Source organism: Rissa tridactyla, chromosome 20 (genome assembly GCF_028500815.1).
Source record: "Rissa tridactyla isolate bRisTri1 chromosome 20, bRisTri1.patW.cur.20221130, whole genome shotgun sequence".
NCBI classification, from domain to species: domain Eukaryota; kingdom Metazoa; phylum Chordata; class Aves; order Charadriiformes; family Laridae; genus Rissa; species Rissa tridactyla.
The window spans coordinates 4,106,907-4,239,154 of NC_071485.1; the positions used below are offsets into that span (position 1 = coordinate 4,106,907).

Here is a 132,248-nt window from a genome sequence, read left to right on the forward strand (position 1 = left end):
GTGACGGGCTTGGCCAGCTGTTAGGAGTGGAGGACATGTGTCTGTGTGCTGGTGATGCTTGGCGGGGGGTGTCCTGGTTTGAGGTAAAACAGAACCAATTTTCTGATTTGTAATTTTACTTTTTAGCCGGGCCCCTTCTAACTGACCAAAGCCTGAACTTAGCAGCATATTGTTCAGAAATGTTCGCTGTCAGAGTGATAAGACCTGATTGTACCAAGGAACGGTGCGCACAGAGGCTCTTGCTTATACTTATTGCTATAACAACCAAGGCCAGCTAACTGCGCTGCTTGCCCCGTTAGAGGGTCGGAAGCGAAGAAGCGTAGGGGGGCCCTACCTGCAGGGAGGAGCAGCCAGGACAGGTGACCCAAAACTGCCCAACAGGGTATTCCGTCCCATCTGCACCACGCTCAGTATAAAAGCTGAGGGATCAAAGGGGCAAGGCTGCTCTGGCTCGCTTTTTCTTATTATTCTATTACGAACAGGGACTCGCTTGGGGGATCTGGGGCAGGACATGGCTCCAGCTGCAGGAGCAGCGACCAGGTGGTGATGCCCACGTGTGTGCGGGAGCCTCGGGGATCCCCATGTCAACGTGCTGCCCTTGGGGGCCATGGGAGAGGCAGGATCTGGGGGAAGATCGGGTTGCAGGCAGTATGCCCCCCTGCCTGGCCTGCCTGCGTGGGGCCAGCGCGTCCGAGCGGGTTTGTGTTGCCTCTGACGGCTGGAGCGGGTCTGGACGCAAGGCCGGGGTCTGAGCTTTGAAGCTCAGCTGCTGCTGCAGGCGCGGAGAGAACGGGGACCTTTGAAGTCTGGTCGGTGCTGAAAACACTTCATTACGCTGCGCTAATGAATGGCGGATTCTGGGAATTTGAAATTCCTCAGCCGTGATGGGTGCCTGCAGACGGGCTCTGCGGAGAGGGCATTTCTGGGTAACGCTCCCTCCTGTGGCTCTTAATTGCCCCTGGAAATAAAAACAATTTTTCAACCCGACTTTGCCTTCCCTGACACAGACGTTGGCTTGTTGCTGTAGGGTTGCGTGCGAGGAGCAGGCTCTCCATGTGCTGCTCTGTTGTTACAGGGCTGCCGCCAGCTCTTTAAACGGAGAGGGGGCTCCCAACGCGCCTCGTACATGTGGCTTTTATGTGCTGCTGGGGGAGCTGGAGCTTGAACCCCGCAGGGCTGTTGGCTGGGGCTGAGCTGGGGCAGGGTACACGCACGGCTGTCCCGCTCCGAGCCGGATCGGGTGGCCCCAGGTACTGGGGGGCAGCGGGAACGGCAGGCGACATCCCAGTGCGGCCACCAGCGTGGCTGGTCTGAGTGACTTTAGTGCCGGGTGCTGGATGTCACCTGCAGCTGGAGGCAGGATCCTGGCCGAAACCCGAAGGGCTCCCAGCCCGCGCGCACCCGGGACGCGCAAGGGTTTCTGCCTGTTTTTAAAGGGTTTGTGTCCGTTTTTAAAGGGTTTTGCGGGTTTGTCCCACGCCGGCTGTGCCCGGCCCTGCCCGCTGGGAGCCGGGACGGACGGACGGACGGACGGACGCGGGATGGAGCCGGGCGCGCAGGGCGGGGGGTGCCGCTCCCGGCAGCCCATTTCGGGGCTTTTCGGCCCAAGAGCTGCCCGGTGCTGCTCTCTGCCGGTGGCAGCGGCAGCGCCCGCCCTGGCCGGGCGGGTTCAGGGCTGGCCCGCGGTGGCCGGGCCGGGGTGGCCCGCGGTGGCACTGGGGCTCCCGATGTGCTGCTGGCCCAGCCCGGCCTCTGCTGAGCCACCGGCCGCGGCCTCCAGCTCGGGGAAAGCACCGGGTGAGGTTTATTTGCGCGCGCACTAATTACGTTGTACCAGAAAAACATGTCCCTGGGTAACGGTAATGTAAACTATTGACTGCTGGCGAAGAGCGGGGCTTTGGGGAGAAACCGTTGATAGTAATGGAATTGTTGTGTGTACGTGCAGTGCGGGACAGGGATCAATTCCCGGAGATTGCATTAGTATCAGCTGAGCCATCCATCCCATATCCCCGTGGCTCTGGAGCTCCATTGTCCAGCACCATTTGCAAACAAATCGGGGGTCCCCAACCCTGGTGCTGTGGCAGGGACCCCTTGGTTGGCAGCTCCTGCCCTTCTGCTCCTCTTGAAGCTGCACGCGTAGCTCCACAAGAGCACACACAACTCGCTGCGGCTCCTGAACGGAGACGGCAGCTTCAGCAACGGGAAGATACCTTAGTCCTGAATGCACGGCTGGGCTGGGGTTGTCTCAGCCCCCACAGCCACAACTTATTCCAGCTTATTTCACTCCCACTTCTTTCTTCTGCACTTCAGGAAACCCCATCCTCGGTTACACTGAGCTCTACCTTATCACAGACTGACTTTCCTCCCGTCTGTGACGTTCCTGCCGTGATACGGTTTGAACAAGGCTGGCTCTGCAAGCCCGGCTTGTGTGCCTTAAAACAGGGAGACTCTTCCCTCGCACAGCTCTTTCCACTTACCTTCAGTTCAGGAATTCCATCTCACTGTTTACGTGCTTGAGCCACAACACAGAAATTACTTGCATTCTTTTACCTCTGCACACTCAGTGCTCAACGCCAGTCAGGTCTTGCACTGAACATTTATTACTCAGCTCTTTAGGCAGAGAAATGCTTTTCGAGACGAAAGCGGGTTCTGTAAATGTTCGGTCACGGTTCTGTTCAAATAACTGCAACTGTCGGCGCTATCAAGGAGCCAGGAAACAGACAAGTAGCCAAAGGCTACTCCCTCTCGGTCAGCAAAGTAACGGCTACCAGCCGCGTCTCATCCGTGCTACACAGAGGCAGGAACGACACTTGAGCAACGGGGTTATTTTATTGAAATACCATTTGTTCTCATTTACTAACCACCAATTAAATACAAATCCCCGGTGTTGCGCGCTGGCTGTACTCAGAAGGCAGGGTGCAGGGACAGGGGGAGGAACACCGTAGGGCAGTAGCTGGGTCTGCGCTGCCAGTAAGAGCCCGGAGTCACATGTTTAAAGTGCTGATAACGCCTGACCTTGAGATGACTGGCTTTTTTTGAGTCGGATTGTTCTAAAGGCTGTCTGACCTCTAGAAAAGACATTTCATTCTACTTAGCACCAAGTCTAACTTTAATTTTACAGTAAGTATAAATATATTTAAAATCCATTATGTGAGTAACTTCTGAATATTTACATAGGACAAAGTTTAAAAAAAAAAAAAAAAAACAAAAAACAAATGCTAAAAACAGCTTTTCAGTATCCCCCTGTAGAGTCTACCAAAAAACAGTCAACACTGGAGTGTGCGAAGAATCATTTTGTAAAGTACAGTACGTCTGAGAGCACTTGCTGATGCGCAGTTCTGAGCCTGATAAGGTTTAACCAAGTCTTACATCGGACTTGGGAAATGTGTGTGGGTCCCCAGGTTGGTACCTCACACGGCCCAGTGCGATCCTAAAAACACAAACCTCTGCCTTCTCTAACCATGCCTGGCACCCGCTGCAGCGCTCTGAATGCGGAAGCTCCCGCAGAGGAAGCTCTTCCCGGCTCTGTGGAAGCTGTCTTCACCGCGCTGAAGTTCTTAGGTCTTTCTGAGCCGTTAAGTTCAAGCCCACCACCGAGGAGAGCGCTGGTCCTCCTTGGCTGTGCTTGTTCTCCTTGGTGCAAATGCGACCGTGAGATACAACGGCTACACGGGTCATTCTGTGCACTAGTTACTGGTTAAACCACGCTAATTAGGACCAAGAGCCTGAGCTTGTAAAGCTGCGGCGGCAGCATCAGCAGGGCAAGCTGCAAGCCCTGGCCGTGAGGGTACGTCCCTGCAGAGGGTTTCAAACTGGGCTTTGCTGGATTTCTAGCCTACTCATTCTGTGCCCTGGCCTTTATGACAATGAAAAGCTGCCTTTCCTAAGGTTTAAAAGCACAAACACCCGCTCAGTAACAGCGCAGACAGTGTCATTATTAACATATTTACAACATAAGTTAAAATGGTGGGGGTAGGGGGCCAGTACAAATGAGAAGCTGGTACCATCCAGGTAGCCTGAGCACGGCCTAGTTGCTGATAAGCTTGGAATAGACGGAGAGGCCCCTGAGGGCTACTGACACCGTTTTGTGTAAAGCAGCCTCCTAGAAAGTTGCTCTTCCCTTTCCAGGGGACGCAGAGATGAAAGCTCTTCTCTCCCGGCGCTGGACACTCCTGGCTGGCTCAGGCTAGACCCCGTTGGCGCCCGCCTTGCTGCTTGGAGACGCTTCCATCTTCGTCTAGGGATAGAGAAAGTCGCAGATTTTAGGCAGTGCCAATACAAACGCGTCTTGAAATTCAAGACCTTTTTTTGAAGAAGATCTATTCCCATTTACTATGGGAAGCTGCTCTGGAGACTAACAGCTGACTTTAGGAACAAAGTTCTTCAGGGCAAAGGAGCATTCTCCCGTCGGTAAAAGTCAGTCTGGACTCCCAAACTTGCCTGAAGTGGGCATCCTGGATGTATACCTAAGCAGCTAAACTGAAAACAAATATTCACAGAAAGAAAATGAGCAAAAGGCAAGTCTCTATGGAAATACTTTTACAGATACAAAATGGCACTTAATACTATGGTGGTTCTGACGGAAGGCTGGTCGATCCTAGTGCTCCAAAGCAGATGATTAAGGAAGAGCAGAAGGAAAGGACATCCTGGTAATTCCCCACCATGTTCTGCCACCTTCCCCAGTGGGAATCCAGTCTGTCACAGGTGGTAGTTTTGTATTTAACAGCCCTCAATGCAGTTCTCTCCACAATTTCTCCTGTCGCTCCTTGAACTTAGCGTTCACAACATCTCGTAGCACACATTTCCACGGTTTGACTATAAATTGTGTGACGAACAATCTCCTTTGGAAAGTCTAAGAATTCTGAAAAGCTTACCTCTCGTGGGGGAGGCTTAACTGACACTTCTGAGACTGGCAATTTCTCTGTTGGTTGAGATACAAATTCTTCATTCTTTAAGGAAAAAGCAGCTGTAAGTCACAGACCCCTGTCAGAAGGCAAAGCTCCAGCTAAAGCCCGTGCAGCCCCTTTTCCTTTCTGAACGAGGCTGTTCCCTGCAATGCATGTTTGTGAAAGCTGTGTGTCGGCATTTCCAGCACTTTCCCTCTGCAACCTGACAGAGCTATTTGGAAATATTTCTAGCAGTTGACACAATATTCTCCTTTAATTTCTGTTGCTGGTTTTACCAGCTTGGACTAATCTAAGGAATTCACTTTAGCCTTATGCTGAGAACCATATACTCTGGCTTTCTTACTCAAGCTATTTTGGCTCTTTTTGTCCTGGACAACTCAGCCCAAGTTCACCAGGAGAGCTGAAAACAAGTGACCTTTAACTGGCTCCTCTGAGCTAAATGTACCCGGATTGAAGTCCCTGTATTTATGCGAATGCAGCAACTTAGAAGCTTGTGAGTGCTCCTCTGCTGGGAGCTGCTAACATGGGGTTGAACAACCAGCTGTTTCCAGGAACAAGGTGTGCCACAGCAGATCTCTGTACCCTTTCATTGTCTCTTAAGTCAGAGCACGCAACTGTGAGGCTCTCAGGCAAAAACATGTACACAATGCAAGAATATACATCGCTTCTGTGCAAGGGTGTCAAACATTGGGTTCGTCTAGCTTTGGAAAGGATTGCTCACACGCTCTTCCCAAAGATTACAGCACTATACACTCATTTTCCTACTTGTAGACTGCTTATTTTCTAACCTTCCTTCCTTGTGCGATGGGGGCAGGATCCACTAGGGTCTCTTGACCTTCAGGAACAGATGTCACCATTTGAGCAGTTTCACCTATCTATGGAAGAACATATAGTTCAGTACAGTTGTAACTTCAGTCCACTCGGAGGACCAAGGAACAAGATTCATGTCACAGTGCTTCATTTTTATAATGTGTAATGGTTAAACTATTAACCTGAAAGTTTTATTCAAACAACTCACCTTATTTTGTGGAACCGGAACAGGTTGTGGCTTTACATCTATTAAGTACAAGGCACGGGAAAGCAGGAGCAGAGAAGGTGGAACATTCTCTTTTAAATGCAGATCCAGCCACTGTACGAAGAAAACAGAAGGAAAAGTTGTTTCATATTGGCTCTATGTCTGCACGTATTTATACAGCACCCTTTGTCCTTAAAGATCTTAAAGCTATCTTGAGTTTGACTAATACAGTTTTAAGTTACCACAATGAGGAGAAATACTTTTGAGGACTAGTGTTGGCTCTACTACAAGTCTTCGCTATTTTATAAGTTTAAAACATATTCCACCTCCCTGCTTCATCTTGCTTGTTAGCTTGCCCTGCTGCTACTTGGTTTTCTCTTTAGTCTAAGACATAATCTGGATACTTCATGCCTTAAAGCTCAGCTATGCAGGTGAGGATCCATCTAGAAACGTACATAAATTCGTAGTGAAACTGTGCCTGCCGTAACTGAACGTGCCTCTGTCCTAGGAGAAACCCTGTTAAACAAGGCCAGAGCAGAGCGTACTTGCCTGTCTGAGCTGTTCCTTCAGCTGCTCCTCCGAGAGCCCCAGTGATCGCATTCCTCTGGCTCTGCAGGCGCTCTGCAGCTCAGACACACTTAGGCCATTGACTCCTTCCTTGGCAATCATCTGAAATGAGAAGGAATGTTCCTACCTAGGCACAGAGGAAGCCAAAACCCTGATGTACTTGATGAGCTGGAGCCCAAAGAAATGTCTGTTTAGGTAAATCTGCATAAAGTCAGATCAACACAGAGCTGAGACAGAACTGACTTTGTAGATAATTCATTCTGTCCTTGAAAGCTGACAGTCGTCCGCTACAGAGGGTGAAAAACTTTGATCCTGATTATTTTTCCCACCCCCGAGTATTGGCAATTTCACTTTTACATGTGATCCTACAGGTCTGAAGAGTTCACTCAAAGGCAGGTGACCCTGGGAACTGTCGAGGTTGCAGGCTTTAAAGCAGAACCTGTGGTTAGCTGCACGTGCCTTCCAGAACTGGTCACCTCTTAGTAGCAAGAAGTTTTCTGGTCAAAATAAGATTCTTAACACCATTTCAAATTATAGTTCCTACAAAATCGTAAAACATTGGCTGGGACTTCTGGAGGTCCCCAGTCCAACCTCCTGTTCAAAAGAGGGTTAACTTAAAAGTTTCTTTGCACTGCTCAGCCTTTTCCATTTACGCTTTGAGCCCCTCTAGGGATGGGGATTTCACAACCTCTGTGTACCAACTCACTGATTTTTACATTTTTTTTCTTATCAAGTTGGAATTTCCCTTGCTGCAACTTAACGACCATTACCTGTTGTCCTTTCACTATGCCCCTGTAAGTCTGGTTCCATTTTCTAAATAACCCCATTAGGCAGTGGAAAACAGCAAGCAGATTGTCCCTTGGCCTTCTCCAGGCTAAATAAATCCATCCACTTTATAAACTAATAGAAATTCATACTGAATTCAGTTGGTTAAAGTCTGCTGTTTCCATACACTATTTATTCCAGAATTGGAACCCCCCCTTTTTTAAAAGTTAGTACGACTCCAGAATAAAAATATAAGGGCGTTCCAAACAGTGACACTATCTGCAGTGCCACACTCGTTAGGGCTCACTGAAGGCAGCAAAGGTGCAGGAAGATGAATTCTCATTCCGTTTTTTCTGGAATCTCTCCTGGGGAGAACCTGACTGCCATCAGTATTAAACTTCAGGTCTGAAGATGGAGTGTGGGCAGCGACACATCAGAGGGCAGAACTTCAGATTGCGAAAGGCGTGCATTCCACCAAAGCAGCTACACCTGTGCGATTTTTAAACTTACTTCATCATCTGCCTTGATAGTTCTGAGTCTCAGCAGAAGTTGAAAGCGGAGCAGATTGTTGGTGCCAATGGGCTGCAGCTCAAGCAATTTGCAAAGAGCTACCAACTGCGGCCGTTCCAAGTGTTCCAGGGTCAGCTCGTCCTCAAAGAGCTTGGAGAAGCGTACAATCTCCTGGGTACTGGGCCGATGGCCGGTGTGACGAATCTAAACAAAGCAGAGGCATCAGGGCCAAACGCCAGACCTAAACAGAACCACAGTTTGTGAATCCTCTTCCTCCTCTAAGGAAGAAGCCCTTCCTGTCTCACACTGATATTCCTGCCTCTGGTGGGAAGAGAAAGATATAGTTAAAAGGCCAAATTGAAACAGTGTTTTTGAGTGGCCACTTCAAGGATTTCACAGAGTAAAACTTTCACTCTTGTTCCGGAATGGAAATGCTTGTCTGCAGAGAGAGCTCTGACAGATGGGGTCAAAAACTAGTGTCAGCAGAGCATTAGCTGCAGGAGGGCGTCCAGTTAACAATAACACCTGACGGGACAGCTCTGTGTTGTCAAAACTCTCTGCAATCTTCACAGAAATCCCATATTCTCTGCCCAAAACAACAGCACTAAAGCTGGTGTAAGCCTATTGCTGCCACCCCCAGCACAGCCCATTTTACCTGGTGCACGTAAGAAGAGAATTGTTTTCCTTGTCCTGTATCTGCTTTGTTCCTTTTGGCCATCTCTGCAATGGTCTCCTGCAGGAACTTCGCTAACTCCAGCTTTGCATTTAATTTCTTTTTCTGTTTTTCTTCCTTTATTTAGGAAAGAAAAAAAATTATTAGAAATTCCACTTGAAAATCAGAAGGGAGGGGATTCTGGAAAAGACATGAAATAAGATTTCAGTACTGAAAGCAAACAGGCTTTGGTTACAGTCGAAAATGAAATTGCTGTGTACTTTCCTACTGATTGCTGTACTATCTCCACATTCTGCTGTCCTGCCTAGGAATGAGCTAGGAATGTCTGACCTAGACATGTGTGTGAGGCCAATACTCATTTACAGCAGCTCTTTATGCAGTTGCCCAGATGTTCTAACGAGCGGGAGTACACAGTCTACGCCTTCAGAAAGCACACAAACCTTTTTTGACTCTGTCTCAAACGTCGAGGGCAGCATTTCAGGGAACAGTTTCAAGAAGACAGGTAACAGAAATTCCATGAAGGGGACAATGACAAACACCAGGAAGGGAACCAGCCGGAAGAGATCTGCGCAAGTTCTCAGCAGCTGTACAGAGAAGAGCACAGCAGAAATTATTATTCAACCAGACACAAAAACCAACGTGTTTCAAAGAAGTGTGGAAGCTGAGCAGTTAGACTTCTTTTGCTACAGCAAGCCTCGTAATGCATCATTTTAGCCAGGTGTTCGTATGTCTGGCACTTACCCTTCGTCTCTCCCTCCTAGTGAGGACCTGACCATGTAACAGCCTCCACACCATCCTGGCAGCCACCTTAGTGTCAATCCAAAGCAAGTGGAATCCATTGTAATAATGTTTCAGTTCATCCACAATTTTTTGGCGTAAAGACTTTTTTCCCACGGGCGTCTCTATGACTTGTTTTGCTGGAGTTTTGGCAGGTTTAGTGCCCTGGTTTACAGAACTTCGGTGGGGCGGAGGTTCATCTCGGAGCTCCTGACGCAAGCAGGCGGACGTGTGAAACGTTCGCACAACTTTAGGCGGTGAGTGAGGTAGGCCAGCGCCCAACCGTGCGCAGCGCAGCGATGGCTGGTTTTCAGAGTCTCTTACGCAAGTCCAGGTTAAATGAGAATTCACTAGTTGGACAAAAGCAACTGCTGGAGAGTATGGAGGACTGGAGTGCGCAAGAAGATGGGAGCCTCTGAAACTGGAGAGGTATTTAAGCAAGTAACAGTGCATTGTGGCTAACGTACCTAGGCATTACACACAAATTAATGTTCTTAGTGCCAAATTGTGAAACTGATCTTGTGGCTGTCTCAGTATCTGAGATTCTCATCCTTCAGCAACAGGTAAAATGTTGAGAATTTGTCCTATACTAACAACTTTTCCCTAGGGGGAGAATAACTCCTGACTCCAGACTGCCTCTAGGAAGTCCTTCTACCAATTGCATCGGCTAAAACTTACCAGTTGCAAACAAAGAAAAACCAAAGCCCCTTCTCACCAAGCCTTTAGAACAGAGTTCTCTATGTTTCCTGCCCCTTCCTCCCGCAGCAGTGTCAGCCATTAGAGACAGGCTGCACACTGAAGAGAGGCAAGTCGTTAGATAGCGCGATCTCTTTTCATAACAGAACTAAGAGCTTGCAGACTGCTATGCATTATCACAACTGCTAAAATCCCTTAGACAGATCAAACTTTGTACTTCTAAGGTTGCCCCGAGAAGCTGTGGCTGCCCCATCCCTGGAGGTGTTTAAGGCCAGGTTGGATGGGGCTTGGAGCAACCTGGGCTGGTGGGAGGCGTCCCTGCCCAGGGCAGGGGCATGGGACTGGATGGGCTTTAAGGTCCCTTCCCACCCAAACCATTCTGTGATTCTATGTTCAGCCAGGTAACCTTTTGTAGAAGTACTCTGCTTTAAAGCATTGGTATTATGCTGAACGTGCACACTACCAACATTGGAACAGCACCCGTTACAATAAATAAATGGCTAAAGAAAAGTGTCATCATGCCAGGGACCCTCCTTGCTCCCTTTGGTGCGATTACCCTCAGCCCCTTTCAATTCCAACCGAGCATAACGGGAAAACTGTGGCACAGAGCACCGATAAACATCATTCTGCATCTCACCTGGTCCTGGCTATGGCAAAGAGCACGTTACAGCTGGAGAGGGCCATGATGCCACGGAGTCATCGGCTCTGCCTGGACGCGGGCGGCAGCGGGACCCTCATCTCCGTCAACAGCGGCCGGGGAGCCTCGCGGTGCACTGGGGCCCTCCCTGCCGCGGGGCCGGGCCCTGCAGGACCCGCCGGGGCTCTGGCACATCACCGGCCCGCTGCCGGGGGTGCGAGGGGAGAGGTAAGCGGGGGCTGGCGGGGCGGCACCGGGGGATCCCCACAGCTCCCCGGGCCGGGCCCCGCCGCTCCCTCCCCGCCCGACGGCTGGGCCGCCCCGGCACCGCTGCCATCCCCCGGGCCGCTCCCGGTCCCCGCGCTCACCCCCGGCACCGCTGTCCCCCGCCCCGGCCCGATCCCGGGCCCGCTCACCCCCGGCACCGCTCCCCGCCGCGGCCCCAGTCCTCCCTCGCCGTCCCATCGCGCCCTGGCCCGCGGCGCTCTAGCCCGGCGAGCCGCGCTCTATGGTTCCCTCTTCATCACGCCATCGCGTTCCGTCACGGCCTTTTCGGCGGCAGCCAATCAGGAGGCACGACTGCGGCCCTGCCCGGAGGCCGCCCAATGGGAGCAGGGAGGGGCGGGGCCTGACCCGAGGTGCCCGCGGGGAGGGCCGCCAATGGGCTGCGAGAGCGCGGCGGCGGCGAGGGGGCGGGCCTTGAAGGGTGATGTCACGGGCCGGTGCGTGACGCCATCGTTACGCGGCGCGGCTGCGTGTGACGTCAGGGAGGGTGAGGAGGGGGCGCGCGCGGGCGCGCGGGCGGACGAGGCGGGAGCCCCGTGAGGAACCCTCGGGGCGGCCGCGGGGCCCGAGGCCTGTGGGGAGGCTGGAGGCCGGGTCTGTGCGGGGGCCCGTGGGAAGGCCCGAGGCCTGTGGGAAGGCCTGAGGCCGGGCCTCCTCACGGTGCCCGGGGCAGGCACAGGCCGCGGGGCCAGCGGGGGACAGGGGACCCCTCCTTTCTCCTACCCTTTATATTATTTGTCATTCGTTTTGCCGCAGGCTGCCCCGGCACACCCTCAGAGGAGCTCCGCTGGTGGCGGCTGTTCACCCATGCATTTCCACCGTTTGTGTAGCGCCTGGAGCACGGGGGAGAAGCTGGGAGCCATGCACGGGGACAGGCTGCCGGCTGGAGGGCGCTCGCTGGCTCTGCCCTGTGTGACTGCTGCGTCCCGTGAAGCCTTGGTCCTGGCGAAAGGTAGGAGAACTTGTGAGGCAGGCGACTCGCACAGTGATGTCGTTTCATCAGCGGCCACGTCTGTGTTTCCTGGTGCGTTTATACAGTTTTCAAAAGGGAAAAACACCATCACTATTTCAGGAGCCCACGCTATCCAGCAAAACATTGATAGTATCCCTTTATTTTGTTGTATGCAACAAAACTTTGCTTTTATGTGAAAGGTTCCCATTTAAGCGTTTGCAGTTTGTATCTATATATAGAACAGAACATATTCTGAGCAGCTGCGTGTACGGTGGGGTGTGTAAGTGTAGAGCCTCCTTTTGTGTGTTAGCGCCTGAGAACAGCTTTGCATAGTATTGGGTGTCAGCAGGAAGTTTCAAGCCCTGACGTGTTTGAGACAAATACTGTGGCTCTGCGGATCTGATGAAACACAGGCAGCTGGAGAAACGTTCTTGGTTCAGAGACTTGGTCTCTTGAATCATCTTCTATGTTTGAGGGACTCGGAGGGAAAAAACATTTTATTGCCCATGAAGAAAAGGGTTTGTAACCCTTTCGCAACTTCACTAATGGGTTCCTAAACAGATGAATGATATTTTAAAAAGTGGGAAATAAAATTGGTAAAGATGGGTAAGAAGCGGGACAGAAAGCTCCCGAGGTCTGCCACCAGAGTGGCAGTGCCTCAGTGCATTGCTGTGTTTTCCATTGGTTGGAAAGCACGTTTCCCATTAAGGGCTGGTCTCCAAGTCTTTTAAATTCTGAAAAAAAGCCACCCCACCCCACCATTAATCCAAATACTTTTTTACTGTAAAAAACATTTCTGCATCGTTAATTCAGACCATGTAATAGTACAATTTAGTTCCTGTGTGCTTTATTCTGCCAGAGTCAGTTCTGCTAAACCGCATCCCCCGGGATCGCAGAGGAGGGTTTGGTTTTGTTTTCCCTTGGGAGAGGCTCTTGCTTGAGGAAGCGACAGAATAGGAAATTAAAACTAGAGGAGTAGGCAAACACAAACTGCTGTCCTCTGAACACCGCTAAGGAGGTGTCCTTTGTTCATCACGCTGGAGTGGGAGAGCTGCGGTACTGTACTGGCACTCCAGCTTTCAGGAACTTGGAAATGCAGATTTTGTCACCTGAGAGATGCATTTCCACGTGAATTTGTGAGGTGGCTTCTAAGAGCCGAGTCTGTTGGATGTGATTGTTTACCTTCTTGTTTTCAAAGCTGTGATTTAAACATGCTTAGATTCTGCCTTCAAGAGTTTTTCCAGCATGAACGAGGGCTAGACGCTCCTGTTTCAAAGGAGACTGATACAGGGATGCTCCTGCGCTGTGTTAAGCGCTGGGCCTTTAGGAAAGTCACTGAAGTGGTGAGGGGTGAGAGCCCCTCCTCGGCACTGCCCTGATGTAGAGCTGCAGCTTCTGCGAGCCCTTAGCGATGCCACCCCAGCTTTTGGCAAACGGCATCGGGCACAGCCAGTTTGTCCGGGAACAGGCATCAGTTCTGAACTGTTCTGAGACACACAGGCAGCACGATTTGGGGCACAGCTTCTGGAATCGATTAGCATGCTGCATGTAATTCTTCAGGGAGAACACAGCACCTCTTTGATTGCCCAAGAATATTGTTTTCTCTTGCATATGTCTTGGAGGTTTATTGTAAAGCGTTCGAGCATGTGGCTTATAAGGAATGCTGGGCTCTGTTAGTGATGGAGCTGTGGTTGCTTGCTGGCTCGAACTGTGTGCGAGGATCTCCTGGAGCTGGAAATGTGGAGTCTGGTGGTGAGGTCCCGAGTGCCAGCAGAGCAACAGCCGTGCTCGTCCGAGGGCTGGGGTCCCACAGGTTCATCCGTGCAGGCTGAGTGGCAATCCTGGTGAGGATCGCTAATTACCACGATTGTGTGTTCTTCTGGTGGCTGAGTATATCTTGTAGTCCCTGCACAGGACAAGAAAAATGGTGGGTTATCTTTCCCTTACTCCATGTTCTGTGCTGGCCATGGCATGGATCATCCAGCCTTCCTCAGGGGCTGAGAAAGGTGAAGTTGCTGTCATGGCACTTCCCTCGGCTTTAGCTCTGCCTTTAGTTTCCCAACCAACAGACTTTTTTTTTCCAGTAAAAACCATCAGGAGTGGGGGGAAAAGTAACGCGACAGAAAACTAAGCAAGAGAAAAATGGAGGAAAACCAATAATTCCTGTCAGAACTTGTCAAAAAGGAACTGGAAATATAGTCTCATCCCTTGACTGCTGTAGGAGCATCAGGACCATATTAACCTTAATATTAAGCATTTAGAAATTGCGGGAGAGAGCGAGAAAGCCTTTTGCTAGGTCACCTCTATGTTTGGTGCCTTATTGTATCGAAGGCGGTGGAGAATCATCGCTTTTTAAATAAATTAGGGGGTTTGTCCCGCCCCCCCCAGGACCTCAGCCGGCGCCCGCCGCAAGGCATGACGGGAGACGTAGTCTCGTGGGGCCCGGGGGACTACATCTCCCGTCGTGCCTTGCGGCGGGCACCGCCCCCAGCGGCCAATCAGGCCCCGAGGTGGGCGGTTCCCGCGCCTGCGCATTGCGCGGCGGCGGCGGAGGCGGAGGGCGCGGGAGCGGGGCCGGCAACCGGGCAGAGCGGCACCGAGCGCCGCCTTCCCTCCGCCGCCGCCAGCGGTCGCCCGCGCCCGCCCGCACCGCCGCCGAACGCCCTCCCCACCTTAGCCGCACCGGCGGTGGGGTGGGCGGGCGGGCGGGCCTGCCGGGGCGCGGAAATCGAGGCCGGGGCTCCATCGCGGCCTAGCTGCTGTGGGAGAAGGCGGGGAGGCCTGCCGTTACCGCCGCCCCCGCCGCCGGCCTTTTGTCTCCGCTGGGCTGGGTGGACGCGGCGGGGGCTGTTAGAATGGAACAGACTGAAGGTGAGGACGGCGGGCGGCTGTGCTGGCGGGGGCGGCCCGCCTGAGCTTAAAGGGCCCGCGGACGCCATGTTTGCTACCGGCGCTGCGGCGGCGGCGCAGCCCCCGCGGAGCGAGGGAGGAATGGAAGGGAGGACGGGAGGTGGTGGGCCCTGGGCCGTCCCGAGCCGAGCCGACACCGCGGGCAGGGCGGCCCGCCGTCCCCGTGAGGCGCGGAGCCGGGCCGCAGAGGGCCGGGGCGGGCAGGGCTCCGGGACCCGTTTGCCCGTCTCCCCCCCGGCTGGGGCTTGGGCAAGTGGCGGCCCCCAACACCCCCTTATTCCTCGCTCCCGCAGGTAACTGGGGGCGAGCGGCCGGAGGTTCGGGGGGAGCGGGTCTCGGCGAGCCCCAAATCTGGTGGGGGGAACTTGGGGTCGGAGCCTGCAGAGCTCTTGGTGCAGAGCCGTGACCCAGCCACGCAGTTTTCAACTGCTTTTCGGGTGGAAAAGGTTTCAGTGCCTGCTTTTAAGAACTGCACATAAGTGAAGGATTTCTTGTTTCTTGGATTTTTGATTTTTTTTTTGCAGTACTGTTGTATTGTACTCTACTTTGTTCTGTGTCTTACTCTGCTTTCTTTTGACTGTCAATACACTCGGCAATTCTAATACAGGTTTAAGATTTTTAATTTGTCATTAAAAAAAATCTTAATGATAAAGTAGTTCTGTATATATATCAGCCAGCACAAAAGACAATGTAAAGTAGCCTGTAATCATAGTTGAAGAAAAAATTGTAGCCTGTTTTGATGACTGTTTATGTCTTCCAGTGGCTTGTTGTAGAGATGCATAGGGAATGTTTTGTCAGATTTTTTTTGAAAAGTTTTTTTTGTTGAACTGTTTGAAAAGATTTTGCTCGAAAAAGTGAGGATGTGCTTTATGAAGTTACAGAGTTAAGAGTAGAAGGTGATGATCAAAGACTGTATGTTTTGTTTTAGTACAACCGTGTTTTGCATTTTTCAGTTTGGTAAGTTTGCTTGAGTTTGAAGTGACTCACGTGAGATACGTTGCAGTTATTACACTGATTTTGGTATGTGAAAGCATGTCATGACTCTTCGGATATTTGCTATTGCCAAAGGTCTAACTTCTGGTTTTACGTGAATATCAATCCATGACTCTCCCTGAAGAACAAAAGTTTTTCTTCCATGTTTCCTATTTGAATCCTGAGGCTCTAAAACCAAATGAGTACTCTAAGCTCATTTTCAAGACAAACCCCTTTTCTCTTTTTTTTTTTTCCTTTTGAATGCATAGCATTTTCTTTGATTCTGCCTAAGTTGTTTCTTTCTGTATCACTATGGGAAACTTGTTAAAACTGGCCTTATCAAAACCATATTAGAGACATGACTATTTCTTCTGGCATTTAAAAAAACCCAAACCACCTTTAAAAAGGTGTACAGGGAAGTAGTCAGCCTTACCACATGCTTTAAAGTTTGTGAGGAGGCCTCTGATTCACCATCAGTGTCTGCCAGAAGAGACTGCTCAGTCCAGCTGAAGTCAGTAGAAATCCACAGGCTACAGTTTTTCTACTAATAAATCTACGTGCTGTTGAAAACCTTGGCATTGTCTTAACATATGTAAATAAAACTTTCTGTGCATGGTTTCTTAAGGACGTCCAGAACAAAATGGGACAAAGCAGACTGCAAATACTGAATGCACGGGAATCAATAAGAATAATTGTTTTATTTCTGTCTACAGTTCGTATAATTTGAACACCACGGGTTGCTGTTACTGTTGATAAAGGCAGCCCTCCAGGTGATTTTTGACCTGACTGTAGAAAAAGCATGGGTATGTTCAGTTCTAGTAAGGAGTTCGGTGGCAGGTGTGTATGCCGAACTTCAGCGAAAGCCAAGTTCTACGTTTCTTGTGGTTCCAGGTGGGCAGTCTTTAGGTCTTGAGAGGAGGAATGGAAACATGACAGAAGTTGATTGCATCGCTTAAAAGTCCCAACCAACCTAGCCTGTTCCAGCTGCTTGTAAAACACCTGTAGCAGTGAACATCTGTTGAGAATCGCTGCTGCTGGATTAGACCCTTGAGATGACCAGTACCAGCATAGGTTAGATACAGGCATACACTGGAATGAAAAAGCACAGGAAAGGGCAGTAAACGTATGTGTGGTGACTCAGGTAATGAAGGAGTGGTAGGATATGAACAGGTCTTTGAATCTCTCTGATTTAGGTCTATGTGGACAGGAGCTGGTTTGTCGTTCATGCGTAAAGATGGCCTAGAACTTCTGCTTTCAAGGCTGTTGATAGAAAGTCCAGCTCAGGGTGACGAGGCAGTGACACCGTTCACTGAACACGTAAGACTGACGGGAATTATTGCTTTTTCAACTCGGTCAGTGGGCTGGTAGGACAGCTTCAGTTCTCACAGCAGATACTTTCCATCTGTGTAAAATGCCTTCCCTCTACCAAGCGCTAACTCAAATGCCTTAGGCAGGGCCACCCACGTGGTGGTTGTAAACAGCAAAGGGTAAAATTAATTCAAAAAGGTTTTGTGGAAACTCGGTTTAAAATATGTGCATGCTACACTCTTTATCAGTAGACATTGTGTCAGCTCATCGCTGTGGTGGCCGCCAGCCTCAGATGAACAGGTGTCTGTGCTGGTCTGAGCAGGTTTGCCGGCTGGTAGCAGTGGGCAGAAGGTGCGCAGAACCCTGTGGGTTTCAGTAGTTCAGGGAAAGCGCTGTCGTTTTGCACTGGCTTCTGGCTGCCTCTGGGTAGGTACAGCCGCTTTCTCAGAGTTCTGCATCCAGCAGGCTTTGGAGAGAGCCCTCCCTCCTTGTGCTGGGGAGTTTTTACCTCGGGCTCCTGTTCGGTGATGAGCAGTGGTGGGTGCTTCTGACATTTAGGAAACTTCTCTTACACATTGCATAGTTACCATATCTGTTCTCACTTTTTTTGAGCTCTTCCTGATTGAGCAATAATACAGTGAATAGAAACCTGTTTGTGTATTTAATAGGTGAGTCCTACCCTGTTGCTCTATTTTATGCAAACCTACAAAACTCTCTCTTTGGGAGGAAAAAAGCTTTCATCAATAATAAATGGGATCAGCATTGTTTAGAATTGTTTGATAATCTGTGAGGTCAGTTATTATTTAGTCTGCTGCAGCATGAAAGCGGTATTTGATAACTTTGTAGGTATCTTGTTTTCGGAGAGTGAAGTTGCAAAATACTCATGCTAGAAATGGCTTTAGATAAATGCAGTTGTTGGTGAAAAACGTGAACCCAGAGGATTTCTCTTTGAAACTGTCCCATGACTGAGCATTCACTGTTGAAGGTGTAACTGATTTTCTTGAGTTGAGCTCAGTCAGGCTGAGAAGCTCAGGATGGGAAGTGAAACAAACTCGGTGTTAATGTAAGAAAGAGCAGTGTAAGAGCTCTACTAGGTTGGCCTAGCTTATCTTTGACTGCTTATATTTTTTATTTTATTTACTTCTGTCACTCTCCCATGAACAACACGAAAGTACTTGCTCAAACAGCGTCCATGTATAGAGTCTCAGTGTCTGTAAACAGTCGCGTGTTCCTGCTCGCTCGGGAGATCCCTCAGCCGTGGGAAAGGGTAGGTACAGAATGCTGGCTACCCAGTTCTAGAGATCAAATGCTTTTTCACTCATTAGGAAATTCAGTATCATTTTTAAAGGTATCGTTGATTGCAAGTTGTTTCCCAACTGCTATAAATTATCCATTTCCTATAAATCTTGAAATAATAAATTGTGTCTTTATCTGTTGGTTGAGTTCCAATGTCATATCAGTGCATTATCTGTTATGGGTCATACTTGGAAGCTAAATTCTACAGCTTGCAGGAGGCTGATACTGTAATTTAATAGAATAATCACTGTTGTAGTGAGAAGAATTTATTCTGAAATAGTTTTCTGCGTGTATCAGTGAAAATCACATTCACTTGTTTTAGGTAGTGTTCCTCTGCTGAGGAAGGATCGGTATGACTCCTGAGCCCGTTGGTATTTCAACGACAATGGGGTATTCTTTGCATTACAGCTTGGGAATGACTTTTATTAAGTAATTCTGCCTTAGGTTTGAACATTGAGATTCCTGTATGTTCAGGATTCATCGTTCTGTTTTACTATTTCAGTAGCTCCTGGGGCTGTCCTTTCACTGTAACGCAGCCCTGATGCCGCTTCACTGGCTGGCACCTGGGGAATGAACAAACTGATGCAGAGGTTTGGAAAGGAAGAAGGTTGGGAAAATCTGGGTGTATTAACCGCAGTGACAGCAAAAGACTCGGAAGGAAGAAGCTCTCGATGATGTCAGCTCTGTGGGAGGAGAACAACTTCTTGTGTTTTCAGCCTGTTGAGAGTAGCAATTCAGTGAAGCAATAATCCTTGCTTCTGCAGCCTGTATAGGAAAATAATGAGGCCGGTGTACAGATTGTCCCGACTCTGAAGCATAAGCTAGCATCGAGGTCTGTTTTGCACAGGTGAGCTTCAGAAAACAATTACTTAATAAATCAAAACTATTTTCTTTTACTGGTAACTCCTAAATCCAATGTAAGTAGAGTGCTTTGAAGTTCACTAATCCACAACTTCTGTCACGTAACAAAACGAAGTGCACTGATGACTCTTCAGTTAGTGCCTGTGGAAGCAAGTGCATCGACAGCTTTAGGAACTGTCACAGCTGGGGACTGTCTGCTGTGAAGAGTGACACAGCGAAGGCAGACTTTGACCTGGAGGGCTGTATGTGGAGGAGATAAGAGGGACCAGATACTGTTGTGCAGCTTTTGAATTCTGTTAATACCATGTCTGGATCTCATTAATACTACTTTGGTGGGACAGTTGTACCGGGGCATCAGCAGAGAACTTCTGCTTCTCAGCACTCGCAAAACTGCCTTTTGCTGCTATACCTTATTTCAGCCCTTCTGAGAAAAATAAGCTCTCCTAATAAGAGCATTCTTTGTGTGTGGGTAAGGACTTTTGCTGGGTGCGTCGATCGAGTATTGCGTCTCGCTGTAGACCCAGACAGACGTGACCATGACGAGAACCCTGTAGTGTTGTCATGGCTTAGTGCTCCAGCCTTGTGACAGGGAGTTGTTCCTATCAGGAACAGGGCTGAGGCTCATAAACAGCCTTTGCTAAATCACTCAGCAGCCTGTAGATCAACTTCTGAATGATGCTTACAGATGGAATTAGAATGAGTGAATATGAATAGCCTAATACAGTGCCTTGTAATCAGCCAGATACATGCATGTAACATCCCAGAGAATAAATAAACTTTGGTGTCCTAGTGAAACCCTGCACAAAATAGTTTGGTTTTTATCCCAACTTTAAGTGTGGAAGCTCTTTAAAGGAAAGACTGAAAGTTGCCAGTGTAATAGAAAAGGATCTGTTCTTATTTCAAAGAGATGGCATAGGGTTATGCTTTTTAGGGCAGAATCCTTTTGCTTAGGCTGTTGTACAATTTCAGTGCTTTTCAAACCAAAATGTTTGGCTGTGGGTTGTATGGACAGCTTTCTAGTGTCCTGTATGCAGCCTCACCTGATGATGTGGCTCAATTTTAGAGAAGTCTTTAAGGAAGATTTAAGTGAATTCAACAGCAGCCTGGCAGCAGATCAGAATTTCTGTAGCGTTGTCCACAGTGACATGCCATTAAAGTGCTGCCAGAGGAATGAACTGGGTGACCGAATCATGTAACCCACAGGTCACAGTAGTAGGAGAGAAGGGTTCATGTTTTGTTTTTTTTCCTCCCTGATGCAACAGTTGAGGAACAAGTTCTCAGTCTGTACTTGGTGAGTTGTATGACCAGAGGGTGGTTATGCAGATGCACAGTTTCAAGGCAGTCTTGTGAATGTGAATATCTGTTGCTGATTTGAAAATGGGCGTTGATGGAGGCCCTAAATGTGGTGGTGTTGGCTGGATGAGGATTAGCTGTTCTGGTAGTGGCAGTGAGGTTTTTTCCTCTTAGACCATGAGATACTTGCTCGTTAGAGGAGCTGTACTGACTAGTGAAATGAGAAGTCTGCCTAGATACTTGATGTTGTAAGTAAGGTCATGGAACCCGCACCTGTGTCTTTTAAACAAATTGTTATCTTTTCCCTCTCAAGAAAGAAATTAAAAGCATTAAAATTATTTTATCACATCAGATTAGCATCTTCCAGCAGGACCCAAAACTTACAAAGTTTCCACTTTTAGACTTATAAGCAGTAAAACTTAAGGTATAACTATTCAAATGACGTGTGACATTAGCAAAGTCATATTCTTAATGAAGTACAGAATGCTGTATAGTTTTTTGTTTTATAGAGTTTTGCTTTCTGCAATTGATTTTTTGCTTTTTAACTTTGGTGTGGCCACACCAGAAGTGTTGGGTCCTGGCATGATATCCTTTAACAGATCCCTTATTTAACATGCTGGTGCTTAGTCCTGCTAAGCTAAATGGATGGTCATCTTTCATAGTATTTGGGTAAAAGAAAGTGATTTAATTACTATTGAAAGAAAACAGCAACTTTATAAAATTGGGAAGTTGAGAGTAATTCTAAAGTTTCTTAAACTGTTTCTGCTTTGACTCTGTCTGTCCAGCAATGGATGTGCCAGGATAACTGAAGTGCTGTTGCAGCTTCTCAAGATAAGTTTGTGGGTTTTTAAGTATTCAGAAAAAAACCCCAAAGTGTACCTGGTTTTAGTAAGAAATAAAAGCAGCCTAGGGTGCAGTTTCTTACTAGTGTGAGAAATCTGTTTGCTCTTCAGTTTGGCAGATGTAAAGTAACAATTAATTGGTAAATAGTACAAACAGTCCCACTTCTTCCTAGAATGGGTGGTGGTTTGGTGGTTTTGACCTTGACGGGCAGTCCTGCTGGCTCCGGGTGCCGTCCCTCATATGCTGTCCCCTCGATGGTCACATTTTTGTGGTGGTTTTGTGGCTGATGTGCAGAGAGCCGCTGGAGAGAAGAGATGGTTTTACAGCCATGAGATTGAAAAGTTACTGCAATTAGTGAATTTTGCTGCATAGCATTGTGCTATTAAGTTGTTTCTCCTAAGTCGCTTAATTACAGTGACAAATGCGCCCCTAGTTGATTGCAGGGGCAGTAAAAGTGAATACAAACATCAATGTAATCTGAGTATGAAGTCCACAAAACACAGAGCAGATTCTGGTCAAGTTCTTACTTGCTACTGTTACACCTTCAATTTCTTTTTGCAGTCTCAGAGGGGGGACCTGTTATAGTGTTTTGAACACTATTAGATGAGGTATTGAGATGCGTTGCATTGGGAGGGCGAGAATTTAATGTGGGCAGGGTTACATGTAGATTCTTATTATGAGAAGTGTCTGTGGGATGTGTTAAATGTCATTTAAACCCTGACCAAAATGGCACAGTAACCCTCCTTTATGCCTACACAGAGAGAGAATAAATAATACCCAGCCATGTTTACTTTGGAAGGGCTAAATTGACCTTGCTTGGAAGCAAATTTGTGTTTCTTACCTGAAGTGTAGCTCACTGTATGTTTCTTCTTGTTGAACACGGAGATTATTTAGGTGAATGCGAAAGCCTTCTCTGAGGCAGTAGCCGAGTTTTGGAAATACAACTCTGGTTTAGTCCGATTTCAGTGTTTTTAATATACAGTGGAAAATCGAAAGTGTGTATGACAGCTTTCTCAGCTGTAATCTAATTCTGCGAATAATCTCAGGTTTTGGAGATCTTTTGATGCTGAGGCTATTTTTCTCTCCCTCAGAACCATGTAGTGGTTAAGTGTTTAATTAAACACCCTAAGTGTTTAATATTAAAATAAGGTGGGGGGAGGTGGCAGGGAGTGAGGAGAATAACCCTCCTCACTTAGCTACTGAGAGCCAACCCATGGAAACTACTCTGCTTTTCGGTGAGAGAAGAGGTTGGGAAACCCGTCTGAGGCTGTTGTACCATCGGAACTGGTTTTCCCAGCAGCTGAGGTAGAATGACCTATTCCCTTCAAGTGTGAAAAGCCGGCGGCTTAGGTCTGCTGCTGGCCTTGGGGGCTGCTCATCTGTCTTTAATTCTAGCACGGAGGCAGGGAGGAAGAGGAGAGGTTTCTCTCTTGTTTGAGTGGTCTTTCTGGGGTTTTGCTGCCTTGTTCAGGTTGCAGTGACTGCGGTGTCAAGAGAACTTGATATCTTCTGTATGCTTGAGGGTCAGAGTCTGCTCTCTTACTGCTTTGTGTTAGAGTAATGCTTCCGAGCACCAAACTAAGAGGGCTATAGAGAGTGGTTGGAATTTTAGCCCCGTTGTTCTGACTTTGCAACACTCAGGCTCATAGTTTTTAAGCACTTGTAGGTGCTTATAACAGTTCTTTAAATGTCTTGGAAAAGGAGAAAGTGGTCATGAAAAAAAGCTGTTCTGCAGAAATGTGCAAAGAGCGTCTTTTAAAGATTAAGTAATACCAGTCCTTTCTAAATCCACGAGAGAGTGGCTATTGAATGGGGAGGGGGAAATTGGTATTTAGAGCTCTTTTTCTCAAAAATTTAATTTTCTTAATTATTATATTTTGATTTACACTGACTTCTTATTTCCCTTTCCCCGCCTTTAGGCCCTATGAGAAAAAGGGAAAGCTAAGGATGCTGGAGCAGAACAATGGATTTCTCTTTCTCTTTCATGCAAGGGATCATGGGAAACACAATTCAGCAACCACCTCAACTCATTGACTCAGCCAACATCCGCCAAGAGGATGCCTTTGATGCCAGCAGTGACATTGCTGAAGATGGTGGACAAACGCCATACGAAGCTGCCCTGCAGCAAGGCTTTCAGTACCCCACGCCCACGACGGAGGACCTTCCGCCCATCACGAACGGCTACCCACCAACAATCAATATCTATGAACCTCAAGCCAAATACCAGACGTACAGTCAATATCCCAATGGTTCAGCCAATGGTTTTGGTACAGTCAGAAACTTTAGCCCCCCAGAGTATTACCAAATGGAAAACTCTAACACAAGGCCGCACGAAGTTCTGGAAAAACCTTCCCCTCCACAGCTGCCGCCTCCACCACCACCTTCAGTTTCACAGACGGTGATTCCAAAGAAGACTGGCTCACCAGAGATCAAATTAAAAATAACCAAAACTATCCAGAACGGCAGGGAATTGTTTGAGTCCTCTCTGTGTGGGGACCTTTTAAATGAAGTACAAGCGAGTGAGTATGCTAAGGCAAAACATGAAGGGAGAAAAGAGAAAAGGAAAAAAAGTAGCAAGCATGACTCTTCCCGATCGGAAGAGCGCAAGTCGCACAAAATTCCAAAATTAGAACCAGAGGAACAAAATGTAAGTGGAATGCTAGTTTCAGCCATCTGTATACCTGATATTGTTGATGGAATATGTGTCTTCGGCAGTTTCTCTTCCTTTCTTTTAGTTGTATACATACTTAAAGTCGTGAAGTTTTATTTACTGGTCAGATACTCTGTGTTAGGTTGCGAGAAACTGTATTTCTCGGACAATATAGTTTTGGTAAAAAGACTGCATATAAAAAAAAAATTGTTAGAAAAGATATTAAAAATATCTTTTTAATATTATTTAGTGTTTTAGCATGTTCAGAGTTTGCTACGCTTTGGACAGAGTTGAAGATGGAGCTTTTGGTCAAAAGCGTACACATTCCTAAAATTGCCTCTCAAAATAACGCTGGGTTATTCAGTGGAACATTGGGTTACTTGGAGTGTTCAGCACTGCAGCTTTTAATTAACTTCTGAAAGATATTCTAAATACCGTGATGATGTACAAAACCCAAGAGCTATGTAGCATATGCAGAAGCCAGTAGAAATTAATATTCTAAACCAGTAAGTAAATTAGAAGTACCAGTTGACTCAGCAAACTTTGGGAAAATTCAGTATTGGTGTCTGTTACCGTTTCTGTCAAGATTCGTAATATGGTTGATGTATCCACAGGGCGTGTGTATATATATGTGTGGGGTTTTAACGTAGATTTCAGGAAACCGAGACACAAATTACTGGTCTTTGGTACTTTCAGCCATTCTTTTTTCTTCAGTTTTTTAAGCCACTTAATTACTTCTGTTTCCTTTTCTCTTGTTTATTCCTGCCAGCTCTGTGCTACCGGTTTCTGTACTTCCCAGTTTGAGGGGAATGGGTAGCAATGCGGTGGCAAGTGTCAGGAATGGGGAAGTTGCCGTGTCAGGCCAGGACAGAAATGGCCCAGCCCAGGCTGGGCTGTTACAGTACGTAGCTGAGTTTCTTTTAAGTTCCTCTGGAACCACTTGATACTCGCTGCTTTTGGTAGCTTTGGGAGAAGATCCTGCCCTGGAGGGATTGGACTGTGATCTGGTATAGCAGGTTCACACGCTTGAGGTAGTGGTGGTGTTATTTTTAATGATTTCAGGCTGATTTCACACACACAGCCCCTCACCAGGAGTATTTTCAAGTTTTATAACTGTTCTGTCTCCCTTCTGGTAAGTGGACCTCTCCCAGAGGTCGGGTTGGTGATGTATCAAGATTTTGAGCTTCTGCTACATTTGATTACTATAGTTGACTCTAATGAAGCTCAGTAAGATCTTAATCAGCATTGTAATCCAAACTTGAAATAGGCTATCCAATTAAAATACGAGTCATCTGTGACTGCGGTGATTTTCTTGATCTGGGAATGCCGTAGCAGCCGTGATGTGCCGTGGGCAGCCTGTTCCCGGCAGGAGTTGTGATGGGAAGGCCATGCTCTGGTGACATCTCCCTCACGCCCACATTATACCTGCCTATAGAGGGTGGGAAGTGGGGTCTGTTCCCACGGTCAGCTCTGCTGGATGCTCTGCTGCTCGTATATTGTTCATCCACCTGTCCTTCATTTGCTGCTGTAATCATACATTTATCCCCCAGGTTTCTCTTAAATCTCGGTGAGTTTGGTTTTTTCGGAGTTCAGCTAAAGACATGGTCTTTTATCCAGGCTTTCTGGCCTCTTCTCCAGAATTCCGTCACCCCCCCCATCAGCCTGTCAGTTTTGCATTACCATTTTGTCCTCCTCCTTACCAGGGACTCCAGTCCTACTCCTGAAGCTGCAGCGGTGCCTGTCCCTCTATTTAACTGGTGTTACCTGGTTATCACAAGAACATAATCTTGTGTCTTTCCCAGATTGAACTAGAACTTTAACTCTCAAATTCCAAGTTCCGAGTTGTACGTGTCATCCAGAATTCAGCAGAAATCTTGGTCTTGCTTTTGTCCTTCGTTTAGCTTCCATTTCCCTTTCAGAAGGTGTTGTTGCAATAAAATCTCTTACGTTCTTCACCCTTGTTTCAGACAGCAGATCATGCTGACACGAACAGGATTTTGCGCTAGTGGTTTTCGTTATGAGTTATCCAGTGCAGTCTCAGTTTCATCCTCCCACCGTTTGACTTTCCACTACACGATTTCATCTTCATCTACGTTCATCGTGTATGCTTTTGTCATCTTTAGCATTAACAGTGTGAGACTTGTAACTTAGGATCATCTTAATGTGAACAAACAAAACTTCTGGTACAACTTCAGTTATTTACACTTACGCTCAGCGTGGCTGTTTGAACGTAAGGTGATCTGCAGTTGTTTCCTCGTTGTGGCACTAATCCCTGTGGAAACCTGCTGACTGGGGGGGATGTTCATATGTGAAAGGTCGATTTGAAATTAAAATGTTATGAAAACACTGTTGAACTTTAAGGTCTGAATACTTGTTTTAAGAATGAGTTACTCTGCTGGTTAGTTGTATTCTGTGAGGAGCCGTAAGCTGGCGATCTGTGTAATCAGCTTGGCTCTCCTGGCAGGGCTGAAGTTTCCACTAACGCACAGTAGCAAAAGCAAGGCAGGAGTTGTTGCCGTGCTCTCTGCTGGGCCGGGGAGGAAAGATTTCTGCCCAGCAGATAGTAATATGGTCTGTCTTAAGTGGTTTTTTTCTACAGACAGCTGTATGAGACGCTGACCTTAGTTGTTCTAGGTGATGTTTACGTGTGTGTTTCCTCATTTCTCTGAGCTGAAGCACGCAGTATTGACTAATACGGGGTCTTCGTTTTCAAATGGACTAGGTATAATTTGGATTAACAGCATTATTAGTTTCTCGCTGCATGTGTCTGACTCTTTTTGCTGCTCTTTGAGTCCTTTGACTTCTCTTCTGCTCTAGTAAAAGCAAGTGTCTGTCTCATGAGATAGCTCACAGCCTGCCTCTTATCTGCTCAGCTGCTGTGTCACCACGCGCCCTATCGTGGCCACTCCACCATGGTGTTGGCTGCTGTTCAGTGGTGATCCCTCCTCTGCCAAAACCTTTCCCTGGCCACCTCTGCCTGAACAGACTGCCTGTGTGCCTCGGCCTGCCTTAGAAATGCACCATAGCCTTCATGTTGTTGACTATGGATCCTCCAAACATGTTTGTCAACTATATGCAATTTAACATCAATTTCATGATTTTCATATTGTATACTGAATATGATTTTTGTAATGTAGTTTTTGCAAATAACTGGTATACAGTGAGACTCATCAGTTACTGTGGATGTCCTTCATACGTTCTTCTCTATTTCTTTGAAGTTGTATATTAATTTAGTGGAAAGTTATTTGGGTTTGCTGTCCCTGAGTGTATGTTCTTCTGCCACCTGTTTCAGCAGAACATTGCTGTACGTAGGTGTGATGGTAATGTAAATAGTGTAGGGAAAAAAGGTATTTTTTGATTGTGATGTTACTATGTTTTGAATTGGGCATGAGAGTCATCATATTAATATTTTCTAGGTTCATGGTTGCCCTTCTCTCTGTGAATTATTTTTTCTGCCTGGCTTCATTATTATGCTTTTTTTTTTGTTTTACCGTCCCCTTACCTTGTTTGTTTTTTTGTTTTCCTTTTTTCTCTTCTTTGTTACCCATTTCCTAGAGACCAAATGAGAGGCTTAGCATGCTATCAGAAAGACCAAGAGAAGATACAGTGTTGGAGGAAACCCCGGTTAGTACATGTACTAACTAACACTTTTTGAACTTCTAGCATGTTACTCTTTGTGGACTAATTGTTACATGGTTTCTTTAATTTGTCAGATAAATCAGTTCCCATTTATTTGAAACTCTTATTAATCACTAGTGCATCAAAACGTCTCTCGTACCGCTTTATTTTATCCCCAAAGTGACATTCTTAATCCACTTATGAAGCAGAATCTTTTTGGGGATGGTGGTGGTGGTGGAGGTTGCTGTTGTGTGTCTTGGTTTGTCAGTGACTATCTTGTGTAAATCGTAGCTGTGTGTAACTCCTTTCTGTCATGTTCCTAAGAAATGTTTATCTCACGTTACACTATCACACATCAGGGATACCCGAGAGAAAAATAACAAGTCCCTGTGGGTAGCATGTGCATCTCTAAGTGCCCTAAATTGCCTTCTGTGGCTTTGAGCTTGCATTCTCTTTGTAGGTCCAGCAGTTCTTGCCTTCTCTTTCAACACAAGTCGCCCATGACGTCAAGTTTCAGGTTGGCGATCTGGTTTGGTCCAAGGTGGGAACATACCCGTGGTGGCCTTGCATGGTTTCATGTGATCCACAGCTTGATGTTCATACCAAAATTAATACAAGAGGTAAGGGAGGAAGATCTTTGCCAGAATATATCAAGTGTCTGTACTTGTTCCTTGATTAAAAATGTTATCTTTGAACTCCCTTCGCAGGATGAATTCTGCTTGTGTGTATGCTGAACAAGACTATTCTTGAAATGTATAAAATTGGTACTTATTAAATTACCTCTACAGATGAGCTTGTGCAAACTGGGCTTATGCACAGATGCTCCTGCTTTTCTCAAGTCAATGTATTTATGAGAAGACCCTGATAAGTGTGAGAGTGTTCAGTGTGGGCAAGGTGTACTTATCTTCCCTTAAACGGTTCTAAATCTGGGTCCATCTTATTTCTAAACTTTAGCTAGGTACTTCCACCTGCAGGAATTGAGTGATGTGGATGAGGAAGGCGTAAGCTAAACCAGCAAAGTGATGTTGATGAAACTGCTGACTAGAATTTTTCATTTTCAGGTGCTCGTGAATACCACGTTCAGTTTTTTAGCAACCAGCCAGAGAGGGCGTGGGTGCACGAGAAGCGGGTTCGAGAGTACAAAGGACACAAACAGTATGAGCAATTATTGGCTGAGGCTGCTAAGCAAGCCAGCAACCACTCTGAGAAACAGAAGGTATGATGAATGCTAATTGTCTAGAGGGTTATCTACAGTTCCTGTGTAAGTGAAACTCTCGTGGGGCAGTTCTGAAACACTGTAGTACTTTACCCTGGAAAGGGTAGTCAGCGTTTTGCTGGCAGAAGTGTTTTTCACAAAGATGCTGAAAATATTTCTGTACCCTTATGACTTTTGTGTGAAAAGGCTGATAGTGAACCTGCTCTGTCAGTTCCTCATGATGGTAGTCATCCTGGGTATTGGAGATAATTTTACATTAGCATTAGAATATTAAATAAAAACAGTGCCTGTGTTTTCACTATTAACCTGTTCTTTGGAAAATACAGTTTTTAAAGGACACACTTCCAGCTCCTGATACTAGCGGATACGTTCTTTTCCACTGTTTTATTGGAAAGGAAATGTTAGCTACAGGAATCACTTACTGTGTGGATGGACTACTTCAGTCAGTATTTATGCTGATCTAAATATTGATGTGGAAGGAAAGGTGTTTATAGAAAAATATGGAGGATTTAAAAAGATAAATTAGGATTAATTCTGTGCCTCATAACAGAGTTACGGGCTTGAATACTGCCTGTTCTTGTCTTTAGTGAAGTTGTAACTCCGGGCAGACACTCTTAATTGTGATGGTCGTATGAACAGCTTGAGTGTCTGCTTGTACCTGGGCAGGGGATTCACTGTCCACCTTTCAAAAACACCCTCTAAAGGAACAGCTTCAATCTGCTGTCTGAGAGATTTAAAGAGCATCAGGTTTGCATTTTAAGTGCTTACATGGCAACATCTTCAGTGTAATTAGCTGCTTGTCTTTGTTCCTTAAGATCCGCAAACCAAGGCCGCAAAGAGAGCGTGCTCAGTGGGATATTGGTATTGCCCATGCTGAGAAAGCACTGAAAATGACTCGGGAAGAAAGGATAGAACAATACACCTTCATTTATATAGACAAAGAGCCAGAGGAGGTTTTGTCAAAAGCCAAAAAGACTGCTGCTTCTAAATCGGAGACCAAGAAGAACCGACGACCGAAGCCAGCTTCGAACACCCAGCCAGAACATGCCAACGTGGCAGCAGCATCACCTTCAAATGCTGAGGTGCGAAGACAAAGCCAACGGAGGCAGTCAAGTGTGGAAGAGGAGGAGCCACCTCCTGTGAAAATCGCATGGAAAACAGCTGCAGCTAGAAAATCCTTGCCAGCTTCAATAACCATGCACAACTTGGATCTTCAAAAATGTAACATGTCTCCAGTTGTTAAAATTGAACAGGTTTTTGCCCTTCAGAATGCTGCTGGGGATGGAAAACTCATCGATCAGTTTGTTTATTCCACTAAGGTATGTACTTTGCGTAGCGACTCCTCTTTTGTTCATAAATTATCCCAAGTCTGTCTTAGTGTGGAGCTTAAACTTGCGTCCACCGAGCTTTCACGATACACATTCCTTTCATTGGAGAGATTAAACCTGACGAAAGACAGATGTGACAACAGAATCTTTTAGTGCGCTGAACTTTTCATTTCAGTGCATCCAAAAGTCTCTGGCAGTAACCATTTTGACTGGTGGCAGAGGAGCTCCCTACAGATGGTCACCTTTTTGTTCATAATATGTTCAAATTAGTAAAGCTGTTTAGTTCCAGCTTCCTAGTTGAAATAATCCAGAAATTCTCTGTAAATCTTAAAATCAGTGGATTTGTGGGAAATAGATGAGATGACAAAACTGTTACTAATGTATTAAAAAGTAATAATGACATTCTGTATAACAGACTTTTAAAATGAGTTCTGCCTCCTAGCTTCCTTCAGGTGCACAGCAGCTTCTCACAGTCAGTGTAAGGAAAAGGTTTAGGACTATTTCTCTGCCTCCTTCTTCTGCCTCTCTACCTGGAGGGTATTTATTTCATCCTAAGCATTATAGAGAAGGTAATGTTTAGAAAAGTCACTGGAATATTTTTTTTTATTTTATTTTTTTGTTCCTTGTCTGCAAGGGGAGATTGAGAGGGATGGAAAGTTCTGCAGGGAAGCAGCTCAGTAGTAGAGATCATCACGTGCATGTGTTGCTTTGAAGAGCGTTGAATGTTTCTGTTCTGTGATTTAGGAGTAGATCAATGTGCCTGTTGGCAGCAACACTTCTATGAATAGGTTAAGATAATCTTTTTCTTTTTTTTTCTTTTTAAGGGAGTTGGTAACAAAACAGAAGTAAGCGTCAAAGGACAAGAGAAACTTAATTCTTCATCAAATCAGAGAAATGAAAAAGCAGCAGTGCAAAACGCGTCCTCTCCTGAAACAACTTGTGGGTCAACAGGTAGGTGAAATTGCAGAATCCTTGTCTGAACTTCAGCAATCTAGCATTTAAATTAAAATAGCAAACCTGGCATTTTTTCATTAGTTAAAAACTGTTATTAACATCTTTGTGTTTACGTAATAATAGTAACAAGCACGGCTAATATAACACATGGTGAGCCCAGATGCTTGAGAAACACAGGATGTCTTTGTGATGGGATTCGCTGTTTGGCCTCTGAACTTTTAGCGTCTGCAACTTGCAGTATCTAAGTCAACATACGAGAAGGATGGGTGCCTTGTGGAGAGCAGATGGCAAGTTGTTTTAGAAGACAACGTAGTGGATGTGTGTTAGCAGAGTACTGTAATGCCTTTTGGCACCAAATGTAAAAAGGGATCAAAGGAAGAGAATCTGGAAGTTCAGTAAGGAATGGCTCTGAATCAGGCTGGGTGTTTTCCTAGACTTTGTTGTTGAGTTCCTGCATGACCTTTGTAAAGGATAGTGATTTTTTTTTTTAAACTGCTTCAACTAACTCCATCAGCAAAATGAGCTAATGCTTGCCCTCCGAAGGCATTTTAGGGGCCCCATCACAAAGCACCAAGTTTTGAATTGTTATGTCTGAGGGAGAAGAACCACTGAAGCAAATAATGGAGCTTGAGACTGAAAAGGGGAAGCCTGAAACAAGCTATTTGAAGTTTAATTTGTAGTACAGTGGTAGAGGAAAAGAAGAAAAATAAACTAGATGAGTGCTTTCTGGACTTGGAACAGAAAAACATTTTTTTCCTGGTTTGATTTTTGAGAAATAGCTAATTGGAATTCTTCTAAAGGGATTGAGCTTTGCCTCACCAGCAGAAATTTGTCTGCAGTGCGTCCTGTCATCATCCTCAAGAGGAGACAGATACCCTTTGGTGAAAGGATGGAGGTTCCTGAAAAGAGGCAGTTTTGAGTCATCCTAAACCAAGAGCTTTTCAAGTTCCTCTAGTCCCTATAGTGACTTCTGTTTTTCAGCCACAGATTTTGTACAGGCCGTGTAAAATCCGTTGCATGTTTGTTACTGTGCTTGTAACCGTATCTTTGGTATAGTCTCAAACATACTTAGTTTTACATTGGGTATTTAAAAGTAAATTTTGGGTTGCAGCAGAACACCTTGATTGTTTCTCTCAGTCACGGTATAGAAGCCAAAAACGATGGAAGACTTAGTACAGTACACATGCTAAAACCCCTCGTTTTTTCTTGAGAAAAAAATCTCATAACGTTGCCAAGTGTCACTTCTGCTTTAACTCTCCGTCTGTTTCATTATTTCTCCCTTTCCAAACGTAAAATTAATGAGATTCCAGGTCAAAAACCTCAGTGGGTCAACACACATGGGATCACTGTCCTCTGCAAACACGCTTCAGTTTCTGTACTTGTGTAGATTTTAGGTAGCTTTATTTTTATATATATGTTGTTTTATGGCCTGTATTTGGGACTTTACAATCCAGGCTGAGTAGTCCGGATATTCTGGTGCGAGTGGGGTTTCCTCTGGTGTTCTCGACAGTGGTTCTTCTTTCCAGGTTCAGTTGCTGTAGCTGCTTCAGTTTTTTCAGAGAGTTGCTGCGTTAATTGCCTGCAGCAGGAGAGGTGGTCGCTGCTTTGTTTCTCTCGCCTGGGAACTAAAGGCTTCACCTTCACAATGGCTCTTCAGACATAGGGGGGTGAGAATTCTGAGCCTCTCTTTTTTCATTTTCGTAGGTTTTTTGGATACGTAAAACTCCACCTGATAACACCCTATAGAGTGCATGAGCTTTACTTCAGTATACACTCCAAACAGTCATTTTCAAAGCCATTTCCAAAGTCCAGACAGTTATTGGTCCCCTCTCATGGAACATAACTGCGAAGTCCTTTTTTCAAATTTAAGGTCACCGGAACTTCAGAATACCTTTACGGTAAAGTATTTTACAGAATGACTCTGGGAGTCCTTATTAATAACCTGCAGTTAGATATACAGAATTCCATAATGCTGGGAAAATAATTCTGTACCTTGAAATCTGATAATAAGAGAACAACTGTGAGAATTCGTAGTGCCTCTGGTCTCCACGTACAGCTGAAACAGGATTAACCTGACCTAACCTCGCCAGTAGTGAGGGAGATTGCTGGTCTGAAACCTTTCCTGAAACTCTGCATCCAAATGTGCACGAAGACGGGATAGGAGCATTGTGGAGGTGATGCACTGGATCCTTGGAGAGCAGGAAGAGGAGGAGTGCCCGTTGCATTGATCAATATTGCTGTCAACCAATATTAGATGCACTGATTCGGGAGTTCTCTGGCACAGGGCTTGCATCTTACTTCCCGTACTACAGTGGGCAGCACAGGGAGAAAATACACTATTGATTAAACGAATGTTTGGTCACGCTTCCTCAAATTCACTTTAAGCTGCTTCAGAGAATTTTGGCTGAACACAAAGGTGACCGGAGGTGGCCCCTAGCTTTAGTGCTGACATCCTTAGAGGGGTGTGTCTCTCAAAGGACAAGGCTCACTGGAACCGAAAGTTACCGTGCGCTGACATGAAGGATGTTGAGCTGAGTTACTCATTGCTATTATTAATTAGTTAATATGCTGTAAAACTTTTTTTCCTTGAAGAAAAACAGTTGCCTTTTTTCCCCTCAGAAATACAGTTGTTGAAAAAGCTGTGGTTTTACAATAGGGAAGTTTAGTAATGGAGGTATTCCTGAGCCACACAATCCGGATAAAAATGCTCATCCCATTAATCAAGATGAATCTTTTTTCTTCTTTTTTTTCCTGGAGCCCTTTTGAAAGGCTTTTTTTCAGTGCCTGATGAAAGCCTGCCTGTCTCTCTAGATGTTTTATCTCCTAACAAGAAGATGCAGCGTTACAACTCCAACAGTATAACTATCTGGCACAGTAAGCTAATTCTTGATCACAAGAGTTCGCATTTTTGCTTGGAAGAATACAAAGTATTTTACACTGGTGTTGTCTTTAGGTGAAACACACAAAACTGACAAACGGGAATAATGCTTCACCACAGATAACTGTAAATCTTCAGATTTCACTTTTTTGTCAGTACGGCTCCAAGTGCGTGCTTTGTTTCAGAAGCTGCACATGGTGCTCAGCGTTGTGTGCTCGGTGTGCCGCTTTGGGAGGTACTGCAGCATAGAAAGCTCTTCTGGTTCTGCCAACCTTAATTGTCAAAAAACCAGTAGCTCCTACATCATCTCTTGAAATGTCATAATAACCGTCGTTGGTCTGAGTTTGTTTTCCATGGTAATGCTTTCAAAAACTTGTTTTTCACTTTCATTAATTACAATAACACATCGTGATCACTGCTTCTGTTTGTGCTGAGTTTTCCTTCACCTCTCGTAATCTTTAGTTGAGCGCTGAGATTTCGTATCGATGCCACGTGTCACAGCGTGGTTCTTGCTTTAGGTTTTTGTGTTTGCCAGTTCTGAGAGAAGGCTGTTCCCCGCAGAGCAGGGGACAGAACTGGCGTTTGGAGTGGAAACTTGGAAGCTGTGCCTTGCGTCTTAAATTTCTAGCTTGTTTTAGTTCAAGAAGTTGATTGTATATACTTTTCCCTAAACACCAAAGATGGACTATTTGGTTCAAAATGAACCAAAGTGAAAACTGTGCTTGAGGGGTGTGTTACAAAAATCTGTTTGCCCTAAACTGGATTCCAGCTTTTTGTGTCGCTCTGTTACTGGTGTCTTTTTCTGAAGCTGATCTCTGTCTATGGAATCAGAACGTGTTGTCTGCAACCACAGCACCAGTTGGCAAATAGCTTGGAACTGAATTTAAAAATAAAACATTCAAAAGAGGAAAAAGTCTTGGTTTCGTTACTTTATCTGTTGATTCGGTGTTGAACATCTTGCTGTACCTCAGAAATACAAGGAATTGTATAATGGAAACCTTTCTCCTTCTTCAGGTTCTGTAGAAAAGAAGCAACAGAGAAGATCGATTCGAACCCGCTCAGAGTCTGAGAAATCCACTGAAGTTGTGCCAAAGAAGAAGATCAAAAAGGAGCAGGTTGGCTTCCTCCATGTAGAGAGTTAAAATATATTGTATTCATAAATGTTGTGGCTTATATTGGTGCCTTTTTATTTTTCTCCATTTTTCCCCATCGGGTTTCGTTTTGGACTATCCTTCATGAAATCCCCTTGTCAATACCATTGCTGTGACTCTGCTACTGGCACCTTCACAGTATCAGTCAGGCTATGGAAATGGGAACTCAATGATGCAAGACTCCTAACGAACCTGCCATGTTTACCTTGAGATTTCTGTTATGAGCAAAATGATTTTGTTTCAGTCATTTCTATTTGATGGAATTGCCACCAGGTTCCTTCCTCTTGCTCTTGATTTAGCTGCTGGTTTGTATTGAGGTTTTGTTTTTCAAATGAAGTTAGAGTGATTAATCCGACCACTTTTGAAAATGGACTTTAAGAATGATTTAACTTAAAGATGAATAGTCAGACTTTTATGTTGGCAGACATCAGCAAAACAGATCTTCTGGGATATACGTTTTTTTTTTTTTTCCTTAAGTAGATCTAACATGTATAGGGCATTCCTTTAATCTGGATGTCAGACAGACAAATGTTGTTGCTTTAAAAAAATTATAAAAAAAATTTGCGTGGAAATGAGTAGGAAAGTTCAGTGGGTGGACGTTAAAAACTGAATACACTTTTTTAACAAGTTTGTCAAAGTTGTTGGTTCTTTTCCTTCCATGGTTGATCTTCCCTCTTCAAGGGCCTCTCCACTTGAAACCTGAGAATTTTATATAAAATATCGCATAGTATAGCTTTTACCAGTGAGAATTTTTTAAAAGGGACAGTCAGGCTAAAGATTTATATGGGAAGGGGAAAAATTGTTTTTATCTCTTTATTTTAATTTATTCTTTGCCCTTTATGCTTTGTTTTGCACTTCATTCACTTCAGAAACTGAAAGTGGACCCAGTTGCTCTTGTTGTCTTTTTTTTTTTTTTTCATATTTTTCTTTTGCTGCCATAGCATTTACATCTGTGTTCAGCAGAAGGATGCTCTAACTCTGGAAAGTTTCTTGCTGAAACTTTAAAGCAACTTAAATGTTGGGCACAAGATACCTGACGCGGTCCCTCGAGCCTCTTGTCGTGAGGTGTTGCAGCCTCCCTGTTCTCAATTGAGTTATTTTATGTTTGTAAATGTTTCTTAATTTAACAAAGGTATAAGAACCAACAATATGAACTTCATGGATCCCAGTTAGCTTGCTTGCTTATATTATCTAGCTAACTAAGACTATGAACATTAAAGTGCTTTTCTCAGGAAAAGTATATGACTAAAAATTAAACACAGATGCACTGTAATGCGCATAACCTTGAATGTATTAAGTTATATTTAAAAAAAAATCTTACTAACTTCTTACAATTATGCAACAATATTTGTTACCCAAAGTCAAGTTTTCTTGCAACTGATTCCCAAATTAGTCTGCAACAACTTGGTATAAAATTATAACTGGAACGAGTACAATTAATGGGAAAAACAAAATGTTAATGCTACTGTTACAGTGACCAGTGGAGAAATAAAAGTGATTGTTTAGATTTTATATTTGTATTACGAAATGTATCCTATACAAATCCTTCTATTGTATGTTTTTACCTATTGTACAACAAAATAAAATATTTTTTAAAAAAATTATAGAATAATCCTTAAATATTTGCTAAATGTGTTTCTACATGCATATGTAACCACATTGTAAAGAAGTAACTTGTAATTCTTAACCTCAAAACCAGGATTTTAGGCAACAACTTTCTCCTATAATTATTATACAGTCGCCAAATTCTCACGTGTTCCATGGACATTGGCAGAACAGTTTCTAAACTTGTCCTTCCCATAGCGGATCGAGAACTTTGAAGCACTTTTGCGAGACTTAGACTTGTCTGCTCCAGTGTGTCCTGACATTGAGTTTCCAGCTGGATAGAGCCCTGCGAGGCTGCGCGTCCCCTCGCCCCGCGTCGCCTCGCAGCGCTCTATCCAGAGCCAGGCTCTTCCCGGGGCTCCAGCGCCTGCCTGGGGGAAGCACCTTCAGCGGCGACGCATTTAGTGTCACTGAACCCGAGTGTCAGCCCTCTCGAGAGGGGAGCTTGTGCCTACAGAGGTGTGGGGTTGTACGAAAGCGTCAGGGTTGGCTGCCCAAAGGAGCCCCGCTCCTGCCCGCTGGACACGGAGAGAGCTGTCCTGTCGCCTTCGTGCGCGAGGGAGAGGTTGGGAAGGACCCTGCTAGTGACCGTGTGGCTGCCCTTCTCCCGGCACCCCGCGTAGGCAGCTAGGACTAAACCCCGCAGGACCAGAAGCTCACGCTGAGAAGGGGAGGACAGACTCCATCTGAGTTCAGAGATGCTAATGGCTTAAACTTACATGTTTGCTTCTTAATTCTAGGGAGAAAAATTCCTCTGGTTTTAACTTTGGATTTTCCTATTCAAACAGGTTGAAATGGTTCCACTGACAGCAGTGAAGACAGGATTACAGAAAGGTGAGTTACAGACGAAACCAAACTTTATTTATAGTTCGTGGCTCATCACACTTCAATGGTTTTTGTTCTGTGTAAACTGCAGAGGCCTTAACGCTTTCTGGTGATGAACGTAATAGATGCTGATCTTCGTTTCCCTTGTGAGGGTTTTCTGGTTTTGTCTTTTGTTGTTGTTTGTGCGTTGCTAGTCGGAAAGAGAGTGTTTGTTCATGTGCTGTAAGCACGTAACACGAGTCCTGCTTCTGGACATTTCTTAATTAAAAAAAAAGTCTTTGCTTAGCCATATTTTAAAGATGAATGCTGAAGAGGTAATCTCCTAAGGGTTTATCCTCTGTTATAGACAATTTAGTAGCTTCCTCCACTGTGTCAGCACGTTCAGAAGTTTGTCCAAAGGTCTTCCTGAAGTTATTTTCAGTTAATTAGCTTTTTGGTCAGAATTAAACTAGTATCAAAGCTGCAAACTTAAAATTAGGGCTACCAAGTAAAATACAGTTCTAGGCTGCCTCTCATCTTTCATTTTCCTTTATTAATTTTAAGCAAAAAGTTGAGAACATATATTAAAACTAATTTTAGTGTGTTGTGTTAAGGTGCCAGCGAGATTTCAGATTCTTGTAAACCTTTAAAGAAAAGGAGTCGTGCCTCGACTGATGTAGAACTGACGAGCTCAGCTTACAGAGACACATCAGACTCGGATTCGAGAGGACTTAACGATTTACAGGTAAAGGCATATTGTTTCTCACAGGGACTTGCGTGTTTATTCTGTCAGTATAACAGGCCTTACAGTTGCATATTGCTACATATTCGAACACTGTATTTTCTAGAAAATTCATGTCTTTCATTGTCTAAAAAGTAAAGCCTAGTCTTTTTCTTTCTAATCCCCTCCATTTTATTGATATAAAAAAAGATGCAATCTCTCTTTACAAGTTTTCCTACTTCTTTGTCTGGTGAAACATTGGGTTAGATCACTGTCAGTTTGGTTTTTTGGAAGGTTGTTAAATTCTGTGGGAATTGGGAGATGCCGCCGTGTTTTGGTGTAAAATTGAGAGGTGTCTGGAAAAAGTAAAATCGATATCTTTGTGGTTTTTTGCTCGTACAGGTAAAAGGTATGTCAAGAAGGCAGCGTTCCTTGTTCCATTCTCATGAAGTTCATCAACTTTCAAGGACCCTCTTGACATATTGAATGACCTTTTAATCAGTGGTGACTTGACTATTTTTTTCCAGAATGTGGTTGTCCTTTGCAAGTGTCTTGTTTGAGTGCCTTGGATTTTTCCTCTTTGTAGGGTAGTTTTGGAAAACGCTCAGACAGCCCGTCAGCTATGGCCGATGCTGATGCCTCGGATGTGCAGTCGGTGGATTCCAGCTTATCCAGGAGAGGAACTGGAACGAATAAAAAAGACACTGTTTGTCAGGTAAATGTGGTGCTGTAAAGAAGTGAATACTAAAGGCGTTTTGTCTGTTTCTGTTAGTTTCAGCTGACAGACTTTTCAAATTACACTACTTTGTTTTAACCATGTCTCATAATTCAACATCTCAGATAAAATATCAAGGCTTTTAGGAGTTTTTGTGTTCTTGAAATGAAGCTCTCCTGCATGCTAGAAAGCTCAAAAGCTAGAAAGTGGTATCTAATCCCTGCCTGCTAGCGTAAGTAGGAAAAGTAGATGCTATTTTCTGCTTCGTTCGAAGATTGCAGATGGTCTTTCAGAATAGGGCAGAGTGAGGATTTTCCTGTATTTTTGAGAAAAAAATCCTGGAATCTTCTGGCCAGTTTCCTGGCCCATAGTAAGGGAACAGGCTGCTCTTGCTCTTCGGGTGCATGAGGAAACGAGGAGTCCAGATGGATCCTGTAGTGCCTCTCCTGTCTGTGTCCGGGCTCGTGCTGTGAGGAGAGAGAGATGCAGAAGGTGCTGGGACTGTTGTCAGCCCAGGGTCTGCTGTGGGCTGTAGGCCAGTTCCTCCTGCCTTCCCTTAGCTCTGATGAGGTTTCAGTCAGTTTCTGGTCTTCGTTAACATCTGGTAGTTACTTGCATTTGAGTATGTCAGGTACCCTTTCCTTTCTGACGTGTTGTCTGTTTGCTCAAGATCTGCGAGAGCTCTGGCGAGTCTCTGGTGTCCTGCGAGGGCGAGTGTTGCAGCGTCTTTCATCTGGAATGTCTCGGCCTGAAGGCGATGCCCGAGGAGAAGTTCATCTGCACCGAGTGTAAAAACGGTGAGTGTGTTCCTGCGTCTGAAAACCAGGGAGGGATTTCGCACTCCGTTGCGGAGCCGTGTTCTGGTCAGAGCAAACTGAGATGGTGAGTTCCCAGGTTGTGGGAGCGCGTTTGGGTTATTCTAGTACTTTTTTAACCTCTGAGGCCAGATTCTCATTTTCCCACCTAGCAAGTACCAGGTAAGAAAGAAAAGTAATAAACTGTTTAGGGGTTTACTCAGAATAAGGGGCTTTTATGTTAATGGCAATTATAGAATCATTACGGATTATAGTAACCAAGTTACCTGTTAGAAGGGAAGAAGCCTGTGTTGCTCAAACCAGTGTAACTGTTCGCTTCGGAATTTTTTTTTAACAACTTCTGTATCTCAAAGAATTGGCCGTTACAGTTGGGCTTCCTTATTCCTTCTTTTACAAGGAGAACATACGTGCTTTTCGTGCAAACTTCCCGGCAAAGATGTGAAGCGCTGTTCGGTCAACACGTGCGGTAAATTTTATCACGAGGCCTGTGTTCGCAAGTTTGCCACCGCTCTCTTCGAGTCGCGAGGATTCCGTTGCCCGCAGCATTGCTGTACCGCCTGCTCCATGGATAAGGATATTCATAAAGCAAGTAAAGGTGAGAGTAGAGCTGGCTTTGAACAGCGGGAGGAAGCTCAACTGCGTCATCAGAATAACAATTGCTAGAACTCTACCCTCTGTAATGCAGTGTGCAGCAAGGAACAAGGGTTTCCTTCTTAACGAGGTCATTAACTTAAATTTCTGGTGGGTGGGAGAACAGCTATCGCCCGAGACTGCTGTCTGAGGATGCCTGGATCTGCAACACTTGAGTCATCTTTTGTGCTGGGTTTAATGGGAGCCGAGGGTTAGTAGTGCAAGGCCAAGGAAAGGGTCTTTTAAAAGACAGTTAGTAGTGGCCTTTAGAACAATTATTTTTCAAGAAAAAAAAGAATCCTTTTAGAAATTAACTGAATTATTCAAACAAAACAAGCAGACTCTAGAATGATTTAAACCATGTGTTTTTTCTTAACAGAGTTTTAAAGTGAAAGTTAAGAGTTAACTTTTGTGAAAATTTTTTTTAAGATGTAAATGTTTCTTTTAAATCTAGTACTCTGATCGGAGTAAAGACCAGCCTTGCATCTGTCTGTGGTGTCTTCTACCATATCCTGACTGCAGGGTGACATGGTGCATTTTTCTGCATTTATATTGAACAGGTCGCATGGTGAGATGTTTCAGATGCCCCATTGCCTATCACTCAGGAGATGGCTGTATTGCTGCAGGAAGCTTGTTTGTGTCATCCCACATTCTCATCTGTAGTAACCATTCCAAAAGGAATCACTCCTCATCAGCTGTAAATGTAGGCTTTTGTTTCGTTTGTGCAAGAGGTGAGCACACTTGTTTTTTCCCCTGTTTTATAGTTCTTCTGTGGTCACTTGTGCAGTTTAGTGATAAAAATTATGTATTTCATAAAGAAAAACTCCCTTAGGGCTCTCTGGGGTTTAAATGCTGCCTGTGATTATTTTATTTAATTTTTTTTTGGTCAACAGTTCTCATGAGAATTATTTTGGTCCATAATATTTGATACTCAGAAGCAGCCACAGGTACTTGTGTTGCCGGTAGGAAAAAGCAGATGCTGAGCCCCTGGTTCCAGCCACTGCAAGCTGAGAATGGAGGCTCTGGTATTATGCAGTCTATTACGCAGAAGGGGATTCTTTCCCACTCACAAACTTAAAACTGTTTAAATTTTTAAGGCTAAAAGGTAGGATTTACTCATGAACTAGAAAAATTCATTTTAATTTATGACTGCCATCACATTTGAGAACTTTGGTACAAAAACATTTACAATACCATATAAGGGAGTTTCTTGCTGGGGTTTTCCATATGCCAGAGTTCTTTTTGGTGGTAGGTAGAGCAGTTCCATCACATTGTCAGCACTTTGGTTTTATGTTTCTTGTCTCAGTTGTCCGGAGTCAGGCTGGACCCAGGACCAGATACAGGGTTATGACAGAAGAGTTTCTGTGATATCCCCTGGTTTGAGTGTCAGATGAGAAATGTCTCTGGGCAAGGCCCAACGGTGGCTTTGGTCTGCCCCTGTGAGCATTAGTGTGACGAGTTCTGTATGGCAGGATATGTCTTGTCCTCCTGCTCTGCTCCTACGGGAGGTAGGTCGTAGGATCTTAGTAGCCATTAGAGAACCGCGCTGATGGCCATGTCGCTGATCTCAGTCAGGAAAGCTGTGTTTGTACTAAGATGTGAATGGAAAGCACCGGCAGGCTTCTGCCATTGGGTTTGTCTTCAACATTTTGTTTTCTAACAGTTTCAAAACACTATTAAGCTGTAATATCAAAATACATCGCATGATCCAAACCAGCTAAATGAATTTCTTTGAAGTTGTACTTTATTAACCCTGTGGCCAGCTACTACAGATGCTTGAAGCTGACTTAAGATCCAAATATCGTAGAAGAGCCTACTTTAGATTATAAATCTGCAGTAGTTTGTTACACATACACAGGAAGGTGAATCTCCTTGGGAATTTTCTCTCCAAGTTTTGGCTACTTTATGATGCAGAGGTGTAAAATAGAGGCCTCCTACTTGTCTTGGGTAGAACATATGTAAAAGCTTTATGAAAAGGAATACCTGCTCTTTGGCATCCATCTTACCTGTATGGCACAGAAATCAGAATTTAGGAGTAGGACTCCAGAACTGAATTACAGGAAGGGACTCTTATGCTTGCTGAAGATGCAGAGCTGCATTTATTTGCATTCAACATTGTTTTAGTAATTCTGTTTATACCTGAATCTGGCTTCATCAGAGTTGAAACTACAGAAGTCTGTATTTTCTTCTGGCAAAATAAGTGACCTCTGAAGCCCAGCGGGTGGGATTTCCTCTCCTGTACGTTCACTGAGTCTTAGTTTTGAGAACTTGAAAAGTTACAAACCGCTACCGCTGACTGAATCCTCTGTGTTCTACAGCAACCATGTACTTGTTCTTCTAGAAAATTTCTGTGGGGTTTGTTTCTGCTGGGCGTAGCTGGAATCAGGAGCCAGTGTGCTTCACCAAAGAGAGCTTGTGCGAGGTTTACATTTAGCAAACTGCCCCGGCTGGGTCGAATTGAGTCCTTCTAGTCATACGTGGCAGTGGGAGGGACGTGAGGCCAGGGCAGCATCTGCAGCAGGAGCACGCAGGGTCCCGCTCAGAGAGAACCGGGGAGCTGAATGCTGTAGAAATCCGCGGGCATCTGTACGTGAGAACTGTTACTTCATTAGTTTTAGTTGGTATCGGAAGGAGAAACTTTGTAGAGATGCAAAACATGACTGAAGTGAGAAAATGTAGCTTTGAAACAATCTATAAAATATACAAACTTGCTTATAATGAGGTTCTTGAAATACAGTATATTTTAAGACTTCTTAATCACCTTCCTGAAATGTCCTTCATTAAGCATGTTATAGTTCACATAATTGCACACGTAGGTCACGCTTGTGTTGTGAATCCCCCCGAGGACGTGCTTCCCAGGTAGGCTGACGCCGTTCTCCTCACGGCAGGGTTTTAGGCTCCCCCGTTCGACGACAGCTCCCCAGCACTCGGCTCTGCCCGTCCCACACGGGACGGAGCTGGTGGCTGTCTCGGCAGCTCATCTCTCCTGCTGCTTTGGGTTGCAGTTGCTCTATTTGTCCCGTGACTCACTGGCCGAATGCTTCTGATCTGTAGCAACGGGGCACTCACTGGGGCTGCCCGCCTCTCTGCAGCAACGGGGAAAACTCTTCTTGGTGGAGAAGGATCCAGAAATGCAAATGCATCGTTTGAAATAAAAGCATATAGGAGACCGGAGTGCGTGACTGCTCCAAAGAGCTGCATTTGGAAGATGCAGGAGGGCAGGGCTGGTGGAGCTTTACTTAAAAACAAATGGCGTAGGACAGGGCTTTCATCCTTCTTTGGTGCCTTGCAGAATCCCGGACCCCCCTTGTTGTTGTTTCCAACACACTAAACACTTTGATAGATGAGATCTTAGAGACAGATTTGTAGTAAAGTGGGATGGTGAGTTCTTGTATCCAACATCTGCTTTTTCAGTTTGTAGCCCCAACTAACAGCCTGACCTTTGATTTGATGCGGTGACCGTCACCCCCCTGCTCTTCGAATTAGCTTGCCTTTGCCATTTGGGAGGGAGGGTGGTTCACACAGATATAAAATCGGTTGCTTTTCCTGTGCTTTTCTCTAAATGCACAAATTAAGGGTAAAAGCACGACTGAAATTCCACATAGAAGCAGCTTATTCATCATAGGTTTTTCCAGTTACATTTTGATTTAGTCTCTCAAACACATAACCTCTTTCTTAGCGAAGAAACTTCCTGTCAGACTTTTCTTTTTCCTTCATTTTATCTTTTTTTCATTCACACATAAATGCATTAGAGGTGTTCATTTGGTTTATTTTATTTTCTCCTTTATGGAATCATGGGTAGTTTCATTGCAACTCATCTCTTTCTGTTTGTTTCGTATAGGGCTGGTAGTGCAGGATCATTCAGACCCCCTGTTCAGTTCATATGCCTATAAGTCCCACTACCTTCTGAATGAATCAAATCGTGCTGAGTTGATGAAATTACCTATGATTCCTCCTCCTTCGTCAGCTTCCAAAAAGAAATGTGAGAAAGGTAACCAAAATAGTTTCTTTCTCTTTAATTTACTTTCGCTTTTTCTATTATTTCTCTTTAAATCAAACGAGAAATGTCTGCTTGTCAAGCACCACTTATTGCTTTTCAGTGAACTTCACTCATTGATTATTGTGAGCGTGTGTTCATGTTGTTGGCAATTTTTTTTATTACAAAAGGGCTTAAAATAATTACTGTCACTAAATTCTCCTTGAAAGAGGTTAAATCACTTTGTATCTGGCCGAGGCTAGTCCAGCTTCAGGGCAGCTGTTCGCACAGGGATGTGGAGAGGAGGCGAATCGAGCTTGATATTGTTGCAGTTTAGTGTCACCAGCTGCTTAAATTGATTTTATACATGGAGGCGGAGGGGGGTGTTCTGTTTCAGACCTTCTAGGTAGCTTACGCAGAGCCAGCGAGAAGAAAGGATGTTTCAGGTTACCACAGGTGGGTCCTGTGTCCATCCGAGGGGGAAGGCAGCGAGGTTCTGCCCGCGTTTGTGTCCCTTTGTCCCCGGGGCTGTGTCTCCCCGCCAGCCTGGGCAGCCGCGCTCCCTGTGGGACGTGCTGCGCGCGGGGGCCGCTGGAGCTGCCCTCTGTCCCCTGCAAAAACACCCGCACCTCCGGGCAGAGCGAGAGAGCGTTTTCTTCTGGCGTGGGTGGTGCTGCAGCATCTCACTGTACCTTATGGGGAGGTAACCGTTGTCTGCATAAAATACTCAGATGTAATATTTTATTCCCCACAGAAATTTGATTTTCCGAGAGTGTTCAGAACCGGTGCCCAATTAACCGTTCTAAAGTTAGGTTATTTTGAACGTTGCTAGATTGATGGCTTTCCGTAGTTCCTGTAATTCCTGAAAACAAAAATTATTTTGAGCCCTCCGCTTAGCTTGAGCAATATCTTACTAATGCATCCTGAGAGCGAAGTCTTGGTTTGTTTTCTTGCTTAGCACTGAAAGTTTTGTGTTTTGATTTTGTTTGGTTTTTTTTTTTTTTTTTTGCATCTCTTGGCATTTTACCATGTTGGATAATGTTTCAGTAATTTACACTGGGTCTGTATTTCCTCTGAAGTAACATTTGCAAAAAAATATTTTAAAAGTGAAAATTTTATTATGGGTTTGGGGAGCTCTGGAAAATCCATATGGATGGATTTTACGGTTTTTAGCAGAGGAAATACAGTATTGGTCATGCAACCGATTTGTTTAAGGAATGCTTACTGTGATATGCAACAATCAATTAATGCAATGACATTTTTGAAAGTCTATAGGTGGACAAGATTTTCTGATAAATGTTTGAAAGTTACTATTCACACTTCTTTTGATATTATGTGCTTGAAAATTGCTTTAAATACTCTCGAGTCTCTACCAGATTATCCATCTGGGACACAAAAACTTGTTGTTTATTAAAAAAAATCATATATCTATAAAAATGTGTATTTGTATTTCCTATACTTACATATATAAAATATTACAATATGTATAGTGCATCAAGTCTTATTGTATGAGCTGCTTTGTTCGCTGAGGGTGGCTTAGAGATGTGCTGTGCCTCTCCACATTCAATCCATCTGCCAGAATGCAAGCCAGCCAAAACAACTTTTGTCCAAATAAGCGTAAACCACTGCGCTAAGATTTCCTTTGTGCGCAAAAGGAACTTATGGGATGGGGACAACTTGTGTGGTGTCTCATTCTGCATTATGGCTTGTGCTCATACCGGTAAACAACTTCTTTGTGGAATAAACAGACTTATTACGATTCTTTTACAACATTCTTGGTACAGAAAAGCATTGATCGACCTATAGGCTGTGGGGGGTGTTAATGCACACTAACTGATTGCTGAGGGATTCAGTCATAACAATGTGGATTGAAAAAGTGTTTTTTAAAAGTTTGGTTATTTGTCATTGTTTTGGGCATGCCCAAAGAAATAACCCGAGGGTTTGGCCGTGCCCAAAGAAATAAGCGCTAACAGCACCGCTTCCAGAGGCACTGCTTCCTTTGGGAATGTTCCTTCTCCTGCCAATGTCCCTCATGTTTAAAAATCACTCAGCTGCTTGTTTGTGTGTCTTTGGTGCAGTTACGAGTCACAACTTGCACATCAGATGGCTGATTGCGCTGCACGGTCTTTTTTAACCAACATTGTTAAATTTGACTCGATCCCTCTCTCTTGCCATTCTCTTCTGTGAGGCAAATGAGAATGTAGAATGGATGAGTAAAATGAGTGTCAGTTGTGATGCCCAGGGGGAAGCAAGTCCGTCCTTCTATAAACCAAGCAGGGTTTCTTTGTTTAAAGGTGGAAAACTGTTATGCTGTGAATCCTGCCCAGCTTCCTTTCACCCCGAGTGTCTCAACATAGAAATGCCTGAAGGATGCTGGAATTGCAATGACTGTAAAGCTGGCAAGAAGCTGCGTTACAAGCAGATCGTTTGGGTCAAGCTTGGAAATTACAGGCAAGTTGGCTATTTTTGGTTTTTAATGCTTTGGGTGTTTTTAATGTACTATAGAATTACAGGAAAATAATTTCAAGCAGCTCAGTCTTCATAAACAAGAACTAGGAATACAATAATACATCTACTTTGTGTCAGACATCGATGTCGCCCTTTAAATTAAATTCTCCTGCTTTTTCCAGGCGATGATGGAAACTTGATTGCGCTTACATGCGCTCTCTAGAGCGTGATAGGGATATGGAAAACCAGGGGCTGTCTTATAGAACCGAGATGTCCTAGCTTGTGTTTGCTGTTAGTCACCTGCAGGAATACAAGCCTTTACAGCTGATCTTACAAGTCCACTCTTGTGCCACGTATGTTCTTACAAAGCTTTTCTGAAATCTGGAATAAGAACTTTTCCTGTGTTTTGCGTGGTGCTTCCCAGGTATCGCTAAGGGGAGCCTTGGTTGTATAAGGAAGGAGTTAATTTCTCTAAGAAAGGAACACTGCCTTTCGTTTCTCAATCTGGTTAGGCAGACTCGGAAGCTAAGGCTATAGTTCAAGAAACTTACGTTCTTCTTTTTCTTTTTTTTCCTACTTTTCAGGTGGTGGCCAGCAGAGATCTGCAATCCCAGGTCTGTGCCTCTCAACATACAGGGCCTCAAACATGATATCGGGGACTTCCCAGTATTTTTCTTTGGTTCACATGACTACTATTGGGTACACCAGGGCAGAGTTTTCCCTTATGTTGAAGGAGATAAAAGCTTTGCTGAGGGGCAAACTAGTATTAACAAGACCTTCAAGAAAGGTAAAATCAAACAAAGTTTATAGTGGTTTATGAAAAAATTCCACGTGTTTGTGTCTCCATCACCACTTAACCTGCATGGGAATATTATGTGACTAGTGTTCTGTGTTCATGTAAAATTGCAAACATTATATAGATTCCTTGACTGCAGATAAAAATATGTTTCTTTAAGTGCCTACTCATTGTGTATCGTTGTGGGCAAGTTCAGTTCTTCCACAAACTGGGAAACGTTGAGATGGAGCGTGGGCTCTGCTGCATGGGATCATTGTTCAGTATCTCCATACCTACTGAAAAGTACCTGACGATAGATTCATGATATACTGCGATAACTCATTTTTAGCTTGTGTTTTTGCCTATAGAGTTCTATTCCTAGCCTTTGAAAAGATAAATTAAATACATACATGTATATATTTGATTAATAGCACCTTGGTGCTAATGGTTTTTATTTTGAACTCCCTTGCACAGCACTTGAAGAAGCAGCAAAGCGCTTCCAGGAGCTGAAAGCACAAAGAGAAAGCAAAGAGGCATTAGAAATTGAAAGGAATTCAAGGAAACCTCCACCTTATAAACACATTAAAGTGAGTTGGCTTCTTTATTTTCCTGTTCTTATTCTGTGCATGAGTAAGCTGTGTATTTAAACCAATATTTGCAACAATTCAAGTTTAAGGAAATTCAAATCAATCATCTGGCTGTTCTCTTCAAGAATCTTTTGTTCTCTCTTGTAGTACCATAAAACATTCTTTTAGCGGAGTATTTGTGAAAGAGGGTTAACGCTTGAAGAACAGTTTTACCTAAGGTAGAATTTTGCTGCCTGCAAGCTCATGTCACGGGTCTTAGATCCGTGCTGGCCATTACAACTTACTGAACTTCGTTAAAGGCTGAACTCCGTATCAGTGGGAGTAGCGACTGCTCATCCTCCCGCAGTCGAGCTCTTGCCAGCAGTTTTGGGGGCACAGGGGCCTGGTGTTCCTCTAATGGTTTTTGGTTTAATTGGAAGAAATGGTAGTGATGAACTTGATAAACTTTGTGTGCTTTGAGTTCCTGAACTTTACTGGGGAGAGACCCATGCTGTAGTGAACGGAGTCATGAGTTTTACTGTTCTTCACTAAAATTGGTTACTAGTGGCTTCTCTGAAGAGGGTGTCCCCAGTAAGGTTGGCAGCTGAGTGGTGACAGATGCCACGTGCATGCGTCTGCTTCTGAATTGCAGGAAGTGTCTCTTTTGTGACATACTAGCCTTCAAAAGGGTCTAGAAGAAATATAATGACGTAATCGTTATTTTCTTGCCTTCTCGTGTCAGTTGATGATTGGCCTCCAATAAAGCTGCTGCCTTTGTGTCCTTTGTGCATTGTCATCTTCATTTATTCTTTTTTTTTTCCTTCGTTCCGCAGTCCAACAAGGTGATAGGGAAGGTTCAGATTCAGGTGGCTGATCTGTCGGAAATCCCTCGCTGTAACTGCAAGCCGTCGGACGAGAACCCCTGCGGGCTGGAGTCGGAGTGTCTCAACAGGATGCTGCAGTACGAGTGCCACCCCCAGGTGTGCCCGGCGGGAGAGCGCTGTCAGAACCAGTGCTTCACCAAAAGACTCTACCCCGACGCTGAGATCATAAAAACGGATCGACGTGGATGGGGTCTCAGGACAAAAAGGAGCATTAAAAAGGTAGAATTACAAAGGACAGAGGTCGTGGTAGCCATCGGCATAGTTTTATGTGAAATGTGAATACAGCAACAGCGCGTGGCTCTCCTGCCTTTTTATTTTGAATGGGCGTATTGCTTAGACGACAAATCCTGGTGCACATAGGCACGTCTTGCCTACTTGATGGTTAAAATGTAGTGCTTTTTGTGATGATTAGAGCATATTTTTATAGGAAATGCTTTTTTTCTGTGCTGCTTCCCTTTATCATCATGAGAAGTAGTAAGCATGGATTTCTTCTTTCTGTTTGCCTTTACTTTGCAGGGCGAATTTGTGAACGAGTACGTTGGCGAGCTAATTGACGAAGAGGAGTGCAGGCTGCGGATCAAACGTGCACATGAAAACAGTGTAACCAATTTTTATATGTTAACTGTAACCAAGGTAAATATTATGTCTTGTTCAATATACACTGTTTATGGTTGAAAGTGGGGGCAAAATGCCGGCAGAAGCATCCTTCCAGGCTTGGTGTACGCTCAGGGAAGGGTCTGTGTTTCTCTTAATGGAATGGTGAAGAGCTGAAAGAGAAAGGCTGTGTCTCGGGTTGTGCACTCTCTGCCTGTTTCAGTTCTGCTAGCACAAATATTCAGACACTTCTTCATAAAATTAACTCTGCAGGGAAAACTTACCACTTAACTAACTTAAAATAAACATATTTATTGCTGCTTTAACCATTAGTAGTCACTTGTCAGCAGAAAACCATTTTTTGTGTGTAAGTACTAAATACGTCTTTGTGTTTTTATTTGAAGGACCGGATAATAGACGCTGGCCCAAAGGGGAATTATTCTCGTTTTATGAACCATAGTTGTAATCCAAACTGTGAAACGCAGAAATGGACAGTGAATGGCGACATTAGAGTCGGACTATTTGCTCTTTGTGATATTCCTGCAGGTAGGAAGATGGCACTGTTTTGCATGTGTACTTTTGTCTTGAAAGTGCTAAGTTCCTAACTTGGCCACGTTTTGGGTTTTTTTTCCTGAAGTTCCTTAATACCAGTGCCGTTTATAGGAACTTTGTCATTCATTGGAGTGGAGACAAATGTCAGTTCTGGTTTCAGCAGGGATTTTATAGTCAGAAATAGTTTGAAGCTGAAAGCTCCTGTTAGAGCGAACTATGGGGTTTGCTGCAAAGTGCAGTGTTAACTCCGTGTCGTGTAAACGCTTACCATATGCTTTCACCAATGTTTATTTGGTGTGTTATCTTTCCCTGGTAAGTGCTTTACCTGATCCGTCGTTTTACCTGGCTCTGTGTGATAGTACAGCTGCTGCTTTCAAAGTCTGGGAAATCAATGCACCATTCCAGGCTTGCCCTTTTAAAAGCTGCTGCTGCTGGGTCTCAGAGCGTGAAGAGAGAAATGCTATTGAAGTGTCACTGTCACGACCCTGTCTGTCCTCTGTGTCTGTGTGGGTCAACTGTTTTTCTTTAAATTTTAGGAATGGAGTTAACGTTTAATTATAACTTGGATTGCCTGGGCAATGGCAGGACCGAATGTCATTGTGGAGCAGAAAACTGCAGTGGTTTCCTAGGAGTGCGTCCAAAGGTACATGGATGACAATTGAAGCTTCTCTTCCCAAATCCAGAGATCTAGTGAGAGTGGGGCAGAGAGGTGTTTCTTTTATTTAACTCTTTACTTTAGTCTGTGTAATGCTTTGCACCCTTGAAAGTCTCTAAGGCTTTTACAGTTATGCACTGTAGTGCTGTTGTGTCTAGGGTGAAGTTCATTACAAACTGTGCTAATTCAGATACACGGGAATGGGTATTTCTGGCTTTTATAGCTTAAAAGCTTTTTGAGTGCATTTAATTTGAGCATAGTTCATGCAAATAATAACCCAAAGTTGATGAGATTAATTGTAATGCAAGGGGTTTATAAAGTGACTGTATGCTATGATCTTTGTAATTGCTAGACAGCATTTGCAACGGCAAATGAAGAGAAGGTGAAGAATGCAAAACTAAAGCAGAAGAAGCGGAAAATAAAAACAGAACAGAAGCAGATGCATGAAGACAACTGTTTCCAGTGTGGAGATGGGGGAGAACTAGTCATGTGTGATAAAAAGGACTGTCCCAAAGCGTACCACCTCCTATGCCTTAACCTGACTCAGCCACCTTTTGGTAAGAGCAGTCGTGTGGCTGCCTGTTCATCTTTTCTTCCTGCAGCAAGACAGTGTTTGAGCTGAAACGCAGTGTATTCGTTTACATTAAATGCAGCACGTTTGCTTTTGTAACACCACTCACTTCTAGCAGTACATCAGGTGGCAGTGTTCCTCAATGAGAACCGAAGGACAGAGAGGCATGGTAATGCTTTCCAATGTTCTTCTTGTTGCAGCTCTTTCTTTCCTCTTACTTGGATTGAAATACAAGCATCATCTTGGTGTCCCAAGGTCACCAACCGCAAATCAAATGACAGTTCAAACACTGACAAAGGAAGCACGATGTGCAGGGCTCGATTAATCAGTAAATATGTTGAAATTATCTACCAAATCCTGATGGCATGTATCTTCCATTTGACTTTTTTCACGTTAAGCTTTTTGAAGCTAGGGCTCAAATTATTCAGCAGTATGACATCTTAATCCGATTGCAGGATTTTGTAAAAGTCCTTATCTCTTTAATCTTCCTGATTCCAAAGACTTCAGTGAAAATAATTGGAAGTCCAGTTTAGTCTATGATTAAATTAACCAAAAGGCTGCCATGAATGCAGTTGGATCTGTCACGTGTCTTTTCAGCGTATTAGAAACATGGAAGTTATCTTCAAAATAGCTTATTTGCTGGCACCAGCAGCAATTTTGGTTAGGTAACTAACTTGGTTAGTAACCCAGCCAAAAGGGACTTCAGCGCGGCTCGGGCACAGCAGTGAGAATCATTGGCTTTTCCCTGTTGGCGATGTTCAGTGTGCCTTTGCAGCCTGAGGGCTCAGCACACGGTCACACGAGTACGTGCCTGAATGGTTTGGGGGATCTGGGGCGTTTTGTGCTCAAACATTTTGATTCAAACAACTTGTTCTTCTCTGAGCCGTTTCTCGCTTACTTTTCAAAACTAACGCATTCAGTCTTCTACATCAAAGTACACTGCCATTGAACTGAATCTTAATTTGGAGATACCCGTCTGAGCGAGTGCTGTGTCCAGATCAATGAGAGGTGCCCACAAATCAGAAAAATGTACAAAACAAACTCTGCATCTTGCAAGGACATTTGGTGCCTTGACGCCAAAGGAGGCTGATCTAACTATTTTAAGCTCCGGTTATGCAGGCAGCAATGTTTTCAGCCAAGTGAGGCCCAAAAAATGCAAAATGACTGGGAACTGTTTCCAGTCAGATTCTCGTAAATGAGAAGCAGAAGTAGCGACTACAGTAAGAGCTGATTTTTCTGAACTTTCTTTGCACTCATGTGAACAATTGCAACAAGGAGTAAGGGTTAAAGGCCAGTGCTGTCCCCGAAATGCACTAATTTCAGCTTCCTGTCTCTCTCTCCTCCCTTCCCCTCCCATCCCCAGGAAAGTGGGAATGTCCGTGGCATCAGTGTGACGTCTGTAGCAATCCTGCAGTTTCCTTCTGTGAGTTTTGCCCTCATTCCTTCTGCAAAGATCACGAGAAGGGAGCCCTGGTGGCATCAGCGTTGGATGGCCGTCTCTGCTGCTCCGCACATGACCCCAAATCTCCCGTGGCACCTGAGTACTGGAGCAAGATAAAGTGCAAATTGGAACCACAGAATCCTGTAGAAGAAGCAAAGGAGTGAATTTGGTTAAAAACAAACAAGGGAGGGGCGAAGAGGGGCAAACGGGCGATGAACTTGAAGAGACTGCTACGACACATTCAGTCTTTGTCATCGGAGCCGTCGTGTGCGAACTGGGAACGGGACCATTTAATCTTAGCAAGCAGAAGCAGGCAGTGGTGTTTGTTTTTTATTGTTTGGTCTTTCTTTTACCCTTGAATGTGCTACAGCAGCTCTTACTGTCGGAAACCAGAAACGTCTTGGCCTTCAAAGAAAAATGTAGACCTTTTGACAGTGAAAAGAATATTCTGTTTAAAATATGTTCTTTGAGTGTAGAAAGCAAAGCATAGCAACATATTTATTTATTTAATTTTTAAAGGGTGTTGAAGATCTGTTTCTGATCAGTCAACGTGTCTTTAAAAACAAAATAGCAAAGCCAACATAACTTTTATGTCTAGTTTATGAAAAGAATAAAGCCTCCCCACTCTGTGTAACACTGAGATGCCATAAGGACAGATGTGGGTTTCGGACCAGGTGACCCCGAAATGCCTCCATTCCAGTACTGATTTTTAAAGGCATTTTGAGAAGGTAGGTTATGTATCATGTTAACGTATGAATATTAATGTAAGGCGTTTCCTATGAGAAATCAGGTGTATGACTTCTTGGAAGTGCTTGTAACACGAGATCTGGTATTGTTTAAGGAGGGCAGAAATCCTAGTTCCTTGCTCGAGAGCTGTAATCCACGTTTGCAGGCAGGTGGAAATTCAGAGGGAGCTTAATTGCACAGTGGTCATTTCTTTATCCCACCTCATGTGGAAAACCTTTGTAGTTAGGAGAGCTGCCCGGCTCGGGCCCGTACTGCAGCTCACTCAGATGGCAGCGGGAGCTCTGCCATTGAGCTCTTTAGGTGGAGGATTGTTCTGTGCCTGTGTATTTGTCACCTGCCAAGTCTGCGCTTGTTTTATGGCAATTATATGACTGGGATTCTTTGTTGCCACCTTCTCAGACTCCCGTTAGCTTCAAAAGAAATTTGAGCGCTGAAGGAATCCGACCCATGTGCATATTTGTTTTGATTGAATGCTTAGATTTTTTTGCTGAGAGAGATCTTCTAACTTTAATCTTCATTGTTAATGGAGCTAAGAAAAATCTCAGCACTTCTTCAATGAACAGGGTATTTTCTGTGTCTGGGGAATGGGGCCGTATTCACAGCAGCCAGCTTCAGCCTCATGAGACGGTTCTCTCTTGGATTTCTTCTGTTCGTCAGCAGAGAGACGGGCTCCTTCAGTGAGGCTTTTGAAGTGGCTTAGGCAGGCTCCTGCTCCAGACTTTCTTTCGAAAACCTGTCCTCCTCCATTCCTGTGCAAGGAGCCTGGGGGTTCCAGTTTCCCCAGGCTGAAGTTAGGCTGTGCTGAGCCGCCTCCCCTGGCCCTGCGTCTTACACTCTGCCTCTCCCCCTGCCCTGGTGCAGTTAGAGTGTACTTTTGACTTGTACGCTGAAATTAGCTGACTTCCTGCTGGCTTTTTGCTAATGGCTATTGAAAACAGTCACGAATGAACATAATTAATATCAAGTGTCGCTGGCATCTGGCTAAATTAAGTCTTTGAATTAAGAATTAAGAACCTTGTCTCTGAAAAACTGCTCACATAAACCTACGGGAACGTGGCGACTTCTCAGTTCAAGAAAATAGTAGGCTGAAAAAGTACACGTGGGATTTTAGAACACGTCTTGCCTCTGGCTGGTGTCCTCAAATTTATGTACGGGGGGAATTTTTTTGCGTGCAATTGTACAATTACAAAATACACTACAATCTCTTTAAGCAGCCGCTGTGCCATGGAACTGATCTGGCAGTTCATCTTGCGAACGCCTGCAGACGCCTTTCCTCCAGACTCGGGACGGCTCTGCGGGTCTCCTGGGTCGCTGCGTGGTACAGGGGGCTCCTGGGATCTCTAAAGCACTTCATCTCGTGGTCCGTACTGCAGTGAATGTCTGAAACACTACTCTTGCTTGAAAGCAGTGCTGTATTTTGGTATTTTTTACAAAAAAAAATTTACAAAAAGGATTTTATTTTTCTTAACATTTTGTGTGATAAATGTCTCTTTTTAAGCTCTTACTGGGGGTGTTGAACCTTTTCAGAAATTCCAAACGTAGCTCTTGCTACCGTGTCTGTAAGGCCCGATGTGTTTACTTTATATTATTTATTAGGCTTGGTGATGTTCAAATGATTTTCTCTGCGAGCGGTCTGAATTTTGCAGAACTGCCGCGGTGCGAGTGCACCTCCCTGCTTTTCCATGCGGTGTCCATGGGACGCGCTGGCGGGAGGGGACGGTGTGGCAGCACCGGGACCCTCACCAGGGAGCAGGCGAGGGCCACCACCCTCGGTCACCGCACGGGACCTGCTGCTGGGACGTGCCGGGGCGCCGAGTGTCACAGAACACGTGGAGGTTCAAAGAAGGCTTAAAAACTTGTAAAATGCTGTGAATTGAGGCCTGCTGCTACTCCTGTGCCATGCCGCTTGATGTCTTGGTTAACTTTGTTTTCAAACTTCTTACAGGTGCTCCTTTTTTCCACCAAAAAAAAAAAAAAAAGATTAATAATAGCCAACAGCTGGGCTTGGACTTTAAAGGGAAAACAGATTGGTTTATAAGCTTGTCCGACTTATGAACAGAGTCTGAACTGGATTTCACGCTATTGGAGAGAAGGTGAATCTTTCAAAAAACTTTAACGTTCTTAGATAAGAAAATACCTAATTCAAAGTATCTTGGTAACTCTAGGGGGTTTGTTCTTTATGCCAAACACAAAATGTTAAAATACACATTTTAACTATTTCTTTGCAAACTGAGTAACGATAATGCAATTCCTTTGTAAGGAAAAGATTGAACAGCTGCTTTGATTATTTGGCATCAGCAGAGGGCGAGTCAGCCGCTGAATTAAATTTGTGTGGTCTCTAAAATGAGATAATTAACATTGGGTATTTTGGTGGTTTCACGCTGAGGCCTGGAAGAAATCCACAGAGCTGCTGGTGATTTTGGTTGGGAAATTCTGGTGTTGAGGACTGTCAGTTGTTCCTTACCGGAACGCACCCTCGTGCTTTTCCCTTACTTTCGCTTTAATTTTTTGCCATAGCGCCGTGCTTCTGGCGAAGGCCTGGCTCCAGCGCTGTCGGCCGGGTGCTCTTGTGTCGGGGCTGCGCTGCAAAGTTACCGGATTTTGTTGTTTACCGGAGCTTTTCCTCTCTGGTCACACCTTAGCACAGCGCAGAGGCTCTGCAGGCCGTGGCCAGCGGTGCAGGGGCTGGTCACTGCCCTTCTCGCAGACGCGGGGCGAGCGTTAGTTATTGTAGCTTTCGGCTCGGCGCTATAGGCTTGGCCTGTCGACAGACTGTTGAAGGCGTTTGCAGCTCAGGAAGGATAACGTTAAAGGCAATTTTGTGGGCAAATTACCTTCTCTGGTCACCACCATGGTCTTAGAGAATCTGTTAAAATGGAGTAATAGGGCTGGAATGTTTCATTTTGGCCTTTCTTCTAAAAAACTTCTTGTATCTTAATTTCAGGATAGTATGGGAAAGACACAATTACTAGACGTAATTAACAATGAGCATAAAATCTGTATATATGGAAACTTTACAGAACTATGTGGGTGGGGCGGGGGAGGAGGGTGGGAGGGGGGATGTCCAACGCTGGTACGAAGTAGTCACTTTAACATTGAAACCTCTGCCTCATTGAATTCAGGGTTTAATGTACTTGAAGCTCTGCGGTTCCTTTTACAGCTTTTTTTTTTTATTTATACATAACTTTTTTTTTTTGTATACTACATTGACAATGTCTTTGACGTCCCTGAAGTTACTTTCCGCTCCCGCTGTACAGTGAGTCTCTGGCAAACGGCGAGCGTTCCCAAGCGCCGTCTGGGTTGTGTGCGTCCCCACGGGGGGTGTTGCGTGAGAGACGGCAGCCCGGGGGGGACGCTGCCCGTTTGCCTTCCGTTCCTCATCAGCTTTCCCCTGCTGTTTATCTTTGTGTAGCAAAAACATTTGCACTTACGATACACTCCTACACTTTGGATGTATTCACAATGTTGTTCTGAGGAAAAAAAAAAAAAAAAGGCAAAAAAAAAAAAAAAGCTGTTTCCTATTATATTCTGTTCCTGAGTGAGGAGCTCAGGTGTTGTTACCCCTGTGAGGGGCTGTCTCACCGCTCTGGAGAGAGGGGAGTTGTTAAGCTGAAACTCTGTCTGTGCTCTGCATGGGAGACTTCTGTAATTAATGTGAAATCAAAAAGGGAAAACGCGTATGAATTTGCCAAAGCCATTCACTCATCCCCTGTTCCTCGCGTGGCACTGGCTGCCCGGGGGTTGTGCACGGAGAGAAGGGAGCTGCCTCTCCTCGCCCCGTCCCTGCCAGCGCCGGGAGGTGGCCATGGTGGCCCTCCCCGGGCCTCCCCGCACCGCCGGGCACCGGCCCCTTCCCACCCGCGTCTGGGGCAGGAACGGACCGGAGGAAAAAAGCGTTTCCTATTCACTGGTGGGGCTCTATCTCATTTCTGGTGTCACTTTTCCTTTTCAATCAAGCCGATGGCGTTGCCACAGACAACAAGGTGCTCCGGTGGCATTTGGGCTGGTGGAGAGGGGGGCGGGGGCTCCGGGGGGGCTGTGGGAGACGCGAGCGATGTTGCACAACACAGATACCTGCAGATTCCGTTTCCATTCCCATGTACTCTCTATCTGTACGGATGACCTTTGTAGAGTCGTTATTTCTGTAGACTTTGTTTATCTGTAACAAACTTTGTAGATTCTGTGAAATGTTATTTTAACGAAATCACTCGAGTCTTTAATAGCAAAGCATCAATATTCACTGAAGTCGATATCTTAAGAGTTTTTGGAAGTTGACTAGAAGCTCTTGACACTAACGAAGTAGTGTTACCTTTCCCTGGCGATGTTCCACTGGGGCATTACTGTATTATGACTTGATGTTGCCGCATAGACTTTGAGATATACGATATTTTGGGGGTTTTGTTGTTCGGCCTATGTTCTCTTGCATAGTGTGAAACCTGTAAAGCTTGGTTAACCTGTACATAGATAGCTTACCGTCAACTAGTTATAGTGTATCTAGAATTGCCTGTAATATTTTAGCTTCTTACTGAATGTCTGTGATGGTAGGAACATATAATTTTTGTACATTATATTTACTGAGATGTCGCCTTTTTTATTTTACAAATACTTTGGAATTCAGATGTGTTTTTGCTTCCGTGAGGATTAATTTGGAAAGGTTTTTAATGACATTCCACTGATTTGAACTTTTGCTTGAGGTTGACTTCAATAAATCGTTCTGAATGTTCCAACGACGAAAAGGCTTCTCCCTGCGTCTCGCCAGCCGAGCACCGGGCTGTCACCCGCGGTGTGACACTGCATTGGGCGGGAGAGTCGGTCTCATGGAGGGTCGGAGGGATCTACAGAGGGATCGGGACAGGCTGGAGCCACGGGCTGAGGTCAATGGTATGAGGTGCAACATGGCCAAGTGTGGGGTCCTGCACCTGGGTCACACCAGCCCCATGGACACCACAGGCTTGGGGAAGCGCGGCCGGAGAGCTGCCTCGGTGGAAAAGGTCCGGGGCTTGCCCGGGTGGCCAAGAAGGCCGCCAGCATCCTGGCCTGTATCAGGAACAGTGCGGCCAGCAGCACCAGGGCAGCAATTGTCCCCCTGTACTCAGCACGGGTGAGGTTTCACCTCAAATAATGTGCTTGGGTTTGGGTCCCTCATGACAAGAAAGACCTTGAGGTGCTGGAGTGTGTCCAGAGAAGGGACACGGGGCTGGTGGGGGGCCTGGAGCACAAGGAGAAGGGGATGGAGAACTTCTGAGAGGCAGCTGAGGGAGCTGGGGGTGTTCAGCCTGGAGGAGGCTGAGGGGAGACCTTCTCGCTCTCCACAGCTCCCTCAAAGGAGGGGGTAGCCAGGGGCCGTCGATCTCTTCTCCCAAGGAACAGCGTCACGTCACGCCAGGGGAGGTTTAGGATGGATATTAGGAGAAATTTCTCCACGGAACAGGCTCTCGAGCACTGGAACGCGCTGCCCAGGCCGCGGTGGAGCCGCCATCCCCGGGGGTGGCTGAGAGCCGCGCAGACGCGGCGCTGAGGGACGCGCTTTAACGGTAGCGGCCGCGCTGCTCCCTCTTCCCGCCGCGGGAGCCGAGACCCTCGCGGGGGACCCTGCCCGGGGCGGGGAAAGGCCGGGCCAGGCCGCTCCGCCCCGGGGCGGGCGGCGGCGCCGCCATGTCGGCGGGGCGGGCGGCCATGCGTCGGGCGGGGGAGCTGGCGGGCGAGGCGGCGGTGCGGGCCTTGCTGCTGGCCGCCTTCGGGTGAGGGCGAGCGGGGCGGCGCCGGAGCTCGCCCGGCCTCGGGGTCGGCGGGCCAGCACCCTCCTCGGGTGGCCCAGCCCTCCCTCGCCCCGGCCCCGCGGCCCCTCCGGTGCCTCGGGAGGGGCCGAGCGCCCCGAATGGCCGGTTGTGGGTGTGTTCTGCCCAAAATGTGATTTTTTTTTTATTTTTTTATCCCCCCCCCCCTTCTCCAGGATCATGGAGTTTGTGCCTCCGTTTCAGCGCGTGGTGCAGCCCGAGGAGATGTGGCTTTATAAAAACCCGTACGTAGAGGTGGATCACGTACCCACGGTGCCCATGTTTGTAAGTTCGGCCGCTCCCTGTGTTTTACTTACATTTTTCTCTAATTATAAACTCTGCTTTTAAAGCAAAGCCGCTAGCTAAACGACTTGTGTTGCAGATACCTGTAGTTCTTAATGCGTGTTACTGAAGGTGCAGTATATTACTGCAAACAAGACAACATCTACAGTCAATTTTTGTCATCTTTTTAAGCTTTACCATCGGGGGTTGCCTTTGGGATTGTAGCTAAGTTTGTTAGAGCTAGTGAGGACCTTTCACTGTTGTTGTGATCAGTTTCAAGTCCATTTCAAGATGGCTATAATCATGGACTATAGCACCTATCTCGCTAGCAGGGAATGTTTTGCTTAAAGCAGCTATTTTCAGCAAAGCTTTATTATAATTTGATTATGAAGGTGTTTTCTCTAGGCTCTGTTAAAAGGGTTTAATGTAAAACTGTAAGTGCTGGATTTCACGTGGGCGATATTCGGCTAAAGGGGGGGGTCCCTGACTCTGAAGCAGGGCTCTTTGGGTGAGACCTTTGGCTCCAGGCTTGGGCAAGCACCCGCTTTCTTGGCAAATCGTCCTGGTGATTTTCTGCAAGGGGTGGGCACTAGGCATTAAAGGACAAAACCCTGGTGTAGCGTTTGGATTTGGCGGCGGAAGGCAGGACGTGTGCCAGACGTGCAGGGGATGGCAGCCTCCTCGGGAGCCTGTCAGACCCACCGTGGAGCTCCCCCGGGGTGAAATCCTGCAGCTGAAATCGCCACGGAGATGTTGTGAGCGATAACTGGTTTTCTCTGCATCAGCGGCTCCTGCGTTTTTTGCTGACAGGCGGCAGGGGTGCCACTGACAAATTGCTAATCCTTGTGCGTGCGGGGTTGGGGACAGCAGGGTGCCACGGCTGGTGCCGGGGAGGGAAACCTGCAGGAGGGACACGGAGCCAGCCGAAGCCGCGCTCTTGTGCCAGAGGTGCTATCTGAGAGCTGAGGATGTGCTGGGCGTCTCTCAGAGGAGGGAAGGCTCCGCTGCGCCGCTCAGCCTGTGAAGCACAGGGAGGAGTGGGATGCAGAGAGGGGCTTTTTAGTGCACTGCGTTATTTTTGCTGCCTGGTTTTTTTTCCTCACACTTTGGTACAGGCAGCGTCCAGCAGTCTGTGGGCTTTTGTATGTGAAGCGCTGCCGTTGGATGGCAGACAGGAGGAATAGCCATGCTCTGGGGGGTGCAGGGTTAGTCAGGGTTTGCTGCAAACACAGCTGGGGGCAGTTTTGCATTCCAGTAAAAGCGTAGTGTTTGGAGAGCACAGGTCGCTGCTTGGCTTTGGGGAAGGATGGTGTATCATCTCTGTGAGCAATTGCTGTTGTGTTCTGGCGAGAGCGCTTAAATCTGCTTTGTTAACAAGACGCCTAACTGTCTTCTCATTTCGTGGCAGTTCATCGCATTTCTGTCTCCCTTATTGCTCATTGTCCTGGCAAGGGTGTTCATGAACGCTGACCGAGAAGACACGCGGGAAGCCTGCCTCGGTGAGCTCCTGCTTACCCCGGGGAGCTGCAGCCCCCACGCGGCTGTGGGCCGGGGGTCTCGCACACGAGTCCTTTGCTCTTGCTGGGGCACAAGTCTTGTGTCGGGGGTGTCAAAGCTGAGCTGTGTGGCTCCAGCTGAAGTTTGAGCACTGAATGTGCCTCCGGGCTGCACATTCAGGTGGGGACGGTGCTGACCTGACCTCTCTGCTCTCTCCTAGCTGCCAGCCTTGCTCTTGCCCTGAACGGGGTTTTCACCAATGCCCTGAAGCTCATTGTGGGCAGGTGAGAAACTGGCTCACTCCGAGCTGCGCCGTGCGGGGAGGGGAGGCAGGTCTGCGCCATGGTGGAGCTGCAATAGCAGGAGCAAGAGCCAGGAGCTGAAGTTGTACATACTCAGCCTGGAAGGAACATGTTTTTTCTAGCTGTAAAGACAATTAAATATTAGAACAAACACTGTCAGGGACCTGCTGTCTCAAGGCATCATTTAAATGGGCTCGCTCAGGCCTGCGCCAGGGAGGAGCGCTTTGGCACGCGTACAGGGAGCGGATGGGACGGTTTCATCTCCCGCGGCCACGTGGTCGGGGTGGCAAGAAGTTCCCTGTGCCAAGCTGCAGCTGGAGATGTTTGCTCTGGTGTGCCCGCAGGATGCTCAGATTTGCGTTTCTTGCAGCCTGGGTCGCGCTGCCGGCCCTTTGCAGGATGGAGGGAGCTGTGCGAGGTGGCTGGCGACTGCATTCGGGTGTGGGTGCTCTGTGGGAGGGCTGGGGGCCCGGATGACTCCTGAGCACCGTGCTGGGAGCGCTGCACGCCCGAGGGCTATGTGCCTTGTTCTTTGCCCTAGGCCACGGCCAGACTTCTTCTATCGATGCTTCCCCGATGGACGAGCGAACGCGGAGCTGGTGTGCACAGGCGACCCTGGCATAGTGACTGAGGGACGCAAAAGCTTCCCCAGCGGACATGCTTCATGTAAGTTTTCCATGTCCCCTACCCACTGCAGCCCGGGACAGCGAACCATGGGGAGCAGAAGCCCTTGTGTTTGCTTTCATGCACCCCGCGGCTTTGGCTACATGTATTGGCCTGTTTGGGGGCCTCAGCTTTCCCTCTGCAAAACAGTGGCGTGACAAACATAATGTGAAGCTTCTGTAGCTCCTGGGAGGAGGGATGCTCACCAAGTACCAGCTTCTGCGGCTCCTCCATCACTCATGAGCTGGTGCTTCCCTTGGCTTGCATGGGCAGGACAGACGTTCTCTTGCAGCCTTTCAACTGCAGCAGGGGAGAGGGTGAAGGGTGAGAGCCCGAAGCCCTGAAGTGACACGCTTCTCTTTCAGTTGCCTTTGCTGGTCTCGCCTTCTCTGCCTTCTACATCGCCGGGAAGCTGCGCTGCTTCGCTCCTGGCCGGGGAAGCAGAGCTCTGCGGCTCTGCGCCTTCCTGCTCCCGCTGTTCCTCGCCACCCTCATCGCCGTGTCCCGCACCTGCGACTACAAACACCACTGGCAAGGTGGGTCAGGGTTGGTGTCTGTCTGTGGACGGGGCCACAATCAGGTGCCCTGAGCGATGGGGGCGGTCTGTGCTGCTGCAGAGGTGCTCAGAGCCCACGCTGGCAACTTGGCTTTTTGGATTACTCCTCCTTGCTGCCTGCAAGGTGATGATGCCTTTCTTTTTGTTTTTGAAATATATGCCAAGCTTAGTTTTACGGCCAAGAGCTCAGCCCTGAGCAGAGTGAAAAAATGCCTGCTGGGGAATTCGATTGTGGAGCTTGGGAAGGTAAAGGGAAGTTAACTCTCCTCTGCCCACAGATGTGTTGGTTGGCTCAGCGATCGGCTTTGTGCTTGCGTACCTCTGCTACAGGCAGTATTACCCTCCTCTGGTGGACTCCATGTGCCACAAACCGTTTCTGTACAAATCCAAACAACTGCCAGCGCACCAAGAGAAGCCTGCAGCTTCCAGCTTTCACCTGGATATATAGTGATGGGCTCTGTCCTGCCGGCACCTTTCCTGCTGCTCCCTGAGGGCTCAGGCAGGGGAAGGCCTTGGGGAGGTTGGTCTACGAAAAGTGGCTCAAATGAGGATGAACGCGAAACCCAAGCAGGCGTTCTCTGCAGGGCTGCTAAGTTTTCCTGCTCAGGGGCCTGTGTTGCTTCATTTAGCTGAATTTTGTAGGCATCCCTCCTTTTGGGCCTGCTGTGAAGCAAAGGAGGCACTTGGTGTGCAGCCCTGCAGGAGGACAGCCCGGGTACGAAAGGTCCTGAAGCAAGAACTGGAAAAATGTGACAATCTGGTGTGCCCCGTCCGGTGGGGTCTTCTTGTGTCCAGGCCAGAAAGCACCATCGGTCACCTCCCTTCATTCCAGCCGAGCTGTCCTGTCCCTTCTCATGGGAAGTGTGTGTCGAAATGAAGTGCAGGACCTGCTCCCGGCACGGGGCTTAAGTCTGTCTTTTCAATCACAGCTGAGCTAATTCGGAGTAATGAGCGCAAGGTTGCAGTCTTTAACCGTGGATTAAATGGAGGAGAGGGAAAATGAAACTAGCATGATCATTATTTGTATTATTGTGCTAGCCTTGATTTTTTTCTAATTTGCCCAATAAAGTTTAATTTTTTTTAATGAGCTGTGCTACTGAAAACTTTACTTCAAGGACTGGGTTTATGCTGTACAAGCCGTTTCCTTCGGTGTGTCTGCAGGGGTTTCCAGGTGGGTGTTTATTTTGTGTCTCTTTCCTTGCAGCTTTAATGTGGTTGTAAAGAGATGACAGAAAACGCAGTGGTGTCTGAAAGCATCCCTTCACAGCTGCTTGTTTCCCTACACTGCGGTTTGTTTTCTCAGACAATGGAAGGGTAGGGCGCTGCTGAGAAATCCAAGGGGCAGCCGTGTGGCAGGACTGTTGTAAGTAATTATTTGTCACTCGTCTCCTCCATAGATACTTGTATTTTTGATCAAGTGTATGTACATGCAAAGGTGAGGCTGTAGCGGAGCGAGGCACATGTGCCTCTGCCAAGCTCAGGACACAACAGTAATGAAAACGCGACCCCATCATGTTCAGTTTGCGCCATATAAGCCCTCTACGACCCTGCAACTTCAATAGAAGTTACAGAAATAGCTTTAATTTTCCCTATAATAGTGCACATGGGAATTATTCAACCCCCTCCCTCCCTCTCCCCCCAAACAGGCACACACCACAGTCATCTACTTATTTATTTTGGCTTTTACTGGAAAAGACATTAAATAACATTTAAAATGTATTTAACTTCTTTCTTTTTGTTTTTTTAACAAAGTGCATAACTTAAAAAGCTGATCATTAGAGTGTCCCGTGTTAAGACTGTTCCTTTTCCTACTCTTGTAGGAGACGCTTTAGCAATCAGTAGTTCAGGCGCCGACTGAGCAGCGTGTCTGTTCCTGCAGTCAGGTAAAAGAACAGCTTCTGTTCCTTCGGGATGGGAGGAGGGATGTAGGCTGCAAACAAAACCTTTCAGATAGTGCAAATAATGCAGTACAACGGAGGACAAACAAACAGGCTGTGGAAAAAAAGGCTCCTTACCCCATGCAGGGCAAAAGTCAGCGGGAGGGAAAGTGGTTTGGCTCTTCCCAAGGCTGTCACAGCAACGACCTTACACACCATGAAGCCTCTGCCTTGCCCCCAGGCTCCAGGCGACTGCGGAGCTGGGCTCGTGGGGTCACTGGGACACAGTGTCCCGACCCTATGGATCTGGGCTCCGGCTGCAATTTGTGTATTTAAAACCAAGAACGACTGGAGCCTGGCTGGCGTGAGATCCCCGCAGCCACCCTGAAAGCCACACTGCAGCAGGACGGCAGTGCTGCTCCGCGCCCCTGCAGAGCAGAGGAGGGCTGTCCCTCCAGAACTCCAAATTGCCTGGATGCTGCTGAGGAGCAGCTGCTTTCCCCCAGCAGAGCTGTAGCTTGACCTGGAGGTGAATTTCCTCCTGTTTAGTCACACCTGGGCACTAGCTTGGTCCTACACGAGACGCAGGCAGTGCTTCAGGGTTGCCCGTGGTTTATGGCCGCCGTGGGCTGGGTGAGGATGCTGAGAAGTCGCTACCAACCTACTGCAGCAGGGAGGCACGAGCGCCCGGGTCAAGCACGCACAAACATGCCGCTCTCACCAGCTGTTTTACGGGACAGTCCTGCCTGGCACAGCCCATGGGTGCACACACCAACCATGCAGCAGCAGTCCAAGGGGATGAGAGTCGCTGGTAGACACATTCCTGCTCGCTTCACAGCAGATGCCGGTGCCCTGCGCTTCCCCTCCCAAAGACCGCAGTCCTCGCGCCCGGTGCTCTGTTACAGCAGGGAGAAGTCAGCAATCTCCTTCGCTCGCCAAGGCTGCTATAGGTCTCTCCACGCTGCATGTTTAAGGCTTTTATTCTTCAAGGTCCCAAGCTGGGAGTTTCCTCACTGTGCCAGGAGCAGGGTCAGGCCCTCGGTGGCGGTTCCTCGCCCAGGCAGCTACTCTGTGTCGGTGCTAGAGGAGCCAGCGTGATCGCTTACAAGGTGGAGGGTTAAAAATACAGCTTGCCACAGGGAGTCATAGTGCAAGTGCTGTGTGTGTGTGTGAGCAGAAGTTTTTTCCTTTGATATATTTCCCCCCAGCCCCTACCCAAAATGGAGGAAAATCATCCTTATCTCCAGGTAGCAGCAAGTACTTGGGAAACAGCATGCGGGGGACACGGCAGCAGAGGAGAGAGGAAGGCAGAGAAGAAATCTGGACTTTCCTGGTGAGTGCTTGGTTGAATTGGATCTAAGAAAGCAAAAGGAGAACATAGGAATAGGTGCACTAGGAGAGACCAGAACCCACCCAGCCCAGCCTCCTGTACCCAGCGTAAGGCTTTGAGGGCCAGAAAACCCAAGGATGCGCCTCACCCCAGTCTCCCCTTGGCCAGCAATGAGCAGTAGAGGGTGAGAGCACCCCTGCAAGACCCGCAGGGTCCACGCTCTGGTTCGCTACTTGTCTATAAGAAACGTTTAGCCCGGGAGGCTTGAAGCATGGGCTGCACATCTGGTTGTTCCCTTGGTGGACTGAACAGATCATAACCGTGCACAGTTGCTGCTGCCCTTATTGTCAGCAGCAGCAGTTGATTAGCTCTCCCGTGGCCAATAGTGCTTGTGTACAGGATGGGAGGAAAGAAGCCAAACATGCTGACGGGCCAAAGAAAAAGCCCGACACAGACTCCTGCCTTAGACACAGTGCCGTAAATAAGGGATATTATTCCCTCAAATGGACCAGATGTCCTCTGAGGTGCCCTAGGAAATTCGGAAGGCGGGTGTAAGCAGGGTGACTTACATCAAATGGCCAGAACAGCATAGGTTGGTCACTGGCTTCCTGGCAAAGGTTGATCCAGTGTAATGCCTTGTGTCTGGTATATCTCCTTCAGAACCAGCAGAACGGTGTCTTCTGACTCCCTGGAGGAGGAGAACGAGGGAATTAGAGGGGGACACTTCCCTCCATGCTGTCAGGACATCCGTGATGGTTATGGGGTAGACACGGTGCAAATGCAGGCAGTACCAGGCAAGGAGAACTACAGTGGTCTTCCTCTGTCCCTACCCACTTGCTATGTCTGCGTTACAGGCAAGAGAATATCTTGTTTACTCAGTTAAGGCTTTTCTTATTACATTGGCTTTAAAAACGATGGCACTCTGCTTACATCAGACATGAATTTGAAGCTTTAACAGTTGTGCAGAAGCTTACCAATAGCAGAGATGCCCTTGTAGTGCAAATAAATACTCGTTAAAGCTCTCTATTGGCTTCTCCTGCAGCACGTAGTCTATGCGATTCCCTCCGTTCAGCCTCCCCACGTTAATGAGGGAGGCCTCTTCCTTCACTGCTGCGGGGGGCTCTTCTGCCTTTGTCTCTGGAGGAATAAAGAGCATTGTGGTTCAGCCAAGGGGCACCAGCAGCCATGAAAACGCAACAGCATCACCCTGCCCTCCCTTCGCCCCACTGCAGGCTCTTGCAGAGGAGAGGCAGCTTAAGTGCTTGGTCCTTCCTCCCCAGGGTTTTCCGACTCTTGTAAAACAGCATAGCAAGAGACAGCTAGAGAAGGGGGACAGGCTTGGCAGGCTTACAAAGCAGTGTGGGTGTGCCGAGACCCCCAGGAGGTCAGCTTGCTTCTTCTCCCCCTTCCTCAGGCAATGACAGGGGAAGGCATTTGGAGAGCCAAGTGCATCCGCAGCTCAAAGGCAACCCCTGGGGTTGACGCCAGTGTGGGCACCTCGCCAGTGTGGCTGCAGGGAGCCCCAGCACGCTGCAACGTGGGCAGGCTGCGATGCTGTATCACGGCTCCCCATCGCCCCGCACGCACCACCGACCTGGCTGCTTCTCCGCGCCGGCCTCTGCCTCCCCTTCGGCCTCGGTACTCGCCCCCTCCACGGCTGGCAGCGGGGCTCGCGTGAAGGACTGCCAGGCTACCCGCAGGGACCCCAGCAAGTTGTTCTTCAGGTCCACGCTCATGCGTGTCAGCCCTTCTTTCAGCTCTGAAAGGCAGGAGGGGTCAGCGTGGGGCTGGGGGCCGCAGCCGCTGCCCCGCGCTGGGGGAGAGGGGCTGCCCTTCCCTTACCGAGGTGCATTCTCTTCCTGCCCTTGTGGTGAGGCAGCAGCATGGGCTCAAACTCCAGGTCTGGGACGATCATGGGCTCAATCCTGTAGGCCACCGGGTCAAACTGTACAGAGGAAGGGAACAGTGAGCCAGGGCTCGTGATCCACGCGTTTCACACAGGAAGGCTCTGGGCCTTATACCTACAGGGTGGAAGATGTTGAAGAAGCCTTTGCAGGTGGGCAGGCTGTAGTTTGGGTTGATCCGCTTCACTCCTCGCACCGTGAGAAACATCCCAATGGGAGACCCGAAAGCAAAGAAGATGGTGGGCTTGTAGTTCAGCTGAGGATAGTTTGCTGAGACCTAGGAGAGGGAGATTCGGATTTGTTTCACGAGACAAACTCTATGCTGGTTACGAGCGCCTCATTGTTGTAGTTAGAGCACAGTGCCGAGCTCGGTAGTTACCTGTCCTAAGCCAACATCCCGGTACTGGCAATTCGCACCATCGTCTGTGCTGTCTGGGTTGTGCTGCGATGGGGACCCAGGCTCTGCTCGGTGCTCCCGGCTGTGCCTGGGACCTGCTGCGCTCTGGTCCTGCAGCAACACGACGGGAAACACCACTATCGCAGCTGCTGCAGCGAGCCCACACCACGGCCCGTCCTCCTGCCCGTGAGCAAGAACACGAGGCAGCGAACTGCCCGGCATCCCATGGTCTCAGCAGCATCGTCCTACTCCTGACAACCACCTCTCTAGCTGCCATCACTAACTTCAGTCTCTACCACTGTTAACTAGTCCTCCTGCTCTGTGATCTGCCTTACAGGCCACAGGATGAAGTGATCCTGCAGCAGGGTAACACCAGCGTAACTCGGGAGCAGCAAGCAGCTCTGTCACCACAGCAAACACGAGCCTGTGAGAGCCGCCCGAGCGAGGATGGCCGGGAATGAGGAGGTCGGGGTGCTCAGGGACTGATCATACGTGGTCCTTGTCTGGGAGCAACGGGATGTGACCTGGCTGAATACAAGCTGTGCGAAAGACAAACCTGCATCTCCATCTTGGAGCTGATGTAATGTAGTATCTTCATTCTTGGTCCTAAGGGAATTCCCATTTCTTTAAGGTTCTTCTCTGTGCACAAGAACTGGAAAATAAGCAAGCCAGGTGTGAGTCCAGGAGCAGAGAGGTGTGTGCGGGGAGGTATTTCTGTTCTCTGTAATTCTGTTCCTGCCGCACTCCTCAGAGACGTTTCGTGTGCAGGTGAGTCAGTACCAGGAAGATGTGCACAGGGTGGGAGGAGTGGGAAGAAAAGCAAAGAGGAGACAAACAAGAGACAGCAAAACAGGAGAGCTCCTTACCAGTGCTTGCCTGTCCATTTTCTCCTTCTCAAAAACATCACAATATTCGGACAGCTGCAGCTTCTTCAGGATTTCTTTTACTTCCTCAATACCCCTGTTGCTTGAGGTTGCCCTGGACCCCTGTGAAAAGAGCCATCAGGGATTGTGCTTTTTGCTCACTTATTTTCTCCCGTACGTTTTGGAGTCTCTGCCCCTTCCCCAGGCAGCGGCAGAAGCAGGAGGTTGGTGCGGCGCTGCCCCGGCACAGCCACCCCCATGGGGCAAGCGCTGCAGGAGCACCCGGGGGGTCCAGATGCCACCGGAGAGCACGTACCTCCTCGCTGTGCTCATCCTCCTCGGGAGCAGCCTTCTGGTTCGTCAGGAGATCAAACAAAATCAGCGACCCTAGAAACCAGGGGTGGGCAGACAGAGCATCAGCATCTCATCGGGGAAAGGCCCCACGCCGTCTCCTTTCTGGGACAAAAGTACCCTCCCTGCTCCCACGGCACGGTGACATTGAGGGGACCCGCGGGTGAGACGCCCTTACCCAAGCTGTGCCCAGCAATGGAGACCCCCCCTTTGAAGAGGGGGTTCCTCTGCAGGAAGAGCTGGTAGAGGCGGTTCATTTCGGACGCCACCGTGTCCACGATGGTCTGGCAATAGGTGGAGCTGTTGTAGAAGAAAACGTCCAGGATGGTGTCGTTGATGAAGTGACGCAGGCGATTGATGCTCGGCAAAGTGATTCGCTCCAGGTCACTACGGGGGGAAAAGAGGAGACAGGGAGCTGCAGTTAGAGGTGCCAGTGAGCCCCGCCACGTTTCTAAAGCAAAGTGTAAGTTCAGAGAAGGATTGCCACCGTCCCAAAGGACATAACATTGTAATCAGACCGTCGGCTCATGCCGAGACCGAAGGCAGAGCACAGCTTTTACACTCCAGGCAGGAATAAGGAGCCTGGCCTTTCTTCCCCAGGAGCCCAGCCTGCCCTCTGCCCTTCCTCGGGCACTGTGGAGCAGCGCCTGAGTGCAGAAACGGGGTGCTCAGCTTCCAGAGGCCTTTAGCAAGGTGTGGATGCCCACAGTCCTCTGTCCTGCTCACCCGTGCGTGCTCACAGCCCTGAACACTCACAGCTGTCCCTTTGCCCGGCAGGAAAAGTGGAGTTTACGCCGGAGGAGGCTGGCTGTGCACTGTGCCGTTCCCACGGACACCGGCACCGGAGGAGGTGGCTGTCGGGGACACTTACACATCCACCCCGGTGGAGTGGAGGGAGCTGTGCCAGTTCACAGGGAGGAACTCCACCCGGCCGATCTGCTGCTGCTCCTGGGCTTTCTTGAAGTGCGCTTGCAGCATGCTCAGGGAAACGCTCCTGAAGTCGTTCACTGGAAAAGAGCGTGAACTCCTACCGAGATGCACCAGGCCACAGAGCAGCCTGCTGCATCAACAACGCTTAATAAGATAAAAGAAAAGATCATTACCAGGGGAAATCCCACCAGGGTCTTTAAGCTGCTGCTGCTGCTGCTGCTACCCTAAGACCTTCAATCTTTAACTATAAGATCAGGGGAAGGCTCCATGTCCTTACACGTGTGTTTACGGGATTTCGCTGTCCCAGCTGTAACAAGCCTCCTTTCCACATGGGCAGGGCTTTAACACAGCAGTCGGGATAAGAAAGGTGCTTTTGGGAATTAAAAAAAAAAAAAAATCTGTTGCGAAGATGCACATGTTAGAAAGGGAATCCTGAGGGAGGAGATGAACTTGAAATTACTCAGTTCTGAGGGAGAGAGGCTGATTCCCTTCATTTCAGGTGGTCGGCAGCCTTGAGAGCAGTTTAATCAGATGAACATACAGAAGAACAGGCTGCAGTAACGCAGAGGTATATTTTATAGGAACTAAAGACAGTCTGCTGTGAAAAATCCCTGCTCCCTTTATTTCTACAAGTTAAATCACGTCGGGCTGCCAGGCAGTTTCAGTGATCACCTCTCCGGGAACTGAAGCGCTCTGAGCAAGCAATAACGAACAGGTCAGGCCGGAGTCACTCGGTTGAGCATCCCGTCACCGATACTGATCGGCAGTGGGTGCTAAGAGGAGTGTGTAAGAGCAGTGATTCCCCCTCGCCCACTCTCCTAACCTCCAGGCATTCGCAGCTTGGGGATTTCCTCAGCCAGAAGCAGCATCGCTGCTTTTGGTCCAAAATCGCTCCTGAGGCCGCCGGATGGGGTGCTGGCAGTTAGGCTTCACCCAGTGAGATTAAGCCCTAGCAATAGACTGAGCAGGTTACTAATTAGTTTAGCAGGTTTAGACAGTTACTTGGAAAATCTGTATCCAATTTGGGAAACTCACTATTTTGAGCAGCAGCAGAACACAGTGATGGGAAGTGGTTGCCCAGACCTTTCCAGATGGTAGGATTTAATGGGTTAGTGAGCCTTGCACTCGCGCTCCCCACTGCAGTCAGCAAATTCGACTGTGCAGCTTGCCAGCGCGAGTGGTGGGGTGGTGGGAATGCTCTCTTGACAGCGTTTCACATTCTCTGCGCAGACGAGGGCTTACTGGCTCCGCTAAAAGCGGCGTGTGGGAAGAGGACCCTGGCCGGGCTCCAAACCTACCGCACTGGACGATGCTCCGGAACCGAATGTCGCATGCTGGGCCGATCCCGTGCACCACGAAAACCAGGTGATCGATTTGCAGAGGCTCCCCTAAGGAGGAAAGAAGAGTTCAGAGCACGGGCCCTGTGCAGGACGTCACTTAACGGGGAACTGACCCGCTGAAACCACAGACTCCGCAAGAGAGCGGAGCCTCCCATCCTCACCTCAGCCAGGTAAAAACCCTTGCGTTAGCGCCCGGGTTTGTGCCTAAAGGGCAGTGGGATTTCTCACATTTCTTTGTTTGCCCTGCTAAATTCAGCTGCCCGCGCCGGGATGGATCCGGATCAAGGGGACAGTAGAGGAAGGCAAAGCGGCTCGTCCCCCCTTCTGTCACCATCCACACTTCGGCGGGGGCGGATGGCCCTCGCAGTGACACCCACCTGGCCCGGGGCACATTCAGCACAGGAGAGGGCAGGCCCAGAGGACTCGGTGTCCAGCCTGCTCTGCTGAGCCACCCGGCCACCGCGTCCCTGCAGCTCTCAGGTAGGTGCCACGTGACGTTACGTCTTGTTCTCTGCTTCCCACACACTTTAGTTTGCATATGCACTTTCCTGAAGGCGTGCAGGCATGGAAAATGAAGGGGTTAGATGGGAGTAACTGCCTGTCCTCACCACGGGGACAAGTCCCGAGTGTCACCACGGGGACAAGTCACGGGAGCTCGGGGACAGCTGGGAGGGGACAGAGCCAACACGTCTTCAGGGATGGGGAGGGCACGTGCGCCAGAAAGTCACCTACATGTAGGCAAGTGATAAACCCCCGTATCCCCACCACGGAAACAAACTTCTCCTTTACAAATGTCCACGCCAAGACCTGAGGGTTTATTTCAGGCACTGCAGAGCTTCCCACAGTGCTGGTCTCAGCGCAGGGGCTGGAAGCGCCGTGCCTTCCCCCATGCGTCTGCCGCCTCTGCACGTTCATTTACGCTGCGGGCTCTCTGGTGCTAGGAAGGTTTCTGAAAACCATTCAATTCCTTTTGGCATGAAACTTTTAGATACGCCCCTCATTTAAAGGATCATGGAAGCTTCTGTCAGTCCTTTTGAGAAAACAGGCTGGAAAAGAGTCTGTAGCTGTGGCAGGGTGGGAGGGAGGGAGAAGCGAGCTCACCATTGGGGATCTCGGCAGCGATGTTTTCTACTCCTCTCTTCACAGTCCGAGGTCGACCTTGTTCCGTAGGAGTTGAGCCCCAGTCATCGGAGGTGGCAACCGGATGGTAGTGCACCATCAGCTTGTAAACAAGAAGAGCCTGTCATTAAGCTGCGCTGCATACCGGGGCCAAGCGGGGGAGAAATTCTGCTACAAGAGCTGGTAGGCGGTACGGGGTGGTACCAGAGCGTGATGTGTAACTGCGCTGGTACGAGCCCTTTGCACAAAGAGAGTGAAAGGTGTGTTTGTAAAGAAACGTTAAGGTGCGAAGCAGACTCTCTGCTGGCATCTCTCTGCTCGGGCGCCCGCAGGCGAGGGGAATGCTGTTTGGACGGAATTGATTTCTCAGCAGATATGGTTAAAAAATACAGCATAAAGCCAGGCCCTCAAGAGAACTGAAGGGATGTCCTTGCTGGTGGAACACAAAGATCACCAGGCCCTCCTTACCTTTGGGTTGTGCAAGATAATGATTTCCCGGCTAGGGGACTCCAGTTTCTTCTTCCACTCGTCCAGGGTCACAGCAATCATGTAAGCTTCCTAAGGAAAAAAAACCCACCCTCTGTAAGTCAGCTGAATGTATTCCCATGAATATTCAACCACCTGGGATATTCCCCACCCATTTTATGGTATCTGTTATCAACACATTTTGCGAAAGAGGCAGAGAAATCTGCCAGGTCACGCTGAGAGAACAACAGGGTCATCCGAGTATCAGCTGCTGGAGAGCTTCCAGGAAAGCCCCCGTTTTAATAGCAGCAGCAGCAGCAGATTTCCCCGTCAATTCAGAAGGGTATTTTTTGGTACATTAGAATACAGATGATTGTAAAGATGTATATTTTTAAATATATATATATATATCTTTCCAAAGCAAGTCTCCAGCTATTAACAGTACAGACCACTGAAGTCTACATTCAGTGAGTCCCCCTGGTGATGGTTCCTCTTTCCCACATTCACAGTTCCCTTGGGTTTGGTGAAACTGTGAGCGCAGCGAGGCCGGTTCTCACAAGGAGAGTCGCGCTGAAGTCCCAGCAGACAGCGCAAAACAGCGCAAAGCTGCTAGAGCCAGGCTACGAGCAAGGCCGGAGCTGCGTGACATGCCGACAGCACCCGGGCACTTCAGCGCGTAGCAGAAGGATGGCAACGGGCCTGGGCAAGGGCGGGAGGAAGGGGAGGCCACCTAGTTCCAGCAGGCTGGCAGGGAGGCAGTGGCAGTGTTAAAGTTCTGTTAATCAGCTGCAAAAACCCCATGCCAAAGCCTCTTTTGAGTTCGTGTCCTCAGCCGTGACCGTGGTGCCAGTTGCCTCCTGTGGAGTTTGGGACGTCGGGGCCAGTATTTGACAATGAGAAGCCAAGATGCTTCTCGGCAAGATGGAAGCTACCAGGAAAGGCGTGTTTACCTCCAGTTCTTCGCTGAAGGTCTCTGAGTAGGGAATATACTTGTTGTCTTTGTCTCCCTTGTAAAACCAGGTGCAGCGACGCACTTCAGATACCTCCTCCTCCCAGTACACCGCAACGCGCTGCCTCTTCTTCAGGTGCACATCGTACCTACCCCCCGACGTTGGGACAACCAGATCTTCTTTGTCTCTCCCTGCAGGAACCAAGGCCTGAAATTAATCGTGAGAGGACCAGCAAGGCACGCTACCAGAAAGCTGTGTACCACGCCAGATCACGGGGCTGAGACTGGAGCATCTCCTGTGGGCAGCACGCACAAGCAACAGCAGCAGACACCAATGTTCTCCGTATCCAAGCACGGAGAACAACGTTGGCAGGCATCCTAGGAGAGATGCCCCAAGTCAAACTTGCCCTGGAGACAGAAGGTAAGACGAAGGCATTAAGCTACAACCATCTTCCTCTCTAGTTCAGGCACAGGCTTACACGGACTCTTTCTGCCTCACTTAGATGGTAAAACATGAATTTGTGTCCCTGGGAAGTGCATTGCTTATGGTGGAGGTGCGGGTCTACGGGTCTCTCAGCCATTCCCCTCTAAACTGCACAGATCCCAATCCAGGCTTCAAATTCTGTTAATTCTGCTGCCTTTTGGGTCTGCCCGCTGGCCAGGCTGCCGGGGGAGCGCCCGGTGCCAGGCTGTGCTGGGCTTGGCTGAGGTCCTGGCACTGAGGACTGGCGGGATGGCCTCGAATCCAGAGCTTCCCAGGAGAGGGAGGACGGAGTGACCCTTGGGCAACGGGAGCCCTGCCTGCCGCCTTCGGCAGCAGCAGTGCTTCGAGCACGGTCCTGGCAGCGGGTCGTGCTGACGGGCCGTATTCGGCAGCACGGCGGGGTCTCATCGCCAGCGGTGCTGCTCAGAGCAGGCAGAGCACTGCGCATCCACATGGGAGGAATCTCCCCAGCGGAATTTCTGACATCCTGCTGACACTGTCCCATCCACACCCACCAGGGTGCTGTGCAGTACAGTGATACGTAATTTAGAGCATCTGTCAAATGAATGAGGTCAGACCATTCAATGCACCCAAACAGCTTAGTTATTCATGCCTTTACAGTGCTAGGAGTAGGCACGTTGCCAAAAAAAGTCCAAATTTAAAATTCCCGAGGGAAAATTTGGCATCCCAGGCAGAAGCTGGATGTGCCCAGGGAATTTCCCTCCGATACCCAGACAGCGCTTCCCCTGGGCACACACCTGATGCTCCCCCGTTGACCTTACAGGCCCGTTCCTTACAGCGATTTTAAGAGCAGTGACTGGGTATTTAAAATCAAAGGGCAATTTAAAAATAGCAATGATGGGAGCTGAAGGCGGGCACCGCTGTGAAATCCCCCAGGCCCTGGAGGGGGATGGAGTCCAATCTGCCGTCCCCGACGCCCCAGCCCCTGCCCACGGGTGTTCTCCCCCTACCTGAGCCCTGCGCCTCCTCCAGCCGCTCGGAGTCCTGGGCGCTGAAGGGGACCCACCGCTCCCTGCCGTCCGTCACCTTGCAGTAGAACCAGTGCGGGGCCACCGGCTCGTACCCGTGTGCGGGGTCCGGCTCCCCGGGCTCCGGGGGCGGCTGCGCCTGTTGCTGCTCCGGGGCGGACATGATGCTCCCGCACCGGGGCGGCGGGAGACGCGGGTGGCCGATTCCGAGCGGCTCGGAAATCCTTATTCCGTCTCAAATGGAAGGCGCTCCCCGAAAATGCCCCCTCTCCCCGCAGCGGCGCCGGCGGTCGCGGGGGGACGGACGCGGCGGTGCCCCCTCCCCTCCCCGCCGCTTCGGCACACGCGGGTCCGTGGGTTCGCGGCCCCACTGCCCGGCGGCTCCTCCGGCGGCTGCTCTGGGCCCGGCCCGGCCGCCAGCGCAGGCCCCGCTCCGGCCCCGGCGACCGCCCAGCCCGGGGCGGCGTCCCCGGCCGGCCCGGCCCACGGCGGCGTCACGGGCGGGGCCAGGCGCGGAGAGGCCTGCATCCCTGCCTGCATCCCTGCCTGCCGTCCTGCCTGCATCCCTGCCTGCCGTCCTGCCTGCATCCCTGCCTGCATCCTGCCTCTATTCCTGCCTGTATCCCGGCCTGCCGTCCTGCCTCCAATCCTGCCTGTATCCCTGCCTGCCGTCCTGCCACCAATCCTGCCTGCATCCCTGCCTGCCATTCTGCCTCCAGTCCTGCCTGTATCCCTGCCTGCCGTCCTGCCTTCAATCCTGCCTGCATCCCTGCCTGCCGTCCTGCCTCCAATCCTGCCTGCATCCCTGCCTGCCGTCCTGCCTGCATCCCTGCCTGCTGTCCTGCCTGCATCCTTGCCTGCCGTCCTGCCTCTATTCCTGCCTGTATCCCGGCCTGCCGTCCTGCCTCTGTTCCTGCCTGTATCCCTTTCTGCCGTCCTGCCTCTATTCCTGCCTGCATCCCTGCCTGCCGTCCTGCCTGCATCCCTGCCTGCATCCCTGCCTGCCGTCCTGCCTCCAATCCTGCCTGTGTCCCTGCCTGCCATCCTGCCTCCAATCCTGTCTCTATTCCTGCCTGTATCCCTGCCTGCCATCCTGCCTCCAATCCTGCCTCTATTCCTGCCTGTATCCGTGCCTGCTGTCCTGCCTCCAATCCTGCCTGTATCCCTGTCTGCCGTCCTGCCTCTATTCCTGCCTGCATCCCTGCCTGCCGTCCTGCCTGTGTCCCTGCCTGCATCCCTGCCTGCCGTGCTGCCTCTATTCCTGCCTGTATCCCGGCCTGCCGTCCTGCCTCCAATCCTGCCTGTATCCCCTGCCTGCCATCCTGCCTCTATTCCTGCCTGCATTCTCTGCCTGCCTGCATTCCCTGCCTCTATTCCTGCCTGCATCCCTGCCTGCCATCCTGACTCTATTCCTACCTCTAGTCCTGCCTGCAATCCTGCCTGCATCGCCCGCCCACCATCCTGCCTGTATCCCTGTCTATATCCCCTGCCTGCCATCCTGCCCACCATCCTGCCTGCAACCCTGTCTGCAATCCTCCCTGCGATCCTGACTGCCATCCTGCCCGCAGTTCTGCCTGTATCCCTGCTTGTAATCCTGCCTGTGATCCTGCTTATATTCCCTGCCTGCAGTCCTGCCTGTATCCCTGCCCATGGCGCTGCCTGTATCCTGTCCTGCCTGCAACCCCTGCCTGCATATCCTGCCTACAGCTCCTGCCTGCAGCCCCTGCCCGCGGCCGCAGCTCTCGGGAGGGTTGCGCAGCCCTTGCGACTGGCAGCGGCCCGGGTGGATCCACACCCAAAAGCCATCGCAGGCAGGCGATGCCAGCGCTAATTAGGATTCTCTGGCCTAAGTCTTGAGTCCAGGACGGTCATTACGCCCCTGAGCCGGATGCGGGCAGGCAGGGGCATGCGGTGTCGGCACAGCATCGCCGGGAAGCACGTGCCTTTGTGCCAGCTGCCTCCCACGTGCAACACAAACACTTGAGCATAGGGTGCTCCACAGCAGAAACCACGAGATGCTGATTTAGTGTTTGTTTTTCAATCCTTATGTGCCTGTTTCGCCTCAGTGGAGATTGAGAAACCCTTTTCTGATGGTTTATGCTGCTCGTAGAAGTGACAGGGCAACCCCGGAATAAGAGTTTGGTTTCTGCAGAGACGAGCCTCGTGATAAATACAGAGACATGCTTTCTAATTTGGGGCTGTGTGGTGTGGGTGGATGGTGTAAGATAAACCAGTTGCCAGTAATTGTCATCCCTGTGCTCACCTCCACCGCGGCAGTTACTGGCTGGGAAGACTGAATGGCCAGAAGTGCTAAAATCCTCAGTTTTGCATCTGTAAAGCAAATGGCTGCAAACCTTGTTGGTGCAGCTTGGCCTGCGCAGGGCCCGCGCCAGCTCGGTGCTGTCACAGCTCCTGCCCGCGCCTCTGCTGCAGCGTCTCTCTCCTTTCAGATCGCTGTCCAAGCCTGACCCACTTTGGTCCTGCTTTGAAGGAGACAGGAGGCGGTGGGGACACGGCGGGGACGGATGCGGTTACGTCAGCGGGAGCGTTCTGCAGTGGTGCGGAAGGTACAGCCCGGCCCTCGGCTCGGCTCAGCTTTGGGGGAAACACACAGAACCCACCATCCGCCCCGGGGATGCAGAAACGTCGGCCGCAGCCGCCTCTTCTCACAGAGCTGTTCAAATAACCAGCCCCGCTGAAATGATAACCTGCCATTTCAGCCCACTTTGTGATGTTCTTTCCTGTGCTTTTCACTAGAGTTTACATAAGCCTCTGCCAAGTCCTTCCCACATGCGGGGAATTAAACTCCGGAAGAGGAAATATTGTAAAGGAATACATTACCTCGATAGGTTCAGCACCAGAACACCAGAGAAGAAACCCACCTCCCTCCTTCCTCCCAGACTTTGGCTTGTGTGCCACGCACATACTTTCAGTTTTTCCTGTGAAGAGATAAAGGTATCGTTCTTACCACGTCTCCCCAGCGGGAAACCTTTGTCCCAGTCCACAGAGCGCTGGTGATACAGCAGCTGAGCGTGTGGGTTTTTCTCCTCTCCTGGCTGACTGCATTGCAGTGCTACTGAGTTTGCAAGGTATCAGGATTGCTCCACGCTCCTCCTCGCACAGCTCGAACCTACTTACCTCTTTTCCCTGGCAACTGGCAGGGGAGGGAAATGACTATTAGAGCAAACAGGATGCCATAAACAATACTGTTTTGTTCCTGGTGCAGTTCTTGCTACTGAAACAAATACAGAAAATACAGTTTCAGCCAGCTCCACAGACTCCAGCCTGACTGAAGCTGGCTGCTGGCTGCTTCTTTTCACGTACCTGTAAGCAGTGATTTGCTGCAGCACTTCTGCTGGTAACGCCACGTCCTCAAAAAAGCAGCAGGGCTGACACATCAGTGCCCTGACTGTTGCCACCTCACCCAGGTGACGGTGGCAGAAAGAGCTGTGAAGCCCACGGGTAGCGGGAGGGACACCTGCCCCGGGGCTGGTGGCCGCGGTGCTCGGGGAGCAGCTCTCGGAGTGTGGGGGGTTAGAGCTCGGCTGCAGTTCTGCCCCTTCTTGGGGCGCTTTGATAAAGGGGTTGATCCAGCAAAGGCGGGGAGACCCTGCGGCTGGCAGGGGTGTGAAGGCGCCAGCCGGCGCCGCGACTTGTCCTTTACAGCTCCGCGGGCTGTAGAAGTCAATCCACGCTGATTGACAAGCTGAAGGATTCCACTTTCTCTGCTGAAGTAGGACTTGCGCCACCTCTTGCAGCAAGAAATTTCAGACTTTGGCTAGATCCTGCCCAAAGGGAATCCAAACCTTTATTTCAACAGCCATGCCAACCAAATAAAAAAACAAATGTGGTAAGAGAGGATGGAATGAGCTCTTTGGTAATTCCCTGGAGAGCACAAATGCGGTGAGACTGTGGCCTGGACTTGGTGCCGAACCTGAAATGGCCGGAGAACGAAGCGTCAGGGTAGGGTGGTCACGCTTTAATCGGGGCTGGCTCCACTCCCCAGTATGAGTTACGGGATCAAACGTGCATCCGCCTCCAGCAGAAAGGAGAGCCTTCCAGCCAGGTACGGGTGGTTTCAGAGCGCAGCCGTGCCCTGAGCACCAAGGAGAAGTGCAGCAGAGGCTGTTCTGCCCCCCGGCGTCACCAGTTCTCTCCTCCCGAGCCCCCCTTCGCCCCACGAGAGCACAGCCACCCCCGCAGCCTTTGCCTGGGGCAGAGCGTGGCTCAGGCTGCTGCCAGCGTGCTGCGCGCACCGCGGCTCCGACGGCTGGATTCGGCACCTCTTCACTTCTCCAGAATGCGACAAGTTAGGTCTCTTTACATTCCTTCTTTATTTTTTCATCTCCTTCATAGCCTTGTACAGCCAAGCCTTGCAGGGCATGCTAAAGGATCAGAAGGGCAGGACGCGGTAAATCTGGAGTTGAGTCTGCTAACGATCCTGCAGCACAAGGACTCGGCTTTCTGCCCCCGCACCGAGCATTTCTTCAGAGTGGTTGATAGGTTTTGTTGCTCATGTTCCCTTTCAAAAAAACTAAATGAAGTTATTACTGTATCAGGCTAATTCAGTGAACCTGCAGCAGTCTCTCGGGAAAGATTTCAGGACATTAGAGGCAGCATTTAACAAGATTTTCAACCATATGATAAACCGAAAAGGGTAGAGACACCAGAGTGCTGCTCTTCATTCCTCTGGATTTAAAAAGCCACTGGTAGCAAGGCTGGTAGTGTGGAAATCATCTCTACCACGAGTATTTTCACAGAAAGAAACAAACCCAAAGCACGGATTAATTCCTGGAGATGCTGCCGACACTGCTGCCTTTGTCAGAGAAAGAAAGGTGGCATTGACTGGGGCTGGGTATAGTGACAGGGCATCGGTCTGTTTATCTGCTTTATCTCCCAGTACAGCCACCCGTCCTCAGAAGTCGGATTTCATGCTGTATCCGAAGGAGGGACAGCCTGGCCCGGCTGCTCTCTGTCTCGCCAGAGGACGAAATAAAATAGCAACCCAGCATTTATCCGTCCCAGGACATTCAGCTCTTTCCTGGCTCACCTCAGCCGGGGCTGTTTTTGCAGGCTGACCACTGCACGTGATGCCAGACACATCCAACCAGCGGCAAAGGTCAGTCCCGTGCGCGCAGCCCCGTCTGGGAATGGTGTGGGATCTGCCGGGTGCCGTCAGGACAGGGGCAGCTGTCAGCCCGCAGAGCCCGCGGTCAGGGCACTCCCAGCCTCAGGCACGCCAAGACCCCTTCCAGACCCGTCCGGAGCCCGACTGAAGGCTCCTGAGGCATCTGCACCACGTGGGAGGTGATGGGGGACACGGTACCCCAGCACCCCCAAACCAGGATCCTCGGAGGTGACTTGCCTTCATCCCTAACCATCGGCCGCTGAGACTGCCTGGCTGTAACCTGCATTGGTTAGAGTTACACAACCTTGCCCACGGCTTCTTTTTAAAGAAAAGAGACTTTGAGACGTCTTAATTACAAAATAACATTTAGAAGTTATCAGGGTTTATTACCTCGTCACACACAGTCATGATTCACTTACCATGTTGTAACCAGATTAACAGCAGGCTGAGCCATTCCCCTCCGCGTTGCGCAGTGCCACCAGGGTGGCATTGCAGTGGAATACAAAACTTGCAGTACATGGAAGGACGTTACAATTAAAAAGTGGATTTTCACCCAAGTGACCTGGAAAGCGTTTCCAAACGTCCTGCCGTTTTGGGTTGCTCTGCTCCGACATCGTTCCTCGGCTTGTACCTCTCCTTTCCAGTGGCAGAACGGAGGTTTCCAGGCTGTGTTCCCATGTCCACGGGGGAAACCAGGGACTGGCCCTTCGCGACAGAGGAGGAACAGCATGACGTGACATCTGCTTGCGTTGATGGGCTGCCAGCGTGGTCCCTTTCTGCAGCACTTCGGTGTAGCTACTTGAGTGCACTAAAACCAAGCAAAACCCTACAACGACACACAAGTTTTTATGGGAAGAAGCTGAAGCTGAAAAGACACACAGTGACCGACAAGCCCAGAGTCTTGGTTTGTGGCTGCACGTACCGTTGTGACCACATCTGAGAAGTTTCAGCTGCGTAAAGAACTGCTGCTGCTGCAGGAGGCACCCAGAGATGGGGGCTGGTTTGGGGAACTTTGTACAGTGATTTTCTTCCCGCTGATGCAGAGGATGTGGATTCCCATGGAGACCCCTACAGCGTAAGCACCTCGGGTGGTTCTGCCTTTCCAAGGCCTGGAACAAACAATTCCGTTTGCTGCTTTGGACCTCTCTTAATTTGTCCATTGCCAGGTTATTGGTTGGGGCCGGGCTGCTGGGTTGGGGGGTTTTTTTGGTGGTTTTGTTTGTGTTTTTAACCCAGGGCTTATTGCTATTCCATTGTCAATAGTGCGTAGCAGAAAGAGATGAGATTTAACAGAACTAAAACTCTTTGGAACCTCAGCAACAGACTGTGTGTTGGGGCTGATGTGCTTTCACAATCCCTTTCTTTCCAGTTTTTCCAGTATGGCCTGAATTCTGTGGACGGACTCTTTCCTGGCTTGCCGGACACTGTCCTGGCCACCAGTCTCGATGGAATCCAGTTCCAACAGCAGCTTCGTCAACATCTCCTCCAGAAGCCGGTAGGATTTATCTGTCTTTTTTCCTACAAATTCATCCACCTCTTGCTCCAGCTGTTCAGCCTCCGCCATAACGTGGAGGATTCTCTGAATCTCGGGCTGGATGGCTGCGGAATTTGATGAATGCTGGTCGCCGGGTTTAAAACCAGCCTCCCGGTTCCCGGCTAAAAGCTTCCGAGACGCGCTGTCATACATTTGGGGCTGGGCGCTGTACTGCACCTTGGGGTTGGAGGGGGATGGCTTGGCGCTGAGCAGCGTGGCTGGCTTGTGGTCATTCATGGTCCCAGAGTGCTGGTGATGGACATCGGGATAGTAGTTGTGTTGGTTTGCGCTTTGCTCAGGTTTGTCGTAAGCACTGTCCTACAGTCAGAAGGAGGAAAAATCCTTAAGTGCATTTCCCTTAAAGCCAGGTCTTTAATCTCTCACTAGAAAGGCAGGCAGGGCTGAGGGAACGGGGTGGCAGGTGACACTGACTGCTTTGAGGTGTGAATGCCTGGGAGGACAGGGCAGACGGGGTTAGGCATGATGTTACCGGGGATCTGGGCAGCATTTTCTAGACTGTCACACACCATGACATCATAACACATCACGGCCCCGTGGGCTGGCACCCCGTGTCCTGCCAAGCGGGCTGGTTTCTGTGAAAAGTCCCAGAGAGGGACACGGGACCCATGCTCTTGTCCCAGGCTGTTAAAGAGCAGATCCCTGGCAAGAGGCACACGTCTAGAAGAAACAGCGTGAGCCACTGAGCACTCGTTACCCATCAACAGGGGAGATGCTAAATAGATTTCAACATGGTCCCCTTTGGAGAAGACGTTTCTCTGCAGGTAGCACTTTCGAGCTGTTCCCAAATAACAGTAGCCCCCATCCCCGTATCCCCACATCCCCCATCCAGGCTGCTGCTGCCCAGGGACCGAACCTCTGGAGAATCATTTCACTCCTGCTTAAATCCAGAGGAACCTGAGATGAACAGACCCCACCAAATGCATCACTTCCTTTAATTTTTTGCTTAAATCATTCCTCAGTAGAGGATGACTGTGCCCAAACCAAGCACTTGCAGAGGAATACCAGAGTCTGCAAACTGACCCGCGGGTCTGTCCCGCACCCTGTGCTGCAGGATTTCTGGCAGCATTTGCTGCTCGAGAGAGAAGAACTGGACAAGCAAGACGAGGTCTGTCCCATTTCAAGACCTGCCCTGGTACATCTGGTATCTCCAGCACCTTTCTGGAATTACAGCCGTGGATTTTGCTATGCAAATAGGAGATTTTGCTGGCAGTACTCTGGATACCTGCTGCTTTGTTTCCACCTAAAGTAACTGTGCTTGGAGAAAGGGGCATTCCCAGGAGACAGAGGCAGGCTTTGAGGAAAGCCGTACAATCTAGGAGGTCTGACGGCAGCCGGGAAGAACTGCAGAAGCATCATCCGTACCTTTGAGTCCCATGGGGAAGGGTGGGAAGGAGCTCCGCTGCCGGTCCAGTGTGGATGGGATTCGGAGACAAATGGGTTCCCGTGTGCCGGAGTAGCCGGCCAGCTGTAACGGGGCTGCACCCCATAGATGGGGGGAGCCCACGTGTCCTCCGGGGGTCTGGGCTGTGGCAGAGGCCCCTGCGGCGTGACCCCGGGATTGTCTCCATACGGATACTGCGGGATGGGCATTCCCGGGGTCTGCAAGAAAAGGGGGGGGAACACGTTACCCCCGGAGTCACTCCAGACAGCCCTGGGAATAGCCACAGCCTCAGCCTTGATGCCCGGGTCCTGCTTTCCCAGCCCACAAGCGTGGAGAACGGGGTGACTACCAGTTTTTACAAGAATAAAAGCAGGCAGGGCAAGCTGCCGTTAGGACCCACGAATCCAGCGCAGGAGGCACTGGGGGCTTTCCCTCTGCTGCGGCCCCGTAAAACAACTTCTTCCATCCTGGGAAGCGCAAGCCCAGCAGCTGCACCGACGGCGGGGCTGGGAACGGCTCTTACCTGCGGTGGGGAGTAGCCAGGAACCTGCTGCCTCCGGAGAGAGGACCCCTCGGCAGGGCAGTCCGGCGGGGCGTAGCTCCAGGGGGGAGCGGGCGACGGGGGCCGGTACATGCCCGTGGACTCGGTGGGGTAGGGGGTCCGCGGGGGCCCGGAGCAGTAGTACCCCCGTGTCTGCGGCAGGCCGGCGTAGTGCGGGGCGGCACCGGGAGCCGGAGGGTATGGGGGGCTGTAGGCTCCATTTGCGTAGGGAGAATCCATGGCCTGGAGAGGAGGGAAGAGCAGAGGAAAGCGGATGGGGCATGGACACAGGGCAGGGGGGCTCCACTCCAGCCCAGCACAGCCCGGGGAAAGATGACTGTCCCTTCCTGCAGCATTTCACTAGGGGGTTTCTTCGCCCCCGAGCTGATTTCTCCCAGTTTTAGGTTTTTCCTGCTCCAACGTGGCTTTCGGTTGGCCACTGTCAATAAACGCTTTGGTCCCACCATCCTCACAGGACGCTTGGGCAGTGTCGGGGGCATTACAGCGGGATGGATTTGCCTGGATGGTGGGAAGAGAGAGGATACACCGATCTTAACCACGCTTTGCACATAAGCCCTGCTCAGAAACCCACGTAGAACTCCTCACAAGCCTGAACCTCTTTGGAGCTTCAACCACGTCGGTGTAGTCACCGACCGGTGGATGAAAAACACTCCAGGAAAGTTTGTTTCCTCTTTCGTTCTGCAAACAGAAATGATGCAAACAGACGAGATCTACCAGTTTTGGGGCCGGGGGAGCAGGGTGTTGCAATCCCCGAGCCGCAGGTCGTGCGGCGGGCGCGGGAGCGGTCGGGTTTGACAACTCGTCGTGTGAAAGGTCTGTACACCCAGGACGTTAGTGAGGATTTATCTGAACACACTCCAGCAATCAATGCGTATTGAACATGAGCCTCCATCTAACTGTAGCGGAGATAATTAAGCATTGGGATTTCAGGATGACTCCCTGTAGCTTTGAGCAAAGCAGTTTTTTGCCCACGAGCTGTTTGACGGAGGAGAGATTGTATCACCTGTGTGCCGGGATTTATGAAAGAGCTGGATCAAACCTACACATCCCATAGGATTAAAACGAGCCACAGTTATGTCTGGCCAGCAGACAGCCTCTTTGGAAAGAGAAAAGCCTTTCCCTTCACACAGTATTTGCGCAACGGCCCCTAAAAAAAGCTATTGCTGCAATAAAAACAACAAATAATAAGAGTCGGGAAGAGCAAGTCGTGGGGTGCAGCGGGGCTGGCTTTTTTCCCCCCCTTTCCAGCTTTTTCCCCCCCTTTGCCCCACGCTGCTGGCGCTGTTCCGCTGGCGGGGTCTGTGGCACAAATGTCAGCGCTGACGCGGCTCCAGTTTTGGTGTGCCACACCTGGGAAGAGGGGGACGCAGCAGTGGCCGGACCCTCCAGCCGCACACTGGCTCCGAGGAAGGGGCAGCTCCGTCTGTCGGTGCAGGGCCGGTTAGCCGGGACCGGGACCCGGTGCAGGGCCGGTTAGCCAGGACCGGGACATGGTGCAGGGCCGGTTAGCCAGGACCGGGACCCGGTGCAGGGCCGGTTAGCCGGGACCGGGACATGGTGCAGGGCCGGTTAGCCAGGGCCGGGACCTTGTGCAGGGCCGGTTAGCCGCAACATGGTGCAGGACCAGTTAGCCGGGACCAGGACACGTTGCAGGGCCGGTTGACCGGGACTGGTAACCGGCACAGGGCGCGTTGGCCACAACGCAGTACAGGACCGGTTAACCAAGACCGGGACCCTGTGCAGGGCCGGTTAACCAGGACCGGGATCAATCCTGCCCGGCAATGCCCAGCTCCCAGCGGTCATCTCGGCATCAAACCAACCGAGGATGGCGGCATGTCCCCCGTGAGCTCTCCATTAAAACACGCGCCCTAGAAATGTCACCGTGAACTGGATACGAAGGTAAAACTTTACCGAGTTCACCATTTTGTGGGGTTTTTACCCAGTTCGAGACACCGGCCCAAGCCCGGTGGGGTGGGCGGGTAGATTTTTAATGCAAACGGATCTTTTTGGAAATCGAGCTGAGAAAAATAAGGAAATGAGACGTTAGGAGGGAAGAGACGAGAGTAAAGGTCCGGAGAGCGCGTCGCGGCTCGGTGCCGTCGTTCCCCCGCCGTTGGGGCCGGGTGTGCGCTGGGGGCGCGGGGCTGACCCGCACCGCCGGGGCTCCGGCCTCCGGCACCGTCCCGATGGCCGTGCGGTGGGCGTCTCGGCTGCCCGTGCGCGGCGGGGCAGAGCCCGGGGCCGCAGCCCTGCCCGCCCGTCCCTCCCCGCAGCCCCCGCCGTTACCTGCGCGGCCGCCGGCGGGCGGGGGGACCCGGGGGGCCACGGCGGGCCCGGCTCGGCGGCGCGGTCGCGGGGCTCCATGGCCGCCGCCCCGCCCCGTGCCGCCGCCCGCCCCGCGGGCCAATCGGCGGCCAGGCCCCCGCCGGCGATGACCAATCAACGGCCGCCCCGCGGGCACAGCCGGCGCGGCTTAAAAGGGCAAGCGCCGCGGTGGGCCCCGCCCGGCGGCGGGGCGGTTCCGGGGCGGCGGCGGCGGCACCGGCGCATGGCGGCGCTTCCGCTGGGGGCGGCGCGGCGGCACCATGAACTACATGCCCGGCACGGCCAGCCTCATCCAGGATATCGACAGTGAGTGCGCCGCGGCGGCGGAGCCCCCTTCCCCGGGGGCACCGTTGCCCGTGGGGGGTCGGAACCCCCGTTCTCCGTGGGTGCTGCTCCCCGTGGGGTGGTTGGACCCTCTCTTTCCCCGTTGGTGCTGCCCTCGCCGTGGGGAGTCGGCCCCCCCCGTCCCCATGGGCTCTGCTCCCTCGCTGCGGGGTCGGACCCACCACTCTCCGCCGATGCTGCCCCCCGTGGGGGGCGCGGACCGCCAGCTTTCGTGGGTGCTGCCCCCTCCCGCGGCCGGTCGGACCCCCCCCTTCTCCGTGGGTGCTGCTCCCCACGGTTGGTCGGACCCTCTCTTTCCCCGTCGCTGCTGCCCCCGCCGTGGAGGGTCAGACCCCCCGTTCTCCATCGATGCTGCCCCCCGTGAGGGGGTGACGGACCTCCAGTTTGCGTGGGTGCTGCCCCCCCATGGGGCAGTCGGACCCCCCCCCTTTCCTCGTGGGTGCTGCCCCTCCCGTGGACACTGGTCCCGCGTGGGGCTGCTACAGGAGGCGTCCTCGCTCCCCTTCACGCTGCTGGGGCAGTTACCCGCACATCACTGGCCCCCCCCAATGTGTGTTGTGGGGTGGGGGGTGTCGATGCCCACGCGTGACCATGGCTGACCCCCTCACTCTCCCTCTTTCGCAGAGAAGCACCTGGTCCTGCTGCGGGACGGCCGGACGCTCATCGGGTACCTGCGCAGCATCGACCAGTTCGGTATGTCGGCACGGGGGGGTTACTGGGGGCTCCGGCTGGGCTGTGGGCGCGCTCCAGTGGCAGCCATGTGCAGGGGCTGGCGGGGAGGAGGAGGAGACCCCCACCGAGCCCATTGGTGTGAGCAGGGCGATGCTCCAGCATCCGTCATGGCCGTGCTTACCGGAGCAGCTCCCGTCCCAAACAGTGGCGTAGCAGTAAAGAGGGAGTTTGGGTTTGGCGAGAGCTCCCCGTTCCGTGGTCCCCTCTCAGCCTGCGTAACGAGCCCATTGCCTGCTGGTCCTGAGCACCTTTCCTTGGCTAAAACCATGAGTTTTAAAAGAAAGCCGTTTAGTTGTGCGCAGAGGGAGGTGATTGCGGATTGTATTTTTAGAGCGTGTTTGTGTTGTGGATTAAACACCCGCCTGCGTGTCCTGCCAGACTTGGTGCTTCACGGAGACTTCTCCCAGAACTGGGTGCTTCCCCCGCTCCTGACTGCGTCCAGGATTGATGCTCGGCTGTCTCTTTTTGGGCACAAATAGCCCAGGACACATGCGGGTGATGTTTGTGCTCGTGATCAAGTGCCTTGGTCCTTGCCCGGAACCCGCAGCACCAACAATGACGTTGTCTTCTCTGCTGCCATCGGCACGTGGTGCTTGGGTGGACTCGGGCCCCGGTGGTCTGGGCTCGCTGCCCTGCCTGCCCTGCCTGCTGCCGGGGGGCAGAGGCTGCCTTGCAGCGCAGGCGCTGGTCCTGCTGCTCCCGAGGTGCTGCATCCGTCGCATTTCAGCCGGGGAGACGGTCGGTGCCTTCAGTGATCCGGCTCAGAGGCGTGAGAGTGCCGGTGCCGTCGCTGCTCTGGGTTTTCTGCCCGGCTGAGGGGATGAGACGCTCTTTATAGTTGGAAAACACAGTGAAATGTGGATTATTTTCCTCTCTCTCTTGATCGCTGCAGCAAACTTGGTGTTGCACCAGACTGTGGAGCGCATCCACGTGGGCAAGAAGTATGGGGACATCCCTCGAGGCATCTTTGTTGTGAGAGGCGAGAACGTTGTGCTGCTGGGGGAAATAGTAAGTAAGCGGCTCCCTCTGCCTGCTCCCTGCCTGCTCCCTGCCTGCTGCCGCGCCGGGACTGAGCTGGTGGTGTTTGTGGTGACGTGACTCCAAGCAGCGCTGCCGAGGTGGACACCGGAGCTGGGTGTCCGTCTGTCTGCTGTGAAACGCAGTCACTGTCTCGTTGCGGGGCTGGAGTTTGAGCCCCCTCCTGGGGCCGGTCCAGGCTGAACCATCACGAAAATGCCGCCGTGTATCCGAGGGCGGGGGCAGAGGTGCCGTCCCGCGGCTGCAGCTCCTCTGGGATGACACGGGGAAGCCCCGGCCTGTGTGTGGCATTGCGGGAGGGTGTCATTAGTGGCTGGCTGTGGGGCTGTCACCTCCCTGCTGGCTCGGCAGCAGGGGACACCATCCGGGATGGGCTCGGGAGGAGTCGAGCACTGTTTCGCTTCGGCCCTTCGGGCTGAGCTCAGCCCGGCTGCACCCCGGGAGCCCCCTCCCATGGGCGCTGACCCGGGGGGAACCGGAGCATTCACAGGACCAAGCCCCCGCGCTGCCTTCCAGCAGAGAGCCCAGAGTGGGGGGGGCAGCCCTTGCTACGGCTGGTCCCCGCATCGGGAACTGTCCCGCTCCGGTGACATTAGCAAGAGCGATGGAGCACATCGTCCGTGGCGCAGCGATGCCGCTCTCCCCGGGAGCGTGAGGCCAGGGGTGCCTGTGGGAAGCGCTCGGAGGTGACGGAAGCCCAAGCACACGAGGGATGTGTGTTACTATCCCAACGGAAACGGGAGTGCAGATCTGCCACGGGCCTTTCCCATCTCTGCTGGCTTTTAGCCCCTCCAGACCGGCCGCTGCTCAGCGGAGGCGATGTCGGCCCACGGGGGGCAGAGCCCGGAACACCCCGAAAGCAGAGCCGCGGGTCCTGGCGGCCGCCTCGCGGCGCTGAGGGGGCTGTTTCTCTTGCAGGACCTGGAGAAGGAGAGTGACACGCCTCTGCAGCAGGTCTCCATCGAGGAGATCCTGGAGGAGCAGCGTCTGGAGCAGCAGGCCAAGCAGGAGTCGGAGAAGCTGAAAGTGCAGGCGCTGAAGGAGCGGGGCCTCTCGGTCCCGCGCGCGGATACCCTGGACGAGTACTAGACGTGCCGCCCCTCGGCCCTCTCCTCCGCGGCAGAGCGAGGGGTGCTCCGTGAGCCGCCCGCGCCTGGGCAGGTCTCTTTGGAAAGGCAGTTTTTTATTTTCAGATTGTGTTTTCTGTGGCGCAGATAACTGTTAAAAAAAAAAAAATAATAATCATGCCTTTAGTTTCTCCTTGCGGAGAAGGAGAGAAGGCGATCGGCTGCCCCAGAGGCGGCCAAGCGCGCTGGGGAGCGCGAGCGTTTGTGTTCAGGAGGCAAATCGCTCGGTCCTTTGGGTTGGTTTGCTTTTTCCTCCTCCTGTGACTCTGGGTGAGAGTTTTCCTTGACGTGTAAATAAATCCTTGATCTCAACAGCGATGGATTTGCCTGTGTTCGGGACCTGAGGGTTTCCCCCTCTCTTGGGACGACCACACTCCTGCCAACTCTTGTCCCTGCCGGGTGCTGCGCAGGGGGGAAACGGGACCCTCGGTCCTGCCGCGGGGTGGGCTGGCATCATGGAAAAGCTCGAGGATGTGGCGAGATCCCTCCCTGGGATGGGGAGCAGGGCCTGGGGACCCCCCGCACCCCAACAAGGGCGGTGGCTCTCTCCAGCTGGGCTGCGGCTGCTCCCCCGCAGCTGAGCCCACTAATTACCTGCTGATGAAGATGTGCTGCAGCTGGGCTGGGCTGGCCTGGGGGGCAGCGGCTCCTTGCCTCGGTGCTTTGGAGGAGCCGGCGTGGCTGTGGCAGGTAGGAGAGTCCTTTGTGTCGAGCTCGTCCCTGTGCTGTTGGGGGCGTTAGGTGATGGTGGAGGTAGTGGTTGGTGTTGGGTTGGCTTTGGGCGGCTGCTGGGCTGTGGGAGCTCCTGTGTGGGGCGAGGAGGGGGCGAACGTGGGCGGCGAGCGGCGCGGGCTCCCTGCAAAACCTCCCGGCTCCTTTCCCCGCAAAGCGAAATGCTCCCTCTTGGGGAAGGGGGGGACTCGGGGCGGGGGGGGGGGTCCCCACGAGTGGGTTTTCTCTTCCAAAGTGGCTCATGTCCCCGCAAGGATGAGCCCTGCTCCGCGCTCCGTGTGAACGGCCGCCCTCCTGGGAAGCCACCAGCGGGGGCAGCCCCCCTCCTTCCCCCCCCCCAGCGCTTCCTTGTGCCCCTTCTCACTTTTGGGGAGAAAAACCCGTCTTCCCTGTTGCGTTTGCTGGCGTGGGCCGGAGTGGGGCCCTGGGAATTTGGTGGTAAAAAAAGGCGTAAACAAGGAACTGCAGTTTCTTGCTTTAATGAGGAGAAAACCCCCCAAAGGCTTCAGGAGCCGGTGGCTGCCGCAGCCGGGGAATCTCCGCCGGGAGGAGGCGGATGGTTCGGTTTCGTTGTTCTGCCGCCCCTGGGGCTTTGGAGGGGGGGGATTGGGACGGCGGGAGGGGGCTGCCCTCCCTGGGGCTCCGGGCTCCCGTTTCCCGGGGGAGGAGGAGGAGGATGATGAAGGCTGTTCAGCTGCCGGGGGTCCAGGGGTCGGTGCCCCCCTCCCGGGGGGCTGCAAGGAGCTGGTGCCGCCCGACCCCCAAACCTGGCGGGGGGGGAACGACACACGGGACACCCCCGCAGCGGGGTGTGCGCTCCCGTGCGGCGGGGCGCGGCGCTGCCCCTTACATAAGCCCGTGACGCCAGGGGGCGGCCCGTGACGTCACGGCGGTGACGCACCCCCCCCCCCTCCCCTCCTTCCCCCCCCCCCCGCCCCCCCGGAGGCGGCCGGTTGCGGCGGGAGGCGGCCGGACCGCCCCGCGCCGGGCATGGTGTGCGGGCGGGGGGGCTGCTCCGCCGCCCGCCGCCCCCCCGCGCCATGGAGCTGGAGAACATCGTGGCCAACACCGTCCTGCTCAAGGCCCGCGAAGGTACCGCGTCCCCCCACCCGCGTCCCGGTGTCCCGTCCCGCTCCCCGTTCCCACGCCGCATCCCGCCTTCCCCCCGCCCCCCCCGCATCCCCCTCCCAACGGGCACCCGCGGCGCCTCCCGCCGTCCCGGGCCGGGTGGGCTCACCCCGGCTGGCATCACCGAGCCCCCCGGGAGGGGACGGCTGCCCCGCCGCTGCACCCCGCGCCGGGGGACGCGTCCGTCCCACCCGCCCCGCGGACCCGGGGACGTGGGGCACGGAATTTACAGCGCAGTTTGGGTCCCGTGTCCCCAAGCCCTGCGTGTGCCGGGGCGCCCCGGGCTCGGGACGTGGGTCGGCCGAGAGCCCCTCCGTCCGTCCGTCCGTCCGTGCCAGCAGGACGTGTCTGGCGTGGACGGGGCTCGCGCGAGCAAAACTTCGCTGGTGCCAGGACGGCCGGGCGCAGGCCTGGGCGAAACGGGCGCTGCCAGGAAAAACATGGCCCTGCCGGTGCGGCGGCGGAGACGGGGTGCTGCCGGTGCCACCGCCCCGCTCGGAGCCCCCCGCCAGCTGCTGGGGTGAGGCCTGGGGGGCGAGAGGCTGCGGGCGCCTGTGCCCCTCCAGAACCGGGGCTTGGCACGGGATCCCGGGGGAGCGCGGGCGCCTTTTGTTTGCTTTTGGTTTCCTTTGGAAAACCGGCGCCCTCGTCGCTGAACCTTTGTGACCGAAAAGCAAACGGCCCCAAGAGCCACCGGCGCAGCCCCACGGGTGAGGCGGGGGACGGGGTGGCTTGAAGGTCACCGCATATTATTATTTTTTTTGCACATCCCTGTCTTCCAAAGGTTTCCTTACCCCCATCGTGCTGGATTCCAGCAGCACCGGAGACGCCATGGGGCCGGCTCGTACGTGGGGCCAGAGAGGTGCCGGTGCCCGTGCCGGGGAGGGAGAGGTTCGGCGTCGGGGACTTGGGGCAGCCAAACTGTTGGCACCGATGCTCCCTGCTGGGGGCTGGCCCCTGCTCCTGTGCCACGGGATGCACGACGGCCGCCCATGTGAGCCGAGCCTCCTTGGAGCCGGAGCCGGGGGTTTTGGCCTGGAGTGCAAGGGGGGCTCCGCCGCCACGGGCACCAAACGGGTTAATGTCGGTGTGCGACGGCTGCGAGAGGCGCCGGAAGCCGGGAAGCGGAGCGGGACGAGGGCTGGGTCCCGCTTCCCTCCCCGGCGGCATGGGGAGGACCGGAGCCGTCCTGGCGGAAAGCTGAGCCCCCACCGACCATGGCTGGGGGGTCCCCACGCTTGGGGGTCGCGGGTCGGCCTCCTGCTGGGGGCTTGGTGGGGTCTGGCCCCTGCACCCCATAGCAGCCGTCGCCGCCGCCTGTTACTGCATTTGGCCAAATTCCTCCGTCCTCGGGGTGCGCTGGGGGGGTCACATCGTTCCTCCCCGGGCTGCTGCCGCCCCCTGCGCCCCTCCAAAGGGGCTTGCCCAGCTGTGGGCTCGTGGCCCTTCCTGCTGCGCATCCGGGGGCTTTGCCCCCCAAAAAGGTGGTCTGGGGGGGCTGATCCCCCCGCCCGGCCCCACGAGGGCTGCAGGGGGCTCTGGCTGGCTGGACTTTGTGCCCAGCTCCCCGCTGGGGCCACTGGAGCTTTCGAGGGAGAGCAGGTGTCCCCGAGGGCTCCCGAACCTCCGGGAGCCAAAAGGGCTTCTCCGCCCGCGGAAGTGCCCGGGATAAAAACCCGGCACAGGGGAGATAAGAGGGGGTGAGTAAGGCTTTATGGCTCACCGGGACGGGGGCAGCCGGGTCCGTGCCTCGCCAGGCATCGGTGCCATCGCACCACGCGCCGACTGGCGGTGGGGGACCCGGGGGGGACACGCTCCCACCTGCCGCGGGGCTCTCGCTGCCGGCAGCTTGTGTTGGTGTAACACGTCGCCCCGCGTGCGCCGTGCCGTTTGGTACGTGGGCTCCTTTCCGCCGAGGAACGGCTTTATTTTGCTTTCCGCAGCTTTTCTGGTTGCCGCGGTCGGCTCGGCAGCGTCGGTGGCCTCACGGGGGTTCCCAGCACGGTTCAACCGGGGGAAGCAGGGCCGAGGCCAGCACCAATTCCTCATTTTATCTTCCCTGGTGGGATGCCCCGCCACGGCTGCTCCCTGCGTGTCCCCATTCCCGATGCCCCGACCCTGCAGAGGACGCTGTGGGAGAGGGGATGGATGCCACCGGCGTGTCCCTGTCACTGCTCTGCTGCCCAGCACCAAGGGGTCTGCGCTGGCGGGGGGGTGGCTGTGCCCAGGACCCCCTGCAGCCCCATGCTGGGCCAGGAAGGGCTGCCGGCCCTTTGTGCGGCTCCGCTGGGATCCTGCTCCGCCCTGGGAAACCGAGCTGAGGGCAGAGCCGCTTCCGCAGGGGGCTGCGGGCGGCGGTGGGGGACGCGGGCCGGGTGGTCCTGCCCTGCAGCCCGCTGGGGCTGGGGCTCGCTGCCGGCACTCGCCCATCCCGTGGGTGCCCTGCCTGCGCGCGTGCCGGCGGTGGAGACGGCAGCGATGTCTCCTGTTCTGGCCGGCGTGGAAAAAGCAGTGGAAAGCCGCCTGGGCTGCTGTGGCACGGGGGGGACCCCACTTCCCGGGCCCAGGGCCGCGGGGTGCAGCCTGATGCTCTGGGATGAGAGGGGGGAGCCGAAACCCCCGGGAGCAGCCGTGTGTGGCCGGAGCAGACTGAGCACTCGCCGGGGCTCTCGCCTGCCCAGGGAGGCCGAGCCAGCTCCGCACAAGGATTGTGTGTATTTTTCCCCCCCCTTTACTTGGAGGTCTTTGGGTCTCGCGCAGGCTCTAGCTCCGTGTCCTGCTGGGACCCGCGTCTCGGCTTCCCTCGCTGCAGCAACCGGCTGGGGTGGTGGTGGCTGGGGGTGCCGGGGAGGGACGAGACGGGTTTTGCTTTGCCCGAGCTCGCTGCAGGTGGAGGAGCGGGTCCCGCTCCGAGCCCTGCTCCCCCTTTGCCCTGGGGCTCGGCGGGAGCTGCCTGGCTCTGCCGCGGGTCGGTTTTGGTGCAGTTTCACCGGGGGATGCCCTGGGGACGGGACGTGGACTTGGGACATGATGCTGTGACCCGCTCGCCCTGGCCGTGCCGCGCTTGCCACGCCGCAGGGGAGCGGGCCGGGGAAGGAGGCAAAACACGCCTGACTTGAGCCTCCCCGTGCGCTCAGCTCCTCTCCTTCCCTGCTCCCCAGCCCTTCCCCAGCGGCACCGTCCCAGCCCGCAGCGAGCTCCGGCAGAGCCCGGCCGGGAGCGCGTCCCCGGGGGAGATGCGTTGGGGCGCGGGTGATGAGCGTTAATTTATCTTTATTGTCGCAGCAAACAAGTTGGAATTTGGAAGGAGCGCCGTAAAGCGTCAAGTGCTGCGGGATGCTGGGGGCTGGCACCTGCAGTCTGTGGAAGAGGCAGGGAGGGAATGGCGTGGGCAGCATCTCGCTGACCCCGGACACAAAGCCGCAGCCTCGGAGCACCCCTGCGAGGCCGGGGCTGCCTGGGCCGCCCGTGTGGGACGGCTCCTGGGGCGGGAGCCTGGGAATCTCCCCTCTGCCAGCCACCCGGGGGGCTCCAGCCTGGGCACCGCGGGGCGAGGGGAGCGGCTGCTCCTCTTCCTCGGGCGCCGAGTGCTCAGGACGCTGTGCCGCGGTGTCGGGGTGAGCGGGGTGCCCGGCGACCCGTGCTGTGCCGCGCCGCCGCCGAGGCTTCTCCGCTGGCTGGCGCGGGGCTATTCCTGCTGGAGGAAGCGAGGCGGTGACGGCAGGAAGCTCTGCCCGGCCGAAACGCCGGCCTCGCCGGAGCCCAGCACCGCGGCGTCCCGCGGGCTCGCCTCGGCGTCACCGGGGCCGGCGGCGGGCGGTGCTGGCCGGCCACCAGCTCGGAGCCGCGCTGATGTCAGGTCCCTGCAGGGATGACTTCACGCGCCAAGCATCCGCCCGCGAGGAGCGGCCGCTGCTGCGGGGCCATCCCTCTGCCCCCTCCTCGTCCCCGTCCCCGAGTCCCCGAGGAGGCAGAGGCCGGGCTGCTGCAGCCCTGCGGGCAGGACGAGGGGCTCAGAGGGGAGACAAGGAAACCAGATGTTTACGGGAGGGAGTGATGTGGGGCTTGGGCATCGTTTGGGGAGGAAGCCAGCACCCACCAGGCTCGGCCTCCCCCGGCGCCAACTGATGCCGAGGGGGATCCTATTCCTGCCCCGGCGCGGGGCTGGGGGTGGGGATCCCCTTGGCTGCTGGGGGCGAGGGTCCCCTCGGGGGTCGGAGCCCTCTGCAGGGCTGGCAGCGCCTTTTCCCACGTGGCTTCAGAGTTGCCCAAAGCCCCGGTGCGGACGTGTGTGAGCGATGGGTTTTGGGGACCAGCAGTGGTGGGATGGGGGGGAACCCCGAACCGGACGGCTCTGCGGGACTGGGCAGGGGCTCTGCCTCCCCGTTCCCCCTGTCACCCCCCCAGGACAGGGAAATGACGCCTGTCCTGCCAGCCTGACCCCTTCTTCTCCCTCTCCCCCGGCTGCAGGAGGTGGCGGCAAGCGGAAAGGCAGGAGCAAGAAGTGGAGGGAGATCCTTCGGTTCCCGCACATCAGCCAGTGCGATGAGCTGCGGAAGAGCCTGGGTGAGCCGGGGAGGGCACCGGGGACCGGCCGGACCGGCTGGCGGGTCCCGGCGTGGTGGGCGCGGGATGGCAGCACGCACTCGGTGCGGTGCGTGGCACGTCCCGCCTTCCCTTGCAGAGCGGGACTACGGCAGTCTGTGCCAGAAGCAGCCCATCGGCCGGCTGCTCTTCCGGCAGTTCTGCGAGACGCGGCCGGAGCTCCTGCGCTGCATCCGCTTCCTGGACGCCGTGGTGAGGGACCCCGCGGGATGCCACCGCGCCGGCTCCGCTGGGCCACGCTGACGTGCAGAGGCGTTTTCCCGGGAGGATGGGGCTGGTCGGGGTTTGGCCGAGGCCGTGGCAGGTTGGCGGCGTGAGCCCTGGGGCAGCAGCTGCGGAGCGGTACCCGGGGGGCTGCAGGGGGAGGCAGAGACCCCCCCATCCCGGTGCGCTGCTGGTTTCCCTCTGGGTCGTGCCGGGGAAGGGGGCTCTCGGAATGCCGCTGGGGCGCCCGCCCTGGCCTGCTGCCGGGTTTACCCGGAGCCGGGAGATGCTGGCGGATGGGGAGCAAGAGCCCCATCAGATGATCCGTGTTCCCCATGGCTGAAGGGTTTGGGTCGGGTCCGTGCCCTGCGAGGCTTTCCAGGGCTGGGGGGGCCTCGGGGGGAGCAGTCAGAGCCCCCCAGGCGTGCAGAGCCCCGGCAGCTGGGGGGGGGCTGCGAATGGGAAGCACATGCCTTTAAAACAGCCCGTTCGTGCCGGCTCTCGGAGCTCTTGCAGGACGTTTTTTCCCCCGCTTCTGAATAACCAGAGCTGGGGGGGCTGCAGCGGGTCTGGCCGCCCACCCCCCGTCCCCTCCCCTGCCGTGTGGGAGACCCCCGAGGGCTGCCAGCACCCCCAGAGCCCCCGGCGCAGGCACCTGCCCCTGGGGGGGTGCAGACGGGTCCCTGTCCTGGGCGGGGGGCACAGGGCAGAGCTGTGCCCGGTGCACTGTCTGCAGCCCCCTCCTCTCCCCCGGGCATCCCAGGCGGACTACGAGCTCTCCCCGGATGAGAAGCGGAAGGAGATGGGGGAGGAGATCATCCGCCGGTTCCTCAAGGAGGAGGTGAGTCCCAGGGGGGCTTTTTTACCCCCCGCAGGCAGCCAGAGCAGGACGGGGTGAGGATGGGACGGGAGCAGGGGCGGCGGTGGGGGGGTCCCTTGCTGGCCGCGGAGCTGCGTCCCTTCTGTCTGGGCATCCCGGTGGCATCCGTTGCCCAGCCGGGATGACGGGGGGGTGCACCCATCTGCTCCCCCCGCAGTCCCCGGATTTCCTGCCCGAGGTGGGCCAGCCCCACGCCAGCCGGTGCCTGCAGGACCTGCAGAAGAGCCCCTGCAAGGACCTCTTCAGCAGCTGCCTGCGGTGAGTGCGCTGCCCGGGCACGGGCGCCCAGGGGGGCTGAGGGCAGCCCCAACCGTCCCCTCTCCCCCCGCAGCCCCCTGCACGAGTACCTGAGCGGGGACCCCTTCGCCGACTACCGGGACAGCATGTATTTTGACCGGTTCCTGCAGTGGAAGTACCTGGAGAGGTGAGCGGGGAGGTCTGGGGGGGGTCTGAGGGGGTCTTTTGGGGGGGGTTCCGGGGGGTGACGTCCCCCGGGCTGTGCGTTTCAGGCAGTCGGTCACCAAGGACACGTTTCGGCAGTACCGGATCCTGGGCAAGGGCGGTTTTGGAGAGGTACGGCCACGGAAGGTGGACGGGGGGTGATGGGGGGCTGGCCGGGGGCTCAGCCTGCATCACCTTGTGTGTCCCCCCCCGCAAGGTGTGCGCCTGCCAGGTGCGGGCCACGGGGAAGATGTATGCCTGCAAGAAGCTGGAGAAGAAGCGGATCAAGAAGCGGAAAGGGGAGGCGATGGCTCTGAACGAGAAGCAGATCCTGGAGAAGGTCAACAGCCGCTTTGTGGTGCGTGTGGTGCTTTCGGGGGGGCCGGGGAGCCGGGGGGGGGGCCGGGGCCGGCGCTGATGGCCGGGCTGGGCGCGCAGGTGAGCCTGGCGTACGCCTACGAGACGAAGGACGCGCTCTGCCTGGTGCTGACCATCATGAACGGCGGCGACCTCAAGTTCCACATCTACAACATGGGCAACCCCGGCTTCGAGGACGAGCGCGTGATCTTCTACGCGGCGGAGATCTGCTGTGGGCTCCAGCACCTGCACCAGGAGGGCATCGTCTACCGGTGAGCGTGGCGTGGGCGCGGGGCGGCCGGATGGGACCACTCCGTGCTGAGCCCTCCATCCCTCTGTCCCTGCAGGGACCTGAAGCCGGAGAACATCCTGCTGGATGATGATGGTGAGGAGGGAGCTGCGGGGTCTGGTGCTGCCCGTGCTCGTGGCTTTGGGGATGGGTCTCTCTGTGCCTCCTGGGGGGGTCTCTGGCTGTGTTTTGGGGAGAACCTGTGGGAATGTGGGGTGGTCCTTCCTTGGGATGCTGCCCTCCGTGCAGGGCACTTTCCCTGGGATGATGCCCTCAACCCCCTCCCTGCCCCAGGCCACATCAGGATCTCCGACCTGGGGCTGGCTATCAAGATCCCCGAGGGCGAGACCATCCGCGGCCGCGTGGGCACCGTCGGCTACATGGGTGAGCGTGGGGGCTGCGCCGGCCGGGCTGGCCGGGGGGTCCCCGTGTCGTGGCCATGCCTGGCCGCTGATGGGTTTGGGGCCATGCCTCGCAGCCCCGGAGGTGATCAACAACGAGCGCTACGCCTTCAGCCCCGACTGGTGGGGCCTGGGCTGCCTGGTGTACGAGATGATCGAGGGGCAGTCGCCCTTCCGCGCCCGCAAGGAGCGGGTGAAGCGGGAGGAGGTGGAGAAGCGGGTGCAGGAGGACCAGGAGCCCTACTCGGACAAGTTCAGCGAGGATGCCCAGGCCATCTGCAAGATGGTGAGCTGGGAGCGGCTGGTCTGTGGGGGGCCGGGGCTGGCTCTGTCCCCCCGTCGTGACCACCCGTCCCCCTCCCCAGCTCCTGGCCAAGGACCCCAAGCAGCGGCTGGGCTGTGGGGCCGACGGGGCGGCCGAGGTGAAGCGCCATCCCTTCTTCAGGACCATCAACTTCAAGCGCCTGGAGGCCGGCATCATGACGCCCTCCTTCGTGCCGGACGTAAGGGCAGGGCAGGGGTGGGCACCCGCCGGGGGGGGGACGAGCCCCGCTCCCCCCGCTGACGGCTGTCGGGCTCCCGCAGCCCCGGGCGGTTTATTGCAAGGACGTGCTGGACATCGAGCAGTTCTCGACGGTGAAGGGCGTCAACCTGGACCAAACCGACAACGATTTCTACGCCAAGTTCGCCACCGGCAGCGTCCCCATCCCCTGGCAGAACGAGGTACGGGGGACGCGGGGCTCCGGGGGGGTCCTGCCCTGCCGCGGTGCCGCCAGCGCTGCCCGTGCCCGTCACCCCCGGTGACCCGACCCCCCCAGATGATCGAGACCGAGTGCTTCAAGGACCTCAACGTGTTCGGACCCAGCGGGACGCGCTCCCCCGACCTGGACTGGAGGCAGCTGCCCGAGCCCCCCAAGCGCAGCCTTCTGCAGAGGCTCTTCCGACGACACGTAAGAGATGGGGAGGTATTTTTTGGGGAGGGGGTGGCCTGGGGTGTCCCAACGCCCCCCCGGCTCACCACATGCCGTCTGTCTGTCTGTCCCTCGCAGCCGGCCGACTACACCATCGGCACCACCATCCACCCCCCGGCCCCGGCCGCCGTGAACTCGCACCCTCCCGCGGCCAACGCCGCCTGCCGAGCCCCGGCCCCCTCCTGACCCCTCTCGCCGTCCCAGGGGAGCCCCCAGCCCCCCCGTGCCCTCTCAGGGTTATCTCGGGCCGGCGCTGGGGCCGGGGTCCCCGGGAGATGCTCGCCGAGGCGGGATGCTGGCGGGGACGGACACGGGCTGCCCGCGCGGGCAGGGAGCGATGGAGGGACCGACCCCAACCCTGGCAGCCCCCCCCGCCCCCTTTGCCCCAGGCTGTTCTCGGGGGCTCCTGCAGGACCACCCCCGTCCACCCCCCCCGGGAAGGGGCCAGGGCAGGAGCCTATTTCTGCAGCGTTTGAGCCCGTTTATCTTATCGCCAGCTCCGCGCGCGACCTCTGCGGGCGTGGGGGGGGCTGCGGGTTTATCTGCGCTTTCCAAATAGAAACAAAGGCAGCCTTGGAGTGGGGGGACACCCCCGGCTCTCCCCCCAGCCCTGCTGCCGCAGGAGGGACAGGGTCACCCTGACAGAGCCCCCTCCCCGGGCACACGCAGCCTTCCCCGCTCCTGCTCCGGCCACCACCGTGTGAAACGGGCTCAGAAAAGGGAATTTTTTCAAACGCGGGGGGGCTCTCCTCATCCTCGTGGGACGGCTCAGGGCAGCCGTGGGGTGCCCCAGCCTTGCGCGAGGGGGGGGACGTTGCACGTGGGTGTGCAACGGGCAGCATCCGTGGGTGGGGGGGGCTGTGCTGGGGGTGCCCGGGACCCCCCCCCCCGCCCCGTGCCTTTGGGCCCCGGTGAATCTCTTTTTCCGGTGCCTTTGGTTTACATTCGAATCCGGGTTTTGTACATTTGTAGAGAGTTGTAAATATTTGTACGTTTGAGCGCCTGGATGTACATTTTTAAGCTAAAAGCTGCAAACGGAGCTGCGTGGTGACTTTGCGCGGGGACGGGGGGGGGGGGCGTTTTGTCGGGGATGGGGGCTCCGCGGGGCTGTTTTGCCTCCCCCGGTGTTTTCTCCCTCCTCCTGCCCCACGGGACGCGGGTGGGAGGGAGCTGGGTGCCCGTCCTGGAGCGGGGCCGTGCCGTCTCCCCGGTGTCCCCTCGCTGGGCTGCAGGACGCGGCCGTGCACCCCCTTTGCCCCCAGCACCCCCTTTGCCCCCAGCACCCCCGGCTGGGCAGGACCTGGCTCAGCATCACCAGCCGAGGGTCCCGGCGGGTCCGAGCTGTGCCTGGGGCCAAATCCTGCCCCGAGCGGTGCCGGAGCACACACGGGATCCACCGGCCAGACCGGCCGTGCTCCCTCCTGCCCCGACGGAGAAGCACCGTCCCGGTGCGCGAGGTAGGTGCTGGGACCTCAGCCCTGTCCCCGGTGCCGTCCCCGGTGCCGTGGTGCCGTCCCCGGTGCCATCCCGGTGCCGCGGGAGGGCTGCCGTCCCTTCTCCTCGCAGGCTCGGTGGACACAGCGGGCTCCCCAGCAGTGGGTGACAGCGCGGGACCCCCGGGGGACTGCTGGAGGAGATGCCGAGGTGACATCAGGAGCTGGTGAGGGTCTCGGGGGGGTGTCCCCAGTTAACCAGACCCTCCTGAGGGCCCTGGCTGCCTTTTCGGCACGGCTTCCCGGCAGGCTGGGGGTCTCGGCGTGTGGCTCCGGGGTCCGGCCACCCAGGGTGTTGACCTTGTGCACCGTGGCACGGTGTGACCGTCCCTGTGTCCCCTCCTGAGGGGCACAGAGGGGCTCATACCCCTCCAGCCCCCCCACCCTAGAGCCGCAGGGGTGGTTCTGCCCGGGCTGTTTTGGTTCTTTTCACAAAAAACAGCGTGTCCTTGTGCCGAGGCCTTGTGCCTGGCAGCGGCTGCTCCCTCTGGGATAACAGCGGTCCCAGATGGATCGCAGCCGGGGGCGTCTCCTAGCTGCCCCTGTCCCCTGCCCCGGGGGGCTCCAGCTGCGTCCCCAGCAGGGCAGGGCGAGGGGTGCGGGGAGCCGGGGTCTCCCCAGCTCTCCCCCGGTGCTCCATGTGCCTTTGGGTTGGGAGCTGGAACTCCCCAGCTCCGGGCTGCGGGGCTCAGGGATTTCAGCCCCCCCTGATTTTTCCTTCCCGCCACGTGCAGGTCTGTGGGGACGGGGTGGACGAAGCCCCATCGGGGGTAGAGCTGCGGCGGGACCCCGGGAAGGACGCCTGCAGCACCGCTCCAAGCCGGGATTTCCCAGTAAACGTTTGGGAAGGGGATGCCGCAGCTTCTGGCTTCCTCCCGGTCCCCCCAGCACCTCCATCTAATCGCCCGTCTCCGAGGGGGACGCGAGGGGTCTCCTCTTGCACGGCATGGAGAGGAGCCATCCCGGGGAGCAGCGGGACCGTTCCCGGATGGCAGGTAGGACCCGGCCCGTCTGTGGGGAGCTGGGGGAGGCAGGGGGGTCCCCGGGGCCGAGGCGCAGCGAGCGGCTGACCTCCCCCTCGGCCAAGTTGTTGCGACAGCGGGGAGGAAGGTCAGGTTCCCCGCAGGAGGGTGTGGGGCTGACGTCAAAGGAAGCAGCTGGTGATTCACGGGTTCTCGGGCGCGCGGGGCTCCGGGGCCGTAACTCATCCCGCAAATGGCATTTCATCCTTGAGCGTTATCGCGGCTCCGCCGCTGCCCACCGCTCCCAGCCCCACGCCGATAAACCGGCCCCTGGGGGGGGAGCGGGGGCTGCCCCTCGCCCCCAGCCCCGGGCTCAGCGCCTTAATGCGCTTAATATTCGGTGTTCTGTAGGGCGAAGGAGGCTGCGTTAGCGCGGGGCTCTGCGGCGCCAGGGAGAGGACTCTAAAACTCTTGTCCGTGCGACGTGCGTAAAGCATCCTTGGTGCTGCCCGGCCGCACGTGGCCGTCCCGGCTCCCCACCGGTCCCCGTGCGTGCGTGCGGGTGCCAGCAGTGCTGGGAGGTGCCACTCCGCGGGGTTTGGTCGCTGGGGCCAGTGCGGCCGGGGTCTGCCATGGGGTCTGGCCTGGGGGGACGCAGAGGGGCTGCCCCAGGGCTTGCGTGTGGCATCAGCTGGGGTCCGGCTGAGCCTGGCTCCGGTTATTCCGGGATGGTTGTGTTGTGAGGCCGCGTTGCCCACCGTTATCTGTTGTTATCTGTTATTATCTATTATTATCCGTTGTTATCCGCCTTTACCCGTTATTACCTGTCGCAGTTGGTTGTCGTCCCTTGTTATCTGTGGCTGATGATCTGCGCGGGCACAAGCCGTGCTGTAGCTCCCAGGTTTGTCCCTGGCGCAGGGATCGCCCGCAAAGCGCTGTACGAGCCGAGCTGGGGGGGGTGTACCTCGATTTGCTGCCCTCGGCTTGTTTTGGGAGCTGCCTGTGCCCCCCATGGCTGGCGGGGGGGCTGGCCGGGTGTCCGAGCCCATCCCTGCGCCTGCCTCGGAGCCCCGTGGCCCCCGGCAGCTGCGCGAGGAGCCGGGTCCGTCCTTGGCCCGCGTGGCCCTGCCGTAAGTGATGGCTCTTATCTCCCTGCTGACACGCCAGCATCCTTCAGCCGGCGCATTTAAGGCCGAGCGCGCGGGGAGGCCGGGGCAGAGGAACGCTCGCCGCAGAGACGCCCGCAGCCCACGGCTCCGCCTGCCCGGGGAGATGCTGCCCGCCACCTCCAAGCTCTGCGCCGCCATCTCCTACCGGCACCTGCGCAACATGACCGGTGAGGGGCCGGGGGCCGGGGGGGGGCTCCAGGGATACTCCCCCCACCCCATGCCCCGCTGCTTTCTGGGGTTCGTGTTTTATTGTCTCCACCACCCTCATTGCTCCCAGACCTGTTTCCGGGGTCTGAGGGGGGATTTGTCAAACGCAGGGCGTAGCTACAGGTAACGCTCCCGCTGGCTGCGGGGGTTTTGTTTTCTATGGCCATTCTCTGCTCCTCGGTGCTTTTCCCGCTCTCGTCCGCTCCTCGCATGCTGCGTGGCTCGGACCCGGAGCAAAGCCTGGGACGTGCAGGACAGTTTCCGTCCCGGAGCAGCGCGGTGGCATCCAGCTGCTCCCTCTGCCTGCAGGGGCTTCAGCGAAGGCGGCGAGCGGAGACTTTTTCAATGTTGTGTATTTAAATTGTGGGAGGAAAAAATGCAGCAAACCCCCCGGAGCACGGTGTGACGCGCTCTCTGCTCTCAGGTCTGAGAAGACAAGCGGCCGTGGCCATCAGCCAGGAGCTGAGCAAGCTCGCCCACCGCAGCGCGGGACCCAGCGCCTGGATTAACCAGGTCCGCAGAAGAAGCTCTTTGCTCAGTAAGTGACCGGTGCCCGGGGGGGTTCGGTGGCCCATCCCGCAGGGTGTCACCACCAGGGCGACGTCGTTACAGGCCAGGGCTCAGGGGAGCGGGTGGAGGAAAAACTGGTTGTGGGTCGCGCTGCTTTTGCTAAACAAACAGCGAAGGCGGGCAAGCGGTGGGAACGGAGGTTACTTCGTTGGGCACGGAGATGTAGATAAAGCTTATCTGTTGTTACGGTGTGTTAGTGAACGTGCAGAGTCTTACCCTCACTGCCGCTGCTCTCCCATCCCACGCAGGCTCCAGGCTGGAGGAGACGCCCTTCAGCGAGATGGAAATGTCGTACATCAAGCAGGGAGAGGAAGCCCTCCAGAAATCGCTCAGCATCCTCGGGAACCTGGACGGCTGGAAGACAGAGACGGTGGTGGTAGGTGCTCTGCCTTGCAGCAGAACGACGGGGTCCGCCCCTAAATACTTGTGATGCTCATTCCGCCTCCCCCTCTCCCAGGGTAACGGAGACAAAGTGCTGAGCAAGGTGCTGCCGGACGTGGGCAAGGTGTTCCGGCTGGAGGTGGTGGTGGACCAGCCCCTGGACACGGTCTACAGCGAGCTGGTGGACAACATGGAGCAGATGGGGGACTGGAACCCCAACGTCAAAGAAATCAAGGTGGGAAGCGTGCGTCAGACCCGCCTCAGCCAGGGCTTCGCACGCGCGTCCTGCTCTCGCTGGGGACAGAAGGGACAAAGGATCCCTGCGCCCGTCACAGTGGGAGCGCCGGGATTTCTCCGGCCGGTCTTTGGGAAATGAGAAGCTGGACTTTAACTTGTCCGCTTCTGACTGCAGATGCGGAGCTTGTTCTGCAGAAATCGCGGTGCTGCAGCCGAAGGGGATGGAGAGGTGGAGGGCTGTGGGGTCCTTACCCTGCAGGGACGGCGCTCGCAAGGGGGTGGGCCAGCTCTCCTGTGGAATTTACACTGTTACCAGGGGAGAAATAGCAGGGAAAAGCATTTTGCTCTTCCACAGCTCGTGTGGAATACGCGAAACACGTTCCCTTTTCAGCTATTGAAAACTAGTGCTCCGTATTCTGGGATGAAGCGCGTATTTGCAGTTTTTCTCACGGTGGGCATTGAGTTTCTGTAAGAGCACGTATTTGAACACAGTCATCAAAGCTCGCTTTTAGCCATGTTTGCAGTAAACACCTCAAATAAATAATTAACATTTTAATTCTAAACTCTCCAGATTCTCCAGAAGATCGGAAAGGACACGGTGATCACCCATGAGAAGGCAGCCGCTACCCCCGGTAACATCGTGGGACCCCGGGACTTTGTGAGCGTCCGATGCGCCAAGAGACGCGGCTCCACCTGCGTCCTGGCCGGCATGTCCACCAAATACGGAGCTATGCCAGAACAGGAGGGATTCATAAGGTAATCAATCGCCTTTTGTAGTCACTTACAGGGGCATTTAGTGAAAATACTCACACTGGCTTTTAGTCCAGGCTCAGAGCGGTTGGGTTTGTCTCAGACGCAGGAATTGCTAAGGAAACCCTCGTTCACACGCGCTTCAGCAGGGCTGTAACAGTGAGGCCATGTCAGCCGGTGGTTTCTGACGCGTGCCCTCCTCTCCTCCCCCAGAGCTGAGAACGGGCCCACCTGCATGGTCCTGCGCCCGCTGGCCGGCAGCCCCTCGCAGACCAAGCTCACCTGGCTTCTCAGCATCGACCTGAAGGTAGGTTTGGCCGGGAACCTTTCACAGCGGAGGCAGGACTGGCGATCGAGGCAGGCTGCGCTCACGGGCTGTCTCTGCTCCTCCGCAGGGCTGGCTGCCGAAGACCATCATCAACCAGGTTCTGTCCCAGACGCAGGTGGACTTTGCCAACCACCTCCGGCGGCGCCTGGCCCGGACGGTGGCCGCGGGCTGCTGACAGCAGCCCCGCGTTGGGGTGCTTTGTTCAGGGTGCAGTAGGGAATCTTGTAATGGGGTAAGTCAGACACAAATTAGTTACAGCCTGTGCTAATTAGACAAGGCCTTTAATAGTGGACACCACTAATTAATGCATAGTCTCAATAAATAAATACACAAAGCTTTATTTATTGAAACTTGGTTAGTTAGGGAGGGCGCAGGGGCCAGCACATGCTCATCGTGCAAATGCAGGACCAAAAATTTGAGCTAAGTCCTGCCTTTGCTCCACTGAGCATGTGCTGGCCCAGTCAGGCCCCTGCAACCTCCCTAACTAATTAGTTTCAATCAATAAATAAGGCTTTAATTAGTGGTGTCTGCTATTAAGGGCCTTGGCTAATTAGTTATTAGGGAGGTCCCAGAGAGCTGACGGGGAAGGCAGGAGGACCAGCACACACTCACTGGGGCAAACCTCAAATTTTATTCCCCTCCTTCCCCCAAAACACAAACACACCACTCACTCACTTACCTAAAAATTTTATTCCCTTCTCCCCCCACTGAAGCAGCTCTAATTTATTTTTCCTCTACAGACACACACACAGTGTCCAATTATTTATTCATTCAAAGCTCTGCGGTGACGATCGTTGTGTAACTCAACTCGTCAATGCAGTGAGCAGATCTTCAGCTCAGGAGATCCCTCAAGCGTGACCACCTTGAGTTTAAGCGTAGCTACTTTGAGGTTAAATCCCATTCATAACAAGTCACAAGAAAAAAAAAAAAACAACCAAAAGTAAGAGTTAAAGCCTTTATTTTTAAACTGGTTTCCAGTTTGTGGGGAAAAAAAAAATACAGTTTGGACAGAAGCCCAAATTTCAGTCATACATGCAGTAGTCTTGTTACAACACAATCCTTCTGGCTGGAAGCTGCTGGTTACAGTGCGCCACAGCAGAAGCGTCGGTGCTCCTTCTGCCAGTCTGTACGTACAGCAGGTGGGCCCAGCTCCAGCCCACTCCCACCGACACGCGACTGTTACAAGCCGGGTACAGCACAGGAGAAGTTACCTCAACACAACACTCGCTTCTTCAGCTAGCTACACTGTAAAGTTACCGAGGACTCCAAGAGATGCCCACACACAGCACAAGACATACTAGAACTGCATTCACTTAGACTCCAGCGTAGTGGTAGCGCGTGAATCTTCAGCAGGTAACAAATATACATAACGCCTGCCACAAAGAGCTGCGTTGGCTTCAGCGTGTTTGCGCGTTGGCCCATCGTCCCGAGTGATGCATGTTCCTCTAGAATAAAAACCACTTGACTGGATACCCACTGCGTCGTTTCTGTTAACGCTGCGCCGCCTCCTTCGTCTATGGCTCCCAGGGTGGACTTCGCCTTCCGTCCACTTCTGTCTCCACGTGGTACAGTACGTCTGCCAGCGTGTGCTCCACAACAGCACCCCAGCCCATGTCACTCATCTGCAAAGGGAGGGAAAGACAGCGCCAGTCACGACGTACAGGCTCAGGACAGAAGGTGACTAGCCCTGTTGCACAGCAGCATTCCAGCACTTTTTCCCTCCTGAAAACATTAGTGGAAGGAAAAAAAAAATTCTAAGTCTTTCCTTAAACACAAATTCAGCCCTCGTACTGATAAAAGAGAATAACACAGGAAAGAACAGAGACTTCATAATCTGTAAAGAGCACCTACTGTTTAGTTAAAACTTAGCTAAGTTATTTGTTAGGCTATCGGTCCTTAAATATTTTTAAATACAATCCTTTTGGCTACACTAACCAAGTACAAAGGCTGAAGAGGATGGATACAGCCTTGGTATGCATCAACTCCCACCGCCACAACAAAATCTCAGCCACCTTTTGTTTAAATACTGTAAGGCTATCCCAAAGTGGGGGGGTGAAATGCTTCAGTTACTACTTACCGGACGGTAAGTGATATCTCGAGGTGGATACTTGAAATATGGCCCAAAGTTTATAGAAACCTGTGGAAGACACATTTATCATTAGCTACAAAAAAGGGGCAGATGTCTTCAGTCCTCACCCCTCCCACTCCCGAGCCTGCCTGCACCCTGTGCAAGCCCACGGGAACAGACCTCCTTGGCACGAAAGGAGAGCCTTCGTTTGAGACCGTCACAGCACACAGCGAACGGCAGCAGCATTCCAGAGTCGCTTCACTAAAATAATTCCCATCTTTCCTCTCCACTTGCTTGACACGCTCCCAGAGCGCCCACACTCTCCGCAATACTAAAACTACGATGGGCTTAGAAATTCTCCTTTGAAGCTACGTCACTTACCGTGCAGCCTTTGTATAAAGAAATGGCAGGAAAATAAACTCCTTCGAAGATGTCTTTAAAGGCAATTCCTTGGCTGGCACCATTCTTGAAGAATATTATCTGAAAAGAAAAATGAAGAGGGTTTGTTTTTTTTTCCCCCCCATCGATGCTTTCCTGACCTTCCTCATGAACTCCAAAGCATTCCTCGAGAAGCAGCTCCCCTTTGCCTGGTGCCAGACAATTACTCAAGTGACAGCAATAACATTACGAGCACAGGGCGCAGCTGGTTTGCTAAGCTCACATTTATTGTTGCCTTAATAAAAGCATTCTTTTTGATGAAGAACTAATGATCAGCCTCCCTTTGTGCTCATTAAGTGCAAGTGATTAATACCTTCAATAAGCCAGTCTCAGCAGGCCCTCCACTCTTCCCCAGGTTCTGCATCCTCCACCCACCAGCGCTTAACTTACCTGGCTTCCAGGTGCTTGCTTCAGGCTCTTCTCCGCTTTGTCCACAAAGTCCTTCTCTTCAAAGTACAAGTAGCTTTTGAATTTGATCAAAGCCTGAAATATTAGAAAACAACCACTTCAGACACAAGCCAGAAAAACCGTTCCCTTTAGTGACGTATTAAAGAACAGCAGATGTAGAGGAGCCCCGCTCTGGGCCAGGTGTGCCTGTTCCCCGTGAAGAGCGATTCACACATCTCAAATATTTGAGAATCAGGAGGGGAAGAGAAGATTAAACGAGATGTGGGCACTCTCAGTGAGTAGTCCCCGCACAGTCTTCCCTTGCAGAGACCCTGGGTGGTTCTGGGTATTTTGTTTTCTTGAGATCAACGCTTTGGACCACTCTGCTATGAACCACAGCGGTACGCAGAGGTAGGACGGACAGGATGCACTCAAAGGGGACAAAAGTGAGGCTAGAGCAACCTGTTTTCCACTTGTCACCTGGCCAACCCTTAATCCCACAGTGAACTCCACACCTCACCTTGTCTTTGTAAGTGTCAGGCAGCGATTTGGCAGTCTCGGTATCTTCTGGAAGACTGATGTAAAAGCCCAGTATATCACCCTGTCCGTAGCCAGATGAATAGTGTTTCCCTATCGACTGGTGAAACTTTGTTCCCTTTTTGCTGCGCCAGGAGTAACTGAACTTGTCATATCCCAGAGGCGCCTGGAGGTTCCCTGCAGAAACCAACGTTTCTTCATGAACATACACAGCGGAGCAGGAGCGCCTCTCTGCGTCCCACTTCAGGTTTTGGAACAGCAATTACATTCAGTTACCAAAAACGACTGCCATTAGTACAAACGCGTTGACTACAGCGTTACGCAAGGTCAGGCATAAACCAGCATAAAGGGTCCACCCCTACTGCAGTTCTGCATGGTTTAGCTCAGCTGCAGAAAGAGTTTCCCCTTAAGAAAAGCAGTGAAGAAGCAGGCAAGCTGAACTCAACTTACCCTCCTTACGTCTAAATTACTGGGGAAAGAATTACAGGAACCAGTTGGAATCCGCTGCTAAGAAATATTTGGTAAAGTTATTTACCTAGTGGCTGTGACCAGCCCAGTCTGGCAGCTGTGTCCGGAGGCATCTCATCCATGGATATTTCAAAGTACCACGCTCCTTTCCGCACTCCATGCGAGGCTCGTACCATTGAATAGCCCTTCTCGCCGATAACAGTCAGTCTGTCATCAGAGATCTTCAACTGAGGAGCTGCGATGGATGAGAGGATACGAGCTGCTCATTTGCGATTTCTAACATGCAGTCATGTCAAAAGGCAAGCGGACACACAGAAGTGGATTTAACATTTGCACCTCTTAGAGCAATTATGTCCAAAACCTCAATAACTGGTGATGTGAGGCTACTGAAGACGGCTGTACAACTTGCATAGGGTGGGCAAGCTTCGTACCTCGGTCGTGCAGTGCCAGGAGGACTCGTTCATACAGGCAGGCTCTGTAGAGGTCCCCAGGAATAGGCTTTCCTGCCCAACAGTCCAGCTCCAGTTTCTCCGGGTCGGGTGCGTGGGGGTCAGGCTCAGCCAAGATGTAACGATATCCATCTTTATTAAAGGGGTGTTCCAAAGGATAACCGTGGGGTGGTAAGCGCTGAGCGGAAAACAACGGGTCGCTGTGAAACATAAAAGCTACAGGTTGGCATCTCACGGTGGCGATGGTTGAGTCACGCATCAGCCCAGGACAGAGCTGTATCTGCAGCGCTCACCGCCTGCACGCCGCTCCGCTTCCAAAACAGTTGGTGCGGAATGAGCATATACTCATCTACGAAATGAGCGTATACTCATCTATTCCAGCTAATTTCTAGCATGTGACCTATCAATACGATCACAGGGTTATGGCACGATTCCCCATAAATCCACCAAGGGCAGAGACAGGCGGGAGGCAGGTTAAGGCATCACAAGTGAAGCTGTCGCACCGACCAGCGTACAACACCTCGCTATAGATGCTCATCACTGTGCCACAACGTTGTCTTTCCTCTTACCTTCTGGTTTTCTTGGCTGTTCCCGTGGTCCCTCCGTCTTGCTGCTTGCGCTTGGCTCCCCGTCCCTTCCCACTGCTTCCAGCAGCAATTCCCCCTAGACACAGAAACCGGGGATATTAAGCAGCCGATGACCAGAGGGAGCCTGTGAGCATGGAATCTCCACAAGCAGAAAGGGGCAGAAGCAGCCAAATTAAAATCAGTTCAAGAGCTCAAGTACCTTCCTCCACAGTTAAACTTGAAAACAGACTTTACTGAAAATGAGCACAGCAAAACCCAGAACTTTTATGTAGCTTCTAGTCAAGTTTTGAAATGTCTAAATTTAGGGTGGAAGCTAAGTGAGATTTATCAAGAAAATGAGCTCAACTCAAGATGTTAAGGTGAGGATTAAGCATCTTTTCTGTCACCAAAAGATCTACGGACAGCAGCATTGGGATCCACTTCAAAAGCATTATTATCGCCTTTCATGGAGATTCCAGTCACAGTTCAAATTTATTTCTGCAAAAGTAGCAGAAAATCCAACCTACAGCACACACTATCTGATTTTAAGCAAAGTCATTGTCCCAGCGACACACTATGCTGGAGGAACACTCTGCCGCCGATAAGCAATGAGCACTTAACGTTAAATTTCCATCTATAAAACAAAACACACCTAAGTTGAGGAAAAATGAAAAGCAATAGAGGTGTTTCTCTTCAGCATTACCGAAATCACCACTATGATTGAACAGCACGTCGTTTGGCATTACAGCACTCACTTTTTACTCACAAATAAAACCATAGTATAGGAAGAGCTACGCATTAAATGTAATCAAACCAATATAACGTTTTAATACATTAAACTGTATGCTCATTTTATCATTACACTGTTTCCAAAAAGATCACTACTGATTTCCAAGGAAAGCTACAGAATTTTTCTGTACTGTAGATAAACACCTTCACGAACCACATACTGTGTCGTAACTAAAAATATAGTCAGCTTTTAAATTATCAGCGCTCCCCTTAGAGTGTAAGGGATCCAAACCATTGAAGGAATACCATATTCTGCACAAACATGACATGATCTCAGCTGCACTTGCTAGTTTTAGTCCAGACATACGTTTAGGGTTCTCCAGCTTGTCACCACTTATTTACCCAAACAACCAGAATATCGCACCAGCTCACAGATTCAGACCACTTATTTAGGCATTAAGATTTAAAACTACAAAAATATCAGGCCAAATCATACAAAGTAAAAACAAGCATAAGTGAAAATAAAACTTTAAACCAGTCAAGTGAGGCAGAATATGACAATTAAAAGCTTCTAACTGCTAAAGATTAAAACACGAAATTGTTTTGTATTAAGGTATTATGGCAATCACATCAGGGCACGCATTTGATTTTTAATTGACTTTAGCTTCCAAGATAATTGAGCAAAAAAGCTTTGCAAACGACAATACTTAAGTTTTAGAAGCTGAAAGGTAAATATTCACCTCCCAAAGAGGCTCCACCTGTAAGAACAGAAGTGGCACCACATATCTGTCAATCTTCCAGAAATTAAAGAAAAAACAACCAGTGCATGAAGTGGAGACAATACAGCCTTAGACATTACAGTCCTGTTTTAAAAAGCCCCCAACTCCCGTTAGGTACTACTAATCTCCCGTTAGGTACTACTTGAATGTGTTTAATATAGAGCGGTGTAGCCTTGCACACAAAGAGATCTCACCAGCAGTTAATATTACCACAGTGAGATGACTATAACTAATCCCAGCGAGCTAGGCAAAGTTGTTAGCACAGCTGTCATCCTGCAAAACGGAACAACAGGCAAATGCAAGCAGTGATCGTAAGGAATGATATATACTTTCCCCCGACTACTTTGAAATCTCAGAGTGAGGGAGACAGGAAATGTGGATAATACAAGTAGGTAAATTGTAAATCATTATGGAAGAAAACTGACAAGCTCAGCTTTCTTGCAAGCATCTCGATTTCGTTGGCTGCAGTAAGGTAAAATTAATCTATCTCTATAAAAAAGCATGGTGAGATTGGCTGAACTTATTTTGAACACAATAAGCGTAACCTCAGTTCACCTGACAGGTTTAACTGCAGCATCTCAACTGACGTAACTGCACAGACACCCAGCTGTAGGACTGGGAAAATACAACTTAATCACAAACATTCAAAACCCGCCTGATTAAAGAACTTGCCATTTAAGCTTCCGCTCGTGGATACAGCATTGTTCTGTTTCTGGTTATCATATGCAGGACCAATATTAGCAAGATCCTGAAAGAGATAAAAAAATCTGATGTATACTCAGTCAAACTCGCCGCTCAAAGCCTGAACACGGCACTTCCAGGTGCCAGAGTACTCCAACACATCGCTTGGCACAGGCCAGGCTCACAGCGTGGCTTGGCTAAGTCTTGCTCATTTGCGTAAATCGCCAGCAAAAAGGACCCCCACCCCTTCCTCCCAGCTCCCCACGGCACACTTTCCTTCCATCCCTAATTACATACTTGGTCTAAAAGTCCAAACTTGGGGTAATCTTCTTCTGGGTCTTTACTCCCTGGGTCTGGATGCTCTTTCACCAAGAATACATCTCTTTCTTTACACTAAAATAGAGGAGGAGTTTAAGTTACACAGGGTAAGATCATATCAAGTTCATTAAAAAGTGTTTAAACCAGAGTATTTACTATTAATATGTATATCAATTACATAGGAAGCATTAGAATCTTCACCAGTCACGACAGCAGACAACCGTACCAGTCGCAGAAAATCCTCCACGAATTTAACTCCAAATACCTACCATAGTTTTGACAATATTATTAGGCCACGTCATTTTCCCAGGTCTCTGTCGTGTTGTCATACACTCCCAGTATTTATCAATAAATGGGATAATATCCTGTAAAAAAAATAAATATAACCGAGTCTTAACAGTGTGGGTCTGAAAGTCTTGCTGCCAGTATTCGTTTGAACTTGCTCTTCACTGAAATGACAGCTTACATAAATCCGTGATTTTTCTAACAGCCATACCTTATCTTTTGAGAACATCGTTTTTGGGTGCTCATCTTGTGTCCTCGACTGCCACGTTAAGTTGGCCAGAGCACTAAGGCACATTTCCTTGAGATCTTAAAAACGAAAATATACCAGAGCTGGGATTACACTTCATGAAGATCACACACACTCGTGCACACCGCGATTATTAACCACACAGCACCCTTGCTATCTTGAGTAACACTAAAACCCTCTCAAGTTCTGTCCTAACTCACCAGCCCTCACTGAACAGATCTTAATAAGTTAGTATCAAAACAGCAATATATTTTTAGAAAAAGCTGCACATGCTTGTTGCTATTATGGAATTTTTGGGTCATTTTTGAGAAGTTTCAGCAGAACCCTCCCACCGACTTTAGATAAAATGAAGCCTCTGGGATTAGCTTGCACAACATTTCAATGAATATGCTTTTACACTTACTTGCTTGTTTTCTTAAGAAATACGTGTTCCCACTGTGATGGCAAACGTTGCAATGGAAACTGTAGTTGGTCATGAAGGGCAGACACGAGCTGGAAAAGAGCGTGCTGATTTGTGAGTGTACACATTGCTACATCAGGTTAAAAAATTAAGTATTCTTTACTACATCGGGTTAAGAAATTCCAAGTTAACAAATCAATTTTTCTCTCTCTCTCTCCAAAACTAGAAACACCTTACAGGTTCAATGATATTTTCATCAAATTAGGATTACCACAGGTGTCAAGAAGAGCGACAAAGCTCTTGAGAAAAATGTAAGCAAGCTAAGCTTCTTGGTTTAGAGAAGTCTTGAAATTCATTCAGCAAAATAAGAGACAACAACCCAGAAGCTCTGGACAAGGAGCTCCATCTGAGTCAATTAATTTGAACTGGAAGTCTACAGTACTTTTTAGGGACAAAATACAACCAAAAAAGTTAAGTTTTAGTAAGTCTAAGGTCAGTCCCACATAGGTTCTAGAAAGCAAGCTAAATTTACTTTTCACTTACAGGAAGATTTTATTTTTTGTTCACACCAATTGCAAACCTCTGTTGAAGCCCCTTCTGCTTTTCAAAGAACATTTACAGGCCTCTAAGGCACTAAGTCCAGGGGTGGCTCTGACAGTCCTGAGGTCTGGACAAAGATACTTTTAAGCTGAAATGTATGAACATAAACACTTCCTGCTGTGTTAGGTAAAGCTTCTGTTATTTACATAACACACTGGTTTTCAAGTGTCCAAGGACCTGGACAGGGTCCCAGTCCTTGGGAATTTCCACTCAACATACTTCGATTTTTGCTGACCAAAGTTTCATGCCCAGCGCTTAGCAGAGCTTACGTACGTGGTATCAATGCCAAATGTGTCTGCCGTGAACCACTTTGTACAAATTCCACACTGCAGCTCTATCTCTCCAAGCTGCCGTCCGTTCTCTTCATCCACTGAGCCTGCCTGAGCATCCAAGGCTTCGGAGTTATCCCCGGCAGCTTCCTACAACCAGAGCAGATCAGCAAACTTGGACTGGCTTAAAGATTGAATCAGACAGGAAAGAAGTTTTGTGCAGTAACCTGTCAAGACAGGAAAATTTAGAGGGAATATTTTTTTCCCCCTAATACACAGCCAGGCTGTGAGCGAGCTGGAACTATTTTGCAGATTCAGAACTAGTCAGGTAGGTAAGCATTTAATTTCCGAAATAATTCTTTAAAGAACTAAAACTGGAGTTAGCAGGATGGAAAGTCCTTGTCTGAACCACAGGAACATGTTCAGATTTTGTTTTTTCAATAACTACCTTCTCACCTTGTATATCTTTGTCTTACCCCTGACTTAGGACTAATAAGCATCCTTCGTTTTCCAAGATTAGCAACATGTCAGGCATTGCCAAACACCATTTTTGTTAAACAGAAAAACCTTACCCGTTGAAAAAAAATGCTATGTTCTTTTTCTATGCCACATACAACCCATGGCTATTTCACGTCTTTGCACCTCCCTTGACATCCACGCAAAGACACTACATCACTACCAAATAAGAATCCTTTGGGAAAATGTGCTAGTGAGGAGGAAAAAAGGAAACTTAAATGGGAGAGGGCTAGCGGTTTGGTGAACGGGTATCCCAAAGATAAGCCTCGGCCTGCAACAACCCACAAGAAGAAAGGCCGATTTCCACGTCCAGGATCCCCAGCTCTCACAGGCCTGCACAGACTCCACTACAAGGGCAGCTCTTCTGCAGGGACAAGCAAAATGTCCCAGCAAGGCCGTCCATGCCGCATCCTCACCGCCAGGCTGCACGTTCAGCTTTGGCCGCTCTCACATAATCCCCCGCCCCAGCTCTGCAGAACTCACCCCCGAGGACTGTGCCTCTCCCAGCGAGCCCCGGCCGCCCGCAGCCACCTACCAGGGGGTCCTTTCCGTTGGCAGACTCTGTCTCCAGAGCTGTAGCAACATCGACCAGGGCGGCATCCCCCCTGCGTGAGAGCAGAAACGAGTTCCTGAGAGGGGTCCCCACCTCAGTCCTGGCGGAATCATGTGGCCTGGGGCAGCCTGGGGTGGACTGGGGCAGCCTGGCCCTGGGGCCTGGCATGGACTGGAGCAGATGGGCCTGGACTGGGGTAGCCTGGGCCCAGGGGCTGGCACGAACTGGAGCAAACTGGGGCAGCCTGGGCTCAGGGGCTGGGTTGGACAGGGGCAGTCTGGGACCAGGGCCAGGAGCAGACTGAGGCTACCTGGCCCTGGAGCCTGGCATTGACTGGGGCAGCCTGGGGCTACCTGGTCCTGGGGCCTGGTACGGCCTGCAGCAGACAAGCCTGGACTGGGGCAGCCTGGGCCCAGAGCCTGGCGCGGACTGGAGCAGACTGGGGCAGCCTGGCCCCAGGGCCTAGCGTGGGCTGGAGCCTCCCTGGCAGCAGGGGCCGGGAACCCTGGGCACCCCCGGTGTCGCTGGGGCCAAAGGACCACCCGCAACCCCACTGCTCCCCGGGGAAAGGTGAGGGCACCCCCCGGTCCCCTCACGGTTTCCAGGGCCGGGGGGTGCGTGTGTGTGGGAGGGAGCTGGGCCCGCGCCGGCGAGCGGGCAGGGGGGGCCATACCCGGTGTCGGCGTCGGTAGCGCCCGGCTCGGGCGGGGCGGGAGGCTCGGGGGCGGGCGGCTCGGGGGCGGGCTCCGCACCCTCGGCCGCAGGAGCCGCGATCCCCGCCGCGGCCGCCGCCGCTGGCGCCGCCGCCATCTTCCCGCCGCCGCGCCGCTCTCGCGAGAGTCCCCGCTTCAAAGGGCAACGGCCGGAGGTGGGGACCACCCCGGGGCGGGGCTGCGGCGCCACCTGCCGGCGGCCGCCGGGAAGGACACGGGGGGCCGTGGCGTCACCCTTCTCGTCCGTGACGTCACCCTGCTCGGCCGTGACGTCACCCAGCCCGGAGCTAGGCGGGGGCTGGCTCCGAGGGGACAAACCGGAGGTGCCCAGCGGGGCGGGGGGGGTGCCACCGGCAGCGCCCGCGGGCTCCTCTCCGGCCCCGGCCCCGCGCCGGGGGGTCCCGCGGGAAGACTCAGCACGTTTTCCCCCGGGAAGGAGCAGTGTCGCCGCCACAGAGACCCCCCTGCTCGGCTCCGCACCCCTCCCGGGGCCGGGCCCAGCCATGTGTCCCCGCGGCCGCCCTCGCTGGCTCTGCGGCGCTAAAAGCTCACGGAGCCGTCGCGTCCCTCCGCCCGGCCCAGCAGCTCCCCTGCCCCAGCCCCATCGCCCCCCCACCGGGGCTGGCATCCCCCCGCCCGTGGCTGGCATCCCCCCCGCACCCAGCGGCCCCTGCCTGGACGGGCCTGGGGGGGGCGACCAGGACGATGTCCGCGGGTACCCTGGGTCCCGGTGCCTTCTCCAAGGAGCAGGACAGGAGCGCAGCGGCGGGGTGCGGGTGTTGTCCCAGGGGTACCAGGTTCTGGGCAGTGCAGGGCGCTGGGGACAGCGGTGTCCCCGCACAGCGAGGGGGTGGCCGTCACCCCCCCGTCAGGGCCGAGCCGGAGAGAGCTGGTGATGGGGGCGAGCGCAGGAGGGATGGCTGGAGAGAGGGATGGGGAAGAGGAGGGATGGGGAGACGGAGGGATGAGGCAGGGAGGGAAGGACGGGGAGAAGGAGGGAGGGAGAAAGGCAGGAACGGGGGAGATGGAAACGGGGAGGGATGGCGGGGGATCAGATGGGGGTGGAGGGGAGGGAGAATGGAGATAGGGACGGAGGGATGGGAAGAGTGACGGCGAGAAGAGGGGAGGGAGGGCGGGCGGGAGGGGGCCGGGGCCGCGGGGAGGGGGCTGCCGGGGCCGCCCGGGGCGGCGCTCGGGGCCGCTGTACAAATAGTGCGGCTGCGGGCGGCCCCTGCAGCCATGGGGGTCCCGCAACGCTCCGCGCCCGCGCTGCTGCTCTGCGCCCTCGCCCTGCTCCGCCCGGGCTGCGCACACACCCGGGCACCCACCCGCGCCCCGCCGCGCTGCCCCGCGCTGATGCTGCAGCTGCTCCGCTCCCCGCCCGCCCCGCTCCGCGCCGCCGCCGCCGCCGCCTTCAGCCTCTCCCCGCACGGTGAGTGGGACCGCGGCCCCGCGACAGCCCTGTCCTGGGACCCGCCCTGTCCCCAAGACCGGCACTGTCCCCGGGTATCCCTGTCCTGGGACCCACGCTGTTCCCGAGCATCCTTGTCTTGGGACCCGCACTGTCCTGGGACCATCACTGTCCCAGGGACCATCACTGTCTTCGGGCATCCCTGTCCTGGGACCCGCACTGTCCCCAGGACCAGCACCATCCCCGAGCATCCCTGTCCCTCGGACCGACACTGTCCCCGAGCATCCCTGTCCTGGGACCCGCACTGTCCCCAGGACCAGCACCATCCCCGAGCATCCCTGTCCCTCGGACCGACACTGTCCCCGAGCATCCCTGTCCTGGGACCCGCACTGTCCCCAGGACCAGCACCATCCCCGAGCATCCCTGTCCCTCGGACCGACACTGTCCCCGAGCATCCCTGTCCTGGGACCCACACTGTCCCCAGGACCAGCACCATCCCCAAGCATCCCTGTCCTTCGGACCGACACTGTCCCCAAGCATCCCTGTCCTGGGACCCGCACTGTCGCCACGACCCGCACTATCCCCAGCCATCCCTGTCCCCAGGACTGTCACCATCCGCAAGCATCCCTTTCCTCGAGACCAGCACGGTCCCCAGGACCCACGCTGTCCCCGAGCATCCCTGTCCCTGTCACCAGCACTGCCCGGTGCTCTCGCTGGCTTTGGGGGCTCGGGGTGGATGTGGTTGCATTCCCCCCACCCCTGGGCTCCCACGGCAGGGCCCGTGCCCCGGCAGCAGGTGAGGGCAAAGCTGGGGGTCCCCTCACCGTGCCCCTTGGCTTTCAGGCTCCCTGCAGAACGGCTCCCGCTGGGCGCTCTCCTTCGACATGTCCTCCCTCTCTAGCAGCCAGGAGGTGAGTCTGGCCGAGCTCCGCGTCCGCCTGCCCGGCCTCTCTCCATCCCACGACATCCCCCTGGACATCTACCACAGCCGGCGGCAGAGGTGCCGGGATGGCAGGACCTGCGCCCACCAGCTCTTTCTGGGCACCGTGGCTGGCAGCCCCTCTTCCACCCAGGCCTCCTGGAAAGTGTTTGAGGTCACCAGCCTGCTCCGGTCCTGGCTCCACCAAGCCGTGGCCCCCGGACACCACGGTCCCATGGGAAAGGAGCAGTGGGAGGCGAGTGGGTCTGCCACCCCGGCCACCGCCACGATGCACTTGCCCACCTCGAATGATGCTGGCCACGAGGAGCCAGCCCTGCCCCAGGATGTGACAGACGGAGTCCTGCTGCTCGTCTTCTCCAGGGACAAGTCTCCGGGAGACCACAGCCTCATCAGGACGGCGGAGACCTCCAAGCATGTCATGCGTGACAGCGGCTCCCAGGGCGTGGGGACTCGCCGGCACCGCAGGAACAGGAAGGAGAAGCAAAGGATCAAAGTCAGCGAAGCTGCCGCTGCCGTCCCCAGGGAGGAGGGCAGGTCCCTGTGCAGGAGGGTGGACATGATGGTGGATTTCGAGCAGACCGGCTGGGGCAGCTGGATCGTCTACCCCAAAAAGTACAACGCCTACCGGTGCGAAGGGCAGTGTCCATCACCCGTAGACGAGACCTTCAAGCCCACCAACCACGCTTACATACAGGTAAGAGGGGGGCGCTGCCTCCGCACCCCCGGCCCCACCGGCCCACGGCAGGGGGGTGATGCTTTGCCCTTCCCGTGTCTCCCCACAGAGTTTGCTGCAGCTCTACAAGCCCAACCAGGTGCCCTGTCCCGCCTGCTCCCCGGTCAGGATGAGTCCCCTCTCCATGCTCTACTACGAGAAGGGCGAGATCGTCGTCCGCCACCACGAGGACATGATCATCGAGGAGTGCGGCTGCAACTGAGCCCAGCTCATCCCCTGTGGGAAGGGGCACATCTCTGCCCAGAAAGTGTCCCCGTGGGCTGCCCAACACGCAGACCAGAGCATCGCTGAGCCCCCATCACCTCCCACACGCCCGTGGGTCGGTGAAGCCCTGGCTGTGCCAGGGGAGGAGGAGTGCGGTGCCCGGGTGTTAGCGGCTCTGCAGCACTGCGTGTGCACGGACGGATGCAGGCTACGCGTGGGGAAGCCATCAGAGACCTCACAGCAGCACCGAGGTGGTGGGTGCCGGGCCAGCCGAGGGCTGGTGCTGCTCCGCAGAGGCAGGAGCCGGGGCGCAGGGGCTGGAGTGGCAGCAGCACCGCTCCCTGCCATGACATGCTGCTGGCAGCGATGCTCCGTTTGCCTGCGATAGGTATTGCTGGTAGCTACAGGCTCTCGGCCGGACACTGCAGCACCGGCGTCTGCTCACGCTGAGCATCTGCACTGTCAGGATTGTCAGTCTCCCCCGGGATTCTCTTAAGACTTCTGTTATATTTCTATTAAAACTCTATCAGATTTCTATTACAGTTGAGGTGAGTTAATGTGGTTGCCCAGTGTCCAGCGGCAGCAAGGCAGGGGTTCATCTCAGCCTGCTCCTGCCCTGAAACACCCAGGCTGAGCACAGCGCCGGGAGGGACGGAGCCGGGAGGAGCTGGCTGGCAGCAGGCAGGGGGGCAACGACCTCCATCATACACGCTCCTCGCCCAGGACCACGCAGGAGTGATGCAAAAGATGGACCTGGGGCTCCTGTGTCCCTCTCCAAAGCATCATCTGTTCACCAAGAGCCAGAGAGGGTTTGCACGGGCAAGCGAGGTGCCCCTGGCAATAGGGCAGCCCCACGGTCGGTCTCGGTGGGTCTGAGCACCCCCCAGCCCTCCTGCCTGCCCTGAACATCTCGGCTCACACACTGCTTTCCTCCGTAAACCCACGGCTGCGCTCAAAGCTTTTCCACTGCTCGCTGGACGGGGCTCGTGGTTGTGTAATTCATCAATAAATTATATACATTAAAAACGCCTGGTAGATTGTGCTGATTCCCACAGCCTGTTTTTGCAATGGCATGGTCTCTCAGGGTGCGATTCCCCCCATCTCTCCCCCCATCTGCTGCACCCAGAGGCTCTCCCTGCCCCGGTGGGACCTGGCTGTAGCTCCGTTACCGCCCGGCGTTGCCGGTTTTGCCGTATGGCTCGCCAGCAAAACCAGCACAGCCAGGCAGTAACACCCAGAGCGGGTGGGCTGCTACCGGGACTTGCCAGAGCAAGGGGGTCCCCTGGGACGGAGCGAAAGGTGCCCAACAGCTCCGCGAAGAGGGAAGTCGGGGTGACATAACGAAGAAGCTGCTCCCACCCCCATGGGGGGCTGCTCGAGATCGAGCGGGGAAGCACCTGCAGCCTGCGAGGAGAAGGGCTGAAGGGATTTTCCACCTTTGTTTGCCCCTCGGAGATAAGGGGAAGGGCCACATTCCCCAACAGCCGTTAAATTCATTAAAATTAAATTAATTAACATCACTAAGTGATTTTAAGCCATGCGCAGTGGCCAGGGCAGGCAGCTCTCCTCTGGGGCACCCACCCAAAGGGGTGGGGGGCTGGGAGCCCCAGGCGATGCTCAGGGTCTCCGGTGCCCCCGGGGTGACCGCGTACCCCTATGTGCGAACCCTGGGGGGGGGTTGACGCTCCTCTTGGGGCAGCGAGGGTCCGTCCCCAGGTTTGGGGAGAGCCCGGGCTCCCCCCATCGCAGCCGTGGGTCTGCGGTCCCCCGTGCTCACAGCTGCCCCCTCCCACGGCCGCGGGGGGGGGACACGGCTCAAGCGCGGGGACCCACCGCTGGCCCCCGGCTACGGGCAGCGAGGGGACAAGCGGGTGGCGGAGGGGACAAGCGGGTGGCCGGGAGGGGGCCGTCCCCGTCCCGCCCCTCCTGGGACCACCAGCCCCGACTCCACATCCCGGCCCAGCCTCATTATCCCCAATCCACATCCCGCCGGCGGATAAACACAGCGCGTCTGGTCCCCCCCCGCGCGGACCCTCCCCGGCGGATCCCGACGGCGCTTCACACCGCGGCCGGCCCGTCATTAGAGGGTCATTTGCAGGAGCTGCCCTGGGCGGGCGAGGGAGGGCGGGCTCAGCCCCGGCAGGAGGCAGATGCGCACAGAAATCTCCAGGTCTGATGAAATAAACGGAATTTCTTTTCGCCTCTTCCTCCGCAGGTTTGCTACTCCCCCTCAAAAAACCCCTCTGGTCGCACCAGCAGTGAAGCCGGGGGGTGTGTGTGTGTGTGTCTCACTCTCCCACGCTCGCTCCCCAGCTCCTCGCCCCCCCGGGGACCCCCTCGCTCTCCCCAGCCTCCCCCCGCGTCCATCAGCCTCGCTGGAAGCCGTATCTCGGCGACCTCTGCCCCTCCATCAAAGCCTGTCTGGAAGCGGGCAGCGGGTTCAAAAGTTGTGGCGGGGCAGGGGGAGGCAGGCAGCCCTGCCCTGGGGAGAGCCGGGTGGAAAAAGAAAGGCTGTAAGGAAAACATCAAAGCACGGAGGGTGGCAATAAAGCTGCACCACTGTGCTTAGGATGTGTACCTTGCGAGCCCGGCTTTGCAGGGCTCGGGCTGTGAGCGGAGACCTGGTCCCTGAGCGGAGACCTCGGTGCCTGGCCCTTCTCCCGCCCCAATACACATCAGCTGGTGACAGAGGGAGCCCAGACACGCAGGACAATAAATGGGGGTCCTGCGCTCCTGCAGGCATGGCCGGGCCCCGCGCTCGGCACCTTTCCAGCGACCGACGGGACCCTTCGGTACCCCCGGGCCACAGGCTGCTGGGGCAGGGACACAGCAAAGGGGACACGGGGGCTTTCACCCCACTCCTGCTGCGTGGGCAGGGAATGGTCTGGCTGGCACACGCGGCCAGACCCTGCTCTCACACGCAGAGATGCTCTCGTGAGCCTCGCATGGGCAGAAGGGACTGGAATTTGCACCAGTTTCTCAGAAACCCAGCCGCGGGGGCTCGGGCAGCGTCTCGTCGCCCTCCCAGAGGTGCTGGGGAGCTGGCAGGGTCCCCGCTCTTGGAAGGGCTGGCTTGGCTTTAGCATGCTTCCGCGTTGGCATGGGAAGGACGGAGCCTTCCCAGCGCAGGGAAAGTTTTCTGGCAGGGAAAGTGCACAGGTTTTTATGGGAGCTGCAAGACTCGGATACAGGCAGCAACTGCTCAGGGAGCACAGGGCAGCCTTGGCCCGGCTGGGATGAGGATGAGGAGCTGCGGCCCTGCCTGCCTCCCAGCTCCCCTCGCCGCACACGGGGCCGGACCCTCGCAGCCCCCGCACTCCCCCCGAACACGAGCGAGAGCAGCATCTGTTGCCAGCGACGGCACCGAGCGGCAGCCACCACCCGCGTGGTACCCGCGTGCCAGCCGGAGCCCATCCCTCGGGAGGAGCAGCACGCGGTCGGGGAGGGGATCGAGGCTCAGTTTACTTTGGGCGCACGAGGACGGAGTGAGCGAGAATAAAGGGACCGACGGGCTTATTGAAGGTGCGGGGTAACATTTGTACAAAGGGTGGATGGAGGCAGTAGCTGGGTCAGGGCAGCGTTGTTCGTCCCGTGACTGGGACGCGGAGCAGGACGCAGGCACGCTGCTCTGCCCCGCTCCAGACAAAATGGGGCAGGGACAAAAAACGCGATGACAAAAGCTGACACTTGTCCCTCAGACCTCCCCGGAGCATCCCAGCTGTGCGAGGCAGCCACCCAGGCTGCGTCCCCTCCCGCTGTGCGAGCCAGGGCAGCCACCCCACAGCCTGCGCTTGCCCAGGGGCTCAGCCATCAGCCCCCCCCAGCAGCGGCTCCTCTGCCCGTCAGTGCAAGGGCCAGGCAAGGAACAAACCCCGCTCCAGCAGGGCTCTGCCCGGGAAACACTGAGCTGCCCCTTGCCTGGCTTTGGCAAACCTGGAGCATGAATCCACGCAGGAGACGGCTCCAAAAATGCCTGACTAAAGGATGCGGCACCGTCCGGAGGTGTAAGGGAGGGAGGCGGATGGCAAAGGATGGGAGCAGGGGGTGCTGAGACCACGTGGTGCCGTGCCATGGATGGAGGAGTTCAAGGCACGGGCTTGGGATGAATCACCCCGGAGGAGACGCACACGCGGATGCCACGGCACTGCTTCCACGCATCCACAGCTTCGGCAGCGGCTCGCTGATGTGCCCATGGCCCCAGGGCCCAGCAACGGGAAGCCAGCAGGAGCCCCGGCCCCCCCAGACCCCTCCTTGCACCTGGCCGGGTGCTTCGCAGGGTGCTCGCCCGCTCTCCGAATTATCGGCTATGAATTGCTCTCGGAGGCACCTGGCGCTTTGATGCTCCCCCCAGATCTACATAAGCACGCAGATACCGATGCAAAGCTGTCGCGGGCACGGACGAAATACTTAACACTTAAACACTTGTTACCCTCTAGCAGGGGGGTGGGAGGGGACGGAATTTAAAAGTGTCGCTTGCAATAACTAACACCAGGCAGCTGCTTTTGCACCGACATCAAAACCCGTCACCACCAGGGTCCTGTTCAGGGCTGGGCCACCCCGGCTCAGAAACTCAGCGCAAAAAAAAAAAAAAAGGAGCAGGGCTGAAATGAGCTTGTTTCTCCCCGAAGAGACGCAGCCCTTGGCTGGGGATGGCACCGCAACAGCTTGTGTCCCCCTGGTCAGGCGGGGACACCGGCACCACGTCCCCCACCGAACCCTCACCCCCGGCGGCGCAGCGGGCGCATGGCGGGTGCCAGCTCTCAGGGTAGAACCCCGTCCTGCGAACAGACGCCCTCTCCCAGTGAAACCCCCTCGCCGAGGGGTCCATCCACCCAGCCCTTCCAGTGGCAAAGCCCCCCCCCGGCAATCGCGGCAAACACCCAGGTTAGGGCAGAGCAGGAAAACGAACCTCAGCGCCGAGTGCAGGGACTTAATTATTGCAAACAGCAGCCCACAAGCCTCTCACAGCTTGTGCGGTCTTCCCCAAAGTAACCGGCTTTGGGCAAATTAACATCCACACGGGAAGCTTCCTTAAAACCAGCCCTTCTGTGCCTCCCCCAGAAGCTGGAGGTTGCTGTGACCAGAGACCAGGACGGCTCCGAGGACACGCCAGTCTGAAGGGCCGCACGGCGCACACACACACAGTCTCACCGTGCCATTTCCAGCTGAAAATATTAATTTAGCAAGAAAAGTCAGCGGCAGCCGCAGGTCACGGCGCGCGTCCCAGCAGCTCCTCTCGAACGGCTCATCATAACAAAACCCAGCCGCTGGTGCCCAGCTGCAAGACTGATAAAGTGACACCCGAGGGCAATAAATTTGAATCTGTTCCCATTAAGGTTTCAGAGAAACACTTAATCTTATCTTTAAAAAAATGCAAGTTTATCGGCAGCAGTTGCTTTGTCCCCCGTTTCTTCTGTTACTCATTATTAAAAGCTTGCATATCGTAATGCCACAATTGAGCTTAATTAGCAGATATTTAAACGCTATCTGCCAAGACCGATTTGAGCGGACACTCATTGTCTTTTAGGAAATCTGAGGTTGAGGCCATGTCCCGATATCTTCTCCTTCTTGAGATGCCTCAACCACCAACCCAAGATGCCACCGTCAGCAGTGTCTCTAGAGCAGTAACGCGGCGGCGAGTTGGAGACGGCTCCAGAACACCAGACTAGAACCACAGATACTCGCTCTGGGAGCCCACGTTGACCACCCCCACTGAAAAATCACTTTCTCAAGACGAAAATTCCCCTCCCAAAACCAGACAGGCTTATTTCCAACCTCCCAGTTAAACCCCTCTGCTCCAAAGGCCAGCATGAACTCTTCATCCCCTGCCCACCAAGTTACGAAGTGTAGAACAGCCTGAAAGTTTCCACATGGATTAAAAAACCAGCAGAAAACATTCTAATTAAGCACTCACTCGCATGCTGGAAGAGATCCGCTCTGTTGGGAAGCAGGAATTGCAGCACAGGGCTGGAGACTCGGGTTTTCCCTGGCAGGAGAAGGCAGCTCGGAGTCGGGACCCTCAGCAGAGCTCAGCTACAGGTGGCTCCTCTTGAGCTCGTTTCAGCTGCTTCCACCTGCAGCCAGACCCAGCCCTGCCCCTCGGGGGGGTGGTGAGAGAAGGAACCGGAACACCTGCAGCGCGGCCTTGTGAGAGAACCATCTGGAAACACAGCGGACAGCTTTTGCTAACTATTTCTGGAATCAGGCTCGGAGCCCACTGAAACTTGCTGCCGTGCCCGGGTGCTGCACGGGGGACACAGGCAGATGTTCTGCCAGGAGGGGTTAAGGCCTCTCAGCCTTTGTCTTTCAGGGGAAACCCAAAAGCACGGTGTTTATCTGAAATCTATACAACACAGGACCACCCCACGGATTTTTCTGCAACGGGTTGGTAGTTTCTTGCTGGAATGAAGGACAGAAGCCGTATTTATTGCAGTAATCTCCAAACCAGGAGACTCAAAATGATTTTTATTTCTCCCTTATATTGCATTTCTGTAACTTTTACAGTATTAAAATGATTAACAAAAGCATAAAACTGGAAACAAAACCAATCATTGAGAGTGTCTCCTCCGGCACTCCAAGGCCCGTCCTCAGCAGGGGCTGCGCCCGCGGTCGCAGCCGGACGGAGGGGCCGAGGCTCAGCCCCGAAACAGGACGCGCTCCGTCCTCGGAGGGGAATAGACGGCCTTGCCCAGGAAGCAGGAAGGCACTCAAGGCATGGGCTGCTTTTAAGCCTGGCTGGTGGGGATCCTCAAGACAAGGTCCTGGTTCTTCACTGGATAAGCACTCTCAGGGCACGTGCTTTAGATGTCCATGTCAAACTGCTCTTCCTCACCTGTTCAGAGGGACAAAAACCCCAAGAATTAGTCTTCAAAGTTTCATTAAATACCAAATATTTTATCGAAGAAACAACCGTCAGCTGTGCTTCAGAAATGTGGCAGTTTGGACTTAAAAATCTGCATTCGGGCATCAAGTTTGATACGAAAACCATCTTGTACAAGCAAAACATAAGCTCTGTCCATAGAGGGGAGCTCACTCAGACAAGAGCAGAAGTAGAGGACACACCCTTTAAGTAATTTAAAGGAAAAAAAAAACCCAATTTCCTTGTAAAAAGGAGTGTAAAGAATAATGTTGGTGACAGTCAATGGTACAAACTTCTGTTACCCAAGACACAAATGCACATTTCACAGCTTATTATCCTACAGCTGCTCCCACACTGCTGCTGGCCAGGACGCCGGCGTCAGCAGCGCTCGTCTCTTCCCAAGGACTCTTCCCCAGGAAAAGTCACAACCAGGCTGGCATCCAGCACGCTGCCTGCCTCTCGCGTCGCCAGAGAGGCCAGTGAGCCACTGAAGGTCACAACAGCGTGCAATAAAAAACATTAAGCAATATTGACTCTGGAAAGATTTTGCTCAGAGTGAGCATGGGAGCCAGCTAACGAGCGTTCAGATCTTTATTTTTAGAGAGAAGACAAATAATCGTACTTGGTAGTTTCAGGTTGCTTCATGAAGTAATCTCCCACAGCTTTAAAAAGACCCGTTCAAGAGCAATACTTGCTCACGTTGCCACTACAGCGCCTTCAGTTACGTGCTGATGTGCACAGAGCGGCCAGTGGCCTCTCTTCTCCCGGGGACTGACTCTACCGCGCTGTCTTACGGACACCTGCCAGCTTGTGCTGACCCCCCTAAGACAGCAATGGGTACTGGATAATTGGCACACGCGAATCACGTATTACATCCTAGCTACGAAACGGAGCTCCTTCTACACCAGAAGCCTCAGTGTCAAAAACCAGGCTGATATTAACAACCCCAAACAAAGCCCGCTGGGGGCTGTAATCTGATCTGCTGGAAAAATGCAACGCAGCTGCAAAATGGTCCAGGGCAGAGAGAGGCAGCAACAGCTGCCCCCACTCTCCCACCACAGGATTATTTATTAATCCAGTAGCGTCTTCCCACACGCTAAATTAATGAGAATTAAGTGGTTGTAACAAATTATATTTGACTAATTGAAGAGAGTCACATCACCGGGGACCACAGCAGAACCTAACAACCACAAGCACCGAATTACCTACTAACATCAAGCACACTTTGATTTTGCAAGAAGATATCAGGGTATTGAGCACAGCTCAGAGGGATCTCCTGGCCCTGGTCCACGTGTAAACTTCGCTATTTCTAGGAACCAGCGCCGCACTTCACTGGGTTTTTGCGTGCGCTCACCTGTGCTCGCTTTCTCATCACAGTTTTGGACATGGTTGTTCTCAATCTTCAACTCCTCCACATTTGGGCTTGTAACACCTGGAATGTCCGGAAGGTCAGAAGGTGGTGTTTTGGCAACTGGAGAATTGCGGCACTCCATCAAAAATTTTCGATCATAAATAATCCTGGTACCTGGGAGGGGAGGGGAGACAAGAACAGTCAGTTTTTAGCATTTTGATGCACGAAAAACAGCTGGGCCATCTTCCCACTGGATGTGTAAAGCAACAGCAGGAGTCATCTTTAAAGTGATACCTATTATTTAGCACGTACTCTGTTCATTTTGTGCTACCTTACAAGAAAACCCGATACCATTAACATTATTTGCCAGAAAAAGGTACGAAAGCAACAGGTACCCAAGTACCAGCTAACGCTACCGGTGTGCTGCACGGAGAGAGCACGCGGCTCCAAACCCCAGACCGACGCTGCATGCGACAGATCCAGCCCCTGCTGCCTAACTCAAGGTCCCAACACCACCCAGAGGAAACAGAGTAAGTTGAATTTAATTTCTGCTTGCAAACATAACAGCCTTTTCCGTGCCGTCAGGGGCTGAGAACCTGAGAACCGTGGACAGACACAAGCGCACACACCAGGTAACAGGACGTGGCAGCGCCTCCCTCTGTCACTGCCCAGCAGGAATTCCTGCCCAGGCTTTTGCGGCCAAGAACGTACCTTTCAGAAGACTTGAATACAGGCAGTTGTTGACGCCCATCTGTTTTAACCGTTATCCAGACCGCAGCCTGCTCTCCCTGCCCTACGCAAGCCTCGGCAGGAGCCACAGAGCAGCTCCAGGCATGGATTTCTAGGAATACCGCTGGCCTGAACGGCCTGTTCCTTATAAAGGAATTGCATTGGAAAGAGCTCAAAAACCACACACAAAAAAGGGATCCCTCCAAACAAACCGCAGCCTTAACCCAGAAAGTACTAAAAAAAAATAATAAAAAAATCAGCTTTTTCTTTGCCCACGAGGAAGCCGGCAAACCCCTTCTCTGGATCACTGCTCTGCTCTGGCTCCAGCAAGAGGGAAAAGCAACTTCTCCTTGTGTACTCCCTGAAACACTTGAGCTAAAGATACACACGTACAGGGAAACAACCTCCCGTAAACATCTGTCTGGGAACATTAAACTTGTTTTATTTTGAAGCGTGGCTATAAAATAATGTTGCTTGATATCAGGTTTCAAGAAAGTTCTGCTAACGAGCTCCCAGAATGCTGCCAACCTTTTCCCTGAAAGACTGTGAATTTGAGTTGCTTCACTAGATCCAAGGGGAGACCAAACCCACTCGAGAACCGTGCTCTAGCAGTTCGCTGGATTTGAGAAGTCCGTGAGTCAAGCGTTAAATTCCTGGGAGGTTCGCAGAGGCGAGGACGGGGCTTCCTAGAACTGCAGCTCACGTACCGGGTATTGGGAGCACAGTTCAGGCGGACAAGACCTTCCATGCCTGGTTCACGTTCCTCTGACAGTCACATGCCCAGGGCTTACGAAAGTGGAGCCGGAGCAGCCTCGGCTGTCAACAGGCACGGCCCGAGGCCATAAATGGGCTCCTTCCAAAACCTAAAGCTGAGTTAACAGCAGTTCTCCTCCTGTTTTGAGGGTATTTAGGAGGAAAGACTACACCCCATGGACCTGCTTTGCTCCCGGGAAGCCTTGGGTTATACCACGGCTTCGACACCCGAGTGCCTCGCTGTACAACTTGGGAAGTGGGATGAGAATTTGGATCACTTTGAGCATTTCCATCAGGATGAAGCACTAGGTTTGAAGTCTCCAGTACAACACCTCGGCTCCTTCCCCGCTCCCTGACGGAGCGCAGGCACCCTGTGCTGTGCTGCTCCGTCCCCATCCCATCCCAAGGGCCACCACCTCACTGGCCGAGCCAGCAGCTCCGGTGGCAGCTCCGGGTGCGACAGGCGCTGCAAGCATCAGATCGCCACCCACCCCGCACTGCTCATGGCAAACACCGCGCGCACCTCGGTTTGTGACCAACGGAGCTGGCAGGACTCCCCAGATCCTGCTGCACGTGGGCTTTGCTTAAAGACAATGTCTGTGTGTGCCCTCGGCCAGCGGGCGAGGAGCCAGGACGGGCACAAAGGGAATACTGAGAATAGACTACGCTTAAAGGTCACATCACCTCTTACACGTTCCTCCGTGCTCCTTTATACCGTTTTATTTATCGTCTGCTGACTGCTGTAAGAAAAACAGCACTGAAGACAGGGAATTCCTTCCTTTCCAGGGGGAATCACGGAGCCTAAAGAGAGCTGTGAAGGCAGCTGAAAAAGGAAAAATCGAGTCCTTTCCTCCGATTGCTGGCGCCAAACCAAGGCTCAGAAACCAGAGCGAAACTCTGTTCGCTCACATCAGCCCCACAGTGGGCTGTGCCGCTCCCCTGCTACTGGGATTAGAGGGAGGATGCTTCAGAGCATCCCAACGCGTGGCTGTGCCCTCCTCGGAAGGGCCCCTTTTACCCAAACCGCATTTTTAGGGCGTCACTTCCAACACTTCTGGAGACTCAAAAGCAACCTGCCCAGAGAACTTCATCTCGGTATTGGGCAGAGTGAAAAATATTATGAGGGAAAGCTTGTGTATTTGACCACAAGCAGCAAAGACAGCCCAGAGTAACAGCGGCAATGAAAAAGCTGATCCACCAGTGCCCGACGACTGGAAAAGCAAATGTTCCCGGCTCTTTCCAAGTCAGTAAGCGTGGCTGTTAGGCACACACAGCTCGGCACACTATCGCCGTGGAGCACCACCTTTCCCAAAGCCTTCAGCCACCCAGCACTGCCGCCGTGGGTTTCTACTCCTGGCACCCAGCCCTTTTTCCATCACTCACATCCCCAGCGCTGCCTACAGCCAAAGGGATGACTTCAGCGATGACAGCCCTCAATTCTTCTCCGAAATTAGTCAGAGCACGACAAAACGCACAACAAAAACTTGATTTGCTTCTTTCTTCTGATTCTTCAGATTTAACCTACTGCTTCACAGGAAATCTGACTTTTTTTCAGGGGGCTACGTACATTGAACATTTTCAACGCAAGGACCTAAAATTAGTGTTTCTGAAACACAACATTATTTATTTTCACAGCAGTCTGGGCTTATATGCAAAGGAGTAATGCAAAGTATCCTGCCTGAATGAGAGGCTACATGGGTTAGCAGAAAAGAGACGAAGAAAGCACGGCCCAGGAAGTACAGACTCTCCGAGCCCAAGCTGCATTGGCCCTGCAATATTTAAAGTGACTCTTCAGTGCATTAATCTGGGGAGTTTGCTGCGAAATGCGCTGATAATGTTTTCACGAGAGCTCTTCCAGACTGTAGAGGACAAGGAATTCTTGGCAATAGCGACCATGAAGGCAGACCAACCACCCAAGTCCTGCAGGAGTTTTAAATCATTCCTCCTTTTAGCACCCGAAGGGCCAGCGCCCGGACAAGGTGTCCTCACACGGGCTGGGGACAGCCCAACAAGCCGACCAGTCACGAGAGCACTGTGGGTTTTGCCAGGTGCACACACCCGAACAATAAACACCATTTGTGTTTTTCTCCTCCACGCTCTAGATATTCATTAACTCTCCAGAGACGATCATCCGGGCAGGCTCATTACACCGTACAGCGCTGTTAATTGTTCGTTTCTATTCTGTTATTCGGAGCGCGTGAATATAGCTGAGAAAGTCATTCTCCTATCTTTCATGGCGTAATTACTGCAAGTGCTATTTAAGTACTTCAGTTATTGGCTGCTTTCAGAGAAGAGAGAACATATGGCAAAAATAACACTAGAAATTCAGTT

At 52.4% G+C, this 132,248-nt stretch overlaps 12 protein-coding genes across 37 annotated transcripts in view; 6 read left to right on the top strand and 6 right to left on the bottom strand.

Annotated features, from left to right (window-relative positions):
- Window positions 1–2,810: 2,810 nt before the first annotated feature.
- Window positions 2,811–11,111, bottom strand: LETM2 (leucine zipper and EF-hand containing transmembrane protein 2). Of its 4 annotated transcripts, XM_054225084.1 has the most exons (11): window positions 10,964–11,111; window positions 10,548–10,752; window positions 9,179–9,635; window positions 8,878–9,021; window positions 8,420–8,554; window positions 7,765–7,968; window positions 6,472–6,591; window positions 5,926–6,036; window positions 5,696–5,782; window positions 4,875–4,949; window positions 2,811–4,237 (listed from the first exon to the last, which is right to left on the bottom strand). In XM_054225084.1, exons 2-11 carry the CDS (start codon window positions 10,592–10,594, stop codon window positions 4,187–4,189), a joined length of 1,431 nt encoding a protein of 476 aa, XP_054081059.1. In that variant the 5' UTR covers window positions 10,595–10,752; window positions 10,964–11,111; the 3' UTR covers window positions 2,811–4,186. The 4 variants fall into 4 exon arrangements, with proteins under 4 accessions (XP_054081059.1, XP_054081060.1, XP_054081057.1 ...); XM_054225085.1 differs by lacking the exon at window positions 4,875–4,949; XM_054225082.1 differs by lacking the exon at window positions 2,811–4,237 and having other exon boundaries at window positions 4,244–4,949.
- Window positions 11,112–11,578: 467 nt separating this feature from the next.
- On the top strand, window positions 11,579–58,297 carry NSD3 (nuclear receptor binding SET domain protein 3). Of its 10 annotated transcripts, none has more exons than XR_008469922.1 (25): window positions 14,376–14,655; window positions 23,187–23,914; window positions 27,473–27,541; window positions 27,996–28,155; window positions 28,597–28,751; window positions 29,567–30,070; window positions 30,904–31,030; window positions 34,926–35,026; window positions 37,456–37,501; window positions 38,086–38,216; window positions 38,779–38,907; window positions 39,578–39,704; window positions 40,120–40,317; window positions 40,913–41,083; window positions 44,194–44,343; window positions 46,623–46,779; window positions 47,361–47,563; window positions 48,026–48,138; window positions 48,951–49,220; window positions 49,518–49,634; window positions 50,000–50,141; window positions 50,684–50,790; window positions 51,155–51,359; window positions 52,737–53,542; window positions 54,776–58,297. XR_008469922.1 is itself a non-coding variant. In XM_054225073.1 (25 exons), the coding sequence occupies exons 3-25, from the start codon at window positions 23,231–23,233 to the stop codon at window positions 52,976–52,978; spliced, it is 4,308 nt and encodes a 1,435-aa protein (XP_054081048.1). In that variant the 5' UTR covers window positions 14,376–14,655; window positions 18,773–19,117; window positions 23,187–23,230; the 3' UTR covers window positions 52,979–58,297. The 10 variants fall into 10 exon arrangements, 8 of the variants coding, with proteins under 8 accessions (XP_054081046.1, XP_054081050.1, XP_054081048.1 ...); XM_054225073.1 differs by adding an exon at window positions 18,773–19,117 and having other exon boundaries at window positions 52,737–58,297; XM_054225071.1 differs by lacking the exon at window positions 14,376–14,655 and adding an exon at window positions 11,579–11,784 and having other exon boundaries at window positions 52,737–58,297.
- On the top strand, window positions 53,460–68,709 carry PLPP5 (phospholipid phosphatase 5). Of its 6 annotated transcripts, XR_008469925.1 has the most exons (10): window positions 59,220–59,302; window positions 59,515–59,623; window positions 61,029–61,119; window positions 61,338–61,401; window positions 61,961–62,085; window positions 62,448–62,618; window positions 63,843–64,001; window positions 64,459–64,521; window positions 65,763–65,848; window positions 68,484–68,709. XR_008469925.1 is itself a non-coding variant. In XM_054225089.1 (7 exons), exons 2-7 carry the CDS (start codon window positions 59,519–59,521, stop codon window positions 63,084–63,086), a joined length of 726 nt encoding a protein of 241 aa, XP_054081064.1. In that variant the 5' UTR covers window positions 53,460–53,542; window positions 59,515–59,518; the 3' UTR covers window positions 63,087–63,722. The 6 variants fall into 6 exon arrangements, 4 of the variants coding, with proteins under 4 accessions (XP_054081064.1, XP_054081063.1, XP_054081065.1 ...); XR_008469924.1 differs by lacking the exon at window positions 68,484–68,709 and having other exon boundaries at window positions 65,724–65,831; XM_054225089.1 differs by lacking the exons at window positions 59,220–59,302; window positions 63,843–64,001; window positions 64,459–64,521; window positions 65,763–65,848; window positions 68,484–68,709 and adding exons at window positions 53,460–53,542; window positions 62,917–63,722.
- Window positions 64,316–78,536, bottom strand: DDHD2 (DDHD domain containing 2). Of its 3 annotated transcripts, none has more exons than XM_054225080.1 (17): window positions 75,619–75,999; window positions 74,165–74,355; window positions 73,218–73,307; window positions 72,732–72,852; window positions 71,589–71,678; window positions 70,232–70,367; window positions 69,539–69,747; window positions 69,326–69,396; window positions 69,013–69,132; window positions 68,703–68,798; window positions 68,129–68,257; window positions 67,871–68,026; window positions 67,688–67,790; window positions 67,440–67,604; window positions 66,820–66,982; window positions 66,415–66,533; window positions 64,316–65,616 (listed from the first exon to the last, which is right to left on the bottom strand). In XM_054225080.1, exons 1-16 carry the CDS (start codon window positions 75,797–75,799, stop codon window positions 66,443–66,445), a joined length of 2,112 nt encoding a protein of 703 aa, XP_054081055.1. In that variant the 5' UTR covers window positions 75,800–75,999; the 3' UTR covers window positions 64,316–65,616; window positions 66,415–66,442. The 3 variants fall into 3 exon arrangements, with proteins under 3 accessions (XP_054081055.1, XP_054081056.1, XP_054081054.1); XM_054225081.1 differs by lacking the exons at window positions 64,316–65,616; window positions 75,619–75,999 and adding exons at window positions 65,732–65,871; window positions 78,478–78,536; XM_054225079.1 differs by lacking the exon at window positions 64,316–65,616 and adding an exon at window positions 65,732–65,871 and having other exon boundaries at window positions 75,619–75,998.
- Window positions 78,537–81,112: 2,576 nt separating this feature from the next.
- Window positions 81,113–81,924, bottom strand: LOC128919667 (uncharacterized). Its single transcript, XM_054225091.1, has 2 exons — window positions 81,687–81,924; window positions 81,113–81,590 (listed from the first exon to the last, which is right to left on the bottom strand). Exons 1-2 carry the CDS (start codon window positions 81,922–81,924, stop codon window positions 81,199–81,201), a joined length of 630 nt encoding a protein of 209 aa, XP_054081066.1. The 3' UTR covers window positions 81,113–81,198.
- Window positions 81,113–86,630, bottom strand: BAG4 (BAG cochaperone 4). Its single transcript, XM_054225086.1, has 4 exons — window positions 86,549–86,630; window positions 84,224–84,484; window positions 83,682–83,918; window positions 81,113–82,616 (listed from the first exon to the last, which is right to left on the bottom strand). The coding sequence occupies exons 1-4, from the start codon at window positions 86,624–86,626 to the stop codon at window positions 82,113–82,115; spliced, it is 1,080 nt and encodes a 359-aa protein (XP_054081061.1). The 5' UTR covers window positions 86,627–86,630; the 3' UTR covers window positions 81,113–82,112.
- Window positions 86,631–86,766: 136 nt separating this feature from the next.
- LSM1 (LSM1 homolog, mRNA degradation associated) lies at window positions 86,767–90,147 on the top strand. The gene is made up of 4 exons (XM_054225092.1): window positions 86,767–86,893; window positions 87,557–87,625; window positions 88,557–88,672; window positions 89,621–90,147. The coding sequence occupies exons 1-4, from the start codon at window positions 86,848–86,850 to the stop codon at window positions 89,789–89,791; spliced, it is 402 nt and encodes a 133-aa protein (XP_054081067.1). The 5' UTR covers window positions 86,767–86,847; the 3' UTR covers window positions 89,792–90,147.
- Window positions 90,148–91,513: 1,366 nt separating this feature from the next.
- On the top strand, window positions 91,514–100,200 carry LOC128919645 (G protein-coupled receptor kinase 5-like). Of its 2 annotated transcripts, XM_054225040.1 has the most exons (16): window positions 91,514–91,653; window positions 96,160–96,255; window positions 96,374–96,486; window positions 97,262–97,339; window positions 97,536–97,636; window positions 97,710–97,802; window positions 97,888–97,951; window positions 98,037–98,177; window positions 98,258–98,448; window positions 98,524–98,561; window positions 98,760–98,849; window positions 98,944–99,152; window positions 99,232–99,369; window positions 99,452–99,589; window positions 99,685–99,816; window positions 99,916–100,200. In XM_054225040.1, exons 1-16 carry the CDS (start codon window positions 91,602–91,604, stop codon window positions 100,021–100,023), a joined length of 1,782 nt encoding a protein of 593 aa, XP_054081015.1. In that variant the 5' UTR covers window positions 91,514–91,601; the 3' UTR covers window positions 100,024–100,200. The 2 variants fall into 2 exon arrangements, with proteins under 2 accessions (XP_054081015.1, XP_054081016.1); XM_054225041.1 differs by lacking the exons at window positions 91,514–91,653; window positions 96,160–96,255; window positions 96,374–96,486 and adding an exon at window positions 96,493–96,598.
- A 904-nt stretch (window positions 100,201–101,104) lies between these two features.
- On the top strand, window positions 101,105–106,890 carry STAR (steroidogenic acute regulatory protein). 5 transcript variants are annotated; one of them, XM_054225045.1, is made up of 11 exons: window positions 101,105–101,497; window positions 102,065–102,325; window positions 102,704–102,776; window positions 103,126–103,193; window positions 103,460–103,628; window positions 104,093–104,206; window positions 104,487–104,614; window positions 104,696–104,854; window positions 105,428–105,612; window positions 105,820–105,913; window positions 106,002–106,890. In XM_054225045.1, exons 5-11 carry the CDS (start codon window positions 103,565–103,567, stop codon window positions 106,107–106,109), a joined length of 852 nt encoding a protein of 283 aa, XP_054081020.1. In that variant the 5' UTR covers window positions 101,105–101,497; window positions 102,065–102,325; window positions 102,704–102,776; window positions 103,126–103,193; window positions 103,460–103,564; the 3' UTR covers window positions 106,110–106,890. The 5 variants fall into 5 exon arrangements, with proteins under 5 accessions (XP_054081020.1, XP_054081019.1, XP_054081018.1 ...); XM_054225044.1 differs by having other exon boundaries at window positions 102,704–103,193; XM_054225043.1 differs by having other exon boundaries at window positions 103,126–103,628.
- On the bottom strand, window positions 106,876–117,028 carry ASH2L (ASH2 like, histone lysine methyltransferase complex subunit). Of its 2 annotated transcripts, XM_054225037.1 has the most exons (17): window positions 116,898–117,028; window positions 116,207–116,276; window positions 115,160–115,305; window positions 114,290–114,378; window positions 113,851–113,945; window positions 113,624–113,719; window positions 113,334–113,429; window positions 113,028–113,103; window positions 112,317–112,334; window positions 110,851–110,944; window positions 110,264–110,481; window positions 109,900–110,067; window positions 109,348–109,541; window positions 108,831–108,923; window positions 108,384–108,482; window positions 108,012–108,071; window positions 106,876–107,556 (listed from the first exon to the last, which is right to left on the bottom strand). In XM_054225037.1, exons 4-17 carry the CDS (start codon window positions 114,360–114,362, stop codon window positions 107,449–107,451), a joined length of 1,488 nt encoding a protein of 495 aa, XP_054081012.1. In that variant the 5' UTR covers window positions 114,363–114,378; window positions 115,160–115,305; window positions 116,207–116,276; window positions 116,898–117,028; the 3' UTR covers window positions 106,876–107,448. The 2 variants fall into 2 exon arrangements, with proteins under 2 accessions (XP_054081012.1, XP_054081014.1); XM_054225039.1 differs by lacking the exon at window positions 112,317–112,334 and having other exon boundaries at window positions 116,898–117,022.
- A 1,148-nt stretch (window positions 117,029–118,176) lies between these two features.
- Window positions 118,177–120,528, top strand: NODAL (nodal growth differentiation factor). Its single transcript, XM_054180753.1, has 3 exons — window positions 118,177–118,369; window positions 119,192–119,982; window positions 120,071–120,528. Exons 1-3 carry the CDS (start codon window positions 118,177–118,179, stop codon window positions 120,221–120,223), a joined length of 1,137 nt encoding a protein of 378 aa, XP_054036728.1. The 3' UTR covers window positions 120,224–120,528.
- Window positions 120,529–126,648: 6,120 nt separating this feature from the next.
- EIF4EBP1 (eukaryotic translation initiation factor 4E binding protein 1) overlaps window positions 126,649–132,248 on the bottom strand; it is a 7,010-nt gene continuing 1,410 nt past the window's right edge. Inside the window, exons 2-3 of the mRNA XM_054180831.1 lie at window positions 128,439–128,609; window positions 126,649–127,057 (exon numbers count right to left, since the gene is read on the bottom strand). Coding sequence (XP_054036806.1) covers window positions 127,026–127,057; window positions 128,439–128,609 — 203 coding nt within the window. The 3' untranslated portion in view covers window positions 126,649–127,025. The remainder of the gene's footprint in view (window positions 127,058–128,438; window positions 128,610–132,248) is intronic.

What these genes read in the sequence shown, in the direction of transcription:
- NSD3 (XM_054225071.1), top strand. Translation starts at nt 23,231, where the DNA reads ATGGATTTCTCTTTCTCTTTCATGCAAGGGATCATGGGAAACACAATT. An exon ending in CAAAAAGAAATGTGAGAAAG is followed by an intron (nt 44,344 to 46,622) that starts GTAACCAAAATA and finishes CTTTGTTTAAAG; the next exon opens with GTGGAAAACTGTTATGCTGT. An exon ending in CAAAAAGGAGCATTAAAAAG is followed by an intron (nt 49,221 to 49,517) that starts GTAGAATTACAA and finishes TTTACTTTGCAG; the next exon opens with GGCGAATTTGTGAACGAGTA.
- LOC128919645 (XM_054225040.1), top strand. Translation starts at nt 91,602, where the DNA reads ATGGAGCTGGAGAACATCGTGGCCAACACCGTCCTGCTCAAGGCCCGC. An exon ending in TCCGCTTCCTGGACGCCGTG is followed by an intron (nt 96,487 to 97,261) that starts GTGAGGGACCCC and finishes CGGGCATCCCAG; the next exon opens with GCGGACTACGAGCTCTCCCC. An exon ending in GCAAGGGCGGTTTTGGAGAG is followed by an intron (nt 97,952 to 98,036) that starts GTACGGCCACGG and finishes CCCCCCCGCAAG; the next exon opens with GTGTGCGCCTGCCAGGTGCG.
- BAG4 (XM_054225086.1), bottom strand. Translation starts at nt 86,626, where the DNA reads ATGGAGCCCCGCGACCGCGCCGCCGAGCCGGGCCCGCCGTGGCCCCCC. An exon ending in GCCCGCCGGCGGCCGCGCAG is followed by an intron (nt 84,485 to 86,548) that starts GTAACGGCGGGG and finishes CCTCCTCTCCAG; the next exon opens with GCCATGGATTCTCCCTACGC. An exon ending in CTTCCCCATGGGACTCAAAG is followed by an intron (nt 82,617 to 83,681) that starts GTACGGATGATG and finishes TTCTGACTGTAG; the next exon opens with GACAGTGCTTACGACAAACC.
- LOC128919667 (XM_054225091.1), bottom strand. Translation starts at nt 81,924, where the DNA reads ATGGACAAATTAAGAGAGGTCCAAAGCAGCAAACGGAATTGTTTGTTC. An exon ending in TCTCAGATGTGGTCACAACG is followed by an intron (nt 81,591 to 81,686) that starts GTACGTGCAGCC and finishes GTGTCGTTGTAG; the next exon opens with GGTTTTGCTTGGTTTTAGTG.
- PLPP5 (XM_054225087.1), top strand. Translation starts at nt 59,238, where the DNA reads ATGCGTCGGGCGGGGGAGCTGGCGGGCGAGGCGGCGGTGCGGGCCTTG. An exon ending in TTGCTGCTGGCCGCCTTCGG is followed by an intron (nt 59,303 to 59,514) that starts GTGAGGGCGAGC and finishes CCCCTTCTCCAG; the next exon opens with GATCATGGAGTTTGTGCCTC. An exon ending in CTACAAACACCACTGGCAAG is followed by an intron (nt 62,619 to 62,916) that starts GTGGGTCAGGGT and finishes CTCTGCCCACAG; the next exon opens with ATGTGTTGGTTGGCTCAGCG.
- DDHD2 (XM_054225080.1), bottom strand. Translation starts at nt 75,799, where the DNA reads ATGTCCGCCCCGGAGCAGCAACAGGCGCAGCCGCCCCCGGAGCCCGGG. An exon ending in TTATCTTGCACAACCCAAAG is followed by an intron (nt 72,853 to 73,217) that starts GTAAGGAGGGCC and finishes CTTGTTTACAAG; the next exon opens with CTGATGGTGCACTACCATCC. An exon ending in CAAGGGCATCTCTGCTATTG is followed by an intron (nt 66,534 to 66,819) that starts GTAAGCTTCTGC and finishes CTCCTCCTCCAG; the next exon opens with GGAGTCAGAAGACACCGTTC.
- STAR (XM_054225043.1), top strand. Translation starts at nt 103,430, where the DNA reads ATGGCTCTTATCTCCCTGCTGACACGCCAGCATCCTTCAGCCGGCGCA. An exon ending in CCAACGTCAAAGAAATCAAG is followed by an intron (nt 104,855 to 105,427) that starts GTGGGAAGCGTG and finishes TAAACTCTCCAG; the next exon opens with ATTCTCCAGAAGATCGGAAA. An exon ending in GAACAGGAGGGATTCATAAG is followed by an intron (nt 105,613 to 105,819) that starts GTAATCAATCGC and finishes CTCCTCCCCCAG; the next exon opens with AGCTGAGAACGGGCCCACCT.
- LETM2 (XM_054225082.1), bottom strand. Translation starts at nt 10,594, where the DNA reads ATGGCCCTCTCCAGCTGTAACGTGCTCTTTGCCATAGCCAGGACCAG. An exon ending in TTTGCCATAGCCAGGACCAG is followed by an intron (nt 9,636 to 10,547) that starts GTGAGATGCAGA and finishes ATACCTCTCCAG; the next exon opens with TTTCAGAGGCTCCCATCTTC. An exon ending in TCTCTTCTTACGTGCACCAG is followed by an intron (nt 7,969 to 8,419) that starts GTAAAATGGGCT and finishes TGCTTTGTTTAG; the next exon opens with ATTCGTCACACCGGCCATCG.
- ASH2L (XM_054225037.1), bottom strand. Translation starts at nt 114,362, where the DNA reads ATGACCAACTACAGTTTCCATTGCAACGTTTGCCATCACAGTGGGAAC. An exon ending in CTTTATACAAAGGCTGCACG is followed by an intron (nt 108,072 to 108,383) that starts GTAAGTGACGTA and finishes TGTCTTCCACAG; the next exon opens with GTTTCTATAAACTTTGGGCC. An exon ending in GAGATATCACTTACCGTCCG is followed by an intron (nt 107,557 to 108,011) that starts GTAAGTAGTAAC and finishes CTCCCTTTGCAG; the next exon opens with ATGAGTGACATGGGCTGGGG.
- LSM1 (XM_054225092.1), top strand. Translation starts at nt 86,848, where the DNA reads ATGAACTACATGCCCGGCACGGCCAGCCTCATCCAGGATATCGACA. An exon ending in GCGCAGCATCGACCAGTTCG is followed by an intron (nt 87,626 to 88,556) that starts GTATGTCGGCAC and finishes TGATCGCTGCAG; the next exon opens with CAAACTTGGTGTTGCACCAG. An exon ending in TTGTGCTGCTGGGGGAAATA is followed by an intron (nt 88,673 to 89,620) that starts GTAAGTAAGCGG and finishes TTTCTCTTGCAG; the next exon opens with GACCTGGAGAAGGAGAGTGA.
- NODAL (XM_054180753.1), top strand. Translation starts at nt 118,177, where the DNA reads ATGGGGGTCCCGCAACGCTCCGCGCCCGCGCTGCTGCTCTGCGCCCTC. An exon ending in CTTCAGCCTCTCCCCGCACG is followed by an intron (nt 118,370 to 119,191) that starts GTGAGTGGGACC and finishes CTTGGCTTTCAG; the next exon opens with GCTCCCTGCAGAACGGCTCC. An exon ending in CCAACCACGCTTACATACAG is followed by an intron (nt 119,983 to 120,070) that starts GTAAGAGGGGGG and finishes GTCTCCCCACAG; the next exon opens with AGTTTGCTGCAGCTCTACAA.